The 123,559-nt window shown below is 43.6% G+C and overlaps 1 protein-coding gene across 3 annotated transcripts; it reads left to right on the top strand.

Moving 5' to 3' along the window:
• Positions 1-3,189: 3,189 nt before the first annotated feature.
• On the top strand, positions 3,190-92,842 carry DHX35 (DEAH-box helicase 35). Of its 3 annotated transcripts, XM_049869102.1 has the most exons (22): positions 3,190-3,253; positions 10,162-10,295; positions 12,771-12,863; positions 22,263-22,340; positions 26,692-26,796; positions 29,035-29,096; positions 29,923-29,992; positions 32,022-32,081; positions 40,833-40,945; positions 42,068-42,164; positions 43,026-43,184; positions 44,933-45,143; positions 49,478-49,602; positions 53,353-53,407; positions 69,237-69,332; positions 70,461-70,555; positions 72,877-72,954; positions 74,478-74,607; positions 78,086-78,167; positions 83,786-83,857; positions 85,596-85,707; positions 91,606-92,838. In XM_049869102.1, the coding sequence occupies exons 1-22, from the start codon at positions 3,214-3,216 to the stop codon at positions 91,648-91,650; spliced, it is 2,112 nt and encodes a 703-aa protein (XP_049725059.1). In that variant the 5' UTR covers positions 3,190-3,213; the 3' UTR covers positions 91,651-92,838. The 3 variants fall into 3 exon arrangements, with proteins under 3 accessions (XP_049725059.1, XP_049725060.1, XP_049725061.1); XM_049869103.1 differs by lacking the exons at positions 3,190-3,253; positions 10,162-10,295; positions 12,771-12,863 and adding an exon at positions 28,185-28,248 and having other exon boundaries at positions 91,606-92,841; XM_049869104.1 differs by lacking the exons at positions 3,190-3,253; positions 10,162-10,295; positions 12,771-12,863 and adding an exon at positions 28,185-28,248 and having other exon boundaries at positions 22,270-22,340; positions 26,672-26,796; positions 91,606-92,842.
• The last annotated feature ends 30,717 nt before the right edge of the window (positions 92,843-123,559 follow it).

Raw genomic sequence — 123,559 nt, 5'->3', positions numbered from 1 at the left:
TAAATATGATTACTTTTCAGTAAAGTTTAGGTTCAATTTGTTGAAAGAAAGGCATGATCTAAGTGATTACAAGGATTTATAGAGTTGAAAGGGATTTAAAAGATGATATGATCTAATTCTCTGTAAGATTCTTATTTTTAGGCCATGTTTTTTCCCTGGTTACAAAAATAAGGTATATTTACTGTGGAGATTTTGGAAAGTCATCCCATTTTTAATTCTTGAATGCTTCTGCTAACCAGTCATTTTGCTTCTGCTTGAGCCCTTCCAGAAATGGGGTCTTCATTACCAGTCCTAGGAGTCTTTTCCACCTTCGGGCAGCTCGAATTTACAGTGTCTTGTATTCAGCCGAACTGTCTTCTCCTTGCACATGATAATCATTTTGGGTTGGCATTAGCACCTGTAATGTCTCAGTGTGGTCAGTAAAACTTAGATCCTGGAGAAGTCTGGTGCCCATGTTTGAGCAAAGGTTTGTGGTGTGGTCTTTCTAGTCTGCTTGAAGTATGCCATTACTTTCTAGGTCCCTGAGGACTTACATGCTATTTCACATCGTTTTGTTGTTTACCTAGAAAATAATAAATGCTACTATTAGCGAACAGGGCTTTGAACCGATTCATTCAGTTTTGAACCCCTGCTGAGAATTTGCATTTCCATCCCAGATATACTGAATCAGAATCTGTATTTTTAACAATATCCCCAGGTGGTTCTTCTGTATAATGAATTTGTAGAACTACTGCTCTACTAGTGGTTCTCAGAATTGGTCCCTAACCAGCATCATTAGCATCGCCTGGGAACTTGTTAGAAATGCAGATTAATTCAGGCGGCTAACAGACAAATGAGGAAATGTTCAAGATCATTAGCCATTAGAGAAATGTAAATCAAAACAATGAGATACCATCTCACCCCCAACAATATTGGCACTAATAAAAAAAACAGAAAATAATAAATGTTAGAGAGGTTTCGGAGAATTGGAACTCTTAGGCACTGCTGGTGGGAATGTAAAATGGTACAACCGCTATGGAAAACAGTATGTCACCTCCTTAAAAAACTAGAAATAGGAGTAACATACAACTCAGCAATCCCACTCCCAGGGATATATCCTAGAGAAAAAAGAGTGGTCACACGAGTAGACGTATGCACACCCATGTTCACTGCAGCATCATTCACAATGGCAAAAATATGGAAATAACCTGAGTGCCCAACAACAGATGAATGGAATATACAAAACAATAAACAACAATGATGAATCCACAAAACATCTCATAACATGGATGGATCTGGAGGGCATTATGCTGAGTGAAATAAGTCAATCACAAAAGGACAAATATTGTATGAGACCACTATTATAAAAACTCAAGAAAAGGTTTACACACAGAAAAAAAACTTTGATCGTTACGAAAGAGGGGGAAGGATGGGGAGGGGAATCACTAATTAGATAGTAGATAAGTGTCAACTTTGGTGAAGTCAGCACAATTTGACCAAGACAAAGTCACAGAAGCTTCCTAGACACATCTGAACACCTTGAGGGACGAAGTTGTTGTGGCTGAGGGCTGGGGATTATGGTCCCAGGAGACATCTAGGTCAATTGGCATAAAACCAAAAAACCAAACCAGTTGCTGTCAAGTTGATTCCGACTCATAGCAACCCCATAGGACAGAGTAGCTAGTTCATATCTTTATTTTTTAAAAATGTTCCACATCTTTTATAAGTAGCGTCTGGGGTCTTAAAGGCTTGCGAAAGGCCATCTAAGATGCATCTATTGGTCCCATCCGGGCTGGAACAAAGCAGAATGAAGAAAACCAAAGACACAAAGGAAAATAGGAGCCCAAAGGACTAATGGACCACATGAACCATAACCTCCAAGAGTCAGAGCCCAGAACTAGATGGTACCTGGCTAACACCACCGGAAGCTCTGACAGGGATTACAACAGAAAGTCCTGGACAGAACAGGAGAAAAATGTAGATCAAAATTCAAATTCACCAAGAAAAAAAGATCAGACTTACTGGTCTGACAGAGACTAGATGAGCCCCCCCCCAATACTATTCCCCCACCCTGCAAACTCAGAACTGAAGCCACTGCCAAAGCGCACTGTTCAGGCAAAGATTAGACAGGCCTATAAAACAAATGGTTTAACACATGTGAGGAATGTGCTTCTCAGTTCAATCAAGTGTAGAAGACCAAATGGACAACTCCTACCCAGAGGCAAGACAAGAAGGGACAGGAAAACTGACGGGAACCTGGCTGGAGAAGGGGAGAGTGCAGACAAACTGCAGAGATTGCGACCAAGGTCACAAAACAATTTATGTATAAATTTTTGAATGAGAAACTAATTTGTGCCGTAAACTTTTACCTAAAACACAATAAAATTAAAATACACAAATAAAAAAGGAAGTGCAAATTCTCAGCAGGAGTTCGACCAAGGAAGGAACCGGTTTGAAGCCCTGTTACCTAACATTTACACATTCACTCTTCACCCGCCCCTCCTTGGACTGAAGCTCCGAGAGGGAAAATGCTGAAGCCACAGGACCTGGGCGCACAGTGCGCCTCCAATATTTACTGAACGAACGAGCAAACCCGTGAGGTAGTTACGATTATTGTTTTCCAATGTGAAGAGGAGACCAAAAGAAGTGGCAAACGGACAGTTTGTAGCATAATCATAATTTAGTAGTCAATCCGGGAAGCACTGCTTCAGCGCTCACATCGTGCAAAGTGCCCCGCTGGCGGCGGCGAGACCCTCGTGCCAGCGGTCCTTTCCCAAAGCCTTCCCTTCTGCAGGGAGGTGTGCGGGTGCCATCCAGGTCACGCCAAGCTCCTAGTAAAGCCACTGGGAATCCTGATCCACCAGGCTAAAGAAGAATGCAGACGAGCGCGCTTCTGCCTCCAGCATGGCGGGCTGAGTCACGTGGACCCGGGGAGCGGGGCAGGAAACCTTGCCGGCGACGTGCCGTTTGTCACACCGGGAGAGGAGCGGCTGGAGGGAGTGGCAGCAGTCTATATACTCATTCTATCGGTTACGGTGGATTGAAGGAGCGTGGCTAGGACGCCACAACTGGTTCCTGCTCACGTGGCTCAGAGGGGCGGTGCCCAAGGGGGCGTGGCCGCAACACGACTGGTGCTGCCTGAGCAGAGGCTCCTCGCCGGCCACGCCCCCCGGCCTCCCGGGGCCGCGAGCGCGCCGGAGGGGTGGAGCCTTCCTCGTGACCCTTCACCCCAGCATGGCTGCGCCCGTGGGACCAGTGAAGTTCTGGCGACCCGGTAAGGCCCTTGGCGGAACCTGGGCAAGTGGGACAGCCTGACTTGGGTCTTGGCCCTGCGGCCGGCGCCCTGGGCCAGCGGATCTGCCTGCAGGCCTGACCTCGGTGGACTGGGCAGCGCTGCTTCTCTGCTGGTGGACTCTCCCCGAGGCTCAGGCTCGCCAGTGGTCCCCAAGGGATTCGGGGGTCCATTCCCAGCCCGGGCAGAAGCTCTCTGTGTGACCTTGTTCGAGTCTCTTAGCCTCCCCAGGCCTCGTTTTCCTTATTGATGCCAGTACTGCCCACGTCGCGAGATGGGGTTTAGCTTTGTGCATGCGAAAGCGCCAACGCGTGTCCTCTTACCGCCCTGGGGCTACTTTGCAGCCCGGCAGGCGGTGCTGCTCGGGCTTAGGCGCTCAAGCTATGGACTCAGACTACCTGGGTTCGAATTTTCGGCTCTGCCTTTTACTAGCAGAGTGATCTTGGACAAGTCACTTAACTCCCCTGAGTCTTAGCCTCCTCACCCCGAGTACCTACCAAAAAATGAAAAAAACAAAAACCAAACCCGCTGGAGTGGAGTCCGACTCGGAGCGACACTATAGGACAGTAGAACTGCCCCATAGGGTTTCCAAGGCTGTAAATCTTCAGGGAAGCAAGCTGCCACATCTTTCTCCCAGAGAGCACCTGGTGCCAACCGCTGACCATTCGGTTAGCAGCCGGGCGCTTAATCACTGCACCACCAGTGCTCCTCCAGAAATACCCACCTTGATATTGACAGCCACCCGCCTCCTCTCTTGTAGGCTAACACAAATCTCAGTCACAAACCCTGTGGCTTGTTTTGGCATTTATTCATTAATCAGATTTGTCCCAAAGATGTACATTCCAAACCCTGCTAGATACATTATTTCCTTCCCTCCCACCAGTTTCTTGTGAAAAACAAAAGTTATCTTAACAATTACTAGCATGCTTTTTCCTACCACCTACTCTTCTACAGGCCTTGATGTACAAAGTATATTGTAGCAAAAATGAAATGATACAAAGCAGGTAATGTAAGGAAGGCTTTTAAAGGGCATTTCAGAGTGGTTTCCTGAAATTCTGACCATGCGTGTATGTGATATGAGAGAGAAACCCAAGCAAGGGATGTACTTAATCTTTTTTAAAAACCTGTAGTTTTTCACTTAATGACAATTTTATGGTTCAGCATTTCAGGGCATCAACAATTACTTATCCTGAATTTTATTTGCAGCCCAAACTAAGATCCCACTAAGTAATGGGAAAATACTTTCAAGGTTGCAATAGTAGGTTAAAGTGTTAAGTATACTAAAGGGCTGAATAAATTGTTAAAAAGCTGACCAGAGTGCTATTTTGGTTAAAGAATATGGGATTACTGAAAAGAGTTGTATTCCATTCATTAATTCATTCATTGAGTGCGTGCTTATTGAACACCTCACCCTTGGGTCATGAAGCAGATATAGATTGCGTAGCTCTGCTTGCAAGATGCTCTCTGAGCTGTAATACAAAGTTGTATGTGTGTTAGAAGAGATTTTAAAATGACGTAGAATAAGGTAATGAATGATAACGAAGATAAACTCTAGGTGCCCATCCTGACTGCCACTTACAACTTGGTGGCCTTGGCTAAGTCACTTAAGTGCTCAAAGCCTGTAACCCATTTGTATGTTGGGTGTTAATACTTACCTGAAGGATTGTTAGAAGAAATTGATTTGATGGCAGTGGGTTTGGTTTTTGAGTTTAATATGTGTGAGGGAGCAGTAGTGGTTTAGTGGTAGAATTCTTACCTTCCATGCGGGAGACCTGGGTTCAGTTCTTTGCCAGTGCTCCTCAGGCACAGCCACCAGCCATCTGTCGGTGGAGGCTCGCATGTTGCTGTGATGCTGAACAGGTTTCAGTGGAGCTTCTAGACTAAGGCAGACTAGGAAGAATGGCCTAGTGATCTAAAAAACCAGCCATTGAAAATTTATGAATTACAGTGGTATAATCCAATTGTACATGGGGTCACCATTAGTTGGGGGCAGACTCAACAGCAGCTAACAACAATAACAACAATACATGTGAGGCTCTTAGCATTAGATATGTGTTAGCTATTACGATTATATGGACACATAGAAGAGGGAGGGAAGGATTGAATATGGGTAAGAATTACGTCATAAAGGTGGTGATATTTTTGAGGTGAACATTGAAGCATGGATAAGGTTTTGTTAGGTGGAGAGGTGGGGGAATGGAGTTCTAGTCAAAGAGTGCAGCATGAACTTATCCGTAGAAATGGGATGAATGCCTGAACAATGTCCCCTAAAACCCAGATAATTGAGTAGTCTGATGGTATCAGGTGATAGGGTGTATTTTGGGGCATATCAGGAGATGAAGCTAGAAAAGTAGGTAGGGACTCAGTTGTGAAAGGTCTCCATGGCAAGTTACGGGTTTGGACTTCATTGTTTTTAAGCAGGGGAACGACACAATTAGCTTTATTTTAGAAAGGTAACTCTGGCAGTGGTGTGGAGAAAGGGTGGGGGAGGAAGTTAGAAGAGCCTTTAAGAGAGAATACTACTAAATTGAGGAGACATTGAAAGCATCAATTCTTGCCAGGAACAGAGAAAAATCTGTAAAAACCCATTGTCTTCAAGTCAATTCCGACTCACAGCGATCCTGTAGGACAGAGTAGCACTGCCCCATAGGGTTTCCAAGTAGTGGTTAGTAGATTTGAACTGATGACCTTTTGGTTAGCAGCTGAGCTCTTAACTACTGTGCCACCAGGGCTCTGGGAACAGAAAGGAGGGGACTTACTGGGGAGACATTTTGGAGGCAGATGTGGGAGAAGGTAAAGTTAGGAGTGACCAAGAATCTGGGTTAGGTGACTGTCGAGGTAAGCGGTTCTCAGATTTTTCTGTGTAGACAAATCACCTGGGAAGCTATCCCTGATGTCAAGTCTCACCCTGTACCAATTAAATCAAGTCTAGAGGCTGGGAGCCAGGCATCAGTATTTTTTAAAAATCCCTGGGTGATTCCAGCGTGCGTCGAAGTTTGGGAATCAGGGTCCAGATAAACTGAGATGGAAATAGATTCAGTATACACTTATTGGATCATTACTTTGTACTAGTCGCTTTCATGTACATCATGTTATTAAACAGTCACAATATCCCTGTGACAGAGCTGTTACTTTCATTTTACAGATGAGGACACTGAAGTTCAAGATACAAAATAGGATGTGGGAGTTGCAGGGTGAAGGTCTGGGATGTGGTTGAGCTGGAGATAAGGCTGGATGTTGGAATCATGGACATATCCCGTGGGCCAAGGGTCACAGACTCAGATTAATACAGAGGTCTTTCAGACCGTCTGAGTGAAGCTATGAGTGGAGTAATAGGGAGTAGTGGGGACTGTGGCAAATTGAGTGCATACCATGGAAAGACATGTACAGCATAGATATACACTGGAGTGTGCATATGCTATCAAAGCTGTACTGAGTTCCATGTAATTGTTCTCATGGACTCAGTGTTGCTGGATTTTTTTTTTTTTTAAGCCTAATATCTAGATACGAATGGGAAATTTTATGTGTTGTTTTAAATGAACTAACTTAAACATTTTAGCAATAGCGTATCTGGGAACCTTGAGCTACTAGCTTGTGACCTCTACTTTAGGAGTGTGATATAAGAGCCTTTTATGAGTTGTCTGAGATCTTTCCAGGAAAAAGTTTTACTTATTTTGTTAGTATAAGTGGATTGGAAGGGCCTGGCCATTTTCATTCAATCATTCAATAAATGTATATTGATTGATGACCATGTGCCTGGCAAATACTTTTTAACAATAGCTTTGGAGCGTTTTTGACCTGACCCACACTAAGGAGTGTTGTGATCCAGCACACATACACAACTGAAAAAAAACGGTGTACAGAAACAACATTGCTTTCAGGGATGCACTCTAATACTTCCTAGTTCATTGTTCAGAAGTGCTGGTCATGACCCACTACATGAGTTTCACAACCCACTAATAGGCTCCCGCTCACATTCTTGAAAAATTGACTTAGAGTGGATCCTGGGTTGGAATGCTGTTATCAGCCTTGTTTAATAGATAGAGAAACAATGGTGGTTATGGCTTGCAGAATTTACAAAATTGTTAATCCCTGAAGCACAGGGTATGCTCCTGGGGAATAACCACCACAAGCAGCCAGAGTGAGCTGTGGGTGTACATGGAGGGAGAACCGGTTTGGCTGGGTGAAGTCTTTTGTAAGGAGGAGACGGGTTCTGTATTGATCTGACTGACAGCAGCTGTTCTTGTAAAAGATCCCATAACAGGATCCAGTGAGGTGGACATGGCTGTAGGTCAGAGACAAGGGAGGAATGGGGTAGTGAAGAAGACCCACGGGTGAATTCAACCGTGGTGTGGGAGGAAGTAGAGACCTTGGAGAAGCAGTGTCAAGATATCCCAGACATGATGGAAAAGCCATGGGAATTCGGGATAAAACTACAACAGATGAGGATAGGGTATTCTTTGCCATAGTTTCCTCAGATAAAGATGACAGAGTTATTGAGATGTAGTGATAATAAGGGCACAAAGGAAAGGAAACGGGCTTCTTTGAGCACAGGCTGTGTTCTAGGTCCTGTTCTATCTTTTATCTTGTTGAAACAAAGGTCAGCATTTTGGCAAAAGCAACAGAGCAGTGCCCCACTTACCTGATTTTTGGCAATCCTGGACTTCTGGAACACAACTATGTTCCTGGAAATAAACGGAAAAGGGGTCAGACATCTAAAGCAGGGATTCTAAACGTAGCTTCAGGGAGACTATGGACCCAGCATTTTATATTCTGGTATATTTTTCAGGAAGGGAGTTCATAGCCTTTATCAGATTGGTGAAGAGGTCTGGGATTCTAAAAATGTCAAAAGAATCACAGGGCTAAATGTTCCTGTCAGAAAGCCCCTGTACTTTCTTATAGCACCACAGAATCTGAGTTAGGAAGTCCTGGGAGGTCATGTTGTTGTTATGTGCTGTCGAGTCTTTTCCAACTCATAGTAACCCTGTGTATAACGGAATGAAACACTGCCTGGTCCTGCACCATCCTCACAATCGTTGCTGTATTTGAGCCCATTGTTGCAGCCGCTGTGTCAGTCCATCTCACTGAGGATGCCATGCCATCTTTTTCACTGACCCTCTGCTTTACCAAGCATATGGTCCTTCTTCAGGGGCTGGTGCCTCCTGATAACATGTCCAAAGTATGTGAGACGTAGTCTCGCCATCCTTGCTTCTAAGGAGCATTCTGGCTGTACTTTTTCCAATACAGAGTTGTTCATTCTTCTGGCAGTCCATGGTATAACAACACCAGCACCACTGATAGGAGGCGTGCAGTACATATTTGAACTTCCAGGGAGGGTTCTTATTAACTCCCAAGGCAGTACTAAGTAGCTCTGACTTTTAGAAGTGTCTTCTATTACGTTGAGCTGAGTTGAATTCTGGACCCTTTGTCATTTACTTGTTACTCCTAGCTCTGACCTAGGGCTGCACACACGAATTGGCATGAAAAAGTGAGGGAAGCTGATCATAAAATAGAACCCGTGTTTTTTCTAAGGCTTTTTTTTTTTTCCAGGCTAAAAATCCATGGTGTCTTTAATAGTTTTTATGACGGGATATTGGCTTCCTGATTCTTCGCCATCCTGAGTACCAGTTTGTCATTTTCCTTACCAAGAGCCGTGGCGCATATCTGTTGTTACTGTGCTCACCGTAGTGGTTTCTGGAAACAGCACTTCCTGTCCAGCTGCTCCAACTGTGGTTCATGTGGGGGGTGCCATTCAGGGCATCCCACACCACTGGCCATGGCCGATTGAGTTGGGGTGGGTACTGGAACGTAAGCTGTGGGGAACGTCAGTCCTTGATCATCCTATAAAAGAGCCTCCTCCTTGAACCCACAAAACATGCACACAGAACTCCTGGGCCCCCCCTTACCTGTCTTTATTTTTCTCCATAACACTTGTTGCCACTTCATGCACTAAATCATGTTATATTGGGAGGAAGAATGAAAGAAGCAAGTGAGCTCAATGAGGGTAGGGCCCGGGTCTGCATCGCTCACTGTATCTCTAGCACTTAGAGCAGCACCTGGCGCAGAGTAGGCCCCAGTCAGTACTTGTTGGATGAGTGAATGAATGATTGGTGGAGGAGTTGTGAGCTTGAGCCCTGGCACTGCCAGCAGCTCTGTTTCCAGCTCCTGTTGAAAAAGTCAGCCCAAGGGACTGAAGGGAACTTGTCGAGAGGTGCAAAGATGAGAGATGGAGAAAGCTGTGGCAGCCTTTGAGTCCCTAGTTCCTGTTGTTCCTGAGCCTTGCTGCTGCCATAGAATAACAGGATTCACCCTTTTGCCTCAGCTAATTCTCATCGGGTTTCTGTCACTTCTACTAAGAGTTCAGTAATAATATCAGTTTGGAGCCCAGAACTAAAATCACTGTACTCTGTAACGTAAGGAGCCCTGGTAGCCCAACGGTTAAGTGCTCGACTGCTAACCTAAAGGTTGGAGGTTTGAACCCACCCAATGGCTCCTTGGGAGAAAGACCTGATGATCTGTTCCTGCAAAAGATTACAGCCTAGAAAATCCTATGGGGCAGTTCTCCTTTCTCACATGGGGTTGCTATGAGTTGAAAATTGACTTAACAGTACCCAACAACAAAAACACTGTAATACACAGATGTGGGTGGCCAATTTGGAGCCTGGTGGGACTGCCATTTCCTTTGCTCTCAATGCTAGTTAAGCTTTTATGGAAGATTTTTGGTGTTCTGATAAATACTCTTCTAGATGCTTCCTTGAATTTAAGGTATAATACCTTTTAGTAGTTGGAAATAAAATACTTCGCTCCCATCGTGTATTTTAAAATTTGTAATTCTTTCACATTTTTGTGTTTAATGCATCAGGGAATCTGAAATAACATTTCTGCTACAGGTACAGAGGGGCCAGGTGTCAGCATCTCTGAAGAGAGACAAAGTCTAGCGGAAAACTCTGGGACTACCGTTGTTTACAATCCTTATGCTGCTCTTTCTATAGAGCAGCAGAGGCAGAAGCTACCGGTTTTCAAGGTATGTTGGATAAGCATGTTCAGTCCATGGGCCTGATGGTGTCTGTAACAACTTTTGGCATCCAAGGAGTAGTGCTCTCTTAACTCTTAATGATTCTTTACAACACAGTGAACTTGGAGATACACTTGTTCTCGACCGGTTAGGTCTTATTGAAAAAGTGGAAAGAATGGAATGCCATTCTTTCTCCCCCTCATTGCTTTCAGTTATGGACAATCCCACATATTCAGAAAAAGTAGAGAAACAGCACAGTGAACTTCTGTGCAGCCATCTTCAACAAATTACCAACGTATGGCCATTCTGTCTTTCTTTTTAGAGGCACAGTTCTTTAAACAAGATTCACTGGGAATAGGAGGTTGTTTCAGTCGAAGAGGGAGTTAGAAGTACCTCTGCCTCTCGCTCAGGCGGTGGCAGGATTTTGGTGTGGTTACTACACGTGCACATCCAGACAGGTGATTTCTGAGTCCTCGGGTCGCGGATGCATGCGCAACTCACAGGAGACCTAAGTGTAAACTAGAACTCAGAATATGTCTCTGTGTAGTGAGCGGTACTTCTCCAGTACACGCTCCTGTGTTCATTGATTGATACACTTTCTCCCTGTTGGCAAGTTCACCAGGGAAGCCCAAGTGTAATCAGGAAACATGCTGAGAGCCAAAGGTGGTTTAGTTCTCCCTGGAAGATATTTATTTCGTACAGCCCTTAATGAAGGATCATGAACTTCCCTACCTCAATGGGTGCTTCTGGAGTGACCCCCAGTAGGTATGGCCACAAACACCCGAGTCTCTCTCTCTCTCAGATGGTGTTGGGTGTGAAAGTTACCAACTTCTTACACTTAGGAAGTCCCTTTGCCTAGACTATCCTGATAATCCCTCTTAATAGGTATGTTCTTTTTCTAAGCAGGTAAGAAACAGCAGCCTTCTTCATTTAACCAGATCACTTAGACATTTTGGTCACTCATGTACTGACAGTCTCTGGGTTTCTTCCTCAAATGACTAATCTCACCCATTATGTGTGAACATTGCTGGTTTGGTCCTCAGAAGATAAGATTATAGGTTCCTTGTTGTTTCCTCACCACTGAAGTGTGCAGTGTGAGCCACAGTGAGGTGTCTGGACTCGGGAGCTAGATTTCAGGGTTCACAGCCAAGTTTCACCACTTGCGTGCTGTGTGGCCTTGCTTTACCACTCTGAGCGTCAGCTTCCTTATGTATAGAATGGGGCAAATAGTAGTTATCTGCCTCATAGGATTGTTGTGAAGACCAGTGAGATAATCCATGTAGAGCTTTTAGCAAGATGCCTGACGTGTAGTAAACTCTCAGGCTCAGGGATAATTATTGTTTACTGAGTAACTTTTGGCCTTTTCTTGACTGTTCTTTATCTTCCAACTGTACTTGCATGATAAAATAAATGAAATGATAACAAATATATATTAAAAAAAAGGGAAATAAGAATTAAAAATATGTTGATGAAATTAAAATGATAAGAAAGGTCCCTGGGTGGCACAAATGGATTGTGTTTGGCTGCTAACCTACAAGTTGGCAGTATGAACTCACCCAGCAGCTCTGTGGAAAAAAGGCCAGGCAAACTGGTAAGTTGTATTTCGTAATTGATTTAACCAGTCCCTTGTTGATGAACATTTAGGCTGTCTCACTCTTTTACCTTTATAAACAGTGCCACAATGAATATGCTTGTATATAAATCCTTCTGTATGTGTATTAGTGTTTGTAGCATAACTTCTTACAAGTGAAAACCTTGAATCAAAGAGTGTGTGCGAGGACTAATGGACCGCAACTACCACGGCCTCTACCACACTGAGTCCAGTACAACTAGATGGTGCCCGGCTACCACCACTGACTGCTCTGACAGGGATCACAATAGAGGGTTCTGGACAGAGCTGGAGAAAAACGTAGAACAAAATCCTAACTCACAAAAAAAGACCAGGCTTACTGGCCTGACAGAGACTGGAGAAACCCTGAGAGTATGGCCCTGGACACCCTTAGAGTTCAGTAAATGAAGTCAGTCCTGAGGTTTACCCTTCAGCCAAAGATTGGACAGGGCCGTAAAACAAAGTGAGATTAAAGGGGCACACCAGCCAGGGGGAAGGACTGGAAGGCAGGAGGGGACAGGAAAGTTGGTAACAGGGAACCCAAGGTTGAGAAGGGAGAGTGTTGACATGTCATGGGGTTGTTAACCAATGTTATAAAACAATATGTGTACTAACCGTTTAATAAGAAGCTAGTTTGTTCTGTAAACCTTCATCTAAAGTTCAATTTAAAAAAAAAAAAGAGTTGTGCATTATACATTTTGATAGCTATCACACTCGCTTATACTGACATCAGTGATGCCTGAGAGTCAGAAACACACTTTGATGGTCCTTTTTAAAGTTTACTTTCCTTTGACAAATAGCTCATTTCACAATGTGTAAGTATCTTTGTTTATGTCTCTTGAGACAATGTGTGGTTATTTAATTTTCTTTTTCAGCTTAGGAATCATATATTATACTTGATAGAAAACTATCAGACGGTGGTGATTGTTGGAGAAACAGGATGTGGGAAAAGCACGCAGATCCCACAAGTGAGTACATATTTTATTTGCGTTTTTACACTTTTTTTTTTTTTTTTTTTACACTTAGATTTGGTTGGAAGGATTTTTAACTTTGAGAACTCTCTTTATTATCACTTGCATCTGTAAGGTCTTTTTTCAATGAGGAAATAATTCACCCCAACTAGATTTTTTTATTAAATTTTGAGGCTTTTAATTTCTTTGATGATACCAAAGTAACAGTTGTCCTTAATTTATTATCATTCCAAAATAATAATTGAATAGCTATTCTCTGAAAGGAGCCATGGGGACCCATTCAGAGATGTGTAAGATGTGGTTTCTGTTCTTAAATAACTACAGTTGAAGAGGTGGGATCAAAGGAACACGGCTAGACTTGTAAATAAATAAATATATGACTCTTACAGAATTACTCAGTGCTGTGGAAGAAACTCTTACCAGGAAAAATCATATTTGGTGGAGGCAGGAGTTGAAAAGGGCCTCATAAAGGAAATGGGATTTGAAATAGGCCTTGAATGATGAGTGGGAGCTGGTTGGGAAGATTTTCCAGTCCAGTGAATATTGTGGTTAGAGATATTGGGGTGGAGAAGTGTTCAGAGCTACTGGGTATTAAGACTGGAAAGGTAGGTTAAAGCTAGAGTGTGTCATACGAGCCTCGGCTGCAACTATGAAGAGTGATACGTGAACAGGATGAGTGTTGTTGCAGGCTTTTCTTTTTTTAAATTTTATTGTGGTAAAATATGTATAACAAAAAATTTGCCATTTTAACCATCTTTTTTAAATGTAGTTTTTTAATGAAAGTAAGTATGTAGGAAAGTGCATAAATCATATGTGTTCAGCTTGATAAATTTTTACAAGTGAATACAGTTGTGTTATCAACACCCAGATCAAGACACAGAACATTACCAGAACCCCAGAGCCCTCTTGTGCCCGCTTCTGGTCTCTAACTGGCCCCCACCTCCCCACATGAGTAACTACTGTTCTGACTTCTAACACTGTGGATTAATTTTGCCTATTTTTGAACTTTGTATAAATGGAACAATTCAGCTTCTTTTGCCCAACATTATGTTTGTGAAATTCTTCCCTGTTGTTGAGTTGCAGTTTGTTCTTTCTTTCTATAGCAGAGGTTGGCAAGTTATGGCCCATGAGCTAAATCCAGCCCACTGCCTGTTTTCGTAAATAAAGCTTTATTGGAACAGAGCCACACTCATTTGTTCATGTATTGCCCATAGGTGCTTTTATTTATTTATTTTGTTGTTGAGACTATGCACAACAGAACATATGCCAATTCAGCAATTTCTACATGTACATTTCAGTGACATTGACATTGATTACATTCTGCAAGTGTAACCGTTCTCACCCTTCCTTTCCTGAACCATGGCTGGTTTTATGCTGCAGTGGCAGAGTTGGGTAGTTGCAACAGAGACCACGATACCCTCAAAGCCTAAAAATTTACTCTCTGTCCCTTTATAGAAGTTTGCTGACCTTGCTGTAGATTATTCCAGTGTGTGAGTATTCTACAGTTTATTTACCTTTCCTACTGTGGTTGATATTTGAGTTTCATTTTTAGTTATTATGAATAGTGCTGCTATAAACATTCTCGCGCTTGTCGTTGGTGAACATATGTACACATTTCTGTTGGGCTATATCTAACAGTAGGATTGCTAGGTCATAGGTATGCATATGAGACAATGTTAGTAAATAAAGTCTAATAGTTTTTCAAAGTGGTATGTTCTTATGAGATTTCTGAGCAGGTAAACAACATGATGAGCTGAGCTTTAGGTAAATTTTTTTTATTCAGATGCAAGATGAAATAGAGACTGGAGGAGATAGGCCATAGAAGGCTACTGCAATAGTCTCCTTGGAAAGGATGGTGTGATAGGACCCTTGGCCAACGGATGATAGTGGGATAACCTGGGAGGGTTAGGAATGAGAGCGATTTTAGAGTTAGGGTCTGTAGAAATTGGAAACTGGATGGATATTTGTGATGAGAAAGGAGGAGGAATAAAGGTAGACACTGACTGACCAAGCCCTGCTGCCTTGGGGAATAGTGGTGCCATTAATTGAGACAGAAAAGTGAAGAGGGAATTGGTTATGGGAATTGGTCTGCTCTTAAGCAGACTTATTTTTTTCCTATGTCACTGATGGTCTTTGATGACATTATTAGCAGGAAAATTGGATTAGGGATCTGAAGGTTGGCAGAGGTTGGAGCTAGAGAAGTTGTGGACTTGGGGATTGTCAACATATTGATCATATGATGCCAGTATGTGTAGGAATGAGAAAGAACAGAACAAGTTGAGAAGAGAACCCAGAACAAAGCTTTGGGAGCATCAACATTCAGGAGTCAGGAGCAGAGAGGAAATAGAATGGCAGCCAGGGAGATGGCGGAGGAACCAGGAGATTGCACCCAAAAGAGGAGTGAGGTTTCAGGATAGGTGGGCAGATGACAGTGTCAGCCTACAGAGCCACCAGGGAACAGCAGATCTGATTCAGTCCCTGGGTTGTTCATCTTGGAGAGAGCAGTCCGGTGGGATGGAAGTGAGAGGAAGAGGAAGGGGGCAGTTCACAGTGAGTGGAGCAGTGGCAAGAGCCTGAGGAAGCAGAGACAGCCGCTCCTGAGCTTGATGAAAAGAAGGCGAATGGGGCTGGTAGCTTAAGGGGTTTTACGGTTAAGAGATTCTCAGGGAAAGGGGATGGAAATCTCCTCGGGTTTTGAAAATGTGGATGATGTATTATTGACTGCTGGTCTATACTTGCAGGCATGCCAACATCTCTGAGTAGTTTATGGTTCTCAATACTCGGCACACGTTTGAGTCACCTGGGGAGCTTCTGAAAGTACTGATGTCCACTTTCTACCTATTCCCTTACCCCAATTCTATTTAGGATGGGACTCAGATATAAGTGTTTTTAAAAAGTTCCCTGGATGACTTAATGTGCAGTGCGGGGTAGAGAACTGCTGCTGTGTTGGACAGGAGTGACCCAGTGGAGAAAGAACAATTTCAAATACAGACAGCAGGTGAGATGGTGACCTGGAAGGAAAATGTACGTATAGGTGGGATCAAGAGCCCAGCAGGTTATGTGCTTCTTATAGAGACACAGAAGAAGGAACAGGTTAAGTTACTGAGATGATCAGTTAGAGAGTGATAATAATACTGTAATAAAAAGTACTATACAAAAGGTAGCATTTCCCTTCCAGGTCACCATCTCATCTGCTGTCTGTATGTGAAATTGTCCTTCTCCACTGGGTCACTCCTGTCCACCACAGCAGCAGTTCTCTACATAAAGCTCTAAGTATTTTACACGTATGAATCCATTTAATCCCCAGTGGCCCTGTCATGAAGGTACTATGATTTTCCTCACTTTATAAATGAGGACGTCGTAGAGAGTAGGGAAGTTGGAAAATATAGTTGTGGTTGTTGGTTGCTGTCGAGTTGATTCTAACCCATAGTGACTCCATGTGTGCAGAGTAGAACTGCTCCATAGGGTTTTCAAGGCTGTGACCTTTTGGAAACAGGTTGCCAGGCCTGTCTTCTGAGGCACCTCTGGGTGGGTTTGAACCACCAACCTTTCAGTTAGTAGTTGAGAGCTTGACTGTGCCACCCAGGGAAATATAGAGCAGAGGTAAAAGACAGGCCACGTGAGACTAGATAATTTAAGTTTGTTTTGGAATTCATCTGTAAGGTTATTTAGTCAGCTTAGGATAAGCTATACTGTGGTAACAACCAACCTGAAAATCTTAGTGGCTTAAAAGCACAAAGGTTTATTTCTTGCTCATTCTGTGTTGTCATGTTGGGTTGGCCTTGATGCCATTCTTTGTCATCACTCTGGCACCTAGGCTGAAGGTACAGTTCTTACCTGGGAGTTGTTGATTTTATGGTAGAGGGCAAAGAGAGATGGCCGAATCATGAGATGGCTCTTAATACTTCTGACTAGAAGTGGCACTTCCACTCACATTTCATTGGTCAAAGCAAGTTATGTGACCAGGCCTAATAGCGACAGGGTGGCCATGTATATATCCTTCCACAGGGAGGGGCAGCATCTATTGGGAACAATAATATAGTATATCACAATGATCTGGTCATTTCCCTTAGCAAGGCTGAGCTGCCAGGGAACAGAGAGGACCTGCTAAGGGCCTGGACCCAGGGAAAAAATGGCCTGAAAGAGAGAGAGTGGAGTAAGGTCTGAGGATCCAGGCTGGGTAATGTAGATGCAAACAAAGGTAATTAAAAATATGATTCATTTAAATATTTTTAATATTTATTTTTTGAATATATAATAGGGTCTCATGCTTCAGTATTCAAAGAGGACCAAAAGGATTTAAAGAGAAAGAGTTCCCTTCTGTCCTGTTTTTGGACCCTCAGTTCCTTTATGCAGATGCAACCAATGTCATCAGTTTCTTGGGTGGAGGTTTTTTATGCATATATAGGGAAGTGTGTGTATGTGTATATAGGGAAGTGTGTGTGTGCGTGTGTTCTCCCGCCGCTCCACCACCACCTTTTTAACACAAATGATAGCTTCTGTACACGCTTTGAGGCCCTAGTGGCACAGTGGTTAAGAGCTACGGCTGCTAACCAAAAGGGCAGCAGTTCGAATCCACCAGCTGCTCCTTGGAAACCCTATGGGGCAGTTTACTCTGCCCTTTAGGGTCTCTGGAAACCCTGGTGGCGTAGTGGTTAAGTGCTAGAGCTGCTAACCAAGAGGTCAGCAGCTCAAATCTGCCATGCGCTCCTTGGAAACTCTATGGGGCAGTTCTGCTCCGTGTTGTAGGGTCGCTATGAGTCGGAATCGACTAGATGGCAGTGGGTTTGGTTTGGTTTGGGTTTATAGGGTCTCTATGAGTCAGAATTGACTCGATGGCAGCAGATTTGGTTTTTTGGTATACATGCTTTAATGCACTCTGCCTTATTTTTAGTTAACGTATCATTCTTTTCCAGTTGCATAGATTCTGGTGTATGTACATAATTTATTTTACCAATCCACAGTTGATGGACCTTTAGGTTGCTTCCAGTATTGCATTATCAGAAACAATGGTACAAGGAATTGAGTTGCGCATATATCATTTTGCACACACACGAGTATACTTACAGAATAATTTTGTAGTTTTATGGAGTTGCTTGTTCAACGGGCGTGTGCCTGTGAATTTAATTATTTTTAAGGAGCTGTATTTTATTTTAAGCACTTTTTAAAAAATAGGAAATAAATTCAGATGGTACAGGGTTCAGAGGAGCAAAGGAGTAAATGGTGGAACCTGAACCTCCTCAGCCTTGATGGAGAAAAGCACTGGATCATTGTGATAGGTTATAGTATGATTCCAAATATTCGCTACCCCTGCTGTGGAAGGCCTGCTCCCCTTTGTCCTAGCCACGCATTTCCCCTTCTCAGAGAGTCGTTGTCACAAACTTCTTTGAAGTTGTGAGCGGCCCAGGAAAATTGGAAAGGCTAAGACAGTGCTTACAGCAAAGACATGAAGCAGATTTTCCTCAACGCACTGTTTTTCTAGATTTATATAATATCTTTCCTTGGAAAAGCACAGTGTGCTAAAGCACCAAACACTTAACAATTTTGAATTTCCACACACTGTATGTAGAACCTACATTGCATACACACACGCATATATATATATTTTTTTCCTCAAACCATGGGCTATGAAAACAAGCTCTTCTTTACTATAATTTTCTTTAGTTCTATTTTTGGTGGAGTTTTTCATAATTCCAATCTTTAACCAGAATACCAGATTTAATGCTCCATAAAGAAAGTCAGAGGAGCCCTGGTAGTGCAGTATTTAAGAGCTTGGCTGCTGACTGAAAGGTCAGCAGTTTGAACCCATTAGCTGCTCCATGGGAGAAAGATGTGGCAGACTGCTTCTGTAAAGATTTACAGCCTTGGAAATCCTGTAGGGCAATTGTACTCTGTCCTGCAGTGTCCCTATGAGTTGGAATCAACTTGACGGCAGTGGATAAAGAGAACGGAGAGGATCGAGATGGATTCAGCCCAGTGCCCTTCATGACGTCCACTGTCTCTTGACAACAGCATCATGCCTACTTTTGTGGTATCTTTAAATTTCCAGTACTCATCAGCATACAGTAGAAGTCTGAATCAGAGGTGTGTTGAGAAGACTAGCTTCTTAGACAGGTTGTTAATTTTCATGGGAATTGTTTTTCTTTTGTTAGTAGTACTACTAAGAGAATGACTCTGTGTGTGTGTGTGTGTGTGTGTGTGTGTGTGTGTTTTGATGGTAGACTGTCCTGGTTATGTGACGGGGCTATGGAGTCAGACTGCTGAGCTTGAATCCTGGCTGTTAGAATTTTATCTGTTTCCTTGGGCAAGTTATGTGACGTCTTTGTTTCTTCATGTATAAATTGTTGATGATGACGTTACCTTTCTTATAGGATTTGTTGTGAGGATCAAACAAGGTAATGCGTGCAAATCACTAGCACAGTTCCTGGCACTTAGTAAGGTACTCAATAACTGTTAGCTATTATGCTTATTGTTCTCTGTTTGCATTTGTGTTGATTAGGGTAGTTAGTAGTATTTTGTGTATTATTTAATATAAAAGAGAGAACCTTTACAGTTTTTATACCAAAAAAATCTACATTATCTAAAACATTTTGTTCCAGACTTGAAGTCAGATTTCCTAACTTTATTTTTAACTAATTTTAGACAGAGAAGTTGCTAAAATAATGGAGCTCCCTTATACGCCTCACACCACTTCCCCTAGTACAATACTCAAAAGCTGGACATTAACTTTGGTAAAATACTAGTAACTAAACTACGTAGAGCTCTTATTTAAGTTTTACCAATTTTCCCAGTAATGTTCTTTTTCTGTTGCAGGATCCAATCTGGAATCCTACATTACATTTAGTTGTCATATGTTCTTAATCTCTTCTAGTCTGGGAATTCTTAGCCTTTCTCTTTCGTAATCCTGACACTTTTGAAAAATAACCCGTTGCCATTGAGTTGATTCCAACTGATAGTGACACTATAGGACAGAGTAGAACGCCTTATAGGGCTCCCAAGGAGTGGCTGGTGGATTCGAACTGCCACCCATTTGGTTTGCAGCCAAGCTCCTAACTACCATTCCACCAGGGCTCCCTTTTGAAAAGTACTGGGTATTTATTTTGTAGAATGTCCCTCAATTTGGAATTATGTGATGTTTTCTCATGATTACCAACCAGCCAACCAACCAACCTGTTGAGTCAGTCCTAACTCGTGGAGACCCCCTGTGTGTCAGAGTAGAACTGTGCTCCATAGGGTTTTCAATGGTGGATTTTTTTGGAAGTAGCTCTCCAGGCCTTTCTTCTGAGATACCTCTGGGCGCCTTTGAACCACCAGCCTCACAGTTGGCAGCTGAGCACACTAACTGTTTGTACCATCCAGGAACTTCTTTCTTGTGATTAAAATGAGGTTATGCATTTTTTGGCAGGAATACCACAGAAATGATGTGTCCTTAGTGCATCATATCACGGGGTTTGGGATGCTGGTATGTCTTATCACCGGTGATGTTAGCCCTGATAACTTGGTTAAGGTGCCACCCCGTTAAACCCTTCTAGGCCTTCTCAGTGAGCAGACTTAGGGTGTATATTTATGAATACTAACCTACCCATATAAAAGCATCTATATTTCTTTATCTATTTGTATAAAAATAGATGTATTTGTATTAAAAACCAAGCGCTTATGCCGATAATTCTGATTCAGTCTAACCCCTTTGGGCTCATGTAAGCATTTCCTTATTTGTAACTTTTCTCCATCAGTGAAAAACTCAGGCCTCATTATATACAATATATTTACTTATTGGTTCACTTCTAGTAGGCACATAACCTAGTTTCAGAATTACTAACCCATACCCCTGTGAGAAATATATTTACTAACTACTGTACAGCATTTATGTTCAGTTTTTTGTTTCTTTAGTCTTTAACAGCTCCCAGTCAAGATGCATGCAATGAACTGTTCGTCACAGCTACTTAAGTTACTTCTTTTCTTCTCTACTCCCTTTGGTGTGGTTGTTACTCATTTTTAATCCGGTTTAGGGTCATTTGTTAGTGTTTGTATTTCATTTTGGGTTTCCTCCACATCCTGGTTGGCTTTTATTGTTTATTTTCTGGGTGTATGAAGAGTTATGTGAACCGTGACTATGGTTCTAAGAGTCAGAGCTGTGCAAAAAGATCGACTCAGAGCAGTGTCACTCCCTCCTTATCCCTTTTTCCCATCCCTTTCCCACCCACAGCCTCTAGACCACCAGCCTCTTTAGCTTTGGATTTATCCTTCCTACACATCTTTTGGAAACCCTGGTGGCTAGTGGTTAGGAACTACGGCTGCTAACCAAAAGGTCTGCAGTTCGAATCAGCCAGGGGCTCCTTGGAAACTCTATGGGGCAGTTCTACTCGGTCTTATAGGGTTGCTATGAGTCGGAATCGACTTGATGGCAGTGGGTGGGTATACATCTTTTGCATGAATGAGCAGAGAGATGTGATAGCATTTTTAATCTTTTTTTTCTATTATTAAAGTGGTACATATTCATTGTAAAACAATTTAGATGTTACAAGAATATGTAACTGTGATCACCGCTGTTAACCATTTTGGATTTTTAAATGCATATATTGCATATATTTGTTAGTATACATTGTAATGTATTTGTTAGTATATATTATAATGTATGTAACATAAATAATCTGATTTAATGTATACTAACAAATATGTAATCATATTATATGTATACTAATATATAATGGCATATATATTAATATGTGTAAAATCTAATTATTTTTATTTAATTTGACCCAGATCTTTTGTATGGTTGATATTTATATTGAGCTGTCTGTTATGAACCTTAAAGTTCTTTCTTCTACAGATTTGGCACTGTTTTGCATGCCCCATGTATGGTCATTTGTTCTTTAGGGCACCTTAAACCCCCCTGCAAAAAACTAAACTGGTTGCTCTTGTGTTGATTCTGACTCAGCAACCCTATAGGGCAAGGTAGAATTGCCCCATAGGATTTCCAAAGCTGTAATCTTTATGGACTCAGATCGCCAGGTTTTTCTCCCGTTTAGTGGCTGGTGGGTTCAAACACTAACCTTTGGGTGGGTTAACAACTGAGTGCTTAACCAGTGTGCCACCAGGGCTCCTCATGGCAGCTTAGTACATAGATATTTTGCAATACTAGTGAGTCAGAGGCTGAATTTGTGCTTTGATTCTTCTGTTTATCAGCTCTGATGTGAACTTAAGCAAATTACGTAACATTTCCAAGCCTCAGATTCCTCAACTGTGAAATAATTTTCCAAACTGCTGGGGCAAAACCATCTGTCATTTTCTTTCTGTTAAAAGTGATTTTAACACAAAGCAGGCTCGTCTTGGGGGAGGGGGGGATGTTTCTAGAGAAGATGTCAGGAGTATACTTAGATGTGATTTTATTTGTAGTACCTTGCAGAAGCTGGCTGGACAGCCGAAGGAAGAGTTGTGGGTGTGACCCAGCCTCGAAGAGTGGCTGCCGTGACAGTGAGTTTCTTTTCTATATTGTGAAGACTCTCCAACTTTAATTTCAGTGACTTATTTTTTTCGCATTTCCTAAAAGCTCCAAGTGAAAAGCAGTTGCTTCTTAAAAATTTAATTCTTAAAAAAAGTCTTTAAAAAAAAAAAAATCAATCATAGTATTTGTGTATGGAACATGTGAAATAATAAAAATAAATAATCTGAAATAAACCACAAAAATTAATTCTTTGGTCTAAGAAGAGCTGTTGCTTGGTTTTCGTTGTAATAATGATACCTGCACATTTTGAATATTTTCAGTAATAAAATGCAAAGAAAGCCAAAACCATACCAGACAAACAAACAAAAGCCTCCAAAATCTCACCACCCAACAGAAAACATTGTGAACATTTGGTGAACATCATTCCAAGCTCCTCAAGTATAAAGATGAGTGTTTGGCTGAATGGAAAGAAATAATTTTATAGAAATGGGTTCATACTGTATACGCTTTTGTTGAACTTAACAAAAGAAGAAACTGAAGTGAAATAGGAATAGTTACTGAATTTTGAATAAATATCACAAAAGAATTTATTAAAGCCTGAAAACTAAGAAAAAAGATTACAAAAAACTTTACTTATTTTTGAAACTGTATGTTTCAACTGAATGTTTCCTGATATGAAAGAAGAGGAGATTAGCATACTCATTCTTTCTACCTGTTTGTGATTTCTTTGAAATGGGTTTCTTTGGCCAAATTCTGCTTTTGTTTCTTTGGGTGATGTTTTGAGGTTTCTATTTTATTTTTTAAAGTTTTCATTGTGGCAAAAATATATGTAACAAAACGTTTGCTAATTCAACAATGTTTACATGTACAGCTTAGTGACATTGATTATGTTCATCATATCGTACAACCATCACTGCTGTCCTTTTCCAGATTGTTCCACCACCATTAACAGAAACTCAGGGCCGCCTAAAGCAGTGACTCTCTTTTCCCCTTCCCTCCCGTCCCTGGTAACCACTAATAAGCTTTGGTCTCTTTTGAAACTGCTTTTTTTGTTCGTGTTCTTTCCTCCTTTTTTTTCCTTCTTTCTTGGCCAACTTTCATGCCCTGGTTTTGTGTTAGTATTTTTATGACAATTATTCATCTTTGTGAGGACAGGCAGGGGCTGCGCTAGTCTGGGTAATGCACAGCTTCTCACTAACTCTCGATCGCCTTTGCTGGGTGGGAGACGAGGGTAAGGATCCATGGTGTGCTCCTTAGTGATAAGAGGTCTTTGTGGCCCAGGATAAAGCTCCTTGGGGCTCTCTGATTTGGGATTTGATCATTGCTGCCTCCCTCCCTTCTCTCCTACCTGTGTTTACTCCCTGTAGTCACCCTCCTTTTGAAGTTTGCAATTTTAAATGATAGAACTGACCTTATTGCCTATCTCCTTCAGTTTCCTTCTCCTGTGAGTTCTTTGCTGTCAAGGTGGGTTTCCATTGAGAAGTTTCTTATGTCTCCCAGGCCTGATCACACTGCCACTTCTCATCTTTCTAATACAAGGATTGTTGGCTCTGCCTTTTAGTTTAGTGGCACTTACATTAAGGAAGCTAGTAGTCTGCTTTTTTCAGGAGGCCTGGGTCTTTCTTCACCATTCAGACTTAACAGTATTTGGCAGATGTTTGGGCTTGTGGCCATTGCCTTCTTTCATTGAAGATGGAAATTTTTGTTCATAATATGTTTTAATTCTTTTGTTGTTTTTAGTTAGCCTTTAGAGGGAAGTGGGGACAAAAATCTTTTTTCCCAAGGTCCATTTTCTCGTGGTCTTCAAGTTAGAAATTATTGCTAAAAATTTTATAAGTCTCGTGTGTAAAAACTAGACCTCAGTGTTAGAATTAGCCTTCTATGGTCACTGAAAGATTAATCAGTTACCTAAAAATTAGAGTCCTTTTTCCTTGATGTGGTTTGGAATCTTAGCTCTGAATCAGTGTACATTTAGCTCCAAATTTGTAGTCATGGACAACTTCCATGAGACCTCAAGATGTCTCTTAAAGGACAGAGTATAAATTAACCATGTAGTATTAATAGAGCTGTCAAGTTTGAAGCTTTACATCTCAGAAGGTACTTTGTGTGCAGATTAACATCTGAAAACAAACCCTAAGAACGGATTGTGTAAGCTGCTGCTTGATCTCTATGCCCCGCAGTTCGTAATGAGTGTGGTCATTGGACTTATATGGTCTCAGTTTGACTTCAAGACTGGGCCCTCTGATTTCAGTTTCCTCCTTTGTTTGCAGAAATGAAGGCGTCCTGCCCATCTCAGGGGCTGTGTGCATATTTAATGAGATATAGTGTTGAAAGCTTGGGTTAGAGCCCCTGGTGCGTAGTAGGTGCTCAGTAATTTGTTGTTGTTTTTCCTCCCTGGCTCTATACATTTTTGCCTCTGTCGAAAAGATATTTCTCCTATGGAACTGATGAAGTTATTGGGAGTAAAACTTAAACAGTAGAGATAAAAGACTCTAAAAAGTTGGTAGAATACAGCCTTTTTCAAAAGTCAAGTGGTGTGATTGTAAATGATAAAAAAATTAAAAAAATACTGGTGTGAAAGTGAAACACATACTTTTCATGGCAAATATATACACATAATGAAACAGAACAAACAAGTTGAATTTTATCTTACAGACTTATACAATGATTATATTCTTATGGGCAGGATTGACTTATTTGTACTTATTCTTAGAAGCCTGTTTCCCCCTAAAAGCTGTTAGTGACTCTGTGCACACATTCTCTATTTGTGCTATCTTCCAAGTTGTAGAGTATGATAGTCTGTAGGGTAGAAGTTGCAACAGTGACAATGACAGAAGTGCCCTGGTGAAATGCTGGTTATTGGGAAATGCAACCTCCAGAGGTAGAGCAGTGTAGGATGCGTTTCTGGTTTCATAAGATGTTTTGAAAGACTGCATGGTGTTATTCTAGTTGTAGACCAGCTGCTCCACGATTGATTCTGTTTTAGCCTTCCTGATCTGTAATTTCAAGTCAGTAGGCAAAGCTACTTCTGATCTTCACTTGGTCTTCAGTTTCTCAGACACTGACGGACAGACAGTGCCAGTGTGCTCGGCTCAGATAGCTGAGTACGTGGAGCCTCTGTGTACTTGGGCCTTCGGTTGCTGAGCCAGAACGGCCATATCAGTAAACTCTGCCTCAGAACATCCCATGTGCCCGCCTATGGCCCAAACTCCGGACCCAGGGACAATGTGGGGAGGTTGCCTCAACTGTGAAAGAGGGAGAATAAACAAATGCCTGCCTCACATGAGGGTTGGTGGGTCAGGTCCCCAGGAAGGCTCTACAATACTGCTTTCCTTTGCATCTTTTCAGTTAGGTAGCTTATACAGTGATCTTTAAACTTTTTTTTTCCTTTTAAACTGAAGAATAAGCATGATTGTCCTACTTTTCTGTTTATTATTTAAAATATATATTATTAATAAATTAATAGCCTTTGAATACCCTTCTAGGGGAGGCAGGAGATCTTGCTGTTGGATTCTTTTTTCTCTTTCTACACTCAATTTTTATTTGTCATTTATTGGTGGGTGAAATTCTATTGATAGTTTATGGTCTTCATATTATTTATTATGATTCCTACTTTTACTTTTATTATGTTATCTTGTATCCTTTATTAATATTTTTATTCCTTCATCTACTCCCACCTGCACCCCCCCCCCTTTTTTTTTTAACCTGCATTCTGGTCCTCTTTTTGCCTTTTAATGATTTTGGTAGCTGGGACACTATGTTGCAATTGTTTTAGGTTATCTAGCTCTTGAAACATTATCCTTTTGCCTTCTTCAAAGAGAAAATGAACTTGGTTCAGTGTTGTGTGTGATTATTCCTGGCCTGCCTTCATTGTCCAGTGGAAGGTGCTTTATCTTAAGACATGAAAAGTGGTCCCTGGCTCATGTGTGCTCTTTGTTTAGGAACAGAATGAACCTTGTCACTGCTTTTGCGTCCCTTTCTGCTTTGGCCACCAGGAAACTTAGTACTGAAATTTGTGGCTCAACATAAATAACTTTGGCATATCTATGTTTTAATTTTCTCATTGGCTTTGATCTCTCAGATTTCATAGGTAATTCTCTTTATCTTGGTCTGTAACATCTTTATGTGACGCCATTTTTATTGTTTATGTTCTTGGAAGTTGCCTGAAATCCGTTATAGAATGAAGTAAGATATATAAATATATAAGTTAATAAATTGTAAAGGTTATCACACTTGCTATCTAATAACTGGCTTCTTTTCTCATTTTCCACCATGTTCACATACTATTTAAAAAAGAAATGACCTTTAGATTTGCCGTAGTATGTGCTCTGTGCAGTAATTCCTATGTCTCTATTTTCAGCATGATCTTTCTTCCCAAAGGTTGCAGGGAGAGTAGCTGAGGAAAGAGGTGCGGTGCTGGGCCACGAGGTGGGCTACTGCATCCGCTTTGATGACTGCACAGACCCGCTGGCTACAAGAATTAAGGTGAACTGCTGAAGCTGCTTTTCCTGTTGTAAATAAGGAAGAAGGTTTTTTTTTTTTGAGAATTAAAAAACAAAAAAAAAAAACCAAAAAAAAAAAAAAAAACCCATCGTCGCTGTATAGAACACTGATACCAGGGCAGAAGGTATCTGAAATCATCCTGGCCCTCAGGGAATTCAGTCACCTTGGAGGTGTAGAGCACTTTCAAGGAATCCTTGAGTCTTAGCCCAGAAAGGACCTTCTGCAGGACCTTAGTTCTGCAGAGGAAGAGATTCAGGGCTTGGGAGGCTGAATGACTTGTTCAAGGTCCTATGCTCATTGGTGATAGAATCAGGACTCGAAGCCATCTTTTCTCATGTGTGTTTTATTGGTTTTCCACTGCTTCATATAGCTATCTAAATACAGGAACATGCCTGTAAAAGACTTAAAAATGGGGACAAGGTACAGTATAAACGGATAAAGTGTAGGTTTCACAACTGCTGTTTGTACTACTAGTTAGACCTTTCTATTTTTTATGATAATGGATTTTACATGTGTGTCATTTGACCTAGTTGCTAGTATTCAAATAATTCATATCAATGTTAATCAATGAATAATCAACTCACCAGAATGTCTTTCGTGTCCCGCCATGCTGAAATTGAAGTCTAATCAGATGGCAGTATAAAACACTGAATGAAAATGCTAAAAATGACATTGCTTATTAGAATCTCAGTTTGCAACAAGGAAAATTTGAAATAATCCGGCGAACTAAGTGAACAATGTAATGATTTGTAAAAATATGTTTTTTTGTAAAAAACATTTGTAAAAATTTTACAAAAAACATTTGTAAAAATTTGTTTTATGAATTTCTGTATTTTGGTTCATCTGCAGAACCAAGGGCTTTGACTTTCATTTTGCTAGGTAAAGAGAATATTCTCCTATACTGTCAAATATATTCAAATTAGATTATTTTCAAATAATTTTCAGTGGATTAGATTACCAAATGATTCTTGAGTCTTCCATGCAGAGCTTTTGTGTTTCATTGGGTCATAATTCCAAGGAGCTCAGTTCTTGACTGGTGGTTTCTTTGGTGATGGCAAGGCTCTCACTTTCATACCATGTGTACATGTGGCAGCTGATAGAGAAAAATAGGGAAATGCATCCTGCTCTTAAAATAAAAAAAGTAAAACTCTGAGCTGTAACACGTGAGGGAGACAATTAGCTTTATAGAAGTACTGAATTTGTTTTTGGTTGAGAGTAACAAAATCCATGTGTTACCATGTATTTCTAAAGTATTTTATTAACATTCGTTATTCCTAAATAATAATAGCTGACATTCATTGAACACTGTCTCTGTGCTGGGCCCTGTGCTATGAACACTTTACATGTACTATTTCACTTAATTTTCACAGTAACCCTGTGAGGCAGATCTCTTATTACCTCCACTTTACAAAAGAGGAACCAGGCTCAGGAAGAGTAAGTAATTTGTCTCAGATTCACACAGCTAGTAAGGAGTAGAGCCAGGATCTGAAGCCCAGCAGTTGATACCACAGCCCATGTTCTTAGCCACAACCTCATCCGAACCCTAACCAAACCAAACCTGTTGCTGTCGAGTTGATTTTGACTCATAGTGACTCTATAGGACAGAGTAGACCTGCCCCATAGGATTTCCAAGGCTGTAATCTTTGTGGAAACAGACTGCCACGTCCTTCTCCCATGGAGCAGCTTGTGGGTTCAAACCACTGACCTTTCAGTTAGCAGCTGAGTGCTTAACTACTACATACCAGGGGTCCTTCAACACCCACCCCTCCCAACCAGTCCCCCTGAAATAATGTCGTTTGATGTTGGGGTTAATAACCTCAAGAGCTGCAAGTTTACAGTCTCTTAGGGAACTTTGAAGAACAAATGTGTCAGATTCAGAGTTCCCTCGGGCAGACAGAGGTTGTTTTCATTGCCTGTTCATCTGTAGTACTCGTGGTGAAGGCTCTGGTAATAGGGCCTGGCCAATGTTCAGAGAGTAACTGCAGGTGAAATTCTGCTCAGAGATTTGCAAGCTCCAGGAGGTTCCCATGTTTGACGTTTTGTTGTGGACAATCCTCGTACTAAAACGTCGGCGAACGTCCTCGCGGTCCCTTGGAGGATTGTCTTTAAACATCCTTGTGAGGAGGTGTACGCATTTAGTTGCACTTGAACCTTTTTTTTAAATCGTTAGGCTACAGTGTAAATGACTTATTTCTGAAACTTTGTGTTTTTATTTTTCAGTTTCTGACTGATGGAATGCTGGTCAGGGAAATGATGGTTGACCCTTTGTTAACAAAATATAGGTAAGTGTGCTTTTCCTGTGATGGCTTTCCTAACGTTTTGAAAGTACACAAATAGTTGTGTTATAGCTGGGATTTGTGTTTGCATTCCACTGCCTGAGAGCTTTTCCCCTTACCTTGGCTGTGGCGGCCCTTGATGTTTTTCTTAGAATTTACGTAATGAGTCCATTTATAGACATTAATGGGCACATTAAAACCCGTGTCATTATTTAAACAGCCCTTAACTTGTTCTTTTTATCTTGCCCCTGTTATCTCAGGATTGGCTGTGGCTGTGGAGTCCTAGCACAGATGAGAAGTACACACGGTTTTGTTGAATGTAATATGCAGGATCCGAATAATGACTTAGCACTTTGCCCTCCTCATGTATGTTTGCCTATCCTTTTAGCAGTCAGGTTGTCCCACATAGGCTTTTCAGTACTCTGGGAAAGGATGTCACATGATTCCCTGGTACACATGTGGTGCGGCTGTGATCATGTGCATCTTTGTTCTGTCTTCTATAGCTTAACAATCTTCAGGGGGTTGGGCCTCGTTCTGCTTTTTGTGTGCTCCCTGGGGTTATATGTCATATTGTAACTTCAAATCAGATGTTAAATCCTGTTGGAATCCAATGGTGGCGGTAAAAACTATTGGAGATGGAGATAAATATTACCATTTTCTTCCATAAGATGCGTTGAGGCCACTGTTTTTATTAGTCTATGAATATGTCATTGTCACAGGAGTTACTTTGCTTTACTTTTGATACAGGCGATTGTGTGTCTCTTTGGTGGTCTGGGCAGGAGAATATGGGGTGGTTTGTATGCTCACTGAGATCGTCCTTCTTGATTCTTAGTGCCATTATGCTGGATGAAGCCCATGAGAGGACCTTGTACACCGACATTGCCATTGGCTTGTTAAAAAAGGTATGACTTTTCTGTCATACTTTTGTTTTTCTGTTTTGTTTGTTTTGCCTGATTGTGAAAGTAATTATAGCAATTTGGTAAATCCGAGAAAATACAAAGGAGAATATTAAAATCACCCATATTCCACTCACTCAGAGAAAGCCTCTGTTAAAACGTCAGTATGTTTTCTTCTCTTTTTTCTGTGTGTGTCTGTTTGTGTGCGTGGCACGTACCTGTTTAAGTGTGATAGCGATTGTATTGTATCTTCTAATTTTTATCTTGTGTCCTTCCCTTAAAGATCATCAGGGTCACCAAGAACATTTTCCTGTGTCATTAACTGTTCTTTGAGGACATTATTTTTAATGGCTGTATAATTGCATGTCTCTAGCATAGAGTATTTAACTCTTTTCCTGCTTTTAGGCATTTATTTGGTTTCCAGATTTTAAGTATTTTGAATAATGATTGAATGAATACCCTTGTAGTTAAAAGTGTTGCATTTGTTTCTTTTTTAACTTTCTGTTACAGAAGATTTTAAATTTATCACAAAGCAGAGAGGTGAATATAACGAACTTCTACGTGCCCATCATCCAGCTTCGACAATTACAAATCACGACCCGTCTTCTTTCAGCTCTGTGCCACCTCCCCTTCCCCTCCCCCATATTTTCTGATTGTTTTCTGTGGACAGATTCCCAATCACAGGAGTCTAGAAAGAGGTGGTAGAGCAGGGTGATAAAGAGCATGCTGGGCTCTGTGTTGCACTTCCTGGTTCAGATCATTGACTCTGCCCATCTATTGGCCATGTAGCCTTGGTCAAGTTACCTAGCCTTTCTGCGACTCCATTTACTTATCTCTAAAATGGGGATAAGAATAGTGTCTTTATCTGTTGTATCCCACTGTAGCCACTAGCCACCTATGGCTATTTAGAGTTAAAGTAATTAAATTAGAATGCAATTAAAAATTCAGTCACATTGTGTACATTTCAAGGACTCAATAGCCACAGGTGACTAGTAGACTACTGTACTGGGCAATGCAGAACATCTACGTGGTTGCAGAGAGTTCTTTTATGCAGACCTGATCTAGAGCATAAGTTGTGAGGCTTGAATGACATGATGTCACACTCTCAAAATGGTGCCTGGCACAGGGTTACAACCAGCCCGTAAGGTGGCTTTGTGCAGAATAGCGAAACATGCCTCCTCTGGGATGATGTCCATGGCTGGTGGAGGGTGGGCTGGGTTCCAGATGCTACCAGCCTCAGCCAGGTGTCTTTGTGCAGTGCATACACTACACAGCTATACATTTTGGCCCTAGAATAGCACATAACTTAGTATATGTTAGCTGCTATTGTTATTTCCTGGACAAAGGGTTAGACATTCTGATACCTACTATGAATTATGCCACCAAATGGTTACTACCTTCCCAGGAACAGTATATAAGAGAACCTATTTCACTGAACCTTTGCCAATAGTAAAAAAAAATAAACCCTTGCCAATGGGATAGATGAAACCAGTGATCTCATTATTATTACATATTTTTACTATAGTTTATTTGATCATGTCTCATAAGCTTGTTGATTTCGTTTGTTTCTTTGAGTAATTGTTAATACCTTTTTCCATATTTCTGTCTTAGTGTTACTATTTTTTATCTGTTTGCTTTTGATGTATGATTTCATACTTAACTGTGTATACATAGATTCTGACTATACAGAGATCCAGGTGTCAGAGAGAAATGATTTCAGTCCAAATAAATTCAGATTCAGGTCTTGAAGCTCCTTTATATTTCCTTTGAAATGTTTTTTTTAAATCTTTTGATCTTGGAAATTTTCAGACATTTGCAAAATTAGACAAAATAGTATAACGAACCCTCCTTTCGCCTATGACTTTAAAAAAAAAAAACCATGATTAATTATGCTCAGTCTTGTTTCATCTATAGGCCCCTCCCTCTGCCAAAAAACACATACACTGGATTATTTTGAAATAAGTTCCAGACATCTTGTTACTTCATCCATAGATATTTCGGTGTGGTCATTATTTCCTGATGCCTTCTTTTATAGATTCAGAAGAAGCGAGGGGATCTCCGCTTGATTGTGGCCTCAGCCACTCTGGATGCAGAGGTAAGAGCTCATGCTGGAATTGTTGGACACATTGTAGGGAAGTTGCCTCTGGCAAGAGCTTGTCTTTGCCAGAATGATCTACCTTCCTTATAGGGCCATCCGATGTCCTAGATTCTATATGATCAGAGGATACTCCAGCTTGTGGGTGGAAATTGGCCTATAATTAATTGAGTTTATAATTACCTATCTGTCATGTTTCTCTACATACTATATTTCTCGACACATAGGCAGCTTCTTTTTATTACTTTTTTCAGTATGAGGCTATATTTCTTGAATTTATTATGACAGTAGCATATATGGGAGCCCTGGTGGTGCAGTGGTTAGAAGTGCTTGGCTGCTAACCGCAAGGCTGATGGTTCCAAGCCACCAGACACTCCACGGGAGAAAGATGTGGCAGTCTGCTTCCACAAAGATTAAAATCAAAACCAAACCTGTGGCTGTTGAGTTGATTCCAACTCAGTGACCTTACAGGACAGAGTAGAACTACCCCACATGGTTTCCAAGAAGCACCTGGTGGATTTGAACTGCCAAAAAACCTTTTGGTTAGCAGCCAAACCCTTAACCACAGCCTTGGAAACTCTATGTGGCAGTTCAGCTCTGCTCTATAGGGTCAGAATCGACTCAATGGCAGTGAGTTTTGGTTTATAGCATACATAGTTAGATTTTCTGTGCAATTGAAGTTTCCCCTGTGCATATAATAATTTCCATGTTATAAATTTCTGGGCCAAGTTTACATTATTTTTCTCTCTTGATAACTAGTATTTTAGTTAAAATAGCAAATATAAATCAACAGATATTTTTGGCCACTTGGTCTATACATGTTAAGCACCATGCTGGATACAGATGATTCCTGTACTCCCTGACCTCTCGAGGGAAACAGACACATAAATAGATGGTTATGGTTCAGTGTGTTGAGTGTATTCAGTACAAGAGTGTTCAAGGTGCTGAGGGAAGCCGGGGGGGGGGGTGCTGAGCTCCGTCAGGGTAGGGGTGTACAGAAGCTTTCACAGAGGAGGTGATAGCTGGGTTTGAAGGAAGTACAGAGATTTGCCAGCTGGGAAAGGGTAGGGAAGGGCATCTTCAGCCTGCTGAGAAGCACAGAGGCGTGAAACCATGTGTTCAGGAGCTGTGAGTCAAGTGTAAGGTGGAGGTCTTACTTTGTCTGCAAGAAAGGTCTCCAGCAGTGATTTTATCCCTCAGCCACCTCTCTGAACTCATCTCCTTGCACGTCCCCCAGCGCTGTGTATACTCCAGCCACCATGGTCCCCTTGCCGTTCCTCAAAAAATACTAGCATGCTTCTGCTTTACGGGGGACAGTTTTCTCCCAGATGTTCTCATGGCTCAACCCTCATTTCATTCTAGCCTTGCTCAGGTATTATCTTCTCAGAGAGGCCTTTCCTGACCATCCTATCTAAAACAGCGCTCTTGTTCTCTATCCTCTTGTCCTTAATATTATTTTCCTTTTAGCACTTATCATTACCTAACATGCATTTCCAAGTGTTTATTGTATTTCTTCCATCACTGAAATGTGAGCTCCGTGAAGACAGGGATTTTGACTGTCTTATTTATTATTTTATCCCATGCACCTAAAACAGTATCTGGTATAGAGTAGGCACTCAGGTTGAATGAATTTTAATTGGATGGGAAGTATGGGAGATCAAAATAGAGAGGCTGGCAGGGTCAAGCAAAGGAGGATGGGCTTTATCTTGTACCTGGTCAGGAGCCATGGGAGAATGTGAGGTAGGTTCTAGAAAGATCACTTAGGGTGTTGTGTAGAAGAAACAAGAGTGAAATTGGAGATACCATTAGGAAGCCATTTCTGTAATCCAGGTGAGATATGAAAAGGACTGATCTCCTGGCTTCCCCATGGCTTCAGGGTTACAAAACAACTTGGAGAGAGAAAAAGCTCAGCATGGATAAGAGAGATGTTTGTGTTTGTCTGGGCTGGTTTCTCAGGCCTTTTCGCAGGCTGCAGGATTCTGTTCTCTTAGGTGTGCCCATGATGACAACAAAGGGTCAGAGTCCCTTCGTCGTCCTCTTTATAGCCCATTCTTGTCTCCTTCGTGATACCTACTGGAAGGCTGTTTCAGGGACTGTACCTGACCTCACCTTCTCTTATATCCTCTGTGGCTCCATTACACAGAATGTCTTCTCCCTTTTTAAACTTACGTTTAATTTTTTTTTTTTGTAATTTTATTGTGGCAAAAAATATGTATAGCAAAAAGTTTGCCATTTTAGCCATTTTTAATTGTACAGTTCAGTGACATTAATTACTTTCACCATGTTGTGCTACAATCACCGCTATCCATTTCTAAAAGTTTTGCATTACCCCAAACAGAAACTTAGTACCCCTTCAGCAGTAACTCTTATTCCTCCTCCTCCCCCAACCCCTGGTAACCACTGATACATTTTTGTCTCTATGCATTTGCTTTTTCTGGATATTTCATATAAGTGCAGTATTTGTCCTTTTATGTCTGACTTCACTTCACTCGGCATAATATTTTCAGGGTTCATCTATATTGTAGCATGTATCAGGACTTTGTTTCTCTTTATGGTTGAATAGTATTCCATCGTATGTATATACCACATTTGCTTATCCAGTCATCTGTTGATGGACACTTGCGTTGTTTCCACCTTTTATTTATTGTGGGTAATATGCTGCAGTGCCCCTTGGTGTACAGGTACTTGTTTGAGTCCTTGCTTTCAAGTCTCTTGCGTACATATCTAGGAGTGGAATTGCTGGGTCATATGGTAATTTTACATTTAACTTTCTGAGGAACTGCCAAATGTTTTTGCTGCACCATTTTACATTTCCACCAGCAATGCATGAAGGTTCCACTTTTCCACATCCTTGCCAACGCTTATTGTTTTCTGTTTTTCTGATAATAGCCGTCCTAGTGGATCTGAAATGGTATCTCACTGTGGTTTTGATTTGCATTTTCCTAATGACTAATGATGTTGAACATCTTTTCATGTGCTTATTGGCCATTTGTGTATCTTTGGAGAAATGTCTTTTCAAGTCCTTTTCCCATTTTTTTAATTGTCTTTTTGTTATTGAGTTGTAGGTGTTCTTTATATATTCTGGATATTAGACCTTTATCAGATACATGATTTCCAAATATTTTCTCCCATTCTGTAGGTCGTACCTTCCCTTTTTTGATAAAGCCCTTTGATACACCTATTTTTCTTTTGTTGCTCATGCTTTTGCTGTCATATCTAGGAATCCATTGTCAAAAACGAGACCTTGAAGTTTTACCACGATGTGTTCTTACAAGAGTTTTATGGGTTTAGGTTCTTATATTTAAGTAATTGATCCATTCTGAGTTAATTTTCATATTATGGTATGAGATATGGGTCCAACTTCATTCTTTTGCTTGTGGAGATCCAGTTGGCGCAGTACCATTGATTGAAGAGATGATTCTTTCCCCATTGAATGGACTTGGCACCCTTGTCAAAAATCAGTTGGCCATAGATGTATAGCTTACAGTTTCTGTTGTGTTTGAAAACTATAATATCTATGTCTTTTCTTTGAATCATTGTTAATTAATAATTGCTCACAATTACCTTTCATTGTCTTTTGGTTTGGGATAGGGATTTTAGAGAACAGCTTCTTTCAGTTCTGTCTGCAATAGTTGATACAAAAAAACCAAACCCGTTGCTGTTGAGTTGATCCTGACTCATAGATGGAAGAAACTTTTTAAAGCGGTGTCTTGGTTTCCAACGGCTGCTGTATATAACCTGTAAAACCTTGTTGCCATCGAGTTGATTCCGACTCATAACGACCCTATAGGACAGAGTAGAGCTGCCTCATAGTGTTTCCAAGGAGTGGCTGGTGGATTGAATTGCCCACCTTTTGGTTAGCAGCCATAGCGCATAACCACTGTGCCACCAGGGCTCTGCTGCGATAACAAAAGACCATAAAGTGGATAGCTTTAAAGAATAGAAGTTTATTGTCCCACAGTTCTGGAGGCTAGAATCCAAATCAGGGTATTGGCCACGTCAATTCCTTCTGAGGGCTTTGAGAGAGGAACTTTTCCCTGCCTCTCTCCTAGCTTCTGGTGGCTGCTGGGCATCCTTGGCATTCGCTTGCTGCTTATAGATGCATCTGCATCTGTCATCATGTTGTGTCTGTCTTTCCCTCTGTGGAACTGTTTCTGTCCTTTTTTATAAGATTCCACTCAGAAGAGATTAGGACTCAACCTTCTTCGGTCTGACTTCATTAATTTAACTGATAAATCTGCAAAGAAAAACTACAGTTCCCTGATCAAAGTCACATCCCCTGGTGCAGGTGGTAGGACTTCAACGTATATTTTGGGGGACACGATTCAGTCCATAAGAGGTGGGAGGGTAGAATGTAGAAGATTTGGTATGTGTTGGCTATGCTGGGCTTCAGCACTATTCAGCTGGGCCTGCGGTGAGCTGGGACCATCCTCACCTGCATACCTAATGCCTCCTCTGTTAAGGCAGAGGTGACAGTCTGTGTGTGTATGAAGGGTGATCTGTGTTTGGGGTGGTGGGATCTATGTGTGGGTCTACATGTGTGTATGTCCCTGTGGGGTATGTATGGTATGTGGGTTCCACATGTGAAAGAAAGAGTGAAGAAGAGGAATGGCAGACGAGGAAGAAATGGGAAGAATGTGAGTGGGGGTTGGGGAGGGTGTGGTTAGGTATTATTTTGACCTAGAAGTGACAGGGGTACCCAGAGCTCATTCCTGGTCCTCCCAGCTTTTGGATCTGTGAGAGACAGACTAATTCCAAGCCCCGCTGTCTAAAAGAATAGGTCTGCTGATACTCTGCCTGCCCTGGCTTTGCTCAGGGTCTGGGGTGGGCCCAGCCTGCAGATGAAGACACCAGTGATTGCAGCTGGGAGGCAGAGGCAAGCTGAATATGATGGGGGCTGATCAAATAGCTGCCTTAGTTTAGTTGCCTTGTTAATATAATCCTAATTAAGCGAGCATCTATATAAAATGACCAGGTATAATTACAAAGTATTTATTGCCCATTTTATCATATGCTATTGCTTTCTTTTTATTTGCTTCCATTCACCTGGTAGAAACTGTGGTTGCTGACAGCTCCCATGGTTTTTTGTCACAGGTCCAGCTACTTAGAGACTAATTTCTCTTTCCAGATTCCTGGGGAAGGATCTTGGGGCCAGCTAGGTTCAGATAGCTCCCCACCCCACCAATCTGCATGAGCTAAGGGTGTTGGCCACAGGTCGGGCATGTTGTATAGATCAGGGCTTCAAACTGGCTCCTTCAGGTTTGAACCCCTGCTGATAATTTGCATTTCTACCCCAGATACACTGACTCAGCATCTACAGTTTAACAAGATCCCCAGGTGACTCTTGCGTACAACTTCCTGGGAACTGCTGGGCGCCCACCCCTGTGGGTCAGGTGGGAGCAGCTACCAGGGAAGGGAATTATTGTGAGTTGGAGAGATACCCAGCAGATGTCCACACCATTTAAACTACATTTGCTTCATAAAACTCAAATTTTTCCCTTCCAGATCCATTGAACTAATTTAACTCTTCCTATTTCTTGATTCTGCCTCGGTAGTCATGCACTGTTGGTACTATATTCATTTGCTTTCTCTCTGTGTATTTTTTATTTCCTAATAATATAATTTTTATAGTTTTTTAATAAAGATGAAGGGTAAATATCTTAAGGATAAAGATCTTGTGGCCTCTCGGCAAATGCTGGATTTTATTTCTTTAAAGAGTAGCTCCATATCTTTACTTTTCCAGCATTTCATATTCCTTAACAGCTAAGGTTTAGCCATCCACTCCAGTGAAATTGTTAAGGCACCATCTTCCTCCCTGTTCCACTTGCCTTTTTGGCCCACCAAGCCCTTCTTAAGATCTTCCTCCTCTTCCGTCTTGTAGCTTCTGGGCCCTGCTGCCTCATCTCTCTTTTGCCTCCCTGATGGCTTCCTTGTCTGCTCCTTTGCTGGGTGCTCCTCCTCTCAGGCCACCCTCTCACAGCCCCTGACTCAGCTGACACTTTGTGCTGGTGGCAGTGTGACAGTGATCCTGGAGTCCAGCCTCTTCTACAAACCTGGTCTCCCCCCTTCTCTGACTCAGCCCCTTTTTCCTTATAGTCATTTAGGCTTGAAGCCTTCATAGCTGTGGGAATTTTTTAGCCCTGATTAAGAGGTCATTCCCTCCTTCTCCCCACCCTGCATGTGTGTGTGTGCACACTCACTGTCAGGTCTTATCAGTTTTACCTCTGAAATGCTTTGCTTGTACGCTGCCCCTCCCTGAATTTGTTCCTGATTCATACATTAGAGTAGCTTCCTTAGTTAGTCTGCCTGCTTCCAAGTTCTTATCTCCGTTGCTCCTCTCCAAAACCACCACCAGAGTCTGGCACCGGAACACAGGTTGATAACATCATGCCCTTCCTCACTGCCCTTGTCTTACTCGACAGATAAAGTGCCTGCACAACATGGTATTCAGGCCTCTTCTGAGTGATAACAGCAGCCACTCACTGAATACCATTCTAGTTCACACCCATGCCAAGTGCTTTCACACACACTATTTAAATTACACAACAGCCTTGCAGGGGAGTTAGCAGTGTGTCCATTTTGTAGACACAAGAGAATGCAGAGGTGAGGCCGGCCTGCCCTATTCCTTGGGCTCTCTCCCTAGCCAGGGACCCCTTCACGTCCCAGCCTGCACTCTGCTAGCATCCTAGGAGGGGGCGTCCATTCCCCTTCCCAGTCATATCCGGCCTCCTTATTCTTTAAGGCTCAGCCTGGGGTTGCTGCTTCCTTCATGAAGCCTTTCTTAAAGCCAGCAATTGTTGATCTTTTCGCTCTCTCAGACTGTAACTTGTAGCTCTTTTTTTTTTGCCATTTAGTCATTCTGCTCAGGGTTGATTTTATTTTATAATTGGTTCTTTGCATGTCTGTCTCCCCCTGAATTATTTCCTTCTTTGGGGACTGGGGGTCTGTTCTCACTTCTTGTTCATCCCTTCTGATGGGCCTGTACTATGCATATCATAGGAATACAGGAGGGTTAAAGTGACTTGAAGTGAACTTACCCAAAAGACATTCAATGAAGAATGGTGCCCTGTGGAATTCTGCATAGGACAATAGAGTTCTTCTTTTGGCTTAAGGCACTTTTACATCAGTGCTTAATCTTTTTACACAGCTTTGAGGTTAATGTATAGCACGCCAGTATTTTGTAGTTAAATCCAGTTTACACTTTTAGAAGTGCACCCCCAAGTACATTCACTTTGTATTTGATGGAGTTCACCAGTGCACCTTCTGGGCTTTCTGGGTTTCAAGGAACCAAGATGGGCATGCTTGTAAAGATCCATGAGGAAATAAGGAAGACAGGATTTGGGATATATAGCCAGGTCTCATCGAAGAACAGAAAGTCATGCCCAGTGAGGCCTCAGGAAAACTGAGATATAGTTGGGGAATGGGAAGATCATTCAGAATCAAGTAATGGAATATTCCACCAGACAGGATGTCTGTGTACCCTCAGCAACTTCCCATTCAGGGCTCCTCTGACAGTGTAGTCACCCAGTTCTTCTCGGTTGCAGCGTTTGATCCTGCATTGCAGACCCATACCTTGCTCTCTGTGTATCTTGGGCTCACATTCCTTGAGAGGGATCTTTGGTTGAGTCTTTCCCTTCCCCATCATTGGCCAGAGCTTGTGCCAGGCCTCATAGGCTGTAGCTCTGGTGGCTAGCTGCCATTGTATAAATCCTGGCTGCCTGTTTGGGAAGAACTGTTGAGAGCCACTTCTCTCAACAGGCCACTGTGGTAGTGTCAGAGAAGTATCTAACTGATGACTTACAAAATCATGCAACACATTGTGCTAGCTCCTATAGGGCTTATGATGATGGGGAAAACACCTTCCCTGCCATCAAGTGGCCTCAAATCTACACGGAAGGTTATAGTACGTATAGATGTGTAACTCTGGTGCCAGGAACGCGTTGTTGTTGTTAGGTTCCATCAAGTTGGTTCTGACTCATAGCAACCCTATGTACAGCAGAACAGAACACTGCCCGGTCCTGTGCCATCCTCACAATCCTTGCTATGTCTGAGCCCATTGTTGTAGCCACTGTGTCAGTCCATCTCATTGATGGTCTTCCTCTTTTGCTGACCCTCTACTTTACCAAGCATGATGTCCTTCTCCAGAGACTGGTCCCTCCTAATAACATGTCCAAAGTACATGAGATGAAGTCTGGCCATTCTCATTTCTAAGGAGCATTCTGGCTGTACTTCTTCCAGGATAGATTTTTTCATTCTTCTGGCAGTCCGTGGTACATACCTACTGTTAAAGGGTTTATAGAAGTGAAAGTTTCCTTCATAAATTGATATCTTTTGTGATCAGATCTGTACTTCCCTGATTGGAGCTACACATCAACCTGATTTAACCTGGGCTATACCTTTTGACCTAATTTTCAGTTAAGTGAAATATAGGGAATAGGAATAAGATAAACAATACCATAGGTACACATTAAGTCAGATGTGTACTAAACGCAATTGTGACATCTTATCTTTATTATTCTTATCAAACGTTTAGCAAAGAGTGCGTCATTGCAATATGATTCCCAAAAATTGCAATAAGAAAAATATGAATATGTTTTTTATGCTTTTGCAACCCATAGTCTGTATTACATATCTGATCCCCACTACCACCCTTGCTCTGTCAGTTTTAGATTTTTTTTCTTCCCATGAATTACCATGAACTGTTTTTTTTTTTAAGAGGAATGAAGAATTTTTTTTTTTTTTTTAATTTAGAAATTTCGGGATTTCTTTAATCAAAATGAAACCAGTGACCTGACCAGAGATACATGCGTGATTCTTACAGTGGAAGGCCGAACGTTTCCAGTGGATATCTTTTATCTGCAAAGGTTTGGTGATACTTGAATTCTTAGCGATGGTGATTAGAAACTAGGCCTGTCCTGTGGAATGATGAGGAATGGCACCTGCACACAGCCCCACAGGCGCCTTGTCAGGCCTGTGATGAGCAGCGTGCTCTGTGTCTCCCTTCATCGGTGTGATGTTTTGGAACCCTGCTCAGTGTCACCACTGTTTTAAACTCTTGATCCTGATGTGTAAGTTTCTGTGAATCAGTGGTTGGTAGCTCAGATGGAGAGAACATACTGGTAAAACTTGATAGCTTTAAGAACTGGGGTCAGATTGGTGATTTGAATCATTTGGTTCTTAGCTCTCTATATCCTTTAGCAAGAAGGTTGGTCAGCTCTTTTGGGAGGAGCCCCCTCAGGAAGAAAAGCCAAAATCAAACTGGTTGCCATTGGTCGGTTCCAACTCATGGCAACACTATGTGTGTCAGGGTGGAACGGTGCTCCATAGAGTTTTCATGGCCATGACCTTTTGGAAGCAGATCTCCCGGTCTTTCTTCCAAGGCGCCTCTGGGTGGGTTTGAACTGCCAGCCTTTTGGTTAGCGGGCTAGTGCTTAACTGTTTGCTCTACCCAGGGACTCCCACTGGGACAGGAAAGGGGCCATCCTAATCCCTACACCTACCTACTCACTGGGCAGACAAAGACCAGGCATCTGGTTCAGTGACTGGTAAATCCAGAGAGTAGGGGGCTTGACTTCTGAGTCATTCTAGCTGTAGAATATACCCATCAGCTCCATCCATGCTGCCAGTGGTCAGGAGGGAGAATGGGCTCAGGAGATTGTAGGGTTCAGCACTGCAGTCACAGCCCTGATGTTCACTTGCCAGGGATCTTTGCATGCTCAGGTTAGCATGTCTGTTTGCATGGGTTTATTATATTTAGTTCTTTGCAAGTAAAGCTAAAAATCATAGCTTACTTGTAATTATGGATTGTTTTTGAATGCTGCATTTTAAAAAAAGAGAGTGAACATTTCATTCATCCGTATACTAATTACCTGCTGGGCAGGCCCAAAGTAACTGTCATGAGTCTTGGCCACCAGATTATTAGGGTAATTGATCTATATCATTACGAGCGTATCATAGTGATGAATTTATCCCATACATTTTTTCAGCCCTGTTCCAGATTATATCAAGTCGACTGTGGAAACTGTGGTGAAAATTCACCAGACAGAGGGCGATGGAGACATATTAGCGTTTCTTACTGGCCAGGTAATTCCACTGGACCTTTTCTCTGTGGGGAGTGGACGTGCTATGGCAGCACCACGATCAGTACAGATGCCTGTCGCTTTGTTTAGCCATTTATTTCATGTTTTGTTAGGTTATGTGGTTATGTAACTCCCCAAAAGTTTTTTGAATTGATGTCATTTACCTACTGATTTGATTGTCAGGGAGTCGTCGGCTTCTGCCTGTTCTGTCTGCAGAGGGTTCGTTGTATTTTAACTTTATTAGCGGACTCCAAAATAAACCAGGGAGTTCAGCCAGCAGACGGCCTTGTTTGTCGAAATTGAATTGCTGCCGCCTGCCTCCTTTCCCAGTGACAGCCTTACAGCTCATCCTGGACATGGGAAGTGGCCGCCTTACTGGAACAATGTCGGAACAAACACTGCCCAGGCGCTCACTCAGGGTTCTACGACTGTTCGAAACTACCCTTTGCTGTAATCTTTTCCGCTGTCACACGTTTTCCAGAGTTGAGTAATCTTCTCTGGGGACAGCTTACTGTGATTTTATATGCCACAACTTGTCCACACACATGAAATGCTTTGTTTGCCACCGTACGTAAAAGCTGCGTAAAATAGTCATTGTTTTTATTTATCAGGGACTCTTCTACTCACTGTGTTCAGTATAAATTTCAATAACTCCTATTTCAGTTGCAAATACTCACCCCATTGGTACCATTGTTCGCTAGTATTTGACCAAAAACCTCCCCAGAGTGGACGGTGATAGCACTGAAATCCATGAATCTGGCCAAAGTTAAAATCTTGAACCCAATTTTTGTTTTCTTTCAGTTTGGTAAAATGACATGCTTTGAATTGAACTCAGGTTCTTTGGTTCCTGGTCCCATGTTTTTAGGAAGAGGTAGAAACTGTTGTGTCTATGCTGATAGAGCAGGCTCGAGAGCTGGCTCGTTCTGGAATGAAGAGACACCTCCGGGTGCTCCCCATGTATGCAGGACTGCCTTCCTTTGAGCAAATGAAAGTGTTTGAACGAGTGTCACGCAGCGTCAGGAAGGTAAGACTACCTTGATGACCAAGGGCGTTGGCAGCTACCTATAATATATTGGTGCCCCTTACTATGTACTGGAAAGACTTTTTTTTAATTGTTGTTGAAACTATACACAGATTTATAAACCTGCCCCATAGACGGGCCACGCTGACAGTAGCTATCAGAGCAGGTAACTTTAATTGCTTCTTTTCTGCGTGCCTGATTTCCCCTGTGACATGAAGCTGTCTTGGCTTGAGGGACTGTTTTGGTGCATTGTGATTAGTCAGGAACAAAAGACAAATTACTGCAAAGGATTTCTAAACCATTTGCTGTGAACATCAATTTGCCTATAGTGCCAACTTTAAATCAGTTAATTCAAGGTGTGGCTTTAAAATACCTTGCCTTGAAATTGGGGTGGGGGAGGGTGTGGCGGAAGCATCCGTGTGGAGGAGCCAGCAGGCAGCCAGTCCGCCTACTGCTCATCGTCCACCTGGGCCTGACTCTGCTCTCCGCTTCCACTGGAGGAGAATACGCAGAACTGGCCTGAAGTCAGCTCAGAGCAGCTATTTCCCATTAGGTGGCAGAGCATAAAGTAGGTGAGGGGTGGTCCAGGATCCACTCCCCAGTCTTCCACCACTTGCAGGGGTACTCTGTTTATTAACCATCAGGGTGGAACAACTCGAGTCTACTCATCAAACATGAATTGCAGGAGACCTGGATTTTGTCCCTGAACTACTCTGTGCCCTTGAATGAGTTACTTAACCGAGAGTCTCAGTTTTCTTAGGTGTAAAATACAAATAATAATAGCTTTTAGATAGATGGTTTTATAATGTAAAATCTTGACTCTCTACTTCACAAAAATGTTAACAGGATTTTTATAAAATGATAGATGTAGATGTACCTGAAAATAAGCCCTAAGTGACGTGCGTGTGTGTCCTGCTGTTTAAAACCCTCTAGTGGCAGCTCTCTGTGCACTTGGAATAAAGTGCAGATACCTCACGGTGGCCCACAAGGCCTTGCACGATCCAGTCCCTGTCTCCCTCCCCAACCTCATTTGTGCTGCTTTGCCCCTTAATCTGTTCTGGCTGTGTGCTGGCTGTCTCCTCTTCATTTGAACTGTTTCTTCATCCTGGACTTCTATAGGGTTGACTTCTTCTCTTTCTTATAACATTATCCTGCTGGATTTTCTTCATAGTGTTTGTCACTCCCTGAAATTATTTCCTTATTTGTGTTGACCACTTCTCCACCCAAAGACTCGCACTAGACTGAGAACCCTAGGAACGCAGCAGCCTGTCTGTCTTGTTCATCACTATGTCCCCTGCACCTTGAACAGTGCCTGGCAGGGCACAGACCCTCAGAAAATAGTTATTATCTGAGTGAATCAATGACTATACATGTATAAGGTGGCAATTTACTTTAGTTGTGCAAAAGGGAACAACTAACATTTATTGACTATTTACTGCGTACCAAGTATTAGGCTTTTCTCATTTTATGTATATTTCTTACTTAATTCCCTCAACAACTCAGGGTAAATATTTTATAGAAAAGGAAACTGATGCTCAGGACATCAGGTAACTTGTCCGAGGTCACACGGTTAGGGAGAATTGAAGTCCAGCACCCCTCACTCCAAAACTCTTGCAGTATAACCAACTGCCCCTCACAGTTTCTGCAATGTCAGAAACATCTTTAAGTTATTTGGGATTTTTAATGGTTTATTAAAAGTGAAAAGAATCAAATAACTTTTATCCTTACTCTTCTTTCGGTGGGGAACTTAGGTGATAGTGGCCACCAATGTGGCAGAAACCTCCATCACCATTAGTGGGATTGTGTATGTGATTGACTGCGGCTTCGTGAAACTCCGTGCCTACAACCCCAGGACAGCTATTGAATGCTTGGTGGTGGTCCCGGTGTCCCAGGCCTCAGCCAACCAGCGAGCAGGGCGTGGTGGTCGTAACCGCTCAGGAAAATGTTATCGACTTTATACAGGTTGGTGTGGCTTTCCTGAAGGGTTAGCCTGAGCACTGGAGAACATTACAAATATTGATCCTTAATGGGAAGAACTTAATATAAATTCCAGGCCCCGCTTCCTTACAAGGCCCTCTGCAATCTGGCCCCCACTGCCTTCCTTACTCTAAATATAGTTCTTCTTTGCTACTCTTCCCATTGGACAAAGCTGGCTCATGAGTCACCACCTGTTTGCCGCTCCTGTTCTAACCTAATGTCTGGACCTAGACTGCCTGTAGTCATGTGGCCCCGTAGCTTGGGGTGTGTGTCTCAGGTTCTGTCTTTCTTACTTTTTCCTTAGCTTAATGTGCTCACACTGAGTTCTGTTTTCATTTCAGGTTCAGAGTGTCTTTGCAGAGCTAAAATGGCCAGTATCTCTCCTGAGACTTCTTAATAGAAAACAAATAGTAACCTCCTGCTCTGTACCGTAAACCATGCAAAGCTCCAAGGGAGCAAATACCATCACTATAAGGCCTGTCCCAGCCCTTAGCCAGCTTTCTTTCCAACTTGAAGACAGACTTATCAACAGATAATGATGTACTCAGAGCTGCTCTTTCGCTCTCTGCAATTCTTTTTTGTGGGGAATGATGCCAGGATTTCTGCCAATTGTGCACTTATTTTCCAAGTCACTTTTAACAATTATTTGTTTGTTGTTGAGAATATACACAGTAGAACGTATACCAGTTCTATAGTTTCTACATGTACAATTCAGTGACATCGATTACATTCTTTGAGTGGTGCAGTCATTCTCATCCTCTTGTTCTGAGTTGTTCCTCCCCCATTAACATAATATCACTAACTCCGAAGTTTCCTATCTAACCTTTTGAATTCCTGTCAGTTTGATTCCATATAGATGGATCTTAAAGGAGTATAATATTTCAGGCAGACCCTTCACTAATTAAGCTAAATTGTTGTTTGGTTTTAAGAAGACATCAGGGGGTATTTGCAGTTTAAGGTTTAAATATTATCTCAAGGCAATAATTTTGGGGGTTCATCCATCATCCATGGCTCCAGAAATTCTGGATTTCATGAGAATTTGAAATTCTGTTCTGTATTTCCCCCCTTTTGATCAGGATTCTTCTATAGAATCTTTGACCGATATGTTTAGTCATGGTAGCTGGGCACCATCTAGTTCTTGGTCTCATGGCAAAGGAGGCAGGTTGTTCATGGAGGCAATTAGCCACACATTCCATTTTCTCCTCCTGTTTCTGACTCTCCTTCTTCCTCTCTTGCACAAGTCATTTTTAATTGTTCCCTCTGTCTGATACCTACTGCAATCACTTACCAGGTTTGGGGATTTTATTTCTGTTACTCATATCTTTCTTTCCTTTCTGGTTATCATTTTCCTTGTTTAGTCCTTGACATCTTTTCCTTCAATCTTCCTTTTTGCAAATGTTTACAGAGCCCTTGCTGTCTGACAGGCATGGAGCTGGGGCTGGGATATCTAGAGCTGGGGAAGTTCTGGTTTCTTGCCACAGGGCTGACAGTCTGGTGATAGAAGCAGACCCACAAAAAGATCAGCATAATAGAGCGTGATAGGGTTGCCATAAGAGTGAACCTTAGAAGCAGAGAGCAAGAAGAGTGTTATCCTGCTGGGGAGTTGGGCAAGGTACATGACTGAGTCTGAGATGATCCTTGAATCTGATCTTATGGGATGCCCAGTAGTTATCCAGGTGAAGGAGTGGCAGTGGGGATTAAATCTTAGCATGCCAGTCAGAGGGAATGGGATGTACAGGTACTTGGAAAGAATGAAGGGGGTATGGTGTATTCATGGAAGTAAGAAAAAAGGCAGAATCTGAGGCCATAGAGGTAAGGGCAGCCATTGAAGATGCTAAGAAGGAATGATTGGAGTGGAAAGAGGAGAACCAGCACTAAAAGGCATCTTGAATTGCAGGGGAGGAGAAAGTTGTAAGATACTTTTAAAGAGGAAGTGGCCAGCATCATCTCGTGCTCTGAAGAAATCAAGTAGTAGAGTGCAGACTAAAGATAGACAGGTAGATTTGGTTAAAATGTCACTGGCTCCCTTGAGGAAGCCCTGGTGGTGCAGCGGTTAAAGCTCTTGGCACCTAAGTGCATGGGAGAAAAATGTGACAGTCTGTTTCCCTAAAAATTATACCCTTGACAACCCTATGGGGCAGTTCTACTCTGTCCTATAGGGTCGCTATGAATTGGAATCGATTTGATGGCAGTGGGCTTAGCCCCCTTAACAAGAGCAGTTTCTGTGGAGATGGGGCCGGGGAGGGGCCATCTGACAGTGATAGGGTGGGCTTGCCATCAGACTCTTGGCTTTTTCAGCCAGTCTGCTTCTGATGAACCTTCACACACACACACACACACCTGAGCTGGGTCCTTCCTGCTCAGGCCTTTCACAATTTCCCAGAACCTTCTAGGACTTTCCCTCAGCTTATCTTTTCCCACTATCTGCCTAAATGTTCCTTACACTGCAGCCTAGCTGTACTCCACTCTGTTCTTGGACACGCCTTCTGCTTTTCCATATCCGCCATGCATACCTTTGATAACGTTGCTTGGGCTCTTTCCTCTTTGTCCAACAGATCCTCCTTATCCTTGAAATCCTCTTTCAAATGGCGGCTCCCTCATGAAGCTACCTCAGATGCCTTCTTGCAACAGCTGTGGTTTCTTCTTTTGCTGAACCTCCATTTCTCTTTGGGAGGACCACTCACTGGAACCTAGCCTGTTCAGCCTGGGAGAGCCCTGTTTCTGGTCTTAGTCCTATGCCCCTTCACATAAACTCCACTCTTAGTGGAGTTCAGTTGAGTGTCACTGAATGCCTAGGAAGCTCCTGCTTCCTGAGAGTGTCTTCTCAGCAGGCCTGTACTCTTATCTGATAACTTTGCTTTTTCCTTGGTCAGTGGCTTGCTTGGCAAGTGTAGTTATCCTATTAAAATGCTGTATGCAAAATGCCCTTGAAATTCAGACAAACCTGTCTTGGAAGAAGTACACCCAGAATGCTCCTTAGAAGTATTCTTAGAGGATGGCGAGACTTCATCTCATGTACTTTGGACATGTTGTCAGGAGGGGTCCGTCCCTGGAGACAGACATCATGCTTGGTCAAGTAGAGGGTCACCGAAAAAGAGGAAGACCCTCAACAAGGTGGATTGACACAGCAGGTGCAGCAATGAACTCAGACGTAACCATGATCGTGACGATGGCTCAGGGCCAGGCAGGATTTCGTTCTGTTGTGCACAGGATTACTGTGGGTCGGAACTATTCGAGGGTACCTAACAGCAACGACAACGACATCCCATGTGGGACTTCTGCTGTTGTCTGTAGTCCAGAACCTTCCCGTTAGACCCATACATTAGGCAATTTATATCAGTCGGTGCACAGAGTATTGGTTATCTGTTCTCTCAGAGAAAACCGTTTTGAAGTTTTTTGGTGATAGTGCTATTTCTTCATGACATCTTTTGCTTTTTTTTTTTTTTCTCTAGGCAACTAAAGCAGTTGGGCTTCTGATGTGTTGCTTAAAGAGTGCGTGTATCAGTTAAAATATTGATACGGGAGGATTTTGTGGGTAGAGCAGACTCTATATAATGCATAAGCTTTCTGAATGCCTACAAAAATGATTTATTCTCTCCCTCCCTCTTTTTTCCTCACCCTTTTCACCTAGCTTTTATAAAAAGGCCTCCCAAAGTCTCTTCCCCTCCCTGCCCCATTTCCTGCCCCTCCCATCTAGGGATCTTTGTGCCTTGTGCAGCTTTTGCTATTTGAGGTCACCTTTCGTTCCTGACGGGGCATCTAAGCATTCATTAATCTATTGGTAGCAGCATTGGATTCTAGGTGTGGTCTTGTGTACCTGGCTCCGTGATTATTTAAAAAGTTAGATTTGGACAATTTCTGCTCTTTATACGATTCGGTCATTTGCTGTATTCTGGGTACAGCAACATGTAAAAAAATATTAGCATAGTGTGCTGATGAAGACACCTTGTCGGGGCAGGGTGCAGTTGGCAAAAAAAAAAATTACGTATGTGTTATTTGTGTAAAAATATGGTAACTTGTTGCTTTGATTTAATGTTTTGTTGATGAACTTAAAAGCGCTTTCAAAAAAGCATTCTAAAGTGAAAGGACAAACTTATATAGGTGTATTGCTCAAATATGTTTCTCTAAATATTTTTTAAATAGAATGGTCTTTCCTTAATATATAAACAACTTTATATGATGAAATCATAGTCACCTGTTTTGTGATAGAATACTAGAGCCTGTTGTTCAAGTTAGAGAAGGAAAACTGTCCCTTTGGCTTAATGATTGCATTCGATTGTGACATTTGATCCTGAGTAGTTCTCATTTCCTCTCCTCAGAGGAAGCCTTTGACAAGTTGCCTCAAGCCACTGTTCCTGAGATGCAGCGCAGCAATTTGGCGCCTGTCATCCTGCAGCTGAAGGCGCTGGGAATTGACAACGTCCTCAGGTTCCACTTCATGTCGGTAAGTCCTGCCTTCTGTCTGGGGCTGCAGCAGGGCTGCAGAGCTCCTGGGAGCACCAGGACATTGTTTACAGAGAGAGGCACCTTCCGTTTTTTTTTTTTTTTCCCATTCAACTTCTGTGTTGTGTGCCTACTTTGCACCAGGCCCTGTGCAGGGAATAGGAGATACAGCCAGACAAGGCAGACGCGGTTCCTGTTCTGACAGAATTCCTGTTCTTGTCTGCTGGGGGATAGAGAGCAGTGAGTGGGTAATTACGGTACAGGGTGCCTATTGCCCTGAGAGATGATGCCAGGGTGCTGGGAGAGCACAGAGGCAGGGCCCCCAGCTCAGTTAGTCATGTCTGAAGTGAAACTTGAAAGCCAAGCAGAATTTCACCGGGTCAGCAGTGGTGGAGGGTTCCATGATGGCGGATATGTGTAGGCCTAGATGCAGGTGTATCAGTCACACGTGGGGAAGTCAAGAGGGGTTTGGTAGAGCTGCAGGGAAGATCCTGTGTCTGTGTTCCTGGTTATTTCCTAAGGCAGGTTTGTAGGAGCGGAATTACTGGGTCAGAGGGCTGTAGTTGTTTTGTACATTGCTGAATTGCTTTACCAGTGTAAACTCCAGCAGTGCACGAACGCCCAACTTATTGTGCCCCCATTGTACTGTGCTTACCAATTTGACTGGCCAGAGAGAAAGAGAGAGAATTATCTATAATTTATATTTCAAACATTTATTTATGTTTTAAACAATTTATACTAAGGGCTCAAGAAATCATTGTATTTCTTCTGAATTGTCATTTATTAGAATTAGTGCTTATTAGTGATTTTCCAGAGTGCTTTAAATGTTTAATAATGTTAATGTCTTTAAGACATTAACTTTTGTCTATAATATTTCTTGTAATATTTTATCTGGTTATTTGCATTTTACTTTTTTTAAAAATATGTAGACATTCTAAACATTTCCATAGTAAAATCTTTCCATCTTTGCCTCTATGATTTCTTCTGTCATTCTTGTGCTATGAAGCCCTTCCCTATATCTAGGTCAGTTAGTAAATAGTCGCTTATGTTTTCTTAATAAATTTTTATCACCTGAAGACACAGTTTAACTCTTTGATCTACCCCAACTCTTGATATATGGTGTGATAAGTATGGATTTTTGGATAATAAAATCCCTGTTACCATATATCAGGATAAAAAGATGAATGAAAGAATAGAATGTAAAAATATCGCCCCCCCCACCCCAGAAAATGAAAAGAAAAAGGAGAAAAAAACAAATTGTGTGTTTATCCTAAGTATGAAGAAAGTGTCCTCTTTGACTGTTGGTGTAGTATAAGAATTTACAAAGGAAGGATGGATAGTATTTGCAAATTAAAAGCTTCTGAAAGCCTCACATCTAAGATTAAAGGCAAACACATAATGGAAAAAATGACAGATTCACATCTTAAAAGTTATAGAGTGTTTTCAAGCATCGTTTAGAATAAGTCATATATCCAGTAAAGAAAAGGAAGCCGCTCAAGTAGTCAGCTACCATTACAACGTGTCAGCTTTTCCAGGAGAGAGAGCAGTGCAAATTGAAATAGCTGTAAAGCACCACTGGACACTGATTAAATGATCAGACATAAAGAAAAATGATAAAATCCAAAGCTGACACAGTTTGGGAAACTAAATTCCCCACGTATTGCTGGTAGTTTTGTGCTCTGCTTCTGTCTTCCTGGAGGACTTCCTGACGATATTTAATGAGCCATACAAATGCCTGATATTCCTTCTTGTGAAAATTTTCCCCAAAAAAATAATTCAAAAGAAGAAAAAAGCTTACATATATATGATAATGTTTATAGCATCATTTTATATTAAAAGTGGTAAATAATGAAAACTTTAATAAGACTTTTAGACAATTGAAAACTGAAAAAATAAATAAAATTGATCTTCATATATTTCCTTCAGGCTGTTTTCCCCTGAAATTGTTTTTTACAGTTGAAGTCATAGAACTCTGTTGCCATCAGGTCAATTCCGACTCACAGCGACCCTATAGGACAGAGTATAACTCCCCCATAGGGTTTCTAAGGAGTAGCTGTTGGATTCGAACTGCCGACTTTTTAGTTAGCAGCCAAGCTCTTAGCCACTGTGCCACTAGGGTTCCTGAAATCATAGGGTACCTATATTTGTATATTTAGCAGTGTTACTTAAAATAGTGAAGAACTGAAAGACAACTTAATTGCCCAGTAATAAGGAAATTGCTTATTTTATGGAGTAGGACCTTGATGGAATATTATACACCTGACCCAAGAGATCACTGTAAAGCTTCTGTGGGTACAACAAGCAACGAAAACAGAAAAACATACAGTGAGAAAAACAAACTAGAATTGTACATACACGGTAATTCCAGCTATGTTAAAATCATATTTGTGTGTGATCTGAAATCAGATGAGGTCACAGAGAAATACTAGTGAACGTATGTTTAGCTGAAAATGCTGTGTATGTGATTCTGTTTGTTTGTTTTGGGTGAAATGTTTTATTGATGATGAAAAATTCAGAGAACAGAATTCATAGGGTTTGGTGATTGACTAGAAATAGGACCAGGGATTGAGAGAAGTCAAAGATGACCTCAGTAGTTTCGTTCTGTAATTGTTTAAAATCAAATGCAGTGCTTTGCTATTTCCCGTTACCACATATATTCTCAATATAAAGGGTTCCTAGAGGACTTCAGCTCCTCCATTTAGGTGTTGTGCATTATGCCTCTTGGTGAAGGAAGACGTTGTCACTGAGGAAAAGCTGGTGAAACGTTTCATCATTTATTCAGCAATGATTTGCTCTTTGTAGTGAATCATGTAGTTGTAGTCCCTCCCCTAATACGTGTGTGCTTGTGTGAATACAATCAGTACAACTTTTAAAAGTATGACTCTGTGTGGCCATCAGTGGGTGGGGTTAGTGGAAAAATGGTGGAGACCTGAGTTCAGCCTCTGGCTTTGCCACCATCTGCCTATAGGATCTTGTTAGGTACCTTTAACTGATTGCTGTTACTTTCCTCCTCTGTAAAATTGGGCTGTGACAGTGGAATGCTTAAAGTAAATTCGTTATGTGAATGCATTTAGAAAAAAGCTGTGCAGTTTGAAAAATACTATGATTTTATTGGCAGGCTTATTGGAAGCCAAATCATTTAGAGCGAAAATAATAATGAGCCTGGCACTTAGTAGGTGCTCGGTCAAGATTTGTGAAGGGAAAGGAGGTAGTAAGGATCAGGAGAGTCAGCCTGAAGGTCACAGGGTCAGTTTGGCTTAACGTCAGATTGTCTAGCGTTTTCTACTATTTCCAGAAAATCACATTGAACCTATGTGGAGTACTCACCACGGGCAAGGTCTGGAGCTGGGCTCTGGGCGATGCAGAGAGCAATCGTCCTTGGTACTGCAGTGTCGTGGGGCTCCCGGGGCAGTAGAGGGCTGAGGAGATGAAGTAAAAATTAGAAACGTCTGAGGAGAGTTTGGGAGAATGAGGAGGTAGGGACCATCACTTCTGATAGAGGGGAAGGCCAGGGAGGACTTCAAGGGGAGGTGTTTAACCCAGCTGAACCTTTAAAACCAAGTAGTGTTTAAGATACTGAGAAGGAGGGGAGGGCATGTCAATGGGTGCCAAATATGTGAACACAAGTATGGAGGCTGGGAAAAATGGGGTATGTTGGAGGGAATAGTGGACTTGAGCACGAAATGACTGTGTTTTTATGTTGGTTGTCCAAAGAAATTAATGTAGAATTATTATTATTTTTTTTTTATAGCCTCCTCCAGCACAGTCAATGGTTCAAGCGTTGGAGTTACTCTACGCTCTGGGAGGTAAGTCTGTTTCCCTCTTATCATGTAGCCTCCTGTGTGATACTAGTTAGGTTCTGTTTACTTGAAGGCTCTTAGTATCTTCAGGAACAGGATAGGTCCTTTTCATACATATAAACCTCTTAGTGATATTACATATGGAAAGAAGTTGAGATCATAATTAGACTACTAGTACATGAAGTCCTGTTATGACAATGAATTTATAAAGCGTGCCAGTACATCAGAGGAGCCCTGGTAGCACAGTGGTTAAGCACTTGGCTGCTAACCAAAAGGTTGGTGGTTTGAGCCCACCCGCCATGTTCCTTGGGAGAAAGCTGTGGCAGTCTGCTTCCGTAAAGATGACAGCCTTGGAAGCTGTGTGGGGGATTTCTGCTCTGTCCTTTAAGGTTGCTATGAGGTAGAGTTGACTTGATGGCAACAGGCTTGGTTTGTTTTTTTGGCCAATACATCAAAAGCTATTAATAGCCATCACCAGGACCACCCTTTTGAGAGACATCCAGAAGATTAGTGATTCCCTACCGGTATTTCAGACGTTATCTCTCAGACCTTTTCCCTGCCCCTCCCCATCCTGGCATCTGCAGCTCAGTATTTCACTAACTCCCCTTCACTTCCTTCCTGGAGTTCCCTGTGGAGAACTGGGTAGGTTACCAGCCAGTGTTGTTTGAACAAGGAAACATCATGTTATGGGAGAACCTCATCTGCTTGTGGTTTGAAAATATTGTCTTTACCTTAAGATAGAGAAAATCGTAGTCTGAATTCACCCTGCAGAATTACTTGTCTCTTTCTGTGAAGGTTACCCCGAGTGAATATATATCTAGTTTGTATTGAGTTTTAGGGGGTTTTTTTTCTTTTGAAATTTGTTTTGAGTGTTACTCTTTTTTTTAAATAGCTTTATTGGGGTAGATATAATTCGTATATCATACAATTCAGCCTTCCAAAGTGTATGGTGTTTTTAGAATATCCACAGAGTGGATTAGATTGTGATGATGTGCGACCATCATCGCAATCTAATTTTGGAATGTTTTCATCGCCCAGAAAGAAACCCCATACCCACTAGCAGTTACCCTCCTATTCTCTTTTCTCCCATCTTCCCAGCCCCAGGCATCCACTAATCTACTTTCCGTCTCTATATATTTACCCAATTTGGACATTTCGTATAGATGGACTCATATACTCTATGGTCTTTTGTGACTGGCTTTTTTCACTTTGCACCATGTTTTCAGAGTTCACCCATGTTGTTGCATGACATTCCTTTTCACTGCCAAACGATGTTGCGGTGTACAGATATATGACATTTTGTTTATCTGTTTGACGGTTGATGGACATTTGGATCGGTTCTACTCTTTGGCTGTTATGAATAATGCTGTCATGAATATTTGGGTACAGGTTTTTGGTAGTCATTCCCACCAGTGATGTCTAAGGGCTCCAATTTCTCCTCATCCTTGCCAACACTTGTTATACTTGTTTTTGATACGACCCATCCTAGTGGGTGTGAAGTGGTATCTCACTGTGGTTTTGTTTGCATTTCCCTAATGACTGATGTTGAGCAACTTTTCAAATGCTATGGGCCGTTTGTATATCTTTGGAGAAATGTCTGTTCAAATCCTTTGCCCGTTTTTACTTTGGTTATGTCTCTTTTTATTGTTGAGTTACAGTGATTTTGTATATATTTTGGATACAAATTTCTTATCAGATACGTGATTTGCAGATATTTTCATTCTGTTGGTTGGCTTTTGACTTCTTTTTTTTTTACTTGAAGAACTTTAATGGGAATAACTTTTTTTTTTAGTTTTATTTATTTTGTTGTTGCTTTTGAGAATATACACAGCAAAGCATACACCAGTTCAAAGCGTTTCGCCTGCTCAATAGTAGGTATCATTTGCAGCACAAAAGCTTTAAGTTTTCGCATAGTCTAATTTGTCACTCTTTTTCTTTTGTCACTTGTGCTTTTGGTGTTGTGTCTAAGAAATCATTGCCTCACACAAGGTCATGAAGATTTACTCCTAGGTTTTTTTCTAAGAGTTTAATAGTCACAGCACTTACATTTAGGTCCATGATCCATTTTGTGTTATGTTTTTATATGGTGTGGGGGAGGCTTCCATCTTCATTCTCTTGCGTGTGGGTATCCATTTGATCCAGCACCATTTGGATTGTCTCGCCACCTGTGTTGTTGAGTGATACTTTTGATGTGGAGTAAAAATGATCATTTTCCTTTTAAATGTTTGCCACGTTGTTAGGTGTGATTTTATTACATCAGCATGGTTTCTAAATTAAATTTACCTTATGAGAGCCTCAGGAACAACTAAGGGTTTAAAGATAACTAAATTTATTTTTGTCAACAAAACAGTACTGAAATTTTTTCTAGTTTATCTTTTCAGATTTTCCCAGAGCCTTAGATTGTTCTTTGTTCAAAGTAGAAATGTTCAGTTTCACCAGCAGAGAATCTGTGTCAGTTTCTTCATTTTATAATGAGGAAATTAAGGTCACACACACACACATTAACCTAATACTCCCTCAGTTGTACGTCCAGGGCCCGGTGGATGGACCCAGTTCTTGGACTCATGGGCCTGGGGTCTTGATATTCAATAATGCTTTATCTGGGGACTTCTTTCATTTGGCAGCTGGACTGAGAGTTAGGAGACTTGAGTCTAAGGTCTAGACTCACTTCATGTAGAATGGAGATAATAATACCTACCTCTTATTGTTCAAGAATTACATTAGATAATGCAGGCAAAGTTACCTTGGACACTGGAAAGATACATAAATGTTGTTAATGCTACTTTAGTACCAAAGGAACCAAATTTTATTCTGTGTATATCATCTGGTATTTTGATTTTCGTACAGAAATTTTTGAAATATTTAAGGACTGAAACCCTGGTGGCGTAGTGGTTAAGTGCCACGGCTGCAAATCAAAGGGCTTGCAGTTCGAAACCACCAGGCGCTCTTTGGAAACTCTATGGGGGCAATTCTACTCTTTCCTATAGGGTTGCTATGAGTCGGAATCGACTGGACGGCACTGGGTTTGGTTTTTTGGTTTTTCCTCTACTTCAATGGCCAGATTAAATAGGTCATTTTGGCTCCAGGTGGCCTCAGGGCTGGGCTAGTGGGATAGGGTGTTAGCAGCTGTGATGGCCTCCTGCTGAATTAGAGCTAAACTGTAGCCACCTTCCCCTGCCTGCAGTAACTCTGCAGGGAGTGGTCCTTGGGAACTACTGGAACATTGTTTTTTGTTGGCATGTTTATCATTTACAACCCTCTTGGGGTTAAAAAACAAAAATAAAACAAAAAACTATAGTATTAAATACGTTTGCTTACTGTCTTTTTATACTTTTCCTAACTTTCAGAAATTTGATTACTAGTTGTTGAAGTCAGTCTCTTGGTAGAAGGAAGCAACCTTTTTTTTTTTTATAATTTTCATTCTGCTATAAGTGAAAGTTTACAAATCAAGTCAGTCTCTCACACAAAAACTTATATACACCTTGCTACATACCCCCAATTACTCTCCCCCTAATAAGACAGCCCGCTCTCTCCCTCCACTCTCTCTTTTCGTGTCCACCTCACCAGCTTCTAACCCCTTCCACCCTCTCATCTCCCCTCCAGGCAGGAGATGCCAACATAGTCTCAAGTGTCCACCTGATCCAAGAAGCTCACTCCTCACCAACATCCCTCTCCAACCCATTGTCCAGTCCAATCCATGTCTGAAGAGTTGGCTTTGGGAACGGTTCCTATCCTGGGCCAACAGAAGGTCTGGGGGCCATGATCACCAGGGTCTACTTCTAGTCTCAGTCAGACCATTAAGTCTGGTCTTTTTATGAGAATTTTGGGTCTACATCCCACTGCTCTCCTGCTCCCTCAGGGGTCCTCTGTTATATTCCCTGCAGGGCAGTCATCGGTTGTAGTCGGGTACCATCTAGTTCTTCTGGTCTCAGGCTGATGTAGTCTCTGGTTCATGTGGCCCTTTCTGTCCCTTTGGCTCGTAATGACCTTGTGTCCTTGGTGTTCTTCATTCTCCTTTGATCCAGGTGGGTTGAGACCAATTGATGCATCTTAGATGGCTGCTTGCTAGCGTTTAAGACCCCAGATGCCACTTTCCGAAGTGGGATGCAGAATGTTTTCTTAATAGATTTTATTATGCCAATTGACTTAGATGTCCCCTGAAACTGTGGTCCCCAAATCCCTGTCCCTGCTACGCTGGTCTTTGAAGCATTCAGTTTATTCAGGAAACTTCTTTGCTTTTGGTTTACTCCAGTTGTGCTCTTTCCGTTTACCTAAAGTAGTTCTTATCTACTATCTAATTTGTGAATACCCCCCTCCCACCCTCCCTCCCTCCCCTATCTCGTAACCACAAAAGAATGTTTTCTTCTCAGTTTAAACTGTTTCTCAAGTTCTTATAATAGTGGTCTTATACAATATTTGTCCTTTTGCAACTGACTAATTTCACTCAGCTTAATGCCTTCCAGGTTCCTCCATGTTATGAAATGTTTCACAGATTCCTCACTGTTCTTTATCGATGCGTAGTATTCCATTGTGTGAAGGTACCATAATTTATTTATCCATTCATCCGCTGATGGGTACCTTGGTTGCTTCCATGTTTTTGCTATTGTAAACAGTGCTGCAATAAACATGGGTGTGCATATATCTGTTCATGTAAAGGCTCTTATTTCTCTAGGATATATTCCAAGGAGTGGGATTGCTGGATCATATGGTAGTTCTATTTCTAGCTTTTTAAGGAAGTCCCAAATCGATTTCCAAAGCGGTTGTACCATTTTGCTTTCCCACCAGCAGTGTATAAGTGTTCCAATCTCTCCACAGCCTCTCCAACATTTATTATTTTGTGTTTTTTGGATTACTGCCAGCCTTTTGGAGTGAGATGAAATCTCATTGTAGTTTTGATCTGCATTTCTCTAATGGCTAATAATTGTGAACATTTCCTCATGTATCTGTTAGCTACCTGAATGTCTTCTTTAGTGAAGTGTCTATTCATGTCTTTGGAAGCAACTGTTTTTTTTTTTTTTTCCCCATAAACCCAAGTATATTCCACTTTAATCAACAAGTCAGTATACATTGAGCTAGAGAGTTACATGACATGAACTTGCCTCATGGAGCTCTTGGTCTCCTTAAGAAAACAACTCTGATACACAAAGAGAAGTCTAGGATAGATAATCTGTAAAGTCATTTTCAGTCTTAACTCTCTATGACAATTCAAGACTAAATTAGATGTTCTGCCTGCATGTATATAGTAAGACTTCAGAATCAGAAAAGTTAGGGCAGGAATACAGCGCACACAGAGTTAACTGAAGGAAAATGAGCTAATAAACCCTAGGGAGTCAACCATGTTGCAGTATAAAGCATTCCCTTGGCTTTCAAAGTAAAAATTGGTTTAATAATGCAATAAATGAAGTAATATGAAAGCTGAGGGCCAATATTAGTCAGTCAAAACCTGCTAGCAATCGAATGAACATGACCTTTTTTTAAAAACCATTTGCATGAGCAAATAACCGTTTTCATTAATGAAGTCAATATAATACAGAAATGTTTAAATTTAACAATTTTTTTAAAAATAATTTTTATTATGCTTTAAGTGAAAGTTTACAAATCAAGTCAGTCTGTCACATATAAGCTTATGTACACCTTACTACATACTCCCATTTACTCTCCCCCTAATGAGTCAGCCCGCTCCCTTCTTCCAGTCTCTCCTTTCGTGACTGCTTTGCCAGTTTCTAACCCTTTCTACCCTCCCATCTCCCCTTCAGACAGGAGATGCCAATACAGTCTCAAGTGTCTACCTGAGACAAGTAGCTCACTCTTCACCAGCATCTCTCTCCAACCCATTGTCCAGTCCCTTCCCTGTCTGATGAGTAGTCTTCGGGAATGGTTCCTGTCCTGGGCCAACAGAAGGTTTGGGGACCATGACTGCTGGGATTCTTCTAGTCTCAGTCAGACCATTAAGTCTGGTCTTTTTATGAGAATTTGGGGTCTGCATCCCACTGTTCTGCTCCCTCAGGATTTCTCTGTTGTGCTCCCTATCAGGGCAGTCATCGGTTGTGGCTGGGCACCATCTAGTTCTTCTGGTCTCAGGATGATGTAAGTCTCTAGTTCATGTGGCCCTTTCTATCTCGGGCTCAGAGTTATCATGTGACCTTGGTGTTCTTCATTCTCCTTTGATCCAGGTGGGTCGAGACTAATTGATACATCTTAGATGGCCGCTTGTCAGCATTTAAGTTCAAAGTGGGATGCGGAATGTTATCATAATAGAGTTTATTATGCCAGTCGACTTAGAAGTCCCCTTAAGCCATAGTCCCTAAACCCCCACCCTTGCTCCGCTGACCTTCGAAGCATTCAGTTTATCCTGGAAACTTCTTTGCTTTTGGTCCAGTCCAGTTGAGCTGACCTTCCCTGTATTGAGTATTGTCCTTCCCTTCACCTAAAGTAGTTCTTATCTACTAACTAATCAGTAAATAACCCTTTCCCACCCTCCCTCCCTCCCCCCTCTTGTAACCACAAAAGAATGTGTTCTTCTCAGTTTATGCTATTTCTCAAGAACTTATAATAGTGGTCTTATACAGTATTTGTCCTTTTGCCTCTGACTAATTTCACTCAGCATAATGCCTTCCAGGTTCCTCCATGTTATGAAATGTTTCACAGATTCGTCAATGTTCTTTATCGATGCATAGTATTCCATTGTGTGAATGCACCATAATTTATTTAACCATTCATCCATTGATGGACACCTTGGTTGCTTCCAGCTTTTTGCTATTGTAAACAGAGCTGCAATAAACATGGGTGTGCATATATCTGTTCGTGTGAAGGCTCTTACTTCTCTAGGGTATATTCCGAGGGGTGGGATTTCTGGGTTGTATGGTAGTTCTATTTCTAACTGTTTAAGGTAATGCCAGATAGGTTTCCAAAGCGGTTGTACCATTTTACATTCCCACCAGCAGTGTATAAGAGTTCCAATCTCTCTGCAGCCCCTCCAACATTTATTATTTTGTGTTTTTTGGATTAATGCCAGCCTTGTTGGAGTGAGATAGAATCTCATCATAGTTTTAATTTGCATTTCTCTAGTGGCTAATGATCGAGAGCATTTTCTCATGTGTCTGTTAGCTGCCTGAATATCTTCTTAAGTGAAGTGCGTGCTCATATCCTTTGCCCACTTCTTGATTGGGTTGTTTTGTCTTTTTGTGGTTGAGTTTTGACAGAATCATATAGATTTTAGAGATCAGGCGCTGGTCGGAGATGTCATAGCTGAAAATTCTTTCCCAGTCTGTAGGTGGTCTTTTTACTCTTTCGGTGAAGTCTTTAGATGAGCATAGGTGTTTGATTTTTAGGAGCTCCCAGTTATCGGGTTTCTCTTCGTCATTTTTAGTAATGTTTTGTATTCTGTTTATGCCTTGTATTAGGGCACCTAATGTTGTCCCTATTTTTTCTTCCATGATCTTTATTGTTTTAGTCTTTATGTTTAGGTCTTTGATCCACTTGGAGCTAGTTTCTGTGCATGGTGTGAGGTATGGGCCCTGGTTCATTTTTTTGCAAATGGATATCCAGTTACGCCAGCACCATTTGTTAAAAAGACTATCTTTTCCCCAATTAACTGACACTGGGCCTTTGTCAAATATCAGCTGCTCATATGTGGATGGATTTATATCTGGGTTCTCAATTTTGTTCCATTGGTCTACGTGCCTGTCGTTGTACCAGTACCAGGCTGTTTTGACTACTGTGGCTGTATAATAGGTTCTAAAATCCGGTAGAGTGAGGCCTCACACTTTCTTTTTCAGTAATGCTTTACTTATCTGGGGCTTCTTTCCCTTCCATATGAAGTTGGTGATTTGTTTCTCCAACACTTTAAAAAATGTTATTGGAATTTGGATCAGAAGTGCATTGTATGTATAAATGGCTTTTGGTAGAATAGACATTTTTACTATGTTAAGTCTTCGTATCCACGAGCAAGGTATGTTTTTCCACTTAAGTAGGTCCCTTTTAGTTTCTTGCACTAGTACTTTGTAGTTTTCTTTGTATAGGTCTTTTACATCTTTGGTTAGATTTATTCCTAAGTATTTTATCTTCTTGGGGGCTACTGTGAATGGTTCCTCTTCGATGTTCTTTTTATTGATGTAGAGGAATCCAAGTGATTTTTGTATGTTTATGTTGTAACCTGAGACTCTGCCGAACTCTTCTATTAGTTTCAGTAGTTTTCTGGAGGATTCCTTAGGGTTTTCTGTGTATAAGATCATGTCATCTGCAAATAGAGATAATTTTACTTCTTCCTTACCAATCCGGATGCCCTTTATCTCTTTGTCTAGCCTAATTGCTCTGGCTAGGACCTCTAGTACAATGTTGAATAAGAGCGGTGATAAAGGGCATCCTTGTCTGGTTCCCGTTCTCAAGGGATATGCTTTCAGGCTCTCTCCATTTAGAATGATGTTGGCTGTTGGCTTTGTATAGATGCCCTTCATTATGTTGAGGAATTTTCCTTCAATTCCTATTTTGCTGCGAGTTTTTATCATGAATGGGTGTTGGACTTTGTCAAATGCCTTTTCTACATCAATTGATAAGGTCATGTGGTTTTTGTCTTTTGTTTTATTTATGTGGTGGATTACATTAACTGTTTTTCTAATATTAGACCAACCTTGCATAAACCTTGCATACCTGGTATAAATCCCACTTGGTCGTGGTGCAGTATTTTTTTGATATGTTGAATTCTATTGGCTAGAATTTTGTTGAGGATTTTTGCATCTATGTTCATGAGGGATATAGGTCTGTAATTTTCTTTTTTTGTGGTGTCTTTACCTGGATTTGGTATCAGGTATATGGTGGCTTCATAGAATGATTTAGGTAGTATTCCATCATTTTCTATGCTTTGAAATACCTTTAGTAGTAGTGGTGTTAACTGTTCTCTGAAAGATTGGTAGGACTTTGCAGTGAGGCCATCCAGGCCAGGGCTTTTTTTTTGTTGGGAGTTTTTTGATTACCTTTTCAATCTCTTTTTTTGTTATGGGTCTATTTAGTTGTTCTACTTCTGAATGTGTTAGTTTAGGTAGGTAGTGTTTTTCTAGGAATTCATCATTTCTTCTAGGTTTGCAAATTTGTTAGAGTACAATTTTTCATAATAATCTGATATGATTCTTTTAATTTCAGTTGGGTCTGTTGTGATATGGCCCATCTCGTCTCTTATTTGGGTTATTTGTTTCCTTTCCTGTATTTCTTCAGTCAGTCTGGCCAATGGTTTATCAATTTTGTTAATTTTTTCAGAGAACCAGCTTTTGGCTTTGTTAATTCTTTCAATTGTTTTTCTGTTCTCTAATTCATTTAGTTCAGCTCTAATTTTTATTATTTGTTTTCTTCTGGTGCCTGATGAATTCTTTTGTTGCTCGCTTTCTATTTGTTCAAGATGTAGGGACAGTTCTCTGATTTTGGCACTTTCTTCTTTTTGTATGTGTGCATTTATCGATATAAATTGGCCTCTGAGCACTGCTTTTGCTGTGTCCCAGAGGTTTTGATAGGAAGTGTTTTCATTCTCGTTGCATTCTATGAATTTCTTTATTGCCTCCTTAATGTCTTCTATAACCCAGTCTTTTTTCAGGAGGGTATTGTTCAGTTTCCAAGTATTTGATTTCTTTTCCCTGACATTTCTGTTACTGATTTCCACTTTTATGGCCTTATGGTCTCAGGAGATGCTTTGTAATATTTCGATGTTTTGGATTCTGCAAAGGTTTGCTTTATGACCTAATATGTGATCTATTCTAGAGAATGTTCCATGTGCACTAGGAAAAAGAGTATACTTTGCAGCAGTTGGGTGGAGTGTTCTGTATAGGTCTATGAGGTCAAGCTGGTTGATTGTAGCAATTAGGTCTTCCATGTCTCTATTGGGCTTCTTACTGGAAGTCCTATCCTTCTCCGAAAGTGTTGTGTTGATGTCTCCTACTATAATTGTGGAGGTGTCTATCTCACTTTTCAGTTCTGTTAAAGTTTGTTTTATGTATCTTGCAGCTCTGTCATTAGGTGCATAAATATTTAATATGGTTATGTCTTCCTGATCAGTTGTCCCTTTAATCATTATGTAGTGTCCTTCTTTATCCTTTGTGGTGGATTTAACTTTAAGGTCTGTTTTGTCAGAAATTAATATTGCTACTTCTGCTCTTTTTTGCGTATTGTTTGCTTGATATATTTTTTTCCATCCTTTGAGTTTTAGTTTGTTTGTGTCTCTAAGTCTAAGGTGTGTCTCTTGTAGGCAGCATATAGACGGATCGTGTTTCTTTATCCAGACTAAGACTCTCTGTCTCTTTATTGGTGCATTTAGTCCATTTACATTCAGCGTAATTATAGATAAGGATGTGTTTAGTGCTGTCATTTTGATGCCTTTTTGTGTCTGTTGTTGACAATTTCATTTTTCCACTTTTTGTGCTGAGACGTTTTTCTTTGTAAATTGTGTGTTCCTGATTTTCATAGTAGTAGAATTTATGTTTGCTGAGTCGTTATGTTTTTCTTCGTTTTTATTTTGAGTTATGGGATTGTTAGACCACTTTGTGGTTACCTTAATGTTTACCCCTATTTTTCTAAGTGAAAACCTAACTTGTATCGTCCTATATCGCCTTGTTTTCCTCTCCATATGGCAGTTCTATGCCTCCTGTATTTAGTCCCTCTTTTTGATTATTGTGATCTTTTACGTAATGACTTCAATGATTCCCTGTTTTGAGCATTTTTTTCTTTTTAAAATTAATCTTAATTTGTTTTTGTGATTTCCTTATTTGAGTTGATATCAGGATGTTCTGTTCTGTGACCTTGTGTTGTGTTGTTATCTGATGTTATTGATTTTCTGACCAAACAATTTCCTTTAGTATTTCTTGTAGCTTTGGTTTGGTTTTTGCAAATTCTCTAAGCTTGTGTTTATCTGTAAATGTTTTAATTTCACCTTCATATTTGAGAGAGAGTTTTGCTGGATAAACGATCCTTGGCTGGCAGTTTTTCTCCTTCAGTGCTCTACATATGTCATCCCATTGCCTTCTTGACTGCATGGTTTCTGCTGAGTAGTCTGAACTTATTCATATTGATTCTTCTTTGTAGGAGACCTTTCTTTTATCCCTGGCTGCTTTTAAAATTTTCTCTTTATCTTTGGTTTTGGCAAGTTTGATGATAATATGTCTTGGTGATTTTCTTTTTGGATCAGTCTTATATGGGGTTCGATGAGCATCTTGAATAGATATCCTTTCGTCTTTCATGATGTCAGGGAAGTTTTCTGGCAACAGATCTTTAACTGTTCTCTCTGTATTTTCTGTTATCCCTCCTTGTTCTGGAACTTGAATCACACGCAAGTTATTCTTCTTGATAGAGTCCCACATGATTCTTAGGGTTTCTTCATTTTTTTTTAATTCTTTTATCTGATTTTTCTTTGACTATTTTTTATAGTGGTGTCATTGCTTTATCCTCCAACTCCCGCACTCTGCATTCCAATTCCTCGATTCTGCTCCTCTGAATTCCTATTGAGTTGTCTAATTCTGTAATTTTACTGTTAATGTTTTAGATTTCTGAATGCTGTCTCTGTGTGGATTCTTGTAGCTTATTATTTTTTCCACTATGTTCTTGAATAATCTTTTTGATTTCTTCAACTGCTTTATCAGTGTGTTCCTTGGCTTTTTCTGTAGATTGCCCTATTTCATTTCTGAGGTCATCCCTGATGTCTTGACGCATTCTGTAAATTAGTTTTTTATATTCTGCATCTGGCAATTCCAGGATTGTATCTTCATTTGGGAAAGATTTTGATTCTTTAATTTGGGGAGTTGTAGAAGCAATCATGGTCTGCTTCTTTATGTGGTTTGATATCGACTGCTGTCTCCAAGCCATCTATAAGATATTGTAATGATTTATTTTATATTTGCTCACTGAGTCTTATCTTGTTTTGTTTTCTTTCAATATACGTAGATGGGCTACTAGATTGTGCTGTCTTGATTGTTGTAGTCTTTGAATCACTTATGTCCTCTTACAAGCTGGTTTGGGCTGTTACGAGAAATATAAGCCTACGAGTCCGTTCACTATTCTTGAGTAGAATCTGATTTTGGGTCACCAAGTGTGTGGGATAGACTGTCACCTGTTTCCTTAGAGGAGTAGTGGTGATAGTTGTGTGCACCAGATTCTAGTAGCAGCAGGGGTTCACATTCCAGGGGGGGCAGGATGCTGACAGGCTTCCCCCAAGTGCCAGTGAGGTAGGTGTGTCTCTATTCCTAAAGCACTTTGGTGGGTGGGCTCTGCAGCTGTACCTTAGGTACCCAATGCATGTACCTCTACAGATTGGCAGATGTCACTATCCTCAGACCCCTATGGCAGGAGGTTAGGTGTTTTGGGTGGAGCTTCAGCCCTCAGTTCCCCGTTGTGGGTAAGTGAGGGCTCCGTTTAATAGGTAGAGATATCAGACCTGGGAAACTTGTCTTTCCAGTAATCCACTAAAACAATGACAGTCAGATCACTATCAGAATTGCCTTTGCATTATAATAGCCACCTTGTTCCCTGTAGGGATGAGAGCCCAAGACTGTGGATCTCATGCTTGGCTGGAGCTGGTTCTGTATTTTTAGTCCAATTTCGGGAAGTCAGGGAAGGATTCTTGGTTCCTGGGTTTTTTGTAGCTGCTTCTCTCAGGCCCGGAGAATGCGTTAGGAAAAGACAGGACAGACAAGCAAACAAACAAAAAAACCCCACAGAGCACTTCACTCTCTGGCCCAGAAAATTCCAATGGTAATGAAGCCACCTGGGAAGGGGAGGGGAGGGATCAGATAGATAGGAGAGAGTAGCACCCCGGAATATAGACAAAGTTACTTATCTTGCTTGGTGAGGACTGTTTTATCTGAGGTTCCTCAGGGGTGTGTAGCCTATGTGCATTGGCTGGGTCGAGATTGCCCCGGGGGGTCAGGCCCGCATCCGTGCATGTGCTGTCTCAGAAGCCGTGGTCTGTTCCTCCACTCCTGGCCCAGTGCCAAGTTTCCTCAGCTGGGATGCTGTACTCCTGGCTCCAAAACCAGTCACTGCCTCCTGGTGACTTCTCCTGTCAGCCGCGTTGCTACGCTGCCTGTGTGCACTGGCTGGGCTTCCCCCAAGGTCACTTCAGGGGGCTAGGGCTGCGTCCCGTGTTTGCGCCGTCTCAGGATGCCGTGCTCAGCTCCCCTGCACCCAGTCCAAAACCCGGCGCCAAGGTTTCCTTACTGGGTTGCTGGCTCCAGGCTCCGAAAACAGTCGCTGCTTCCCTATGGTTGCTCGTTCGTTCTCTCGTTAGCCCCGTTAGTGTGCAGCCTGCTTGCGCTGGCCGAGTCTCTACGGAGGTTACCCCAGGGGGCTAGGGGTTAGGGCTGTGTCCTGTGCCTGCCCAGCCTCAGCAAGCCGCTATCAGCCCTGCCACTCGTCACCAGGGAACCGTGAGGGCTGAAGGCTATGGAGTGGGTCGCGGGTTCCAGAAGCGGTCGCTGGTTCAGGGTGTAGCTTTTCACTCACCTGTCACTCAGGTCAACTCTTTAGATCTGTGTTTGATGGTCAGGGTTCGTAGATTGTCATGTATGTGATCGATTCACTTGTTTTTCCGAGCGTTTGTTGCAAGAGGGATCCGAGGTAGCGTCTACCTAGTCAGCCATCTTGGCCCCGCCTCAACAATTTTTGGAAGCAACCTTTTTGAATGTTTAAATATAATGTGTTGTACCTGTTGTATCACAGGAACAAGAATGTAGATTTAAGTGTTTTTATGTTGTCCAGAATAGTGGTTTGACTCTTATGTGGCTCATTTTCTTTATGACCATAGCACTTTATCATGAAAGCTTTCAAACATACAGAAAAGTTGAAGTAATTTTTACAAACATGACATATAAGCCCACCACCTAGATTCTACCATTAACATTTTGCTGTCCTACCTTATCACAAGGGTCGTTTTTATTACCACAGAAATGTGGGAGAACCGCTCATTCTTAGAGGTTTTGTCTGAGTGCTAAGGATAATTTCAGTGGCTTTTCAGTGTGAAAGCATTTACTAAACAGCACTTACTTTAATTATATTTGTATTTTTGGCTGTAAAATTCTTCAGGGTTACTGGCTAAAAAGCATCTGTGAGGATGGTATACTTTTCTGCATATTTTTTGTATCCAGTTTTGCTTTACTTTTTTTTATTTTTAATTTTAACTATGACCAGGTTCCTCTAAATATTTTTTTAAAGTTTTTATCATTATATATGGCAGATCACATGAGGTTTTCTTTTGAGCTAAGAATGAATAAAAAGAATGAATACTGACTGTTAAGTCTGACGTTTCTGTGATGGGTCAGACGTGGCAGGTGGCAGCTTATTTGATTTCTTTTTTCTTGTTTAACTTATCTTCCTCCTTAGGAATCCTAGCAGGGAGTCGTAGAGGTCACTCATTCCTACCCTTTTCTCCTAAGAATGAGGAACGTGAGGTCCAAATAACCTAAGTGAATTGCCCGATATCACCCAGGCAGCCATTAGTGGACTTGGATCAAGCTTGTGTCTTCCTGTTTCCTTGCTGTTGCTCCATGTGGGTGTGAGGGCCCTGGGGTCAGGAAAATTACTTTTGGCGATTCAAGTCGTGCCATAAACGGCAGTTTCAGAGGAGGGAGGAAATTTCTTGGCTGCCTCATTTCATACCTGGACCAAAAACTCATCCCTGGAGCCTGTTATTTTAAAAATACCACACAGACTAATTATAAAGACTACTGAAAACTCAATTTATATTTGTGCTGCTTCTCTGTGAAGGAATAGTCAGTTACTGATTTGAAAGGTCTTCAGTGATTTAAAAGGCCTTTAGCGGGACCACCACATACAAGGTCAGTCCAGAGTGGCTGTGTGTTGGAATGGGCTTCTGACCTCTGTTCTCAAGCACGTGACAGGAACTGGAGAGCAGAGTTTCCTGGGATCATCTGTAACCAGGATGAGAGAACCTTGGCTGCATAGGAGTTTTTCATCTGAACTGATTTTCTTCCAGCCAAATGGATTGAAATTTAAAACATTTTCTATTTTCCACTGGGATTAAGTTGGGGAAAGCCCAGCTTAATCTAGTCTTAAGCTGAATTGCCATCTTTAAAGAGAAGGTTCTACTGAAACAAAAGAGAAACGACCTTTTCTGTCTTACCCTGAGCGCTGCAGTGTTTGTTTTAATAAGTAAAACAAAAGACTACATCCTGGGAGTCTTGGGAATCTAATACCTGGACGTTGGCAAGTGGTAAAGAGGCAGGGAGGGAAGGTGGGGAATTAGAAATACTTACATTTGAAATTGGAAGGAATCTGCCCAGTTCAGTAAACTGCCCAGGAGGCAGTTGGATAAACAGATCCGATGTTGGCACCGAACAGTGATCTGGGCTAGCATTTAGTTTCAAGTTGCCGACCTTGTGATTGCTCATGTAGTGTGAGCACAGAGAACAGAGAACAGGGGATACCATCCTGGGGCGTCTGTGGCGTGGAAGGGACTGGACATGGAAGAAGATCTAGGGGACCGAGACGGAGCAGCAAGAGAGGTGGCGGAAAAACAAGAGTGGGGAGCAGGGAGGCTGGGCAAGAGGCTGTGGTCAGCAGAGTCAGATGCTACAGGCTGCAGGGCCATTTCCTTATAATTAAAGCCCTTGAATAGAAGTCCCTGTAAGTATCAGTTTTTTTAAATTATGTATTCAGGAGCTCCGGCAGATCCTTCTTTTACTGTAACGGTACCTCGGTGTCAGTTGAGCATGGGAGTGCGTGAATCATCTTTTAAAACCATACCGTTTTTAGCATATGTCACCTTTTTGTCCCTCAGCAGCTGTACATCTTCTTCCACCTTGGTGGCACACACCTCTGATGCTTGGTTTTCTTTTTCCGGCAGGTCTGGACAAAGACTGTCGGCTCACTGAGCCCCTGGGCATGAGGATCGCAGAGTTTCCTTTGAATCCCATGTTTGCAAAAATGCTGCTTGAATCAGGTGGGTGGAGCCCGACAGCTCTCATTGATTTTATTTTGATTATTTTGATTGTCAGAGGACTTTCTCTGAATTCTCTGCACCCTGGGGCAGTGGACACAATAGCAGTGAAGGAGCTTTCATGGAAAGCTGTAGGGTTGGGGAGCGTGGTGGACTTGTGATTCAGTGTCAGTCATTAATTCAGGAAATACATTTGTTTGTTTCCTGTGGGCCCGCCTCTAACACCATCAGATTTTTGTGAGGATTTGAGTTAAGAGATAGACATATAATCTGGAGATCTTAAGTTTAGAAGTCACAATTATCCAGGGAGTATAGTCTGTTTATAGTCTGTTTGTTTTTTTTAAAACCCTTCTGGGGAAGCTAATACTAATTTTTTCTTTTGCCTAACTTCTACAGCAACCGGCAGTCTATGAAAGATATATTTCAGACTAAGCACAGTGAAAGCTAGCTACAGTTGTGGTTTGGAACAACCAGATACCCTTAGCCTTACGCTGAGAACAGGAATCTAAGCGTGGGGCTGGAGGAGTGTATCATTTCTGAGGCAAGATGCTGTAGGGAAGCAGGTCGGAAAGTATAATTTGCTCTGGATGTCTGCTGTTGATTGCTGCAGACTCTCTTCCCTGGTGTTGCCAGCTAGTAGCCCACAGAGTGCTTCCCTCATCTAGTTATGTCTGCTTCATAGGGCTTCTCAGGTGAGATGAGCCCTGTTGAAAAGGAAGTCACTAATAGAAGGGAGCAGAGAAGCTGCAGAAGGGACACAGCTCATGTATTTCCTGCCCCTTTCCCTTACTGCCAGGATCCTAAATCCCACGTGAGAGAGTAGGGAGTGTGTGTGGAGCTGGGTCAGCTTGGACCTCACCTTGGCTTGTAGCTGGAGTCCCTCAGTGTTACAGCTCCACGGTGGAGTAGCAGCTCTTCAGAGTCCTTCAAGGCTTCCACTCATGTGGCCCACAGATAGGTGGTCCATTTGACAGGGTGGAGTGTTTATATATTAAAAAAACAAAAACAAAAACTATATGTAAGTATATAATCTTAGTTTAAAGTATGATGCAAGGAAAAAATTGGGAAATGTCTTTCACTCCTCATTGACACATTGTATGTTCGAAGTCATACATGCCCTTTGTTTTATAGGAAATTTTGGCTGTTCTCAGGAAATCCTAAGCATTGCGGCCATGATGCAGATCCAGAATGTCTTTGTGATCCCCCCAAACCAGAAGTCGCAGGCAGTAAGTCCAGACTTTTCCCTAAGCTGTCTGTACAGTCTCTTTCGCCATGAGCTTTTCATTAAAACTGTCCCCAGGAGCTGCGCAAATGATACCAGCTCCCATTTTGAGTGTTTACTGTGTACCTAGGAGTCCCTGGGTGGCGCAAATAGTTAAGCACTTGACTACTAGCCAAAAGGTTGGCAGTTCAAACCCATCCAGAGGCACCTCGGAAGACGGGCCTAGTGTTGTGCTTCCTAAAGGTCACAGCTTTGGAAACCCTATGGAGCACAGTTCTACTCTGCACACTTTGGGTTGCCATAAGTTGGAATCAACGCCACAGCAACTACCAACAGCTGTGTACCTGACACTGTGCCAAGCGTTTATGTGCATTGTTTCATTTGATCTTCTCTGTAGTCCTGGGAGGTAGATACTGTTAGGGTAACAGTTGGAGGCAGAGGCACAGAAAGGTCAGGTAATTCATTTCTGGTTCCATAGTCAGAAGTGGCAGAGTTGGCTTTCACAGCCCAGAGCCCCAAATCTTAAGCATTGCATTACTGGTTTCCAGTTTCCCATGACAGAAATTGTCATTCAGGGTTGTCGTTGTTAGGTGCTGTGGAGTTGGTTCCAACTCATAGTGACCCTGTGTACAACAACGAAACATTGCCCAGGCTCGCACTATCTTCACAATCATTGTTATGTCTGAACCCGTTGTTGCAGACACTGTGTCAGTCCATCTTGTTGAGGGTCTTCCTCTTTTTCGCTGACCCTCTACTTTACAAAGCATGATGTCCTTGTCCAGAGACTGGTGCCACGTGATAACATGTCCAAAGTATGTAAGACGAAGTCTCACTATCCTCCCTTCTAAGGAGCATTCTGGGCGTATTGCTTTCAAGACAGGTTTGTTTGTTCTTCTGGTAATCCGTGGTATATTCAGCATTCTGGCCCACCATAACTCAAAGGCATCAGTTCTTCTTCAGTCTTCCTTCATTCCGGGTAGTCTGGTAGAAACTTTGGTGGGCTCACTAGTGACGAAAGGAGTCAGCTCTGTGTGGGCACAGCAGGCCTATTCTGGGCACTGTGCTATGTCCTGGTGGGGCTGGGGGTGGGTTATTCTGAGCCAAGGAGATGACAGAACCCAGGCTTCAGTGATGACAGGAAAGGGTGAATGCTAGAAAGACTGTGAAGAAAAAGTTATGACTGAAGAGTAGCCTGGAGGGTGAGGTGCACCAATAGAAATAGGTAGGTGGTGAGCTTAAGGTACGAGAAGTGGCAGCCTTGCCCGCTGAGGGGCTGAAGTGGATGCGTACTGAGGAGGTGGGAAGCTTTCTTATGAATTGTTGTCATCTTCCCTGACAGTTGTATGACTATAGATTACAAAGTTTTCCTGCCTCCATGCCCAAACGGCTATGCGCATCTTCTCTGTTCTTTCTTTTTTTTTTTTTTAACCTTTTTAGGACTCCTACCTGAGGGCAGGCAAACTCATTTTGAAGATGAGAAAAACTGAAGTTCTGGCCGCTCTGTCTAAAGCTGTAACTTTCCCTCCCGCCTTGTATCCCTACTCCCTGCTTGATTTTTCTTCTCTAGCATTTCTTACCACCTAATATGCTATATATTTTGTTATATATTTTGTGTTTGTTGTCTGTCTCCCACCACTATTTTGTGCCCTGTTATATCCCAGATGCTTAGAACAGTGCCTGGTCTATAGTAGGTGCTTGGTAAACATCTGTTAAGGAATGAATGGAAGGAAAGGAGGAAGGAGGGCTGACTGATTCTGTGATACCTGGTACAAGGAAAAAATCCTGAAGTTAATAATTATATTTGTGTACTTGCATATATATTGTATATACTGCTGCTTGCCATGGGAGCAGATGGCATTGCTTAGGATCTTACAGAAGGAAAATTTAGAAAGGGAACCTGAAAGATTGTGAGCCAGTGGCAGCCCAGGAATATTGAGCATCTACCATGTGCCAGGTAGTCAGCCCCCTGACCTCCTGGAGTGTATATTCTATTGGGGGCTGGGAGGAGTTCTTTTTGAAAGAGATATCAGCTAAACAGAGCTGGGGCATTTATCTGATACCTCTGCCAGGTACTTACAATAAATAATCTTAATCCTACTGCAGTCTTGGTAGGGAAGTGTGATTTACCAATTTTATAGATACGAAAACTGAGGCCAAGAAAGGCTAAGCACCCAGTCTGAGGTCTTTTGGATATGGCAGAGCTAGAACGGTGCAAACCAGTTCTTTGTGACTCTATAACCCATGGCTGTTTATCATGCAGTGCTATCTCCTGCTACAAGAGGCCCCACAGGAGTCAACTTCTAAACATTGCTTTATTCTTTACAGATTCGAGTACACCGAAAATTTGCTGTGGAGGAGGGTGATCATCTCACTATGCTCAACGTGTATGAAGCATTCATCAAAGTAAGCACAGTGACAGCTCAAAGGCACCCTCCACACACTCACCCACTCGAGGGGACCTAGGATCCTCGAAGTTTAGTTCATAAAGGAATGGCCAAAAGACTGTTTTGTTTCCTTGTTAGATTTATTGCCAGCACTTCTCCTCTAATCTGTGTGTTGGGCCTCCTGCCTGGAAGACCTTGAGACTCACTCACTGCTTTTCCTCAGGGCCTGGAGAGGTGCTGTACTAACAGCGGCTTACTGCTTGGCACTTCACAGCACACTCTCCCTCACGGTCCCCCATCCAGCCAGTGGTGTTGAACCGGAGGCAGATTTTGAGTAGGAGGTTCTGTCAAGTAAACACCGCTGAAAGTAACTTGTAGTCTTGGGTTGAATCTTCAGTGCTGTCTGTGGTGAGTTTGGGACTTCACATAGCGACCACTCCCACCAGCTACCTGACAGCCTGTGAGAAGACATTTAGGCGAGGATCCGCATATATTCACAATCCCTACCCATGTTTAACCATAGGTAGTGTTACTTTTTATTGTTCTTAATATTCTAGAAAACTAAGGACAAATAATACAGCTTAAAGCTCTCGCTAAAAATTGCTAGAAAGGGATCTAATAATCAGGCCGTTGAAAAGGAAGAAAAAAACCTGATATAAAGGAAATGTATGAGGGAGAAATTGAATATTTCAGGTTTTCAATGTCTTGTACTCATTTCTTAAATGGTTTTTTAGAAGAGGAGAAATACTACATTTTTGTTTTATCAGGGATTTGAGGAAGATAGTTTAATTAATGAACAGTGTCAGAAAAAAACACTTAACTCTCTTGAGGCTTAGGGGTTAAATCAGTTACAATTCATTTGTACAAGTACAGTGTCCCCTCTATAGCCAGAAGCTTCCTCTACCAGTGGACCTTTGGTCAGGTGTACATTGCCTTACTCTGTAGTTGCCTACTTGAACAATCCTCTCTGAATTACATTTTCTTATTTAAAACACTTTCCCACTTGGCTTACAGTATAATCTCAGAGGCGGATTCCCACAGTAGTAATTTAATCCAAGACATGACAGTCATACTTAAGAATGCAGAAAACAATTAAGCACTGTTGATGCAAAATCATACTTTAAAGATAAATAATAGTAATATACAAATAATTTCTAAATTGGCAAGTGTCATATTGCTGGTTTATAATCTAATAAAGTGATAAACTCCAGCCCGCCAAGGAAGAACAGCTGATTTACAAAGAACCACAGGGAAGTTAGTGGTTCCTTCTAGTAGTTATTCTCTCACGTAGATGGTTAAGATAGGAAAACAACTCTGCTCGTCATTAAGTTCACATTTGCCCTTTTGTGCAGACGGCGGGACACACAGCCAGTCAGAGGATTGTCTGTGTTGAGAGGTGGGGTAAAAGGGGCCATTATGATCTGAAGATCTCGTCCCATTGAACTCATAAATGGGAGAAGAGAAGATAGTCACCCTCACACTGTGGCCTTAGTTGAGAACATTTCTGTCTTCCTAATTCTCCCTGTTTGGGTTGCTCTCTAGCACAATAAGAGCTCTCAGTGGTGTCAGAAACATTTCCTGAATTACAAGGGTCTTGTCAGAGCTGCAACAGTGCGAGAACAATTGAAAAAGCTTCTTGTCAAGTTCCAAGTGCCCAAGAAATCTAGTGAAGGTAAGAATAAACTGCCATAACCAGTAACTTCCCTTTCCTTGCCCTGGTTAGTTCCTTCTTACAGTTCTCTTGCCGGGATGGTATGGGGCACCTAACCATGGCTTCACTTTTTGAATTGCTCGTGTTGATGGGAAGCTGGTGTAAAGTAAGTACATATCAAAGCGAATTTTTTCCAAGGAGGTCCATTTTCATTTCTGAGGGCTACTCTTACTAAAAATATTTTATAGCCACTGATAACACTTAAGGAATCCTAACATTCCCTTCATTACACATTATATAATTAATTTTCCCCTGAAAACCCTGGTGGCATAGTGGTTAAGTGCTACAACTCCTAACTGAAAGATTGGCAGTTCGAATCCACCATGCGCTCCATGGAAACTCTATGGGGCAGTTCTCCTCTGTCCTATAGGGTCACTATGAGTCGGAATTGGCTCGATGGCAGCAAGTTTGGTTTGGTTTGGTTTAAGCTTTGTAAGAAAAGCTCTTTTAAGTGGTTGATACTTACAGTGCTTACGTATAAATTATATTTTATTTTCAAATGCTAGTATTAATAAAGCATGTGGCGTGTGTTTAGCCTGGGCAGTCACTGAGGGTAAGATGGAGAAGTCCTGTGAAAGACCTAGTCTCGTACCTCTAGAAGTAACGTGACTGCTGTTAACTGAGGACACACTAGGTTATACTGTGGCGGGGTTCTGCAAATACGCTCTTGCCTCGTCTCCCACTCTGTGAGATGCAGGCGATACTGTCCTTATTTTCCAAGGTGAGTCATAAAGTCCTAGGGAGAATGTACTAGCACACGACCACACAGCTGGTAATTAGCAGAGCCAGAGCTCTGTGTGGCTCAGAAGTCTATACTTCTGAGGAAGTAACACATCTGCTCATTCATTCAGCAGCTGTCTTTTGCACGCCTGCTATGTGCCAGGTACTCTGCTGCACTTGAATATCACTAGTACTCGCTAATATTTCTTAAGCGCTTATCACAGGCCAGGCACTGTTCTGAGGGCTTTCATATATCGATTCACTTAATGCTCACAACAACCCTGTGAAATTTGTGCCGTTGTTATCCTTGTTTTATAGATGAGGAAAATGAGGCTAAGAGACAAAAAAGCAACTTGATGAAGGTCACACAGTGAGTGCGTGGTGGAGTCAGAACTTGAACCCAGGCAGTTTTATTCAAGAAAGAGCCTTATTTTGCCTTTATGCTAAGAACAAAAATAGCAAAGACGTGTTTCTTACTCTGGGGGAACTCACAGTGAAGGGAGAGATTCACACCACAGACAGACTACAGTACAGGATGATCAGTTCTCTTAGCCGTTTCAGTCATTGTGAAGACACCAAGGGCAAATGCAGTAGCAGTGCAGGGAGGCTGGTGTGGGGGTCTTGCAGCAGGCTTCGGGGCGGGAGGTGGAAGTGAGTGGAGCCTTGGGGAGCTGGTCGAGTTAGAAAACAGTGGCAGAGGGCATGCCAGGCAGGGGGACTTTGGAGACAAACGCTAGGAGTGAAGAGCGTATTGAGTGCTCAGAGAATGTTTGATGAATGGATGGGCTCACAGGAGGGAAAAGTGGAAAATAATCTCAAATTTTCAAATCTGGGTAATGTTGGTGTCATTGATGGAAACAAGAAGCTTATGAGGGGAGAAGCCAGTTGAACTCCTGTCACCTAACATGTGACAGTCTTATGTTTCGCAACCCATTTTTCATTATCAGCCCCCCTTCCCCCAACCAGGAGAAAACTTACATTAAATTTAAATTCCCCCTAACAAGAGAAATTAAATACTAAGGAATAAGACCTTGTTGGATAGGGTTGAGTTTTGGAGGGCCACAAGCCATTGCAATATCTAAGGCACCCCCCTCCCCACCCCACAAGAACCAATTTTCATCCCTTCGGAAGCCATATCGCCCCTGTTAAAAGTGCACGTTCTACACGGAGCTTTCTTATGGGTAACTGGGGAGAAGGAACTAAACCCTAGATCAGAAGTTGTGGTTAAAAATGTCAATTTGAGAATTATCAGTCTGCTTGGGAACAGTAGAGAAAATTGTGGAGGTTAAATACATTACAGGTAAATTTAAAACTTCTAGATGTTAAAAAAAAAAGAAAGCAAATAGTGAAAAATATTTTCAGCTGACATGTGAGAGAAGAGATTTAAAAACTTCATTATAGAATGAATTTATTTAATCTATTTAGAAAAAGCACTAGTTTCCAAGTTGATAAGTGGGCAAAGGACTAGAACAGAAAATTCACATAAAACTACAGATAGTAATGAAATAAATGTAAAAGTACCTGCTTTGCCGAAACATTGCTGGTTGGTTAAGAGTGCTGTGAAACTGGCAATCTTATACATTGTTGATGGATTTGTAAATCGTACCAACTTTTGGGAGCTTATTTACCAATATACTATGTTTCATTGGATCTAATATGTCATTACATAAGATACATCATTATTTTATATACCACTGAAAAAGGAAAGAGGAACCCTGGTGGTGCAGTGGTTAAGTGCTTGACTGCTAACCAGAGGTTGGAGGTTCGAACCCACCAGCAGCTCTGAGGGAGAAAAGACCTGGCAGTCTGCTCCCATAAAGATTATAGCTTAGGAAATCCTACGGGATAGTTCTACTCTGTCACATGGGGTCGCTGAGTTGGAATTGACTCGGCACACAACAAGAAGAAAGAAAAAATGCTACCAATTATTACTGTAAAATATTATCCTGACTTCAGTGAGTTAAAGTGTAAAAAAAAGAATAAGCCTTAGAATTGTCATAAGCAATAAAAATGATGTTATCCTTTTGCACAGTAATTTGGAATGTATACTATGGAGATCATCTAAATTCATGGAAGACATTTAAGGTAGCAGTTGATACCAATTAAAATCAAATATTCGGAAATTTTGAAGAATTACATAGTATACCGTATAATCATGGAAGTAATTTTGGATAATGTCCTAGTTTATGTCTTATGGAAGGAACATCACTCCCACAAGATACTCTCCTAAAAAGTAGTTGAGGCCACTGGCCAGCCTGTGGAGTAGTCCTCTTATGCTCTGGTGTCCAGCTTTGGTCCAGTTATCTGTGGGCTAGGGGTGGGCTTGGAGGGCCCCCTTCTAAAGGAACAGTTTGGCATTGTTTCCCACAAAGCAGCCTTTAACCTCCTGACATGGAGCTAGGTCACGCAGCCAGCATCAGGAAGCACAGGGCTGGGGTTGGCTCAGGAGACGGCTGGGAGGGGTGTGAAGCAGCATGTGATGCGGCATCGCAGCACAGGCCCGAGCACACAGGGCACCTGGCAGGCAGGGGTCTCACCCACCTCTCTGTTACTTGTGTAGGTCACGCAGCTGGCGTCAGGAAGCACAGGGCTAGGGTTGGCTCAGGAGACGGCTGGGAGGGGTGTGAAGCAGCGTGTGATGCGGCATCGCAGCACAGGCCCGAGCACACAGGGCACCTGGCAGGCAGGGTTCTCACCCACCTCTCTGTTACTCGTGTAGGTGATCCGGATCCAGTTCTGAGGTGCATTGTCTCGGGATTCTTTGCAAATGCTGCGAGGTTTCATTCCACTGGAGCTTATAGGTAACGTGATATTTTGTGAAGTCATTTGTTAAAGGAGAAATCTTAAAAGTGACCCAAACCCCAAAGAAAGCTGATGTATGGGGACAGTAGAGAAATTAAGTAATTACTTTTAATTTATAACATACCTCCTTTCAAAAAGTAATGGAGGTTAACCACATAGCTTTAAGTAAAGTATTTTAGCTTTCTGGAGATGCTTCTCAAATATTCAGCCCTTCTACCGTTTGTAGTGCATGTTTGAGAAGAATGACAGCTACAAGTCTGGAGGCTGGTTGTAAAAATGGTGGTGTAGAGGGACCTCCTCTAACTTCACAGGTAGGTGAGAGACTCACCATCAGCATCAGTTCAAAGCTGATTCCTATGAGGCAGAGATCAGACATACCTCCTTTCTCCAACCTTTTTACCAATTCTGACACCAGCCGTCCCTCCCACAGCACTCTCTACTCCTCTGCTGGGTTCAGTAATTCGTTTCAATGGCCACACAGAACTCACAGACCATACTTACAGTTATGGGGTTTATTAGGGAAGTAACAAGTTACAGTTCAGGACCAGGACACTCAGGATACCGTTTTTCCATCAGGACAGCCTTTTCTCAGCTGTGCCTGCAGGCAGGCCTCTCTCTGGCCCTCGGCCTCTTGGCCTCTCAGCCTCTCCACCCCTCAGTCCCACCTCTGCCCTGCTTGGGCAAGTGTTAACAAAGCTCTTTAGCTCCACCAGTAAGTGCCCAGAGGCACCCTACTCCGTGGATTGGCAAGCCTAGCTCCATCAGCAAGTGCCCAGAAGCACCCTACTCCGCCAGCAAACTTCCTGCTGGAAGGTGCTCAGCTCTCTAGTTCTGTGGGTCGGTGTGCCTAGCTCTGCCAAGTGCTTGGAGGCTCTCTACCCTGCCAGTAAGCCTCCTGCCTGAAGACACTCAGCTTTCTTCCTCCAAGGGCTGAGAAGCCTACTGTGTGGTCTCTTGCTGGTCTCCTGATTCTGTTGCCTCTGCTGCTGCTGTTTCTCGCTGTCTGTGATGTTACAGCTCTCTCCCTTTCTGTGTCTCCTGGGTCTAGGAGATTCTCAGCGCAGGGATCACAGGTCCAAAGGGCGTGCTATACTCCTAGCTCTTCTTTCTTGGTAGTAGTGAGGTCTCCTCCTTCTGCCCCTGGGATGGCTCATTTTAAGCAAAACTGACCAGTCCCCTTGTTGGGGTTTCATATACCTTATTTGCATGGTCCCACCCCGACAAGGGTACCATGACCTTATTTGTATTATTAGCAAGCTATCCAATACCCTTGGTGGTCCCACAAGCACCTCATTTGTAGAGTCCCACCTAGTCATTCGACGGGAGTTACAAGACCATGGCAAGAAAGGCCATATAAAAGCTGTCTATCCCACCACACTCATAGCTCGTATATATAGGGTCACTATGAGTCGAAATTGACTTGATGGCAGTGGGTTTTTTTTTTTTTTTTTTTTATCCTACCACACTGGTAATATTTCAATTCTAATAATAGAATAATATGACTAGAAGGAACCATTAAAGAGCTCGTCCCCAAAGAAGTTACTTTTGCCCTTGGGTGGTTCATGATGGTTTTAGAGATCTGCAGGGCTGACCCCCCCCCCATCTACCCCAATAAATAGTGGCCTTGTTTCATGTCTTAAGAGATTGGCAGGTATTGTATTGTTTCACTATGTACTATCAACATGCTTCGCACTGTAATCTGTAGTCTGTTTCTTCCCGTTTCATTTTCTAGGCATAGAAAACCACTGATAATTGATGCCCTCTTAGCCGCTGTTAGTATATTTGAACACAATAAAAGCTAAAGCATAGCTTAACCTTTTTTCCTCCAAAGTACATCATTTCAGTTGAGTTGTTACTTTAGTCTGTCTTTTCTGTCCCTTAGCTCATTTTAGTCCCATAACTTCACTGTAGCCTGTCTAAAATTTGGTGATCATAATTATTCTTCTAATAAGCGAGCAATCAAAAAGGCCTTCTCCTCAGCTCTTCTTTGGCTTTCTTCCATATACTGATTTGCCATTAATTTTTTTCCCCTGGAAAATATTACAGTCCTGTTAGCTTAAGGTCAGCCACAATATTCCTTGTCCTGAACACTGGGTTTCAATGAGTCCAGAATTGCATTGAGTGTTTTGGCCACCAGGTCTCTTCCACCTAGTATCCTAGTAGTTGACCATTTGAGCCAAAGTATAGCACTTTACATTTATCTCTAGCATGCTCTATTCATTACTCTAGGCCAAGTGTTCTAGCCTATCAGTGCCATGATTCTGTTGCTCATAGTATGAGCTCCCCCTCCCAACACTGAGTTGTCCATGTTTGAGGCAACTCTTCCTGTTTGGAGGTGAGACCCTCTCTAGAGAGGCCTGAGATCTTCTCCAGTGAGTACTGGTAACTTGTCAGTTTGACTCCTTTCCCTGCTTCATAAGTATTTTTTAGCATTTTCTACTAGCATTTTAAAAGTTCTTTCATCAGTGTCCTCAACAAAAATATGGTCTATTTAGGAGTCCCTGGGTGGTACAAACAGTTAACGTGCTTGGCTTGGAAGTTCAAGTCCACCCAGAGGCACCTTGGAAGAGAGGCCTGGCAATCTACTGAAAAATCAGCCATTGAAAACCCTATGGAGTACAGTTCTACTCTGATACGCATGGGGTTGCCGTGACTGGAAATCGGCTGAACAGTAACTGGTTTAATAGGGGGCCTTTGAGACAAAGGTCTTTGTCAATCAGCTCACTACCACCTGGTAGGGCAGCCAGGACCACAAGGGGATCGGTGTTAGGGTGCAGCAGTGAGCTCAGTATGTTGTTCGAAGTAGTGCCCCGATGCACAGGACCCCTGGCACCCACAGAAATGCTCAATTATTGTAGTTCAGATAGAGACAGCCCAGTGTACTACTGTTCTCTTGTGATCTGACCTTACCCATAGATGTTTGCTCAGTAAATATTTTTTTTAATTAGATCAGATCTGAGCTAGAATTTAAAATATTACCTCAGAGAAATTGATACACAAATACTGAGCTTTCTTTTCTTATTATCACCTATCCTTATATAGTCTTTATCCTTATTATTTAACTTTGCTTAAGAAAAAAGTTTTGTAGAAGTAATCACATGTATTATTTCTGTCCTCAAGGAAATTGAAAGAGAATCTACAGAAGATAAACATTATAGATGTTGTTAGGTGCTGTCGAGTTGTTTCTGACTCCTAGTGACCCTAAGTACAACAGAATGAAACACTGCCTGGGGCAGGGCAGCATAAGGAAGTGAGCGGTAGCTGCCGTTCATCCCCTAGCAACTAAGAGTAGAACTGTCCCATAGGGTTTCCAAGGCTGTAAATCTTTACGGAAGCAGACTGCCACATCCATTGCTGGTGGGCATGTAAAACGGTACAACCGCTGTGAGAAATGATATGGTGCTTCCTCAAAAAAACTAGAAATAGAACTACCCTATGATCTAGTAATCCCACTCCTAGGGATATAACCTAGAGACCTGAAAGTAGTGACACAAACAGATATATTCACTGCTGTGTTCTCTGCCCCAAGAGTCTGTCAGTTGCCATACTGGTTGGCTTGCGTGTTGCTGTGATGCTGGAAGCTATGCCACCAGTATTTGAAGAAGAATGCTATATGAAGAATGTGGCATCAGGATTGGAGGAGGACTCATTAACAACCTGTGATATGTAGATGACATAACGTTGCTTGCTGAAAGTGAGGAGAATTTGAAGCACTTACTGATGATGATCAAAGACTACAGCCTTCAGTATGGATTGCATTTCATCATAAAGAAAACAAAAATCCTCACAATGGACCAATAGGCAACATCATGATAAACAGATTGAAGTTGTCAAGGATTTCATTTTACTGGATCTACCATCAGGGCCCATGGAAGCAGCAGTCAAGAAATCAAATGATGTATTGCACAAGTCTCCTGCAAAAGACCTCTTTAAAGTGTTTAAGAAGCAAAGATGTCACTTCAGGGGCTAAGGAACGCCTGACCCAAGCCATGGTATTTTCAGTTGCCTCATATGCATGCGAAAGCTGGACAATGAATAAGGAAGTCCAAAGAAGAATTGACATCTTTGAAATATGGTGTTGGCGAAGAATATTGAATATACCACAGGCTGCCAGAAGAACAAACAAATCTGCCTTGGAAGAAGTACAGCCAGAATGCTCATTAGAAGCAAGGATGGTGAGAATTCATCTCCCATACTTTGGTCATGTTATTGGGAAAGACCAGTCCTTGGAGAAGGACATCATGTTTGGTAAAATAGAAGGTCAGCAAAAAAGAGGAAGACCCTCAACAAGAATGGATTGACACAGTGACTGCAACAATAGGCTCAAGCAAAATAACAATTGTGAGGATGGTGCAGGACTGGGCAGTGTTTCATTCTGTTGTGTATAGGGTCGTTATGGTCAGAACCGACTCCGTGGCACCTAACAACAACAGTGTTCACTGCAGGTTTATTCACAATAGCGTAAAAATGGCAACAACAATCAGTGGATGAATATAAGCAAAATGTGGTACATACAATGGAACAATGATGAATTCATGTGTAAAAATGGTGTGGGGGTGGCATCTGATCTTCCCTAACTTCACAAGGGGAAAGGAGAATCAAGATCCACAGCCCAAGGCTGTCTTTTAAGGCAAAACTGACCAGTCTCCCCAGTGGGCCACAAGTACACCATCACATAGTCCTGCCCAGTCACCTGGGTGGGAGTTACAAGACCATGAAAAGGCCACATAAAGGTAATCAATTGCACCACACCACAAAACATATAATATGGATGGACCTGGAGGCCATAATACTAAACGAAATAAGTTAAGCACATAAGGACAAATATTATATGGTCCCTTTTTGTAAGAAGACAAGAATAAACCCACCCACTGCTGTCAAGTTGATTTCGACTCATAGCGACCCTATAGGACAGAGTAGAACTGCCCCGTAGAGTTCCCAAGGAGCACCTGGTTAGCAGCCGTAGCACTTAACCAATATGCCAATATGCCACCAGCGTTTCCAAGACAAGAATAGACATGTATAAAGAGACCAATATTCAGTGGTGGTTGTGGGGGAGAGAGGGGAAAGCTCTCTCTAGATAGTGAATACTTGTTATTTTTGGTGATGGGAAAAGTGACACTGAATATGGCTGTAGTGAGCACAGCTTGACCAAAGTAAATGATGTCATTAAGAAGTGCTCAGAGTAAAGAATGCTTGTACTAAAGAAATTAACGTGTTTAGTTTGGCAACACCACCAACAATGACCAAAAAATGAGTGTTTGGTCACACATATATGTGTATAGGCTTACGGGTAGGTACAGGTGTATACATTAAGTGTGCACAGTTAGAAGTATCTGTATGTACGTGTCAGCACAGATATGTATGTGCAGGCACATATATTCAAAGAAGACACAATTACAGATACTTCTCAGATATAACCAAACACCTTTCGAGATTGATTTTCTAAGTTTGAAGGCTTAGGACCTTAGTCTCCTGGGACAACTCAGTCAGTTGGCATAATATAGATCACAGAGTTCATATTCTGCATCCTAGTGAAGTGAGTAGCGTCTGGGGCCTTAGAAGCTTGCTTTAGGCGTTTACAGTCTATTTTGGACACCATTCTTTCTTTTTGCAGGACTACCCGTGACGACCATGAATTGCACATCCATCCTGCATCGGTCCTCTATGCAGAGAAGCCGCCTCGCTGGTAAGCCCCTGCTGCTTTTGGGCCTTGTAACTGTTTGGAAGGCAAGGCCTAGTGCGTGTTTGTCTCTGAGCCCCCAGGGCCTGGCACAGGACCTGGAGGACAGGTGCTCAGTACACCCTTGTTGACTTTGTTACATGACGTTGTCTGTAGAGTTTCTGCCCTGTCAGAGATCTCCGGAAGCAAACAGTGGTAACTGTCTCCTCACTCCCCCACTCAGCAAACGTTTGTTTTCACCCGCTGACTACATGCTAGATTCTGTGCTAGCACAGCTTGGAGATGAGTTTGGCAGCTCACTGTCCTGAAGTAAAGACACACAGTTTTCAGAACCTTAGGAGGAGAGCTTTGATACAGGGATGAATGAGGTGCTGGGGTTGGCACTTCACATGCCAGGCAGAGGCAGGGTTGACTTCATGGAGGAGAAAACATTTGACCTGGACCTGGAAACAGGAGTCTTCCAGGCAGAAAAGGATGTAAAGGACATCCCACACTGAGGAAGTAGTGGCAGAGTACTCCAAGGACCTCATGTCTTTGAGAAATGGGGCATCATTGATATGGCTGGACCAGCACAATTCAAAGGCTTGGTCTATAACTGCCTGTGAAAGGCTGGGTTGAAATGCCCTCCAGGTGATCCTGATGGGTGGTCAAGTTTGAGATCTGCTCCGCTAGACCAGGAATTAGACTTTATCCTGTAATTAGCGCAGATCGAGTGGAAGCTTCTGAGCTGGGGAGTGACTTGGTCAGCTCTGGGTTTTGAAATGTTACCCAGTGGCCATTTGTGTGCAGGATAAGCTGAAGAGGGAAGCCAAACCTCAGTTCTTTGTTAAGGGCTTGCTGACTTTTGGGTGATTAAATTTAGAAGTTGCCTGAAAGAAAAAGGCTTTGCTTTTTGCTGCTTCATTCCTAGGGAGTCTGAAGGGCAAAGAAAGGATGGTGGAGATAGAGCCTGTCCAGGTGCCAGAGAAAGGGCTCCTCCCCTCACTGCCTCTTTGCAGAGGGCCCCTCCCTTTAACCTGGTCCCCCGTTTGCCTGCTGAGAATCACTGGCTTTGGAGGCCCGGGCAGCTGTGTGGCTGGTGCATTGGTAGTTGTGAGGGCAGCCCTGAATCAACTCTGCAGATATCTCAAGCTCCTATCCCTACCTGCTCTCTTCTGTGCTCCTAAGATCTGGGGTTATCTTCTTGGCTCTTTGGTTGTCTGTGACCTTTAACCTCAGGCAAGCCCTCTTTTTTTTTTTTTTTAAATAAAATTCATATACAGTCAAAGATGCATTTTGACAAATGTGTACTTGTATAACTCTCACTCCAACTGAGATACAACATATTTTCATCATTCAAGAAAGTCTTGTGTCTCTTTACAGTCAATTCAATTCTCAGTCCCTTGCAGAATTAGATAAGCCCGTCCCCTCCCCCTCTTTTTTGCCTTTTTTTTTTCTGCATTTGCTAAAGTCATTGGCTGTGTTCAGGGTTCTGTAAATGCAGACCAAGAGTCCAGAAAGGTCCTGTGTTGATGACTAGGATGTCCTGGAAATTATGTAGGATTTAAAGAGTCTTACCTGTAAAATGGACAAACTATTAACCTACCATTCAGGGTCATGAGGCTTAAGTGAGCATTATAAATGGTATATAGAATAGATATCTATTAAAGGTTAAAGGAAAAACAACTCATCATCCTAATTGTTGTGGTTCCTGGTTATCATCATAAGATACAGGAAGTTAGCTGGTGTTTCTCTGTTGTTTCAGGGTTATCTACAATGAAGTCATACAAACCTCCAAGTATTATATGAGAGATGTGACTGCTATTGAGTCTGCTTGGCTGTTGGAGCTGGCTCCACACTTTTATCAACAAGGAACGGTAGGAATGAACAGAGCCTGTCCCCAAACTGTCTGTCTTCTGCGTCTTTATATTTTGTAAATATATATTTATTCTCTAGTTTGGTTCCAAATCCCCAAAACATTCTGGGTAAAAGCACTGTGATCATTTCCTTCAGAGTGAAGTGCATTTAAAAATAACCCCTTTTAACTTCATGAGACAAAACGGAAATGGTGTCTCCAGCTCTTCCTCTCTCCCTTTGTTCTTTTGAACCATTTGCAAAGAAATTCAATCAACTTTGGACCCATTTTTCAGGAGTGGTACAAATATTCTCTAATGAGGGTTGCCTCACAAAGACTATAAACAAATATGCAGGCTCAAACCCAAGGCGGTGTAAGCGGGTTGTGGGTGATGCTGAGCAGCGGCCTTACTGTGTGTGCTCTTCGTCCCTGGCAGCCCACCTGCAGAATGAGCAGGGCGGTGAGCGTTGCACAGCAGATTCTCAGTTTTGTGGTCATCTTCATTTTTTGCAAAAAAAAAAAAAGATCCATTCATTGTAAAAAATGAAAATAATAATAAAAAAAGGCTATACATTCTTCTAATTGTTGATTGAGAGTTGGTTATATTTGAAAGGCTGGCATGACAACAGGTAAATCCGAGTTCACAAACTTCCTGGCTAAATATGGCCCCTGGACTCATTCTGTTTGGCTTGCACTGTGTTTTTAATTAGAGTTTTTAGCCCAATTACATTTCATATATTTGCTGATACGATTGAAGTCTACCGTTTTGCTATTTGCTCCCTATTTGTCCAATTTAGTCTTTTCCTTTTTTTTCCTCCTTTACTCCTTACTTTTGAATTAATCAGGTTGATACTCCATTTTCTTTCTTTTGTTGGCTTTTTATACCTCTTGGTTTTATTTTTTGTGGTTGCTTTAGGGATTGTAATATGTATCCTTAATTTATCATGGTTTACTTTGAGTTAGTATTGTACCACTTAGATTATAAAGTAAAAAACCTACAGCAGTATCTGTCCAGTTATCCCCATTCCATTCTTTGTGCTATTGTCATATTTTTTATTTCTACATAAACCCCAGAATACATTATTATTTTTGTTTCAAACAATTTACTGTCTTTTAAGGAAATGAAGTAACAAGATTAACACAGTGTTTTATATTACCCAGGTATTTATTGTGTCATTCTTCATCCTTTTGTGCAGATCCGAGTTTCTCTTTGCTATCTTTTTCCTTCAGCCTGAAGAGCTTCCTTTAATATATCTTCTAGTGCATTTCTGCTGGTGAAAGATTCTCTCAAGCACTCGTTTATCTGAAATGTTTTTATTTCATCTTCATGTTTGAAACATGCTTTGCTGGGCATAGGATTCTAGATTGACAGTATTGTCTTTCATCACTTTAAGGAGTTCATTCCATTGTTACCTGGTTTGCATCGTTTTTATGACCAGCCATTTATAGTGTTGTTCCACTGTATATAATCAGTCTTTTTTCTCTGGCTGCTTTTCAGATTTTTTTCTTTCTCTTTTGTTTTTCAGCACTTTGACTGTGATGTGCTTTTCTTTGTGTTTATCCTGCTTGGGTTTCTTTGAGCTTATTGGATGTGTGGGCTGATGTTTTTATCATATTTGGGAAATTTGGGGCCATGACGGCAGTGGGTATTCCTTAGAGTATTTTTTCTGATCCAATATCTATCTTCATTCTCGTTCTGGACCTCCTGTTAACATTTGTGTTAGACCGCTTGATATTATCTCACACGTCATTGAGGCTCTAATCAGTTTTTTTTTTTCCTGTGCTTCAGTTTGAATGGTTTCTCTTGACCTATCTTCAAGTTCACTGTGTCTGATCTGCTTTTAAGCCCATCCAGAGAATTTTTTTTTCATTTCAGATACTGCATTTTTTCCATTCTAGCATTTCCATTTGGTTCTTTAAATTTCCATTTCTCTGTGTAGCTTCTCCATGTTTCACTCATTACATCTACCTTTCTCTTTAAATCTTTGAACGTATTTATAATTGGTCTTTTAAAGGGCTTGTTTACTAATTCAACATCTTTGTCATCTGGTTTGTTTTGTCTTTTGACTGCTTTTTCTCCTTATAGGGGCTACATTTTCCTGCTTCTTGTGTCTAGTAATTTTTCGTTATACTGGACATTACAGATGCTATGTCATCGAGAGTCTAGATTTGTTGGCTTTTCTTAAAGAATGTTGAGTTTGTTTTTGTGGATGACAGTTCATTTACTGGCAGATCAGTTTGATTCCATTGAGGCTTGATTTTTGTCTTTAACAGGGCAGATGTAGAGCAGCCCTACTCTTGTCTAGGATGCTTAGTGAAGCCTTTCCACTCTGGCTGGTTAGAACTCCACTGTCTCCCAGCATTGTACAAACCTCTAGAATCTCCATTCAGCTCATAACTCTTAAACAACAGTTTTCTGCCAGCCTTACGTACTCTTGGCCTGCAATGTACAATTTGGTAGTCAGCTAGAGACTTAAGGGTAGCCCTATGCAGATGTCTGGAGCTCCTGCCTTTCTGATACCCCGTCCTGCCAATTTGAGCAGCCTCAGCAGCCTTGAACTTTGATCTCTGTTTCCTCTGTCCAGCCACACTGTTGCTTTCTGTTTAGGCTTCACTTTTTTGTGCCAGGGTTTGGGGAGTCAGGCAGAGAGCTGGGATGAATGTGGAACTCACCTATGTGTTTCCTTTTTCTCGGGGATCACAGCCCTGTGTTGTCTGTTATCCAGTGCCTGCAAACAGTTGCCTCAGATATCTTGTCCAGTTTTACAGCAGAACTCGAAAAAGCAGCAGAAGGAAAAGTCTGAAACCCGTTACAACATCAGGGTGGGGTCTGAACCGTGCAGTGTCTTCAAACCAGAATTTAATTGCCACATTTAAGAATTGAGAAATTGCACATCAAAAATGGATTTCTGGTTTCTCTTGAAAGAAATGTTAAATCTGGTGACCCTGGGCCCGGAGCTCCTGCCCGGAGCAATCAGCAGGATTGAGGAATGGCTGCCTGCTGTGGATGGCACTCTCTGGGTGCCACAGCCCTGCCTCACTTGTTTATTTCAATTTGAGTTCCTGTACATGGGAGGGTCACCTCCACTCCCTTCACTCCCCCTCTCCCCCTGCCCAAAGGGCAATGTCAATGGAAATGGCTTTTTAAAAATCTTCTTAAAATGTTTAAATCTTGTCCAAACAAACAAAAAAAATTTTTTTTCAAACTTAAGTAACTCTTCACACATCCTAGTAGAGGTACTTCAGCTGGAAACCTGACCATACAGCAGGGATTGATAGAAACACAGAGCAGGGACTGATACAAATGCAGTGTGTGCCATCTCTGCCGTGCTGGCCTGACAAGAATAAACCCGAAGTGAAAGGAAATCTATTGCCTCAAAGTCTCCCAGGTGGAAAGCAGCAGACTCCAGGGGCTCAAGAGAAGTGATGCAAACTAAAAGCTGCGAGAAGAATGGCGCAGTGCAGTGGTGAAGTGCCCATAAAAGGAATAAGATGCAGTTAGAGAAGGAGAAACCGGCCTGAAATTGTCTTGGATTCGCTTAGACTCAGAGAACAGAATTAGCCTAGAGGCTGAGTCATTTTCCCTTCTCAGCCCAAAATTACAGTTTCTTTAGGTCAGACCCATGAAGTTAAAGAGCAAAGAGCTTTAGAAGTTTGAAGGAAATGACAAGCCTAAATTTCTGCATTTGCCTTTTTTTCTTTTCAAATGCTGTTTTTCAGCCCATTATCTCCACTGTGATCTCTTAGAGTATTTTTAGAGGGGCTGCAACCTTTAGAAATCACCTAGTTCAACAACCTCATTGTGTAGGTGAGAGTCCCAAGGCCCTCCTTCCCCCTGAAACCTGGCCTCTCCTCAACTAAATAGTCCAAAGACACTTCTGTTAACTCGTCCCAGACTGATCGATTTCTCCAAGAGCTCTCCTGGTCTCTGTGGCTGCCCATGTATGGTAGATGTTCCCTTGTTGAACACCATGCAGTGCCTCAAGGCCGTCCACAGCCCACAAATCAGCCTCGGCTCTGTTCTTGGCACCTGTGGTGACTTTCCATCTCCATTGTTTTTGAGTCTGTCACTCTGTAAGGAGGCCTGAAATGGTCCAGAGTCAGCTTTGTTTATACACAACATTCTTCCGAGAAATGAGCACCAAAAATGGTCTCACAGGCACGATGCCGTCACCTTCCATTCCCACGCTAAGGCTGTGGATGTCTACCAGAGTTGTAGGGTCGCTTCAGGTGAAGTGTAGGGAGGAGAGAATCCAGAGAAGTCCGGCAAGATCTGCAGCTGGGAGGGAAAGAACAGGTGCCTTGCAGTTCTTAAATTTTTTCCCAGCTTTTTGGAAATACCTTTGAAATCTAAGAAGAATCCTCTTACCCGGGACCTTTGTAAGGATGTCGGCTGATCCTTTCTCAGACATGAGTGGATGGAATCTAAACTCCTGCAGCTCATTAGCCCTGTGTCTCGTTCACTTAGTTATCTGGAGGTTATGCGTGGTGGTATGCTTTCTTCTTTCGTACCCCACACTCTTTTAGGACCTGAAGTTCTCGCTGTCAGTAAAGGGGATTGTGGCCTTGAAGCCATGTGTGCTTAGAAAAGGGGTTCAGGCACTGAGCTTGCTGGGGGACAGCAGGCTGCTCTACTGGCAGCCAGCGGTTTGGGAATCCCTCGTGTGAGGCTCCCAGTGCGTGCTAGAGTGGCACGTCTGAGCTGCTGCTGCCATTCATTTATGATTGTTAGTGGGCCCCCAGGGATGTTGTGGTTGGCGATTCACACACTCTGCCTCAAATGCATGTTTTAGGGCTCTAGCACTCCGGAGTTCACCTTAAAAGCTAAAGAACATTTTATCCCAAGCCCCTAGGATCTGATGCCCATGATTACAATGCCTTGCCTCATATATTATTTCTACTGGGAGAGGGAGACATTTCTGAAAAGAAAAAAGCGTCTCTGGGAGGCCTCCACTTCCTGCCTGTTTTCAAGCACGCCCGTACGCTCTGTGGGGCAGGGGCACAGGCAGAGGCAGGGGCAGGGGCTGTGTCTTTGTCTCCAGCCTTGAGCACAGGTACCTGGCATGTTGAGATGCTTGATAAATTAGTTGATCTTGTTCCTAGGGAGAGGATGCCTTTCCTTAGCTGTTTTCAGGAACTTCTCGGAAACGCGAGGTGCTGTCCAACCAGAGCCCAGGCCCCGAGCGCAGGTCTCTGGCTGCAGTGCTGTGCTGTAGCTGGGGCATGTCTCAGAAAGATGGAATACTTCCTGCACAGCCCTCTGTGACCAGGCTCAGCCTTGGGGGACTGGGCCTCAGGCCGCTATCTGCTTACTTAAGGCCTTTTCCTTTGTTGATCACTTGCGCCCTTTTTCTCTAGGCTGCTTCGCAAGGGGCACAACATTTTTTGAGAAGGCGTGGAACAGATGGAAGATTTGTATTTTGGCTGATTCTGTGCGAATTATCCACCACTCATTTCTGTCAGTTTGTCTTATTGTGGTGGCTTGTGTGTTGCTATCATGCTGGAAGCTATGCCGCCAGTATTTCAAACACCAGCAGGGTTACCCATGGTAGACAGATTTCAGCAGAACTTTTAGACTAAGACTAGGAAGAGAAAGGCCTGTCAATGTACTTCCAAAAATGAGCCAATGAGAAACTTTTATGGATCACAACAGAATATTGCCCCCAAATTTATAGTGCTAGGAGATGAGCCCCCGAAGTTGGAAGGCACTGAGAATATACAGTCATTGCAGCAGCGAACTCAAGCATACCTGGGGTTGTGAAGACGGCGAGGACTGGGCAGTGTTCTGTTATACATGGGTCGCCATGAGTCGGAGCCGACTCGATGGAAGCCAACAGCAGCAACAACATGTGAATTTATGTTGAAGTCTGGTTTATTTGTCTAACAGACCCCTAGCTTGATGTTTTCTCTTCTCTTGCAGCACCTGTCCCTGAAAGCCAAAAGGGCCAAGGTCCAGGACTTGTGAGCAGAGCTCAGCTGCAGCGGGCAGGGGCTGCTTGGTGTCCTCTCCTTCCTGTTGCTGCCCACCTGGCCCCAGGGGTGGGCTGGCATGGGCTTATGTGGAACCTTCAGCTGCTCTGAGGTGGGCCTCAGCCTGTCCACTAGCCCCTTCCTTCCCACTCCCCCAGCATTACCCTCCTCACTGGGATCCTGGACGAGTTTCTGCATGGGCAGGCATCACGCTGCGCCACAGCAGGCGTCAGGGGCGCTGCACCCAGGCAGGTGGGAGTCGGCAGGCCGTGCGCCTTGGCTCACTTAGCACGCTCACTAGCCCAGCATGCACCTCAGGCAGGCGCACAGCCCTGGCCCAGCTGGATGGGAAACAAGGAGGAACGTTAGCCACTCACTGAAGGCTGAAGCGGCTTGTGGGATGGACAGAGAACAGAGGACCTGCTGGGGCCACGGCTTTATCAGCGCTGCCAGGGGTAAACAAGCCTGGATTAGGGAAGGGATGAGACCTTGGAAACACTGGGGATTTCTGCCAAAATCACCGAGGAGCGTGTCTGGCAGGCCCAGGGCCTCCCAAACCAAGCTCCTGGTTTTCCTCTGCCGTGTCCCTGTTTCTCCGCAGCCAGGAGACTTGCCGAGGGATTGGCGATGGACAAAGAGAACTGTGCCCTGCTCCTTGTTGGCAAAGGATTTATCTCTTTCCCAAGTGGGCTTAGTTTCCTCTCAGTACGATGCCACATCCAGCTGCCACTGGCAGAGCACTAGTGAAAGCTTCTCAGCTCAGACCCCAAGGGGTCTTCTTTAGCAGGAATTCACAGTTGTGTAGATGGCCTAAACTTCTGTTGCTCAGGAACAGAACCATTGCATATTTGTGTTTTGTTTGTTTATCTGCTTGGTTTCTTGCAAGAACTCATGGGGTGGCTGTTCCAGCAGGCACTGGTGTCACCGTTGCCCCCTGGCTTCTTTGCTCTGGAGGCGTTCGCTTTCAGCACATTGACTGTTATACAGACCCTCTCCCCACCCCCTTACGTTTTCAGTGACGTTTATTTTAAAAACACGTAGCTTGAGAATTTATTTTTGTACTGACATTAGTTTGGATATGCCACTTTGGGCACCAAACATACGTCATTTTTATTTTCATTTTATAAACAGGTAAATAATAGTGATACCTTGTTAATAATAGTAAAACTTTATACCTAAAATAAATGTATCCCCTCCCATCCATGGCTTTTGTGGTCTCTATTTTAAGATGGTCTGATTAATTGTTCCAAGTGAAGGTCTCCCAGTAGCTAAGAAGCCTGATGCTGTGGCATACAGCAGGTGTTGGGGTCACGTGAACCCAGGAAGCCCTATAAAGCAAGATTGTGTGACTGAATATCCTTGAGACCTTATTAGCAAACCATGGTGCGGGGGCTTTTTCAGTGAAGTCCCAAAGAGGAGTTAATGCTTGCCAGCTTCCCACTGGGATCTTTCTGTACAGAAGGTGGTAACTTACTGTGTTTGAAGTCTGGCCTTAGGGCCGGTGCCGATCCTAATATGCTTCTTTTGGGGTCAAAGGTGGAAAGGGTGCAGGACCCACACCCTCTGGGGTTTGAGACTGAGATCCAAACAGTCCACAGGGGAGCAGCCTGGAGCGAGTCCGTCTTTCCTTGTTGCCCTATCTTTGGGGGCACACCTGTACCCCCTGTGCCACTGCCTCTCTGGGGGCAGCCTTCGCCAGGCTAGGCCTCTGAGCTTTGAATCCTGTTAGGTGTCACAGCCCATGATGGGTGGGAATGGACCCTCATTGTCAGAGGCCTGCAACTGCAATGTCCCATGTGGCCTTGGCCAAAGGTCCCTTTAGACCTGTGTCAAGAACCACAGAGCCCTGTCAGGGGTGGTGCCCCAGCCAGCTGAACGACAGGAGGCCCCTGCAAGGCCCTGGCTCCTCTCTGAGCCCCCACACAAGACCAGCAGAGCCTGATGGCCTGGCAACTCACAAGACTTTGTCCCCAAAGTAATTCCTCAGGAATCCGTCCCCTTGGGCTCCACAGTTTTTCATGTGTTAATGAATTTTCCCACTATACTGCTGTGTCTTCCTTCTGAAGCCAGGAGCTTGGTGAGGGGTGGGGATGGAGGAGAGTGTGTGCTGGAAAACTCCAGAGGCCCAGAGATGGGGGTTTCTCACGTGGGTGGCTTACATAGACCCTGCTGGTTCTCTGCTGCAGCTGGCTTCCCTGTGGGCTAGATGTTGCCATTACAGGAGTCCCCTGGCTCAGCCAACCTGGGGCTTCAGTGCTCCTGTTGGTCACCAGGTCTAGTCAGCAGATGTTTGCTGGACAGCTGGGCTTTGTGCACAGCACGGGGGTGGTGTGGAGATGCGTGCGTCGGGTGAATGGATGAGTGGGCCAGGGTGGAGGTAGAAAGACAGACTGCAGAAGCCACATCCAGCTGTTCGAGGCCAGGGCAGCATCCAAGAGAGGCTTCCCCACAACGAGATGCCTGCCTTGAGGGTAGAGAGACGGGCTCACATTCCACACTGTCAGTCCCTGCCAGCCATGCTTTCCACTTTGGCCGTGAACTCAGTTGCACAGTCCCCTGGCTCCACGGTCCTGTGTCGGCACAGCCGGCCACCATTGCCGTTCTCCCTTCGTGAACTGGGTTTTGCCCTCAGTCTCTGGTTGTTCCCCCAGAATTCCATCCCTGCTCTCAACTCTGCTTTTGGGGACCCAGTGCTGACAGCTGGTCGTTAGTCACTTCATAGCCTGAGCAAGGACTAGATGGGGGGCTGGGTAGTAGGGGCAGGGGCTGAGGTGCCTAAATCTGATGAAGGTGAGATCCCATCCTGGAACCACTGGACCCGACCTCTCGGTGGTGGGCCTGGGGCTCTGTGTTTTTAAAAGTGGCCCCTCCCTCAGTTGACTCTAATGATGCCATATGCTTGGGAATCATTGGTGAAGCAGATGACACAGAGAGGGTTGAAACATACAGACATTAAGCCCGGGAGGAAGGTGAGCCACCAGCTGGGAGGTTGGGGCTTGCGGGGGAACATCAGTGAAAACTGTGAAAGCTGATGCCTTTGTTTTTGCCCAGGTGTGCAAAACATGTGCTTTAGCGCCCAACGCCAGCCACTTGCCCCCACCCCCTACCCCAGCACCGCTGTTGGTGGTGTTGGAACTCAGCTCCAGGCACGTGGTGGCAGCGAGCACCAACGTTGGCCCACAGGGAGTTTTTTGGAGTCTCCTGCAGAGGTGAAGAACCTGTAATAATGAGCATTCCGTAAACCTTAACTTTATTCTACGTAAAGGGTCATCCTTCAGTCTGAGCTTTTTTTGGTGCTAAAATTTCTTTTCTTTTTAGGAAATGATGGCAAATTAGATGGTAGTTTTATATTTTTAATGTTTTCCTTGGAAAAATAAAATGGGGACAATCTTACATGGGTTTTTAGCAGTTGATGCAATCCCCAGGTCTGGGAACCACTGGGTTGTGGGATAAGAGTGGGCCAGCTGGCAACATCAGCATGAGAACCATCCGCTTGGGAAAACACATCTTAATTGCCATGCAACTGAATTTCAAGTGAGCTTTGGAGCCGCTAGGCAACTACCTGTCTTTATATCTCATTGGAAGGACCCAACTTAGCAGGTCTCAGCCCCCATATCCCTTACTTCACTCTAAGATCAGATACTTTCCACACCTCCAATGAGCCATCTGGATTTTTCCTCAGTCTTCCAACCTGTGATGAAACAGGATGCTGGAACCCTGGGTTTCCTGCCCTTTTAATCTCTTGTTTCTGAGTCATTGAAACTGGCAATAGCCAATCAAATCATTTTACAAAGAGCTGGCCACTTTGGGTGAATAGCTAGATGTTATGTGGCAGGTCTGGAGAAGACTGTGGCCTCAGGGCCTCCGTTGTCATTGCTCCCTCTGGTGAATCTCAGAGCTGTTACCTTGGGCACTGTTGGGTGGTATGGAACTTGTTCAAACAGGTTGCCTCTTGTCTGCTTACGAAGGGCCAAAGAGATTTCAGTGCAACGTTTCCCTGGCCCTCTGGTTATCTGTGGCCTCACCTGCCACCTATAGGTTCTACTGAAGCCTCTGAGCAAGCCAGAGAGGCAGGGAGGGGCACCAGGGAGTGGGTGTGGTGTAGTAGTGGGTGGCCACTGTGGTTCATACCCAAAGTCTCCATGGCCAGGTGTAAGGCCCATTGTTGGCAGCTGCCCAAGGCATCCGAGGCCTTGTCCATAGCCCAGGGCAGGCCTAAGACTGATGGGGTGACTCCATCTATGATCTAAATGTACTCCAGGCTCCTGTCTCCCTGCTGCTGCTCTTGGCTTCCACACTGGGACTCCAGGGGCCTGAGAGCAGGACAGGGGATAAGGACTTTATGAGTCTGCATTTAGTTTGCTAATTTTAGCCTTTTCTCTTGATGCCCACTTTCTTTGCTTTCTGTTTTAGGCTTATTCTGATTTGAAGTGCAATCTCAGGTTTGCTTAGTATCTGCTGTTAGTGCCGTTTGCCCTAGTTCTTTGTTCCTTTCTTTTTTAAAATTGTGTTATAAGTTTACAAATCAAGTCAGTCTCTCTTACAAAAACTTACATACACCTAGCTGTGCCCCCCCGTAATGAGACAGCACACTCCTCCTCTCCACCCTGTGTTCCCTATGTCCATTCAACCAGCTCCTGTACCCCCTCTGCCTTCTCATGTCGCCTCCAGACAGAAGCTGCCCACATAGTCTTATGTGTGTACTTGAGCCAAGAAGCTCGCTCCTCACCAGTGTCATTTTCTCTCTTGTAGTCTAGTCCAATCCCTGTCTGAGGAGTTGGCTTTAGGAATGGTTCCAGTCTTGGGCTAACGGAAGGTGTTTCTTGTTTTTACTTGTGTTTACGTTTGTTCCTTTAATCTTTACTTATCTGACCTCTGCGTTATTTCCCTTTTTACCACGAAGTTTTAAAAGGAATAAAGATGTGAGTTTCCTTATTTTTATGCTTTTAAAAAGTGCCTTTACTTGAACATTTATTTTAACTTTTTTTTTTTAAAGCTCTGCTTTTATTTAGTACTTTTAGGTACAAAAAATCTTATTTAGGTTTTTTTTTTTTTTTTTTTTTTTGCTGTTTTTAGTCTGTAAATGTTTTCTTTTGTATTTTCATCTCCTTTTAATGTGTTAGTTTTGAACTCTACAGCTTACCTCTCTCATTTCCTCGTCCTTTCCTTCCTTCTCTTATATCTTTTTTTCTCTGATACCTGATTATGCTTTAATTCGTGTTAGTTGGCAAAAGGCCTAAGTGTAGGCATGATAGTTGGCAGAAGATATTTGCAGTCAAATACAACAAAGGATTAAATGTCAAGAGTAGACAAGGAGCTCCTACAAACTGACAAGAGCAAAAACAACTCTAGTAGGAAAAAATGGGCAAAGGGAATAAATAGGCGATTTACAGAAGCAGACCTCATGGTCTCCCAAGTCAGTGAAGAGCTGCTCTAATTCAGTAATCAGAGAAACACAAACTACAGCGACAACTAGATACCACTTTGCACCCATTACCGAGATAAACCAAACCCATTGCCATCGAGTCGATTCTGACTCATAGCGACCCCACAGGACAGAGTAGAACTGCCCCGTAGGGTTTCCAAGGAGGCCTGTGGGTTTGAACTGCTGACCTTTTGGTTGGCAGCTGTAGCTCTTAACCACTATGCCACTAGGGTTTCCTTGCATCCATTAGTGTAGCAAAAATTGGAAAGGTGGATAACGCAACTCTCTGCAAGTGTTGGCAGAGAGATGGGGACCCCCATGCCCAGCTGGTGTGGCTGTCCTGGAGAGCCACCTGGCGCTAATCAGATGAAGTGTGTGCAGGTCCCATGACCCAGAAATGCCACTCCTGTGTATGTAACCCAACAAAACTCTCGCTCAGGTCCAGGAAGCCATGTACAAGGACACCCACTGAGTGTGATGTGGTGTCGGGGCGGGGGGGGGGGGGGCAGTAATATGGTCCAGCGCTGGGAGAGTGCGGGGCACAGTTTAGTGTGTGATATCGTTGTGTCCTATAGAGCAGCTTCACGCCACAGATAGCACATAACATAGCCCTTAAAAACAGCTGAGCAAAAAGAGTAAGGAAGAGTGAGATGCAATGGTGACATTCACAGAAACTAAAAATACATGCACATCTGAAAAATATACAGTGTTTGCAAAAACATGTAGCAGCAAAAAGCTTCAGATACAAGAGTTGCCTGTAGGGAGTGGAGGCAGGATGGGAGTGAGGAATGGGGAGAAAAGTAAATTAAAAACAAAATAAAACCAGATGGGGTGGAAGGAGGAGGCTCAGGTGTTCATCTGCAAGAGACCTGGGTTTTAGGGCATTTATCCTTTTTTATTCAAGATTTGAGACATGTTTACCCTGACCTCGGGTAGGGGGATTGGCCACACCTAAGCCTGCTGCTAAGAGGCAGGGGTGGTTCAGTGGTAGAATTCTTGTCTTCCATATCAGAGACCTGGGTTCAATGCCCAGCCAATGCTCCTCAAATGTAGCCACCACCCGTCTGTCAGTGGAAGCTTGTGTGTAGTTATGGATGCTGAACAGGTTTCAGCGGAGCTTTCAGACTAGGAAGAAAGGCCTGGGAATCTACTCATGAAAATCAGCCAGGAAAAACTCTACAAATCACAGCAGTCCAGTTCCCAACCGGTCGTGGGAATGGCATGGGACCAGGCAGTGTTTCATTCAGTTGTGCGTGGGATTGCCATGATTTGGGGGCCAGCTCCACAGCAGCTAACGAAAACCACAGAAAAGGAACAAGCCCGCTCTAATCTCCCGGCTCATAGCCCAGCAGGAGCCACTTTTACTCCTCTGTGATGTCCTGGTGAACAACATGAAATGTCTTAATGCTTACATACAGCATGTTTTATTCAGGTGTATGTTCTCATTTTGATGCCCTTAACTTATTGCCAACGAGTCGATTTCGACTCACAGTGACGCTATAGGACAGATTAGAGCTCCTCCGTAGGGTCCTTAGGCTGTAATCTTTATGGAAGCAGACTGCCACATCTTCTGATGAGAGGCTGGTAGGTTTGAACCGCTGATCTTTCAAGCAGCTGAATGCTCCTTGATGCCCTTTAACTAATATTTAGTCTGTCTACCCTCAGTGGAGCTAGCTTTCACTGGCCACCTGCAGGCCAGCAATAGCTGCCAGGCTGTGAGTGAAAGGCCTGCAACTGGGGGTCCCTTTGAGTAGAGGTGAATGATTCACTGTGACAGTCCCCTCCCCCCATTCATGAATAAGCAGACCCTGCTGGAACTGATGGCAGCTTGTGGCATTTATCTGGGAAAAGCTCACCCATCTTTCCAAGACAGGAACCCATAGGACTGATGACATTGAGTTCTTTCTGTTCACCAGCATCCTTAAGATGTCCTCAGCCGGCAGTGACTGGTGTCCTCTGTTACAGCTGTTGGCACTCTGCTTCTGGAGCCCTTCTTGTCCCCAGAGCTCGCCTGGGTGGTTATGCGGCTAAAACCCCAGAATATGCCAAGGTTTTGGAAATCCTTTGACCTTTAGTCATTGCAGGAGCATGCAAGCCTGAGCTCCACTTGCTGCCAGCCAGGTGTGGCTTCCTCTCTCCTGTCAGTGGCTTGCTGGTCTCTTAGAACCAGTTTAATCAGCACAGTGTCTGGTTTTCCAAGGATTGCCTCCTGGGGTGAGGGCTGGGGTTGGGGAGCGGGGAATTTACGCAAGTTAAGTCCTACTCTAAACTTCTCATTGCTTGGGGAAGAAGGGCGTTCTAAATCATTCTGGGTGCTCCTGGCTTCGGCGGGATCTACAGAGGCCCAGGGAGGCCCCATTCTGGTGTTGGGGGTGGGGGATGACTCAGGACACTGGGGCTCCCCAGGGGCACTGTGTAACCGGAAGGCATGTGGGGCCACGGGACACTCGAGGCAAGTGGTGGCATCCTACCACTGCCTGGGACAGATCCACCCAGGAACAAGCCTGATGGACAGCCAGACTCTGCACGGTCAGACATACACTCACAGACATCTCAGAGACAATTACACGCACAGAAACACATCCAACACTGAAATGTGTACTGAGTGTCCACTGCGGACCCTGCAGTGGGAGAGACGGCCGTGAACACAACCAACTCCCTGGCTCCCCTGGAGCTCACCTGCCAGAAAACGGCCCCACATTCAGGCTGTACCCACATCCCCACCCTGAGCTCAGCCAGAGAGCCTGTAGCCCGGGATGTGGAGGGTCCCCCGTCTGGCCCTGAATTCCACCAGTGGAGCCTGTCCCCGGCTAATCTGTTCAGCATCAGAATCTGCAGAGTGGGGCTGTGCTGCCCTCTGCTGGCCATATTCAGGCAGTGACTCCTCTGAGTTGCCAGCTCCCGCCTAGCAAAAGGATGAGGGGGAAGGGGATGGGTGTTTTTGGTCTCTTGCTTCTGGCAACCTGGTAGAACAAATATGCAGGGGCAGGGTCAGTGTGAAGAACTCTTCTCCTGGTGCCCTGGTTTCCCTGTTGTTCCTTGAATTACCCCTACTCTTCCCTATCCTATAAAACAAAACAAGACAAACCCACTGCCGCTGAGTCGATTCTGACTGATAGCAACCTTATGGGACAGAGTAGAACTGCCCCATAGGGTTTCCAAGGCTGTAGATCTTTATGGAAGCTGACTGTCACATCTTTCTCCCAAGAAGTGGCTGGTGGGTTCAAGCTGCAGACCTTAGGGATAGCAGCTGAGTTTGAGAAGTAGGGGTTAAGCCAACTCATGCTACTTTTTCAGCTGTCTTTTTCAGCACACCGTTCCCACTGCACCATTCTTATGGTTCAGGGAATCCCTTCTCAGTCCTCTTTCACCCAGTGGGGATGGAGGAACCAACATCCTCAGTTTGGAGATGGAATGTGGATGACATCTTACCCAGGTGAGACCTTATCCAAGTGACAAAACCATAATCGATAGGTAGGCTGTGCCTAGGTGTGCTGTTCTTACAAAACAACAGCCAAGTCTTTGACACCCTTCCCATGTGGAGGTGGAGTCTGTGTACCTTCTTCTAGAGTATAGGCGGGCATGTGACTGCTTTCATGGATAGAATGCCATGCAGGTGAGGCTGTGGGGCCATAAAAGGCCTTGTGGCTTCAGCCTGGTTTGCTGGGACACTGAGCTACCACCAAAGGAGGCCAGCGGCCTGAGGCCATCCTGCTGAAGAAGCCGTGTGTAGGCTCCGGCCAACAGTCCCAGCCTTCAGCCATTCCAGCCTGAGGCTCAACATGGAAGTGAAGGAGCCATTTTGGGAGTGGGTCCTCCAGTCCCAACTCTCCAGCCCCAGCCCTTACAACCATCCTCAGCTGAGCAGAGAGAATCCACCCTCTATGCCATGTGGAAACCCTAACCCTCAGAATCTGTGAGTATATAAAATGGTGGTCGTTTGGCACCACCATATTTTGGGGTGGGTTGTTATGCAGCAATAGTAGTCACTGGCGTCCTGGACCAGTCTTCATCAGACCCCACTATGACTAGTTAAATGAGCTTTCGCAGTCTGATCTTGAAATGGAACCCACATTGATATTGCTGATTCTTGAGGGGGAATGAGCCCACCTTCTGGCTTAGGAGGCTGGAGCTCTGGGGCCTCTTGTCGGCACCTTTGAACAACCCCCTCCTCCCTGATTCCTGGTTGGGGGTGGGGTGGTTGCATGAGATCAGCTCCATGCTCCCTCAGTTTGGATCAGTCTAGTCTATGTTTAGGAAACCCTGTATAGGAAACCCTGGTGGCATAGTGGTTAAGTGCTACGGCTGCTAACCAGAGGGCTGGCAGTTCAAATCTGCCAGGTGCTCCTTGGAAACCCTGCTGGGCAGCTCTACTCTGTCCTGTAGGGTCGCTATGAGTCGGAATAGACTTGACTGCACTGGTTCTTTTTTTTTAGTCTATGTTTAAGGAGCCCTGGTGGCACAGTGGTTAAGAGCTAGTACGGCTGCTAACCGAAAGTTCAGTTTGAATCCACCAGCTGCTCCCTGGAAACCCTATGGGGCAGTTATACTGTCTTACAAGGTGGCTGTGAGTTGGAATCGACTCGACACCAGTGGGTTTGGTCCCTGAGTGGGCAAATGGTTCACGCACTCGGATTCTAACCAAAACGTTGGTGGTTCAAGTCCACCCAGAGATGCCTTGGAAGAAAGACCTGGCAATCTACTTCCCAAAAATTAGCCACTGAAAGCCCTGCGGAGCGCAGTACCACCCTGACACACACGGGGTCGCCATGAGTCAGAATCAACTCCAAAGCAACTGTTTGTTTTTTTTTGGGTCCATGTCTGTTTCAGTATGAAAGAAATGTTGTACACCGCAGCTGTTGGTCTGAGCAGTCTGAAGTGGGGGAGGTTTACGCTGAGATTTGGAACTGATTGGTGTTTGTGTGTGTGAGCACGCTGCGTGCGGGGGTGGGGGAGTATCAGGGGCGGGACAGGACCAGAGAGAAGGCCGGGAGATGGTGGAGGACTAGGCTGCAGAGACAGTGCCGGCCGGAGAGGAGGAGCCCTCGTTCCTCTCATCCCCTGCGAGGAGAAACTGAGGCTCACAGGGTTATGGGCTTTGCCTAAGGCAGAAGTAGCTCGTTCTGGGTTCACACGCAGAGCTCGCCGGTGCGGATTCGCGGTCACTGTCCGTGGCAAGGCCGGACCCCACTCCAGTCCCTGGCCGGGCTGCGGGAGCCCCGCATGCCCATGCCCTCCGCGCAGTCGGAAGCGGGGAGATGCTCCGGGAAGGAGTTGCACGAGGTGGCCCGCAGGGGGCGCTGGTGCCCCGCGTTTCTGAGCCGGGACAGACCTGTCTTGCTCTGGGTCTTGCGGTCGGCGCGTGGCCAGAGCGGGCCAGACCCTTGTCCCTGCCCAGCCCGCTCATGACCTGTCCACTCATGTACGCTCCCAGCTGCCCTGGCCTCGAGCGCCTCCTCCTCCCAGCCTGACAGCACCTCTTCGGAAAGGTAGGAGCCTGTACCCCAAACCCGAGCCCCCTTCTCTGCTCACTTTGCTCAGGGCTGGAGTTTATCTACCAGGTCCTTTAATCTCAACTACCTTCCCGGGGAAGGCAAGGCGTGAATCTTCCCATTTACAGGTCCAGTTCATGATAATAAGAAAGCAACAATAATCAAATAATAAAACCAGCCAACCTTTATGGAGAAGGAGCCCTGGTGGCCCAAAGTTTACGTGCTGGACTGCTAACCAAAAGGTTGGCAGTTCGAACCCACCCAGCGGCTCTTGTAAAGATTGCAGCCAAGAAAATCCTCTGGGGGCGGTTGTACTCTGTCACATAGGGTGGCTATGAGTCAAAAAATCGACTCCGTGAATCCAACAACAGCAACAACCTTTATGGAGTTCTGGTTATTGACCTGTCAGGGTCCACGGAGTAGAACTGGGGGCCAGCCCCTGGGAGGTGGTGACCCTCACTCCTCCCCGGGTCTGCCTTCAGGGTCCTGTGGACCTGAGGACCTGGAGCAGTGGGTGGGACAGGGAGATGCTAAGTTTGGCTGTGGCTCTTGAGGGTCCTGTGGGGTGTCCAGACCATTCCAGACCACCTCATATCTGCATTTCGGTCCATTGTGGGCATCTCTCCTGCAGCCGTGGGTGTTACGACAGTGCTTGGGTGAGAGTCCCGGGGACAGGAGCGCTGGTACCTATTAGGGAACACTGCCCAAGGGCATGGTGCTCTGATCTACAGCCTGCCTCCCAGAGCTGTGCCCATCTGAGGCAGGGCTACAAGGCCACAGCCACAGCCAAGGCCTCTCAGGGCCTGGCTCTGTCTGATTCCAGGCCCTGATCCACTGGAGACCAGCTAGGAGCAGTCCTGCCCTGGAAGCAGCCCTGGTCTAGTGGTTAAAGGCTTGGCCTTTGCAGCCACAGTGCCACTGTTCAAATCCTGCTGTCACCATCTACCAGCTATGTGACCTTGGACAAGGCCCTTCATCCCCTGCCTCTGTCTTCTCACCTGTAAAATGAAGATAATAATAGTATTCACCCCATAGGGTTGTTGTCAAGATCAAATGACAGCTTTCCTAAAGCGCTTACAACAGAGCCTGGCCCGTGGCAAGTGCTCAGCAAGGACTGGCTATTATTATCATATCTCCTCCCCCCGCCTCAGCCCTGTTTGCCCCAACTGCCTCCCTCTTGGGTGACTCTGACCACACACATCACGAGGTGTATCCAGTGCCAGGTGCCTGGCTGAAGGTGAGACAGGTGCTCCCTTCCCTGGGCGGAGGTGCTGAACACCCTTGAGCTGCCACTGAGTGCCAGGTGAGGGTGCCTGCCAGGAGCAGAGTAGGGATGCTTCTAGGAGCAAGCAGGGGGGACCCAGGTTTGTGCCACTTGAAGGCAGGACCCAAATCCCCTGGGTAGCACTTGTGAGCTAAGAGGCATCCTCCTTGTAGTCCTCAGAGTCTCCTTCACCGCCCCTCTCCACCCTCTGGAGACCCCAGCTCAACTGGGGAAATTGCCCTCACTCCCAATAATAAATCAGAAACCAGTTGCCATCAAGTCAGTCCTGACTCATGGTGACTCCACGTGTGTTGGAGTAGAACTGGGCTCCATAGAGTTTTCAATGGCTGATTTTTTGGATGTAATTGCCAGGACTTTCTTCCAAGGTGCCTCTGGGTGGACTGGAACCTCCAACCTTTTGGTTAGTAGCTGAGCATATTAATCATTTGCACCATCCAGGGACTCCAACTCCCCAAAATAAGTAATTCTAATAATAAAAGTAATAATCATGGAGCACTTACAGAGGCCCAGACACTGGGCTAGCATCTTACGTCAGCAGTTCTCAAAGTTTTTGGTCTCAGGGAACTTTTACCCTAAAAAATTATTGAGGATCTCAAAATACTCTTGTTAATGTGGGTTGTATCTGTCAATATTTATGATTTTAGAAATTAAAAAAAGTTGTTTACAATGCATTTAAAATAGCAATAGTAAGCATATTCCATGTAAATATAAATATCTTTATGAAAAACAACAGTATTTTCCGACACAACAAACTTAGGAAGAAGAAAGTGTGGCATCGTTTCATACTTTGCAGACCCCTTTGGCGTCAGGCTTACCAGAAGACAGCTGGGTTTTCTTACCTGCTTTGCAGTCAAGCTCCTGAGATACCTCAGGTCACGGGGCCTCTGGAAGATCCCACTGACGGAAAAAGACGGCACTGGGAATAAAAAGGCAAATGACTTCGAGTTGTGATGCGTGTGGTTTTGGCTAATGTAAACCCCGGGAAGGGTACAGGGGCCCCCAGAGGGCCCCAGACAGCACTTCGGGAACTGCTGCCTTATCATCTATGTGATGGATAGGCTGTAATAGCATCCCGGTTTTTCACATGAGGAAACTGAGGTACAATGAGATGAAGGGACCAGCCCGAGGTCACACATCAGAGATTCAAAGCCTGGGTGGGGGACGGAGGAGAAAAGTCCTTGACTTTGTGCCCTGCACTCAGCCCTGAAGAAGAGGGAAGGGTTGGACACAGACAAAGCGTGAAGGGCAGGGCAGGCCGGTGGGGAGGGGACCTGGGTCGGCAGCGAGGGGCGGGAGCTGGCAGGGGTCCGGGGGATCAGTTAGTTACCAAGTGGTCCTGGTGACAGGGCTGGAGATGGCAGCTGGCAGCAGATGCAGCCTCGGGCGGGAAAATCAATAGGTGATCAGCGGTCCAGGGGCACCGCTGTTCATCAGGGACGGCAGAGAGGCAGGGGCGGGGGGGGGGGTGGGCCGGGAGGAAATATCACTGACCCCCGGCAGGATTGATCAAACAGCCAGACACCCAAGGCCAAACTCACTAATAAAGTGAGACGTTCAGCACAGCCGGGCGGCTGCTAGCTGAAGGTCTTAAAAAAACCGCTTAGCTGGGGAGTTCTTGCTAAACTGTCTTTGTTTCTTGAGGCCAGAGGGAGGGAGGGCAGACTCGGGGGGGCCTGGCTTGGCGGCCGTTTGGCCTGGATCTCTCAACTTGACACAGACCTGGCCCACGGAACCCTGGAGCCACATGGCATGTGTGTACATGTAGGTGCCTGTGCAACAGCACATGCCACTGACACACGGCACATGTGTACACACATGCGTGTACTACAGCAATGTGTGTGCACACACGTGCCAGTGCAGGTGTACATGTACGTGTGCATGCAATAGCAATGCCATTTACATGCTGCATCTGAGTGCACATATATGCATGTGTGTGCACAAATGTGTCTGCATTGTGTACAGCATGAGCACATGATAAAACAACTGCCGTTTACACATGCCAGCATGCACACGTATGCATTTGTTACAGCACGTGTCTGTGTGCACAGATGTGGTCGTACGTGTGTACACACGTACATGTGTTACAGCATGGCCCTTTACACACATGTGTGCACAAGTATGCATGTATAAGACATATATTGTGCCTGTATGTGTGTGTATGTGTGTACATGTGCTACAGCACAACCCTTTACATACAAGTGTGCACATGTATGCAGGCCACAGAACGTGTGTGTGTGCACAGTGTGCCCGTGCACATGGACATGCCCATGCTACAGCACACGCCATTTACACTCGAGGGACAAGCACATGTGCTTTTGGGTTCTTCCTGTTTTCACTAAAATCACTACACCCTCTGCCCACAGCCCCAGAGATGTAACATTTGTAATGACAGTCGTGATTATTCTGGGGTGGGGGGTGGAGATCAAAGAAGTGGGGGCTGGCAAGTTGCATTTGGAAGGGTTAATATATAAGCTAGAGAGAAAAAGTGTAGACGTGGAGAGGGAAAGGAGGGGGAGAAAAAGGTAAAGTCCAATGTGGGCAGGGGCTGAAAAGGGGTTTGGGCCAAGAGTTGAAGGAGAGAGCACTGGCCCAAGATGAGAGAAAACATTATTAGAGAGAGTTTACACAATTGATTTATCCGCGGGGTATTTTATTCCCATTTTGCAGACAAGGAAGCTGAAGCTCAGAGTGGCTCAAAACCTCCTGTCGACGGCAGAGCTAAGTGGGCCCAAGTGCAAGCCACTGCCTTACCTTCTCTGCTGCTCCTGCAGCTCAGGGCGATTTGATGAAAGGTGTTTTGGAAATTCAGCTGGCTGTTGGCGAGTGTTCTCATGACACCTTTGTGCCAAAGGTGGAGCAATGTCCACTGGTACTAGGACAGTTTAGGTGGACCATATTGGTACCAATGGGACTCAAGGGGACTTAATGTTTTACCATCTGAGGGACGGGGGAGGACTGAGGCCATTCAGCTGGTAGAATAAACTGGAGGTAGAAATCTCTCTTCAAGGAAATGAGAGTTGTCAGATACGAGAGGTGTTCCACTCCCTGTGGGAGTCCTGGAAGGAATGTGAAACGTACAGACTCCCAGTTTGCAGCTCCTATTGGAAAGGACTTTCCTCCAGTCGAGGTGTTCACAGATGGAATGGACTGTGTTGGAAAGGCGTAAATACCCCATCACCGATAAGGCCGTAGGGGAAGGTAAGCATCTGCTATGTACTTGAACTTGACAACTTGTGAGGTCTTCTGCAGCCCTGAGAATCTATGCAATGGCTCAAAGAAAGACATGAAGGTTTAGAGGGATGTAAATGAGTCCCTGAGTTGTGCAAATAGTTAACAAACTTGGCTGTTAACTGAAAGGTTGGAAGTTCAAATCTACCCAGAGACGCCTTGGAAGAAAGCCCTTGTGATCGACTTCCAAAAACCCAGCTGTTGAACACCGCACGGAGCACAGTTCTCCTCTGACACGCGTGGGGTCGCTCCGAGTCAAAGTCAACTTGGTGGCAACTGGTTGATTGGTTTCCTGGGGCTGCCGTAACAAACTACCACAAACCGGGTGGCTTATAAAACCAGAAACCGATTGTCTCACAGTTCTGGAGGCTGGGAGCCTGAGCTCACGATATTGGCTGTGCTGATTCCTTCTGAAGCCTCAAGTGAGAACCCACTCAGCGTCTCTCTCCTGGCTTCCGGTATCTCTAGATGGATGTTCCTTGGCTTGCAGCTGCAGCGTGTCCTTCCTCTGTCCTCCTGTCCCCGGGTCTCCTCTTTTATAAGGACACTGGTCATATGGGATTAGGATCCAGCCTACTCCAGTATGAACTCCTGTTAGCTGATAACATCTTCAAAGATCCTGTTCTAAACAGGGTCACGTTCACAAGTATGTTGTTGTTGTGTGCCGTCGAGTCAGTGCCAACTCATAGCGACCCTACTATGCACAACAGAATGAAACACTGCTTGGTCCTGTGCCATCTTCACAATCGTTGTTACGCTTGAGGCCATTGTTGCAGCCACTGTGTCAATCCATCTCGTAGAGGGTGTTTCCTCTTTTTCACTTTACCAAGCATGATGTCTCAGGTATAGGGGTTAGGATTTCAACCTGCCTTTCGGGGGGACACAATTCAGCTCCTAACAAGGGGTGACAGGACCTAAAGATGATTAACGCCCAGGCTGGCGTCCAGGGCCTGATAAATGGTGACAGTGGCTGGTAGAGAAATGGGTGTATGGGAAAAGCAGATGGTGAGAGTTTGGCTGCCGGGGCACGGGACCTCCTGGGCTCTGTGGGCCCCAGTACTGGGGGATCTGCAAGGCCTCCCAGACCATCCCATACCTCCCCCGCCTGGCTTTCCTCTGATAAAGCCATTTCCATTTGGATATTGCCTTACGTCTGATGTTTACAACCCCCAAAGGAACAACTTCTCTCAATAAGCCACAATATTTTCCAGCCAAGAGCTCGCTGTTCCAAATTCATTAAACTTGATTTGATATTCTGTTTCCATTTCCGCGCCAAGAACTGGTGTGGACAGAATTTGTAATATCATGGGCTTACGTATGTAACGGAAACCCTGATGGCGTAGTGGTTAAGAGCTATGGCTGCTAACTAAAAGGTCGGCAGTTTGAATCCATTAGGTGCTCCTTGGAAACAATATCGGAGAGTTTTACTCTGTCCCATAGGGTTGCAATGAGTTGGAATTGACTCAACAGCAATGAGTTTGGGTTTTTTTTTTTTTTTTTTGGCATGTATGTAACTGGCCCATTGTTCAGCTACGAAGAAGTGAACTTGGCAGTGAATGTTGGTATGCATGCAGGGAAATGGCACATTTATGTGTTTGTTGTTGTTGTTAGCCGCAGTTGAGTCAGCTCCAACTCATGGCAACTTCACGTACGACAGAATGAAAGTTACCTGGTCCTGTACCATCTTCATGATCACTGGTATGCTAGAGTCCATTGTTGCAGCCACTGTGTATTTTGAGTGCATTCCAACCTAGGGGGCTCATCTTCTAGCACTGTATCAGAAAATATTCTGTTGCGATCCATAAGGTTTTCATTGGCTACCTTTTGGAAGTCGATTGTCAGACCTTTCTTCCTAGTCTGTCTTAGTCTGGAAGCTCTGTGAAACCTATCTGCCATGGGTGACCCTACTGGTACTTGAAATGCCGGTGGCATAGCTCCCAATATCACAACAACACACAAGCCACCACAGTATAACAAACTGACAGATGGATGGTAGTGTGTGTTTATTCCAAAAACCCAAACCCATTGTTGTTGAGTTAATTCTGACTCATAGTGACGCTATAGGATGTAGTAGAACTGCCCCATAGGCTTTCCAAGGAGCAGCTAGTGAATATGAACTGTTGACCTTTTGGTTAGCTCTTAACCACTGTGCCACAGAGCTCATGTAGGGGAGCACAAATTGTATACCCCTCATAGAGAACAATTTGGAGTTGTCACTTGAGATTAAAGTGTGGGGTAGTTCGGGGTTTCTCAATCCTCAAAACTCAGGTGAGCAAGAATCACTTTTTTTTATTTTGTAATTCAATTTGTTGCTATCTCTATACTGTTCCTCCTGCCCTAATACACATATCGTTTTGCCAGATGGCAGGAAGTTTATTCTAGCTGATCCAAGATAAACTTGCAGCTTGAGGGGGAACCTCAGCCACTTAAAATTTCTTCTCTTCCCTCTGTTTTTCTTGGGGGAGGGCAGTGTATTTGGGGGGTGGTGGGTGCTTGTGTAAGGAGCCTTGGAGGTGCAGTTGTTAAAGATCAGTGGTTCAAACCCACCAGCTGCTCCAGGGGAGAGAGATGTGGCAGTCTGTTTCCATAGAAATTTACTGCCTTGGAAGCCCCATGGCGCAGTTCTAGTCTGTCTTACGGGGTCGCTGTGATTCAGCATTGATTTGACCGCAGTGAGTTTGGGTGCTTGTGTAGTAAGTCCTTGCTGGGTCATGATACCCTGTCCCCATGGTGGTGTCTGTGGAGGTGTCCATGGACTAGTGCTGAGTTCACGCACTGTTGCTCACTGCAATGCAGCACTGAGACCACTTCTGGTGCTCCGACCTCAGAGGCACAGAAACCCTAGGCTGTTTTCTGTGCTACTCTGGAGCTGAGAAAGCTTTGAGGGGCTGCCTGAGGCTGTATCTCTCTCTGCCATCTCTGCTAGAACAGCCTGGGATTGCAGATGCGAAATGGGGCCCTCACCACCTCCATTTTCAGATCCCCAAGCTTATCCCAGGCTCTGTCATCCCTTCTCCCATGCCATATTTAGCGTTAGCCCTGAGCAGGCTGGCAACACGTGTGGCCTTTTCTTAGAGACCTTCATCAGCTTCTCACTGTCCTGTTCCACTCTCCAACCCTCCTCCTCCCTTTAGCTCAGTGTTTTCCTTGTGTTTCGTTCCCTCCCGGCAGGAGGAGAGCTCACTCAACAACTATTCGTTCTAGTCTTACCTCTTGAAGCTAAAAGGCAGAACTCCCCCCCACCTTTGTTCACTGATTCTGCTCTACTCACCCCAACCGTGACCAGATGTCCCACCTTGAGAGTGTATTAGTTTCCTCTGGCTGCCTTAACAAAGTACCACAAACCAGGTGGCCTAACGCAGCAGAAATTTGTTCTCTTACAGTTCTGGAGGCCAGACATTCAAAATCAAGGTGTCACCAGGGCCATGCTCCTTCTGAAGGCTCTAGGGGGAGGATCCTTCCTTGCCTATTCCTAGCTTCTGATGGTTTCTGGCAATCCTTGGCGTTCCTTGGCTCGTAGATATATCACTCTGATCTCTGCCTCTGTCCTCACCTGGCTGCCTTCCCTCTGTGTCTCTCTGTGTCTGTCCTCCCCTTTTTAAGGAAGCCACTCACATTGAGGAAACCCTGGTGGTGTAGTGGTTAAGAGCTTTGGCTGCAAACCTAAAGGTCGACAGTTTGAATCCACCAGCCGCTTCTTGGAAATCCCGTGGGGCAGTTCTACTCTGTCCTATAGGGCCGCTATGAGTCGGAATCAACTGATGGCAACGGGTTTACTCATATCGAATTAGGTACCAAGCTACTCTAGTATGGCCTCAAGTTAACTGATAACATCTTCAAAGACTCTTATTTCCAAACAAGGTCACATTCACAGATACTGGGGTTAGGACTTTACCATATCTTTTTAAGGGACGGAATTCAATCCATAACAGAGGAACCCAGCTATGGAAACACTCGCTGAGGTATACAGGGATTGTGTAGGAGGAGCCTCCTTGCAGCCCAGTCTGGAATAGTGAAATGTTGGAGACAACCTGAGTATCCATCAATGGGGGGTCAGGGAATATAAATGATGGGGGAACCTCACAATGAAGCCCTGTGCAAGGGGATAAAGAATTAGCCCTGCTCTGTGTATGTGCTCATGTGGAGGGTGCCCATGGTGTCCAGTCAAGTGAGCAGAATAATGTGAATAATGTGTGTGGTAGGATCCTGTGTGTGTAGGAAAACCGACATGTAAGAAACAGGGGCATGGATTTGCTGGCATTAGAGGTAAAGGAAATATCACCTCCCTCCTCCTCTCCCTCCCTTCCTTTTTTCTTTCCCACACAAAAGTTGTAATTTGCCTCCATCATCACTCTTTCCTCTTTCACTAGCTGTGAATTTCTATTCTACATGTCTCCTGTGGATGATAATTTTTTTTTACATTGTGAAATTTATGAGATACAACTAATATTCAGAAAAGTGCATAAAACACAAATGTACAGTTTGAAGCAAACTTACAAAGCAGACACCTATGAACCCAATATCCAGGTCAAGAAATCAAACTTATAAAGGAAACACCATGTACCCCTTTTTCAATCAACTCCCCCAAGAGGTGACTACTGTCCTTTCTTTTATAATAATCATCATTGCCTTGCCTTTTTTTTTTTTTTTTTAAGTCTTTTTTACTTTGAAATAATTTTAGATTGACAGAGAGTTGGAAAAATAATACAGAGAGTCCCTGTAATATACTTCACCCGGCTGCCCAAATGTAAACATCTTATATAACCATGGCACATTTATCCAAACTAAGACATTCACATTGGTACAGTATGATTAACTGAACTATAGACTCTGTTTGGATTTCACCAGTTTTTCTACTCATGTTCATCTTCTGTTCCAGGGTCCAGTCCAGGATATCACATTACTTTTAGTCATCATGTCTCCTTCGTCTTCTCCAATCTGTGACAGTTTCTCAGTCTTTCCTTGTTTTTTATGACCTTGACATTTTTGAAGAATTGTTGTCAGTTGACTTTGAGTTGGCTCCAACTCGTGGCAACCTTATGTAGAACAGAACAAAACGTTGTCTGATTCTGTGCCATCTTCATGATTGTTCATCTTCCAGTACCCTATCAGACAATATTCTGTTATGATCCATAAAGTTTTCATTGGCTAATTTTCAGAAGAAGATCTCCAGGCCTTTCTTCCTAATCTGCAAGTTCTGCTGAAACCTGTCCACCATGGGTGACCCTGCTGGTATTTGAAATACCAGTGACATAACTTCTAGTATCATAGCAACACGGAAGCCACCACAATACAACAAACTGACAGATGGGAGGTGGTTTTGAAGCATACTGGCCAGAATTTTGTAGAATCCTTGCTATTCTTTATAATCCCCCCCCCCCGACCACCATGTATGTAGCCCTAAACACCATAGTTTAGTTTTGCCTGTTTCAAATTTTATTCAAGTGGAATCATATCATATATATACTTTTGTCTTATCTTTTTTATTTAACATTACGTTTTGGGGGTTCATCCATGTTTTTATGTATAACTGCACTTCATTTTCCTTGCTGAATGTTATTCCATTATATGGCTACAATACAACTTAACCATTTTTCTGTTGATAGACTTTTGCTTTGATTCCAGTTTTTGGCTATTGCAAACAATGAGGCTAGGATCATTTTTCTACATGTCTTTTGAAGGTCATGGACCTACATTTCGCTAGGACAAATGTCCAGGAGAAGAAACCAGGCCCATAGTGTATGCATATCTTCAACTTGAGTAGATACTGCCGAACTATTTTCCAAAGGGGTTGTACCAATTTACAGCCCCGCCAGCAGTGTCTGGGTGTTCCCAGTGGTCCCCACCATTATTTTTCTAAATGAAATGGGATCAGTTAAGGTCCTGGCAAGTATACAGAAACCACTTAAGATAATTTAATGAAGCGACTATTTAAAGAAGGGAGGGCAGGATTAAAGGAACTGATAAGGAATGTTGAGGTGCCTAGGAACTAGCAACAGCAGGAAGCTGTTACTGCCCTGGGGTTTAGGGTTCAGGAGAGAGAAGACTAAGAAGTGGCGCCCCCTGCAGGAGCTGTAGGCACCGAGCCTTATTTCTCAACCTGATTTTCGCACCCTAAAGAGCCCTGGTGGCATGGTGGTTGAGAGCTCGGCTGGTAACCAAAAGGTCAGCAGTTCGAGTCCACCAGGTCAGCCTCCAGGGTACACAGCAGGGCTGGAAGAGGCCAAAGGAGGACTATCAGCTCACAGATACAACTGGTCACCGTCCCCTGCCATTCTTCAGGGAACCCATCCTTCCTTCACTGAGAATGTGTGGCGAGGCTGATGAGGCTTGGCAAACTGGGATGAAAGGGTGGTTTTGGGTCCAGATGGCCTTTTCCGGTGTTCCTGAACCACATGATCCAGCCGAAAGGGGGTGACTCCACTTCGTCTGCACCAGGCCTGGGTGGGGGTCTCTTCCCCGAGGCGCTGAAGTTGTGGCAATTCTTGCCTGTGCCTCTGAGCACCCCCTCCAGACTCCTGGGTGCTGCTGAGGAGTGTGGTCAGCGCCCCTCTGCCTCTGGTGCTCTCTCCTCCCTGCTGCCTCCCTTTCTTCTCTTCAATGAGCCTTGGAACTCTTCCCCTCCCAGGTCCTCCAGGTCTATCATCTCAGTGATCAGCGTTCTGAGAGGAAAGACAGAAGACAAGACAGGAATTCGTGTTTTTGAGCTTACAGGAGGCAGCTGAGTAGAATAGATTAGAGTTTGGATTTGGAGTCAGACTACCTGGATTTGAATTCCAGCTCTGCTACTCACAAGGAGCCCTGGTGGTACAGTGGTTAAGCACTCAGCTGCTAACCAAAAGGTCAGTAGTTGGAACCTACCAGCTGCCCTGCAGGAGAAAGATGGTGGCAGTTGGCTTCCGTAAAGGTGACAGCCTTGGAAATGCTATGGGGCAGCACTACTCTGTCCTATAGGGTCACTATGAGCTGGAATCTACTCAATGGCAATGAGTTCAGTTTGGTTTTGGCTTCTGCTACTCACTGGCTGTGTGACCCTGAGTAAGTTACTTAACCTTTCTGTGCCTCAGTTTTTTTATCGGTAAAATGGGGATATAATAGTATCGACTTCATAGGGTTGTTAAACCACTGGTAACCTTGGAGTCAATTCTGACTCATGGCAACTCCATGTGTGTCAGAGTGGAACTGCGCTCTATAGAGTTTTCAGTGGCTGATTTTCTAAAACAGATCACCCAGCCTTTCTTCCGAGGTACCTCTGGGTGAACTCAAACCTCCAAACTTTCAGTTAGCAGCAGAGCTGGTTAACCGTTTGCACTACCCGTAGACTCACAGGGTTATTATTAGGAGGGTTAAATGAGTTAATGGACATAAAGTGATTAGAACAGTGCCTGGCTCGTAGTAAGTGCTACCTAAGAGTTAAGGAGCCTGAGTGACACGATGGTTAAGCACTTGGCTGCTAACTGAAAGGTGAGTGGTTTGAACCTACCAGCAGCTTTGTGGGAGGAAAGACCTGGTGATCTGCTCCCTAAAGATTACAGCCTAGGAAACCCTATGGGCAGTTCTACTGTCGTATGGGTCGATAGGTGTTGGAATCAACTTGATGGCACACAACAACAGCATCATGTAAGAGTTAGGTCTGTTATCACCCTGCTGAGTATCTCTGTGTTTGCGTGTACCCATAGAAAGTTCTAGAAATGGCTAAAAGTGCTACCTCAGAGGTGTGAAGCCAGGCCTACAAGACAGGACTTTCACTTTTTATACTTTTGTGTTATTTAAGAACCTTAAAACAAGCATCCAGCACTTGTAATAATATTTAAACAGTGAAGTGTTTTTCTTAGATATTTCAGTTCTTCAGACGCAAAAGATAAGCTTTTGAGAAAAAATTATGACTTGCACCATTTAATATAGAATATAAGACATGACAGCTTGTCATCAATCTCCCTTTCACTGCCTGTGTGCTTATAAAGCAGAGTTTTTGGGTGTGCCTGGGGTTGGGGTTGGACTTGCTGGGTTCCCCAGATCCAGCGGTCCTTAAACTTCTCCTGCTGAACATGGAAAAGGGGCTGCACCCTGGGCTGCAGCTCCCCCCCATCCCACACTGCTGGCCTCACAGGGCCACCCCCCTTCCCACATCTGCCCTGGTTGCCAGGGAAACGGCCCTTTATTGAGTGGAGCCATTCCCAACCCAGCCCAGTGATTTGTCCTTGTCTAATTATTATTACTCTTTGTATTTCCCCTTTGGATGAGTAATGAGGGAGGGCCGGGGGTGGGAGGGCGCAGGAGCCCAGGAGCAGTGATTTGTGGGGTCAGCAGCTCATCTTTGAGAGGAGGACATTTATCTTTCTGGAAGCAGAAAACAGCCCAAGGGAGACGAATTCAACAGTTCCCGAGTGGGTCTGTTTGTTCACACACTGATCTGAAGCTACTGACCTGGAATGGGTGTGCACATGGATTCGTGGTGTGTGAATGTGTGTACAGTGCATACACAGTTAGCAAACTTCAGACAGCACCTGCGTCCAAAGCCATGCAACCTGTGGGTGTATCTATAGTTATTGGGTATTCATTGTGTGCAGCACCTAAAACTGTGTGTGCACAAAGCTGTTTATTTCTGCATGTGTGTGTACCCTTTTTACTGAACTATCTAACCTATGTGTGCTTGCCTGCATGCAGTTGTGTGATAACATGTGAATATGTACACCGTGTAAAGAAAGCAAGGAAAACTTGTGTGTATGTGCCTGTCTGCATGTGAACACATCATATACATAGCTATCAAATCTCAGTCTTTCTGTGTCTTTGAGTGTATACAGACTACATTCTGTTTTCAAACAGTGGACGTGTTCTTATGAGCCTGTGGACACGTGCACACGTTTAGTCAACTTTTGAGCATGTCTGCAAGTATAAACATATTGTGTACATTAGTATGAAAACCAAAAAATAGACCCTAAAATCAGGATGCTGACCTTTACCCAGAGACACCTGAGATGAAGACACAGAGGTTGGATAATAGCATAGAGGGTGTGCACAGTACGTTTTGATAGCTGTGCTAGATTGCAAAAATGCCTGATAACTTCATTCTTCTCCAGATTCATGCTCTTTGCAATGTGACTCTTAGGAAGTGGAGTCTATGTCCCCACCCCCTGAACTGGACTGGATTTGAGACTTGCTTTGGACATAGAATGAGGTGGAATGGATGACAAGTTCATTCTAAGCCCATTCAAGGTTAACAGCTTCCACTAGCTCTCTTAGTAGCCTGCCCAGCCACCATGTGAATAGTCTGAGCTCGCCTGCTGGAGGGTGAGACTCTAGTAGGTGGAGGAAAGCCCAGTTACCCCAGCAGAGACCATCCTACACCAACTTATAACCAACTGTCCAGCAAACATGTGAGAGAATCAGCCAACATATGTAGAGCTGCTCTACCTGACCCACATCTGACCATAGACCTATGAGCAATAGTAGCAGTTTTACGTTACTGAGTATTGGAGTGATTTGCTATGCAGTGTTATTGTGACAATCCATAACGGATTACAATAACTAAATATCTAGCATGGACACATAGAAAGGTACGTACCAGAGATATACATATAGGGCTGATTGCTCTGTATACAAGTATAAGTTGTCTATCGCTGTGTAATAAATTACCTCAAAACTTAGTAGTGGGTCAGGAGTCAGGTTGTGGCATAGCCGGATGCCTTTGGCTCAAGATATCTCATGAGGTTACCGTCAAACTATGAAGGCTGCAGTCTCATCTGAAGACTCAACTGGGGGGAGGATCCACTTCCAATCTCAGCCATAGGTTGTTGGCAGGATTCAGTTCCTTGCTGGCTCTTGGTGGAAGGCCTTCTTTAGTTGCTTGCTATGTGGGCTTCTCCATAGGACAGCTCACAACATAAGAGAGAGAGACATGGAAAGAGAGAGAGTAGGAGACACAGAGAGAGAGAAGTGTAGTTGTCTTTTTGTAACCTAATTGCAAAAGTGACTTGCCATCACTTTAGCCATGTTTGTTAAAAACAAGTCACTAGGTCCAGCTCACACTCAAAGGGAGATGGTCACACAAGGGTGTGTATATGAGGTGGCGGAGGTGGTGGGAAGCCATGTTAGAGGCTGCCAACCATACAGGGTGTACAAATATATCAGCTTACACTCAGCTGGACTAACTGTATATGATCAGCTCTTTTTTGGTGGATTTTGTTTGGCCAAAGAACTTGGGTTCCAGAGAAGTTGGCTTCTTCTAGGTTCCAGAGACCCAGGTGTTCCAGTTTCATGGTCCTGGCATTGGGCCAAGGCCATTTTGCCTAGAAAGGATGCTCTCTGTGTGGTGGGGTGGGGGGAGAAATCCTTCAACCCAGCTTCCTCCCCACATAAGTTTCCAGACGATGCATCCTGAAGCTTGAAGAGGGATGGAATCCAGGATTCCCAGAGAGGAAGAGTTCTTGCCCAGGGTGTAGTTGAAACCTGAGCCCTGTGACCCTTGGGAGAGGAAGAAGCAGAGGGCTCTGTTCCTTTGGGGCATCTGACCTGGAGAAATGTGAACTCTCTGGGCAATTCTGATCCTTCTCTGCAGGTGGGGATCATTCCTTCCCCATGGTCCCAGGGCCTGGCTATCTGTGGGCATCTTCACAGACCCAGTCTACAGACTCCTGTGGAGGGACACCTGTTGGTGTCTCCGTTTCCCTCTGTAAAGGGGAGATTATAATAGTATCTACCTTATGGGGATCTCATGAGGATTAATCATTTTAAAACGCATTTAGAACAGTGTCTGGCACATAGAAAATAAGATACAAGTGTCTGCTAAATGGAGGTCCCTGAGTGGTACAAATGATTTGTTCTTGACTACTAATAAAGGTTGGCAGTTTGAACCCACACAGTAGTACCATGAAAGAAAGTCCTGGTGACCTGCCTCCATAAAGATTACAGCCAAGAAAACCCTATGGAGCAGTTCTACTCTGTAACACATGGGGTCGCCATAAGTTGGAATTGACTTGACAGCTGTGATGGTTAAGATTGTGTGTCAACTTGGCTGGGCCATGATTCTCAGTGTTTATATGTGATCAACCCCATGATGGGATCTGCTGTGAGTAGCCAATCAGTGAAAAGGAGTTTTCTTGGTCGTGAAGCCTGCATCCAAATATAAGTGGATGTTCTGGCTTTTGCCCTCTCTAGATCCTGTAACTGCCTCTTGTTCATCTGACCTCTTGTTCTTGGGACTTGAGCCAGCAGCTTACCTGCCAATCTTGGGATCCGTTGATCTTTGCAGCCTATGAGCAAGAGTCCCGCTCTCTGACCTACCAATCTTGGGTTCACTAGCCCCTGCAGCTATGTGAATCAGGAGAAGACTTGTGGTCTTACCTGCCACTCTTGGGATTCATTGACCTTCAAAGCCTGAGAGCAAGAGCCCTGCTCTCCAACCTTCCGATCTTGGGTTCACTAGCCTGTGTGGCTAAGTCAATCAGGAGAAGCCTCCATCCTGGTCAACAGACTTGGGATGTTCCAGCCTCTACAATTACATGAGCTTTTCCCTGATATAAATCTCTTTCTCTATATATATTTGTACGCTTTCCTGGTTTCGCTTCTCTAGAGAACCCAGCCTAAGACAATGGTTTGGTTTGGTTTGGGCTGCTAAATAAGTGGGTAATTCATGTCCTGGAGGCTTCCAGATTTTGATATCCAAATAAAGAAACTTTAGACTCCAACCAGGGTAACTGTTGGGAGTCCAATGCCAACCCTGGAATACTGAGGGTTCCCACTGACTGCTGGTCACCTGTTGCTTCAAATTTCCACCCCTGGACTCTTCTCCAGTCACTTCCAACTGTGTCTTCACTGCCCCACTGGCCCTGGCAGCCCTCTCTGGCCTGCTCTGCCCTTAGATGTGGATACAGCCATGCCTCCTGCCTCCCATGGAGTACCACCTAGTTGGTCTGTCTTGTGTAACAGACTATTCCTGAAAGTCTGAGGATCATGGAGGAGAGTTGTGGCTACAGCAGAAAACAATTAAACCGGGCTTGGAGCCATCATGGTCCCTGGGGCTCTCCACGAACCTCGTCTTTGGGGACCGATTTGCTCACAATTGTCTCTCCTCCCTGGCCTGGGCATTTTGCTGGGTCTGCTCTCTTCCCACAGAGCCTTTCCGTGTTTCCTCGCCTTCTTTGTCTGGCCTCAGGTTCCCTGTTTGTCAGGCACCAGGGAGCATCCCAAACTTTCTTTTATTTCACATTAGAACTGACTTTAGCTCCTTCTGGGTCTCACTGTCTCTCATCCAGACCAGCCCAGGTTCACCTGTGCATAATCAGAGGTTGGGTGGGTGTGTTCCCGAACGAAATGGCGGTTCTCCCTCTAGGATGGACTTTCGGCATCCTTCTAAAGCAGGAGTTGTTAACCTGAGCCCCACACACAGCCAGGGGCCCAGGGCAGATGTCAGGGAGTTGTGAACTGGCTGGGAAAAAACATCTTTATGCAGCATTTCCTTGAGTAATGAACGCAGGCATCAAACCACAGCAGTATTAGCAGCACCTGTGACTTTGTCTCTACCTGTAATCACAGATATTTTCATATCACTTTGCAGTATTGGTACAGATAGCTCAACATATTTACCATCATCCTGACTTTGAAATGACAGTAGTTACCAAACCCACTCTAGCTCTTCTTATTTAATGCACTAATGAAGATGAATGTATACCACATCACAAATTTGTTTATAATATTATGATAAATTGTGTCTTTTTAAAAACATAGTCGGTTTCCTTTGTAATTCTATGTATTTTTTTGAATTTAACAAGATGTATTTAATGGGTGTATAAAGGGCTTTGTACCCAACAATTAGAGAATTAAAAAAAAAAAATAGAGAATGTACATTCTTTTTTTTCAAGTGATGTTAATTATGTTCACCAAATTTTTGTTTTGTGCATTTGAAAACATGACTCTGAGAAGGGGTCCATACACTCTGTCAGACTGCCAAAGGGTTTCACAGCACAAAAAAGATAAGGAGTTCTTATAATTTATGTTCATCTATTTAGAAATTCATTTATTTACATTTATTATTATTACTTACATATTTTTTATATTCCAAAGCTACTGACTTTACTGTAGCCAACTTTCAAAATAACTATTTCCTCTAGTTCTGCCCAAAAAAGAACAGAGTGGAAATTAATAATATAAATTTAAACAATGCCTGCAAATTTTATACTCACAAACCAAATCAAAACCAAACCTGTGGCCGACGAATCAATCTGACTCATGGCAACCCATGTGTTAAAGAGTAGAAGTGCTCCACAGGGTTTCCTGGGCTATAATCGTTGTGGAAGCAGGTCACCAGGCCTCTCTTCTGTGGCACCACTGGGTGTGTTATGCATCAGAATCCCTGGAGGTCTAGTTAAAGCACCTATTGCTGTACCCCACCCCAGAGTTTCTGATTTAGTAGGTTCGGGGTGAGGCCTGAGCTTTGAATTTTTAAACAAGCTCCCAGGTGATTGTGAAGCTACTGGTCCAGAAACCACACTTTGAGAACCACTGGCCTAAAAATGGAAGCCTTGGTGGCATAGTGGTTAAGTGCTCGGCTGCTAACCAGGAGGTCGGCAGTTCAAATCCACCAGGCGCTCCTTGGAAAGTCTATGGGGCAGTTCTACTGTGTCCTATAGGTTTGCTATGAGTCAGAATCGACTCGATGGCAGTGGATTTTTTTTGTTTGTTTTGGCCTAAAAACAGGGAATAAACCTTCTTCCTAAGTGTCTAGGAAACATCTTAGAATATTGAAATAATAGAGGATTTACATATATATTTTTTTTACCACATGCAATTAGGACAATAATTAAAAGTCTCCGAGGGCCAATAAATTTTGAAATACAAATAAGTTCTAAATAATATCTTGACCAACATGAGAGTATTTGGAAAATCATAAGAAAGAAAAACATTGCATATCAAAATCTATAGGATGTGGTCAAAGCAGAATTCAGAGGTAAACTTGTAGCTATGAAAGCCTTTCTTATTTAGAAAGGAAAAGAGGAAAATAAACAAAGTATTAGATTTGATTGTTGGAAGTGACTGTGGGATTGGCCTTTGAAAAAAGAAAAGATGGGGAGGGCATCAGAGTTGGCAAGCTACCAACCAGAGAGAGAAACTGGGTGGGTGAAAGGATGGGCATGTGGGACATCCACATATGGCCTTGGGAAGAAGGAGGAAGAGAGAGGCTGAGAGAGGCAGAGAGCAATCTGTGCTCAACCAGCCCTCTGGGTGACTCTGATGTATGTGAAAGTTTGAGAACCATTTTTTAGAGTATAATGTTTGCATGCATTGCTTAAACCTGTGTTGTTATTTCCACTTTGTTGTTTCTTCGGTGGAGTTAGAGGAAGTAGTTATTTTCAAAGTTGGCTGCAGTTTAAGTCAGTAGCTTTAGAATATAAATAAATATAAGTAATAATAATAAAAAATAATTTGCTCAATGAAAAGATAGGCTGATGGGAGAGGGAGAAGACACACACACACACACACACGTAGAGGGCCACAGCCAGTTGAATAGATGGAAAGGCAGAGGAAGGGAATGAGAGACCCATACAAAGAAAAGGGAAGAAATTCATAGATAAAGGGGTAGGTCATAGGGATAGCAGTCCCTGGGTAGCACGAATGGCTAAGTACTAGGCTACTAACCACAAAATCTGACTGTTTGAATCCACCCAGAGGTGCCTCGGTAGAAAGGCTTGATGATCTACTTTGGAAAAGTCAGCCATTGAAAACCCTATGGAGCACAGTTCTACTCTGACACGTATGGGGTTGCCCCAAGCTGGAATCAGCTCCACAGCAGCTGGTTGGGATTTTGGTTTTAGTAGGGAGAGCGATAGAAAGAGATGAGAGACACTGGTAGACACAGAGAGAAAGTCAGTTCACTCAAGGACTAAGCAGGTCACTGAGAGTCGCCAGACACCTCTGAATCCCAGCTCTGGGGCTCCTTTTCTCCACTCAGGTCTTCCCTCAACAGCTTGCCCAGGGCTGTATACCAGTGGTATCCTGTGCTCTGCGGAGACAGGGAGAAACAAGCAAGTGTGGTGTGTGTGTGTGTGTGTCCATGTGTGAGAATGTGTATGTGAGAGGGTGTGTGTGTGAGTTTGTGTGATGTGTGTGGGTGTGTGTGGTGTGAGTGTGTCAATGTATATTTATGTAGCAGTGTGTGTGTGTGAGAGTGTGTGTGAGAGAGAGTGTGTGTGAGAGAGAGTGTGTGTGAGTGTGTGGGAATGTGTGTGTGTGACGGGGCAGGGGATGGAGGTGGATTTTAGTTCCTTTACTACAAAAAAACCAAACCTGTTGCTGTTGAGTTTCCAAGGAGCAGCTGGTAGATTTGAACTGCCAACATTTTGGTTAGCAGCCAAGTTCTTAATTACTGCACCACCAGGGCTTCATCTCCTTATTACGTCTCCCAAACGGCTTGGTGATGCAATGGTTAAACACTGGGCTGCTGACTGAAAGGTTGGTGGCTCGAACCCCGCCCCCCCGCCAGTGGCTCTGTGGGAGCAAGACCTGGCGATCAGCTTCTCTAAATATTATGGTCTAGAGGACTCTATGGGACAGTTCTACTTTGTCGCATGGGGTGTCTATGAGTTGGAGTCAACTAAATGGCACCTGATAACATTAGGTCTCCTGTACGTCAAAACAGGTTAGTGCACTGCCCTGTGAAGGAGCCTCGTGTTGACACCTTCTGCTAGGAGAGGGTGAGGGCAATGTGTCCAGCCAAGTGTTGTATTACGTTCTGCTTTTTCTTTTTTTAATCTGGGCACTGGCTACCTGGGTGTGTTCAATTGGTGGGACTACACTCATGGCTTTTGCCCTTTTCCTTATGTGCACTATAATACAAAGTTTATTTAACAAAAAAGACATACTGGAGAGGATAAAACATCAGAATGTCTGGAGCTTGTGGGGAGAAGGGACAAAGGTGACAGATAAAGCCAGTGCCTCAGTAGGGACCAGATCACGTTGGGACTTATAAACCATATGAGAGATGGTGAAGTTTCTCCTATATGTAGTGAAGAGTAGCCAAGAGGTTTTACCCAGGTTGGTACCATACTTAGACTTTCATTTCAGAAAGGCGACGTGGAGCTTGGTGCTGAGAAAGAACAGCAGTGCGAGAGGGGAAGCTGGGAGACAGGTTAGGATGGTCTTGGTTCTTGGTCTGGTCCAGGAAGAAATGATGGCAGCTTGGGCTGGGGTGGCCTGGGGATGGAGAGAAGTGTGGATGAGTTTGAGAGACGTTTAGGAAGTTGAGCTGACAATACTTGGTGAGGAATTAGACATGGGGGCTGGGTGAGGAGCTGGTGCGGGAGGAAATAGGAGGGGGATGAACAGGGAGATGAAGACATGAATCTTTTCTGCCAAGTTCGTGGGGATAACGAGCCCCCCTGGCATTTGACTAACGAATGCAGCAGCTTTAACCCCCTGTTTGGGGTTGGCAGGCTGGCTCTGCAGCTCTAATGATTCCTCATGCTGAACTTTCAGAGGG

Source organism: Elephas maximus, chromosome 25 (genome assembly GCF_024166365.1).
Source record: "Elephas maximus indicus isolate mEleMax1 chromosome 25, mEleMax1 primary haplotype, whole genome shotgun sequence".
Lineage (NCBI taxonomy): Eukaryota > Metazoa > Chordata > Mammalia > Proboscidea > Elephantidae > Elephas > Elephas maximus.
This window is presented reverse-complemented; position numbering and strand designations above follow the sequence as displayed.

Bases quoted from the DNA above. Each gene is read 5' to 3' on its own strand.
- DHX35 (XM_049869102.1), top strand. From the start codon at position 3,214: ATGGCTGCGCCCGTGGGACCAGTGAAGTTCTGGCGACCCG. The intron at 26,797-29,034 runs GTGAACTGCTGA...TTTATTTTTCAG, and splicing joins CGCTGGCTACAAGAATTAAG to TTTCTGACTGATGGAATGCT. The intron at 78,168-83,785 runs GTAACGTGATAT...TTCTTTTTGCAG, and splicing joins CATTCCACTGGAGCTTATAG to GACTACCCGTGACGACCATG.